At 32.6% G+C, this 121,896-nt stretch overlaps 2 protein-coding genes and 5 long non-coding RNA genes across 8 annotated transcripts in view; 3 read left to right on the top strand and 4 right to left on the bottom strand.

The window, feature by feature from the left end:
• Window positions 1-15,197: 15,197 nt before the first annotated feature.
• On the bottom strand, window positions 15,198-20,018 carry LOC143076114 (uncharacterized). Its single transcript, XR_012978534.1, has 2 exons — window positions 19,973-20,018; window positions 15,198-16,275 (listed from the first exon to the last, which is right to left on the bottom strand). It is a non-coding gene; the product is annotated as an uncharacterized LOC143076114 (long non-coding RNA).
• Window positions 20,019-23,899: 3,881 nt separating this feature from the next.
• LOC143076093 (inter-alpha-trypsin inhibitor heavy chain H3-like) lies at window positions 23,900-45,120 on the top strand. Of its 2 annotated transcripts, none has more exons than XM_076251741.1 (12): window positions 23,900-24,078; window positions 28,445-28,602; window positions 31,054-31,164; window positions 31,685-31,926; window positions 32,312-32,475; window positions 33,201-33,486; window positions 34,251-34,945; window positions 35,392-35,482; window positions 41,628-41,720; window positions 42,331-42,444; window positions 43,331-43,693; window positions 44,415-45,120. In XM_076251741.1, the coding sequence occupies exons 1-12, from the start codon at window positions 24,001-24,003 to the stop codon at window positions 44,654-44,656; spliced, it is 2,637 nt and encodes an 878-aa protein (XP_076107856.1). In that variant the 5' UTR covers window positions 23,900-24,000; the 3' UTR covers window positions 44,657-45,120. The 2 variants fall into 2 exon arrangements, with proteins under 2 accessions (XP_076107856.1, XP_076107849.1); XM_076251734.1 differs by having other exon boundaries at window positions 23,901-24,078; window positions 32,309-32,475.
• Window positions 45,121-46,048: 928 nt separating this feature from the next.
• LOC143076047 (inter-alpha-trypsin inhibitor heavy chain H5-like) lies at window positions 46,049-72,906 on the bottom strand. Its single transcript, XM_076251677.1, has 12 exons — window positions 72,565-72,906; window positions 69,085-69,242; window positions 67,869-67,982; window positions 59,896-60,128; window positions 56,090-56,235; window positions 55,177-55,462; window positions 52,983-53,656; window positions 51,478-51,565; window positions 49,971-50,048; window positions 48,370-48,480; window positions 47,093-47,440; window positions 46,049-46,411 (listed from the first exon to the last, which is right to left on the bottom strand). The coding sequence occupies exons 1-12, from the start codon at window positions 72,649-72,651 to the stop codon at window positions 46,161-46,163; spliced, it is 2,574 nt and encodes an 857-aa protein (XP_076107792.1). The 5' UTR covers window positions 72,652-72,906; the 3' UTR covers window positions 46,049-46,160.
• A 6,310-nt stretch (window positions 72,907-79,216) lies between these two features.
• LOC143079696 (uncharacterized) lies at window positions 79,217-83,396 on the bottom strand. Its single transcript, XR_012979465.1, has 5 exons — window positions 83,238-83,396; window positions 81,988-82,536; window positions 80,958-81,065; window positions 80,331-80,621; window positions 79,217-79,577 (listed from the first exon to the last, which is right to left on the bottom strand). It is a non-coding gene; the product is annotated as an uncharacterized LOC143079696 (long non-coding RNA).
• A 1,351-nt stretch (window positions 83,397-84,747) lies between these two features.
• On the bottom strand, window positions 84,748-86,779 carry LOC143079650 (uncharacterized). Its single transcript, XR_012979458.1, has 3 exons — window positions 86,705-86,779; window positions 85,683-85,850; window positions 84,748-84,957 (listed from the first exon to the last, which is right to left on the bottom strand). It is a non-coding gene; the product is annotated as an uncharacterized LOC143079650 (long non-coding RNA).
• A 7,868-nt stretch (window positions 86,780-94,647) lies between these two features.
• LOC143079604 (uncharacterized) lies at window positions 94,648-105,438 on the top strand. Its single transcript, XR_012979450.1, has 4 exons — window positions 94,648-94,818; window positions 99,450-99,716; window positions 102,405-102,599; window positions 105,131-105,438. It is a non-coding gene; the product is annotated as an uncharacterized LOC143079604 (long non-coding RNA).
• Window positions 105,439-120,307: 14,869 nt separating this feature from the next.
• Window positions 120,308-121,896, top strand: part of LOC143079547 (uncharacterized) — a 7,121-nt gene continuing 5,532 nt past the window's right edge. Inside the window, exons 1-2 of the long non-coding RNA XR_012979439.1 lie at window positions 120,308-120,415; window positions 121,468-121,734. This is a non-coding gene — a long non-coding RNA (uncharacterized LOC143079547). The remainder of the gene's footprint in view (window positions 120,416-121,467; window positions 121,735-121,896) is intronic.

The raw sequence follows: 121,896 nt of genomic DNA, 5'->3' as shown, positions 1-121,896 counted from the left end.
ATCCTCTTCACTGAAACCTGAGATGGTTATGCCCTCTTCTTGTGCGATTGCTGCCACAACACAATCAAAAGAGTCGTCCATTACAATTCTTGCCGTTGATGGAGTAAAAATCAATTCCATACCTGTACTGAATGGTGGTAAATCACATTCCTCAGACGACTGGCTTGCTATTGGCTCAATTGAGTTTAAGCTGCTAGTGTGACCGCAGTCTTCCATAAATGCAGACTCAACTGGTACTGCAGGTTGTTCCAAGGTTGAAACCTTTTCCGGTGTTTCAAATAACATCATCATTGCTGTTGCTACTCGTTTAACTAATCTTGGCTTTTGCTTCCCTTTTCTAGTCAGTGGGACTGCTTCATCTACATCACATAAAAACTGTGCCCAACTTTGATGTGCCCGCTGGTAGTAATCAGCCTTTGCAAGGTAAACTTGCCAGTATGGTGTCTGCATTATAATGAGGACATTCATTTAACCTATCCGGGAGACGGGACAAGACATCTGCATCAATGTGTTGTTTACCTGGCCTATGCTTTATAACCAGGTGATAATGGCTGAGCTCTTCCAACCATCTAACTAGTTGCCCCTGGGGCTCTTTGAAATTGACAGGCCATGTCAAACTACTATGGTCTGTCCTCACCGTGAATTGTCGTCCCAGAAGGTAGTGTCTGAACTGTCTAGTAAATCTTATTACTGCCAACAACTCCTTTCTAGTTGTGCAATAACGTTTTTGTTCGGCTGTAAGTACAAAACTACCATATGCTATTATCCGTTCCTCTCCATCTTTCACCTGAATTAGTTCTGAGCCTATTGCATTTTGGGATGCGTCCGTATCCAGGATGAAATAATCCTTGTTATTAGGCAAAGTTAGTACTGGTGCAGATAACAAATTGTCTTTTAACGTCTAGAATGCAAGTTGACGTTGCTGGTTCCATGAAAACAATTTTTTTCCTGTCACTTCATTTAGTGGAGCAGATATTTTGGCATAGTCCTTGATATATTGTTCTGAACAAAGCACACTTTTTAGGCTTTAATCTAAGTCCATACTCTCGAAATCTGGCATATACATTTTGTAGGTTATTGAGATGTTCATCAAAAGATGGTCCTAAAATCAATATGTCATCAAGGAAAGCCAATTCAGTTTTCCAAGTTAAACCTCTGAGGACAAGGTTCATTACCCTGGCATAGGTACCTGGTACGTTGCAAAGTCCAAAAGCCATCTTGACGCACTCAAAAAAATCCATATTTGGTAATAAATGCTATCTTCTTACTGTCCTCTGGCTTGATCTTTATTTGCCAATACGCGCTATTAGCGTCCAGTTTGTAGTACCATATGTTAACAGCCAAAGTATCCAGACATTCGTCTATTAGGGGCAACGGAAATAAATCACGTGATGTGACTGAGTTGAGCCTTCTAAAATCTATGCACCAGCGTACCCCGCCATCTTTTTTCCTGATAAGCACTGGTGCTGAAGCCCATTCTGATGTTGAAGGTTGTATAACTCCAGCATCTAACATTTTCTTGAGGTGTGCCTTCTCCTCTTGAACAAAACAAGCTGGTGTTCTCCACATACGGAGCTGAATAGGCCTGGCATCGCCAGTATCAATTTCATGTTCTACATGACTAAAATTACCCAGGTCAAACTCTCTCTTTGCAAAGACATCACTGTACGTGTAAAGCAAAGTTCTCAGTTTGGATTTCTGATCTACTGTCAAATCCTGACTGGATGTAGTAAAGAGTTCTTGAAGGTGATCTGGTAGATCCTCCTGTTGGGGCGGTGTACTTTTTGGACTGTTATCCTGTTTCCTGGTTGAACAATTACCAACACTGAGCTCTTGCGGATCATCCATAGATTCAATAACTGTCACAGCATGTGCCTTCTATTCCACCCTGGAGTCGGACAGGGTTGTCCGTCACATTCATAAAACAAACCACTGGACTTGCACAAACTGATCTGGGAATCAAGAGTGTAATCTTCGAGTTTGGTTCTATCACAAAATCATTGTCCTGTACTGGTACTGTACAATTCATTCGCATTACTGAATTAGGTGGGACTACTACCGATTTTGGTATTGTAATTCTACTGACTGAGGGTTGAGCAGATGGTGTTTCTCCTTCTAAGACTAGCTTAACTGTTTTGTCGTTGATAGACATGTATCCTTGACCAATGTTTAGTATAACATTATTGCTAGCTAAGAAGTCATGGCCCAGGAGCATCTCACAGTCAATTGGAGCGATGTATAAATGGTGACTAAAAAGTAAGTCCTCTATCCTAAAAAGAGTAGAATTAGTACTTCTGCAGGTCATCTGCATGTCTCGGCCAGCACAATGCATAAGTGTCTCTTTAACGACATAAGGTTTTTCTTTCAGGGAGGCAAAAACTTTGTCCTGCATTATGGTAATCTCTGAGACGGTATCAATCAATGCAGTCACTAGATTACTTGTACCTTCACTCGCAAGAGCTGAGCAGTCCCAATTGTTCCTACCACAGTAAACATATTAGATGGTCCCTCAGTAACTTTGTCTTCTGGCACATTCATCGTAACTGATTTGCGTGCTGTTTGATTGTTCTGTGTGGACGGTTGTCTGCCAGATGTATTACTTAACTTTGGGCAATCTCTTTTATAATGTCCTTGTTCATGACAATAAAAACATGCCCCACCTGGAGTCTGTGTCCTGCGGTTACCAGCACGATTATTATAACCACCTCTTCTACCTTGACCACGTACACGAGAGGTACTATCTGATCTATAGTCCCGACTGGGCGAAGTACCACCAGATCTGATAGATTGTCGCATTTCCTTCGTAAGTGTAGCCATTGAGGATAGTAGGCTTTGTATCTGTTGCATGCTCTGTTGTTGCTCTTCTCGTTGTTGACGAAGCTGTTGCTCCATTTGAGACACTCGTGTGTCTATGGCTGATTTGGACGAGCCTACCCGTGCATTGATGGTGTGTCACTAACTTGCGCTGTTGGTGTTGGAGCTGACGCCTGTTTTACTTCAGGTGTTTTTCCTTGAGCAATGTGGGCTTGCACAGCCTTTCTTGAGTGTTGAAACCACTTTATTATATCAATTGCATTTTCACCCGATACTGGTTTAAATCCACATGTGTGTTGTCCAGCCTCTGGGTCGTTGCAACATTGACAAAATTTCATTACTGCTTGTTTTGTCATGTACTCTTCAGAGAGGTCTTTGAAAGATTGTGTTGCCAGATCCGCCCAATCCTCCAGGGATTCCTCTTTCTTTTGGGTAATACTCTGGAACTGTATCTGTGAAGTTTCTTGTGGTTCTTGAAATCCAAAGCGTTTTACCATTTTAGTCACTACTGCACTAAAAGCAATGTCGTTGTTAGCTTCCAGCAGGACTGTATAAAAATCACTAGCTTTGTCCTCCAAGCACCAACAAAGCTGTACTCGTTTTTGTTTGTCCGTCCAACCTGCAGCCTCAGCGTACCCGCTGAACTTTGTGTAAAATGCCTTCCAGTTGCCTTTTCCTGTGCACTAAAGGTTCTTGGGCACTGAAAAGAAAAATTTCTTATCCTGTTTCATTGGAGCTGGCTTCGCTCTATGACGATTGCTTGAGGAATGGTGACCATCCGTGTCTGATTGACCATGTCTGTCCGACTTCCTATTTATTTGCTTCTTGCCTGAACTCTTGTGGTGTGATGATGAGTGATCACTAAATAAAGGCAACAGTAGTATACCGCTGTTCAAAAATCGTCAATCTATGGACAAAAAACAAAATCGGGGAATCAAACTAAAACTGAGGGAAACGCATTAAATATAAGAGGAGAACTACACAACATTCAAATGTAACACACATAGCAACGGACTAAGCATTAGACAAAATCCGATGAGAATAACCAATATTAACATCAAAACCAATCTCCTCTTCAACAGGTGAAACATGTCTGCCTGATATACTATGTCTAGAATGTGTTTGGTTGTTTCTACTCTTGCGACGACTCCTACGGTACACTACCCCTGATGTAGTACTAGATGAATCAGAATCACTATTAGAGCAGCTTGTAACGCTAGATATACTTCTTTGATCCTGAAACTGCGCCTGTGGTTGGTTGTTGTACAACTGTTGTTGTTGTTGAACTTGTGGTTGGTTGTTGTACAACTGTTGTTGTTGTTGTGGGTACACTGGCAAGTGTGGAGCTGCGTCATAATACCCTGATATAACTGTTCCCTGTGCAAGATTTTGTGTTGTTGAAGGCTGATGAGGATTCCCTGCTGGTATGGTATGTTTTCAAATGGCTGTTGAGTCTGATGTACAGGTGCAGTAACATTGTGGATATGTTGCACCGGTTGTTGTCTGTAAACTTCCTGTTGGTAATGTATGGCCTGAGGCGGCTGCCCCTGCTGACCGATTGTGTTGATGAGAGGTTGTTGGTGTTGACCTGCTCTGTCAACAAATTGTTGTTTCGGTGGAACTTGGCTGCTGATATGTGGTATATGTACAGGATGGTTGATCGGTGGTTGATGTTGTTGATTATCAATCACCCTGATGTAGTTCTGTCGTCCGGCTGTATAACTTGTAACTGTATAGTTTTGTTGACTAGTTGACTGTAGTTGACCCGTTGACCTGGGACAGGGTGGTTGGTTGGCCCTGTTGACGGTCGATGGAGGTTGTTGACAAGGTTCCCTTTCCCTGACGGGTGGAGTAGACCTATGTGCAGGTAAAGGCTTTGACCTGTTGATGGTGGGTTGAGGTGGTTGTTGACCTGTGTCCCTGTGGTTGACTGGTTGATTGACAATAGTTGGAGGTGACCTGTTGAAACCTGGTTGAGTAGGCAATTGTCTGTTAAGCACAGATATGTCCTGTGGATGATGTGGTATGTTGTTTATGGTATGCCGGGTTGATTGTTGAATTGTCTGTTGAGTTGGTTGCGAGTCGGTGACTGTGTGACCACCAAGTAGTTGAATGGCTCTAGTATTTGATCGAGAGTAGCTGTTAGTTTGTTCAACAGGGAGTTGAACAGCTTATTGTCTTTGTTGGTTGTGGTTGATGATACGTTCAACAGGAAGTTGAACAGCTTGTTGATTTTGTTGGTTGAAGTTGACGGTATGTTTAACAGGCAGTTGAACAACTGGTTGACGTTGTTGGTTGAAGTTGATGGTATGTTTAACAGGCAGTTGACCTGTTGGTGGTGGTGGTTGAATATAGTTGATTGAATTATCTAACGACCTACTGTTTTGATTGCTTGTTCGCCTATTCTGGCTGTAAAAGTCCTGTTCAATTGGCGGTTGACTTTGTTGAAACCTATCGTTGAGGTGGGGGTTCTCGAAATCTTGCTCTTTCATAGCAGTTGACGACTCGTACGCCGTACAATTTTCATCCACTAACCTTGAATGCTGATTCAGGTGAACTTCTATCATAGTGTCGCTATTATCATGCTGAGTACCCATAGACTTATTTTTTGTTGACACCGAACAACCTGATCTAGACTTGGCGGATATGGCTTATCTGATGGTTCATATTCGACATAATGTGATCCGTATCCGGGGTCAATTATTTCTGGTTGTAATGTTCGGCTGGGAAGTAGTGATTCCTCACTACAGGACAGATTATCGTCTAAAATTCTGCAACGGTCCATCTCCTGGGTTGTATATTCATTTTATTCAATGCATGAGAGCATGGATCTTATCGACGTGCGATCAACCTACGAGTTCCACACTGTATCCATGGCAATTTCAGAGTCAGAAAATACCGGTTGATTTAAAGTAGGTTTTTTGTAGATTTCACCCCCTGAACAGGTGCATGTGTGGAACCGTGTTGGTCTATCCACCTCTGTGTATCCATATCTAACTAAGTAAGACATCACGTGACTTTTGTGACGTATTTTTGTATTATATTTCCCCATATAAAATGCATAGATGCTTCAATCAAGTTTACTTTTCTCATAAACCTGTCCCGTTTTCTAAGTTTTGCAAATCAATCCTTGATATTCAAACATATTTCTATCAAACAATGTTGGTCCTAACAGTTTAATTTTTTATTAAAGTCGGTCATTTTAGACTTGTAAAAACATGCACTTTTCTCGTCATTTCTCCGTTGCCTCCATGCTAAATTACCGATATACATGTCTACTTGTACAACAAATAAAGAAATTCCGTACATTAAAAACAAACTTTTCAAATCGATTAAGTATATTAAAACATATATCTGGCGGAGAATACTACTTAAAACAGTTTAATTTCAAGTCAAAGTCGGTCAAATATCGATTTAAAATATGGATTTTTTTCGGGATTTTTCAAAATGGCGGATGATGTATATCCCATAATATGGAAATTTTGCATCAAATCAAGGATTTGTATAGTAAGACTTTCCTAGATTATATTAATATTTTTATGCAGAATCTCTGAAGTTTCTGTTCTTTTGTTTGGTGATATTTCGATATGATTGATTTCAAAATTATTTTAAGTGTGACACGGGAACATTTATTTGACAGATATCCAGGATATACTGTTACCAGAAAATAGTTTACAATAAAATTATAATAAAATTTTCTCTTCTTTTTTTAAAGGTGTTTTTCTGTTTATTTTATCTTTCTTTAGAAATATATTAATTTTATACATCCCTTTTAGAACAAAAAATGTTTTCATCCCATGAGAAAAAAAAAACCAATGCCCGAAAATTAATATAGATAAATATTCTATACCTTTAAAATTTCATCCCTTTACAGAACAGGTGAACTCTGACTTGGGTTGTAATGTTACATAACAATATAGTGTCAGGTAGACGTGCAAACCAAAAGCAACCAGGTCACTTTAAACATCCTGTATACATGTTTTACCAAAGTTTAAATTTTGCGATATACAAAAGTTTTGATAAATGTACAAAAAAAACTTTCTCTAAATCCCAGTTTCAAATCAGAAGAAGTATCTATCATAATAAACTTTAAGAAAATATGAATTTTATGAAAATGTCTTTAAAAAAATAATTTTGCATAAAAGATATTCAAATATTTTTATTTTTTCATAATTATTTTAAAGAAATATTATGATTCAAATTTTAATTCAAATGGATTTTTTTTTATAGGAAATTCAACGAGATTTCATTGCATATGATTAAATACTTTTTTTTTAATTCAATGTTTTCAGCTTAATCCAGGCATTCAATGAATCGATATAAAGTTTAACATTTGTAAAAAATATGTTATTGTTTACATTTCAACAGAGACCTATAATACGATTGCTCTGATTTCAACAATCTTGTATACCCTATAATATCTATCGACAGAGTTATCGGTCCTGAATAGGACTGATGTAGTTGGGTATGGGTCTTAAATTCCTGGAAATGAGCAATTTCCCGTCTAATAGTACCAGGGGTTTAAGGTGTAGACTCAAAATTTGGTGCCCCTCCCACGTGTGATTTTAAATGTGTATCTGTCTCATAGTCTTGTGACTCGTGTGGCTGACCTTGATACCTGACATCAAGATTGTCCATGTCATTCAATTCACAAGCGGAAAAATCAATCATATCTGACACCAGTCCAGGGACATTTTGCAAGAAAATTGTTACCGTTAATTTTATTATTTCTCAAATATGGTATTTGAGCCAATATTTCTGGATTAATTGTTATGACATTATTTCTCATTACTATAATTCTATGAGCGGTAGCCGTATCAATGCAAGGTACATGTAGGAGAACAGACTCCGAACTGGAGTTTATTTTAATTTTAAACCCACTCATTGTGCTCAATATTGACCTATATTCAGTGATATTTTCACTATAAATAAATGACAAGACAATAATAAAATAGTAAACAAGTCTTTATTGATTTAAATCCGTTTACAAGTAGCAAAGATGTGTATTGCATATTAAAAAATTATGTACACAAATCACGGAAATCACTTCCGGTATTGATCTCAAGTATCGTTGTTACCTGGTAACACGAAATCACGCGAGACTCAATCTGAAAAAATCAATAACTTGAACAAAGTTTGAAAACTTTCACAGGCAGTGAAAAACTTATCATACAACGCTTTTCTCAATGAGGTATCGCTTCTAAAGCTTTTCTTTTGAGCCTAATCCAACTTGGAAAGTCACAGAATTATAGCCAAATTAATTCTGCCACTCACGCTTGATTGCACCTGGTCAAAATCCCGACCAAAATGGCTAACTAGGTCGCACTATGTGCGTTTGAACCACCCGCACTACCAATAATGTGGTGTTCGTCTTGGGAAAGACTCTTTCTCCTAAAAGGACCTGACCTGGACTTTATGTATTAAAAGGACTTAGGCTTAAATACCGTAGTTACCTCTTACACGAGCGTTGTAAATCTGTGTCTTCGTAAGTCACGTCTGGTGTCGTTGACCATTAGCTGAAGAGGGCGCTGCAGGCGTGCGCTGGCTCCGACATCCGCTTTATCCACCCAGAGACCCATTGGTGTCTGTTGCGTACTCCTAGCAGGGAGAATGGTGTCAGTTGTCTACTCCTAGCAGGGAGAACCCGGGGCTTAGGGTAAAGATACAACAAATCCATCGAGTCTCGCTCAACCCCAGTACATTGTATTTCTATTCTGTACTTCTTCAATTCATTGGCAATGATTGCTGCTTTGCCACTTTGGTACATAGTTCTTACATTCAAGGTCCCAAATATGGAGGTTGACTTAGGTGTCAGACGGCTAATCAGCTTTGCAGCTCCGTTTCCGCTTTCCCTGCAATGCGTGATGTCTCTTGTTGTTAGTGAGACCCTCCCTACCGAGTCGGTAAACGTATTTCTGTTCGTCAAGGTTTCTGTAACTGTGATTTTTTTTACAAGGCGAGATAGTTGGTCTTGCGCTCAAACCCCAAACCTGGAGGGCCAGGAATTTTGTTCTCGAGGTATCCTTCCTCTAGATAAGCTGTCTGTCATGACCTACGAGCCTTATCTAACCGGTTTGATTTTGGAGTTGTTCTTTCTCCTAGATTGGTTTCCTTTCTTGGCTTACGACTCTCGTCTATCCGGCTATTTTCCATAGCTGGGGCAAGGTTGATGAGTGCAAGGGCATATCCACACGCCGATGGCCCTACACACTCCATCTCTGGGACACTTGCTGCTCCAAGATCCTCTACAATTACGCCTAGGATGCATGATCCTAGTTACCGTGTGCTGGCGAGAGGATCATTGCAGTAGTCTTGAATAGTGTAGAGGCTATGTATTGGCAAAAAAGTCTTACTCACTAGGCTTCCTTTTCACCTACAAAGCAAGCTAGCCAGCGGTGGTATAAGAGCATATATGGCTCCAACTAACACTAGACGCATACACAATCCAAACACCAACACACCAATTCCTGGTGAAGGTTAATCTAAAAAATTCCTTGAACGCACGCAATTTATCAAATGTTATTTCAACACGAGTTGTACACAAGATGCAGTCGCAGAAACAATTATTGGATAAGTAGGTCTGAACGAATGATAACGCTACGAGCATCCATCCATTGTACATGTATATACAAATGTATATACTACCGGTAACCTTAGTGCATGTACTCTATCTTTTTCTGCCAGGTGACAGAATACAGTTAAAAAATATTTTTATTGAGTACAATGTATTAAGTGGTGACATTTTGATTTAAGGAACCACTATTTTATTCCGAGAGAAGGTTATGGTTTTTAATGTTAAATTATTTTGAGTTTAAACTTTGAAATAAAAAAGATTATTAATTGTATTAAGTAGACTAGTACTGTATATCCAGTATACCAATATCAAATATTGTATGCGAACATTATTTCCATGAAGTGTTGTTTTGCGACATATGAACAATATTTTCTTGTGTATAATAAATATATGAAACAAAAAATAAGTTTGAAGAAAAAACTTCAGAACAGGGTTCTGTTTAATTGTATGACCAAATTAACAAGGCCAGCCTTGATTTTAACTTGTTTTTAGTATTATAAATTACGTCAAAGTGGGTGAAATATTTAAAATTTCATATTGTATAGGCTAGGCCTATGTGACTTACTTTAGAAATTCATGTGTTTAGTACAATCATTCTCTGATGAAGAACATCTACTAATCAGGAAGTACAGGTATCTGTCAATATAAATAACCAATGCGACATCGCCGATAGCTATAATACGGCTATTTTTATTGTAAATTATATCAAAGTGGGTGAAATATATTGTTGTATAAACATTCAAACTCTATGGACTAAGCATGTGTGACTTTAAAAGTAATTCATGTGATAAGTCATTCTCCGAAGATGAACAACTTTTATCCAGGAACTTAAGTACAGAGATCTGTATTTATGAATATCCAAAATCAAAACGAACGACAGCTATAAAAAAAAATGAAATGCAAAACATCAAAGTAAAATGTAGAAGAAGCTTTAAAAAAAATCAACTTCTATGTAGAGTGATCCTGTATGACCTACATCGTAATGTATGTGAGCCAGCTTTCCCTTTTAAAACATTGAATTCGAATGTTAATTGTCACACTATTTTCCACCCTAAGACATGCTATAATTTGAACAAGAGAAAGTAAATAATATAAGAATTCAAAATATAAATTTACATAGGCTGTTTTGAAAGAAATGATGTAGAATAACAATATTAAGTCAGTTGCACTATTCTCTTTTAGAAGTTACAAAATGGCGATAACCACGCTACCGTGACTTCTCGTTAAAGTCACACGGGCCACGATCGTTCGCTGACGTTGCCTATTCTGTGATTTATATGTTTCTGATTATAAAACTAACTCTTTGTATTTACACACAAAGAAAACTGTGTAGTTGAAATTTACAAAAACATATAAAGTAGAACACTTCAAAAATGTATTAAACTTTTAACAGTAAACTACTGGGTCGATTAACATTTAAAGATAGTGGTTAAATTTAAAGGTATATCATTAAGACTCTAAAATATTCAAATTCTATTAGTTTGTGTTATTAACTTCATTGCTTCCTGTGAGAACTAAATATCCGGTAAATTGGTTTAAACCTTTTTAAAGCTGAAAAATGGAAACGTTACAACTAGTTAATATAATATATGAACCCGGAATTTTATCAATATATTATTAGCTCACCTGGCCTAAAAGGCCATGTGAGCTTTTCTCATCACTTGGCGTCCGTCGTCGTCGACGTCGTCGTCGTCGTTAACAATTTTTCAAACATCTTCTCCTCTGAAACTGCTGAATGGATTTGGATGAAACTTAGCATGATTGTTCCTTAGATTATCCTGCACAAAGTGTGTGCTTCGATTTTTGATCCGTCAAAAAACATGGCCGCTGTTACTTAAAATAGAACATAGGGGTCAAATGCAGTTTTTGGCTTATATCTCAAAAACGAAAGCATTTAGAGCAAATCTTACACGGGGTAAAAATGTTCATTAGGTCAAGATCTATCAGCCCTGAAATTTTCAGATGAATCAAACAAACCATTGTTGGGTTGCTGCCACTTAATTGGTAATTTTAAGGAAATTTTGCAGTTTTTGGTCATTATCTTGAATATTATTATAGATAAGATAAACTGTAAACAGCAAAAATGATCAGCAAAGTAAGATCTACAAATAAGTTAATATGACCAAAATTGTCAATTGACCCATTAAGGGGTTATTGTCCTTTAATGACAATTTTTCACAATTTGTTCATCATATTTGCTAACTTTAAAAAATCTTCTCCTCTAAAATTCTTAACCAAATTCAACCAAACTTCAACTGAATGATCAGTAGGGTGTATAAAATAAAGTTTGTGCTTTATTTTTTATTTCGTCAAAAAACATGGCCGTCATGGCTAAAAATAGAACACAGGGTAAAATGCAGTTTTTGGCTTATATCTCAAAAACTCCAGCATTTAGAGCAAATAAGACAAGAAGTTAAAGTATTTATTAGGTCAAGGTCTACCTGTCCTGAAATTTTCAGCCGAATTGGGTACCTGGTTTTTCAGGTATAATGCCCCTGAATTGATGATTTTAAAGAAATTTTGCAGTTTTTGGTTATTATCTTGAATATTATTATAGATACAGATAAACTGTTAATAGCAAAAATGTTAAGCAAAGTAAGATCTACAAATAAGTCAATTTGACCAAAAATGTCAATTGACCCCTTAAGGAGTTATTGCCCTTTAAAGACTTTTTTCACGATTTGTTCATCATGTTGACTTACTTTAAAAAATCTTCTCCTTTGAAACTGCTGTATCAATTTCAGCCAAACTTAGGCTAAATGAGTTTCAGAGTATCTAGTATAAATTTTATATTTCATTTCCTTGTATGTCAGAAACATAGCTCAGACTATGGCTAAAATAGAACATAGGAGAAAATGATTTTTTTTTTTGCTTTTGAAGAAAATAGGACGATTCAAAGAACATTTAAATAAATTGAAAAGCCAAAATAATCATTGATGAAAGATTTAACCAAAAAAATTAAGGTGAGCGATTCAGGCTCTTGAGAGCCTCTTGTTTTAACCGACAAACTAAAAAAAGATATCAGGGTGCAATCGAAATTTAAAAAAGAGGAGCGTTATGACCATTCGAAAAGAACATTAAAAAATTTTTATAGACAGAAAACATATAATTAAAATATAACATGCGAAAATTCCGGTGAACAACTTACTGTCAAATATGATAAGTTAATTGCACTCTTGTATAACCATAGGCTCTTGTGGATAGGACAATTTATTTTAGCCCTCGCCTTTTTATCGTTATTTGTTTGATTCTGTATCATATGAACATAATTGTACCAGAATGACTCGTATAAATTTGCTATTTACTATCAATTACAAGTTTACTATTCACAGCGGTCACTGATATATAATAATTACTTTATCTATATGATATACCAGTGACCAATATCTGACAGGATGAACTGTTATCGGCTTATTTCCTTTACATATTAACATACACGTTTTTTTGTTTTTTGTTCTTTTTTTTAGAAAATTTGTAAGTCGGTTGGTAACAATTTGTCTCAGTTAAAGTTTTAAGTGTAGTAAGGTCATACACCTTATAACGGTGTCAACACATTACATATGAAACAGTCTACTCCAAATTTAATAGTGAATGCAGATCTTGGCTTATATGTTATTACTGTGTCTATAAAGTTGCGAATTAAAATTTTCTGGAAAAGACTTCTTCATTGAAAAGAAGGTACAATTTGTATTGTCTTTTATATAAACACACTTTTTATTTTAATATTAAAACGAAAACGGAACATAAATAAAGCGGATATCGTACATGAAAAAAATAGTTTTGATTTAAGATTTATGTCAAATAATTATAGTACATGGAATGCACAATATGCTAATAAACGGGTGTCATAAAGTATTGAACTCAAGTAAAAACTCAAAGACAGGTTTCATCAAGAATGCTTTGTTTTTAATTCAGACTCGCCTAAAAGTAGAAAAGGAAAAAAGAAAAAAGTATGTTATCGTATGTTTTTTAAAAGAATTTACTGAAACAATTTGATAAATTTTTAATTTTTTTAACCTTATAATTTAATTTATGCATTGTGCTTAATATATATGTGATAGTCACTATCAGCTGATTGAGTCCAGAAGGTGGCAGGGTTTACAGAAAGAAGACATTGTCTGTTGTCTATGTGATTCAAATTACATTGATGACGAGACCCTTAAAATTATGTAGAAAATTTGATTGAGAAAGAAAGACGTCAAATTTTTACCACGTTACTGTTGATCAGTCCCTGAAATCAATCTTTTAACTCCCCAAATATTGCAATATTGGAAAAAAAAATATGTGAAAGTCGGTCCTCCAAGTTAATTTCATTGTAATGTTCACTCAGACTTCTTTTATACTGAGTTCTAAAGTGTTTATTGCTGTGCGTTTGTTTTTTTTCTACATTGGCTAAAGGTATAGAGGGAATGTTTAGATCTACCTAATTTAAAACATATCTAACCCTGTCGCATTTTTGTGCCTGTCACAAGTAAGAAGCCTTCGGCCATTCTTATTCTTGTGTGAATTTTAATTTGAGCTTATTTACATGTTATGGAGTTTAGTATGACGTCCATTTTCACTGAACTAGTACACATTTTTGTTTAGGGGACAGCTGAAGCCGGCATCCGGGTGCAGGATTTTCTCACTCTGAAGACCCGTTGGTGGCCTTCGGTTGTATTCTGCTCTTTGGTCGGGTTGTTGACTCTTTGACACATTCCCCATTATTTACACATGCATGTAAGAATTGTACCTCATACATCTGTAGTTAATTAAAGAATCAAGTTTAAGGCAAAGCATAACAAACAAGCAATTTATGTGGAATTAACGGCCACAGTTCACTTTGAATGACGAGGTCTGACATGATAACAGAATGCCGACATGATTGATTTAACTGACAAATCTGTGCACCATTGGTAGCAATGGATGCTCAAGTTCCTCCAGGTTAAATCCTAAAGAGAACGAGGGCCATGATCCCCAAATACGTCGGGTCTTATTCGCATCACCCCCTGGTTTCAGGGGAGTAAAGATTAACAATTTCTAGATTAAACAAACAGTTAAGCTCGAACTGGTACCAATTCAGAACCGGCCACTCAGGGTAGACATGAGATGGTCTCAACAGAACTTCCTGCGGTAACGCAGGAAAGTAAAAAACTAATATGATCCGACGTACAATACAGGAACGGATCATGACCCCTTAATCTTGCCAGACCCCGCCAAACAACCTTTTACTGTGACAAAATATTTTATTACCATATAATGAACAATTATACTAGTATTGGAGATATAAACTCTGAAAGTTCATAACAAAAATTTAAAGTTCTATATGTGTTCCAGGTGGATAAACTAAAGTCATACTGATTGTTCCAATCGCATTGCTGGTGGCTGATTGTCCTGGTAAAACTGTATAACACTCACTCGAATATTTAGAATACGATAGTTCTCAAAAGTTTGTTCAGCAAGCAATTCCATCGGCTTAGTCTAGTCATCTTTAATTTGTCCAACGACGTATTTAGTATCAGGCTTCTCTCTAAACAGCCTGAAAAATGAATAAAAACAGCAGCAGACACAAGTAATTGTTGATAGTGTGAGGGGAGGTGGGTGGGTTTTGAAACTTTCACTTATCCAGAGCGGCTAGTTCAACTGTGAGGCTGAAGTCACGTGATGTTTATAAGCCGGAAGCGAGATGCGGATCCGAATGATAAAATATGTCAATTAAGGAAAATAAATATATTAATCAAATCTCTTTCATTAAATTGGTTTATCTTATAAGTGATAAACCTTATTAATAAAAGAATCAAGTTTAAGGCAAAGCATAACAAACAAGCAATTTATGTGGAATTAACGGCCACAGTTCACTTTGAATGACGAGGTCTGACATGATAACAGAATGCCGACATGATTGATTTAACTGACAAATCTGTGCACCATTGGTAGCAATGGATGCTCAAGTTCCTCCAGGTTAAATCCTAAAGAGAACGAGGGCCATGATCCCCAAATACGTCGGGTCTTATTCGCATCACCCCCTGGTTTCAGGGGAGTAAAGATTAACAATTTCTAGATTAAACAAACAGTTAAGCTCGAACTGGTACCAATTCAGAACCGGCCACTCAGGGTATACATGAGATGGTCTCAACAGAACTTCCTGCGGTAACGCAGGAAAGTAAAAAACTAATATGATCCGACGTACAATACAGGAACGGATCATGACCCCTTAATCTTGCCACGTGAGTGAGTCTATACACACTCATTAATACCCCCCCTTTTTTTTCTTAACCCCTTGAAAACCATAAGAAATTCTATTTTAAATTATACTTCCGGGAAACGCCGAATTTTTTGAGATGATAGGAAAGTTTCAATACCCCCTTGTATGTTATTCAAGTATATATCATAACCAATATCGGATAAGTGAGTTCCGTCATATCTATACAAGTTCATCTCTCGAGCTCGGATATTAGGATGCTGAATAACACAGTGCCCATCATTCAAGGCATAATTGTTAATAGCCGAGTTTACTCGTTTTCGAGATCTTTCGATAGCTTTTCCATCTGTAGCACCGTGCCAATACCTTCGCATTAACATTTCACTCCATACGATGCGAGTGTTAGGTAGAAGTAAATGCAGACGCAGAATATCCCTTTCAATATTTTGGATGAGTTCCAAAGATTTAACTTTGATCAGATCATTGGAACCAAGCTGAATGATTATCATGGCGGGAGGAGAAAATTTGTCAACTGCATGGGATACCTTGGCATTAAAATCATTCCACAACATACCCCTTTTTCCAAACCAGCGTATGTACACCCCTCTGCTTTGAAGACCAATGTTTGGGCCCCCGTATCTCGTTTTTGCATTTGTCTGTGCCCAATATACAATTGAAGATCCGACGAACCAAATAGCTTTTGAACCTAAAAGGAGGTAATATGTATTATAATATTAAAAACACTTCGTTTGAGCTGTAATGAAAGTTAAATTTAAGACTCAGATACGAATATAGCGTAAATATGCAACGGACGACCATCGACCGCACTGCTTGATAATATCGTCTTTAACACCATTTTTTGCCATATCAGTAGCTCGTCCTATCCGAAAAGAATGAGAACGAATGTGGAACGGTAGTTCACAGAAACCCAAACATTTTTGAAGCAGGGAACAAAATTGATATTTTGTTAAGGCCAAACCATTAAAATGTGTATATAATTTATTTGATCCATTTACGCCGGAGTAGCGAACCTGCAAGTAAGATTGTAATAGCGTGATTGGACAGATATTCGAATCTGCATGGCTTTGAATGATCAGGGTTATGGAAGTATGCTTTTGATCGGTTTTTGAGCTGCATATTTTTACATGTAATTCGGTTTGACCCTTACTCTTATCAAAAGTGATATCTTCACATTTCAATGCATGTCCGCTTTCGTCAGTACGACTGTTTATAGCCAACTCACTTACCCGTAGCATGGCGAAATACGCAAGAGAAAAAGCAGAAGAAAACAATATAGTTTCATATTGAGAATTGCAGACGCTCCGTAGACTGTGAATTAAACGTTTTAACAAGTCGAACGATATCGGCGTTCGAACATCTGGTTTTTGCGGATTTTTTCTACGCAATCCTTCAATCATTTTGCAGATGATGAATGATTTCGTGTTATCTGTTACATTGTTAATCTTGTGTGTGTGGGCCAATCCGGATATGTAGGTAGAAACAGTAGACGCAGAGAAACCTTTGTACGACAGGTATGCTATGAATTGAGCTATTTCGTCGATAGGTACCGGCCAAATATCGCGATTGTTATAAATAATGCGAAACTTTTTTAAACATTCTACTGCTGTTTTATAAGTTTTCCAGGAGTTCGGAGCCATTGAACATTTAAGTAATAGGTCTGCCTCGTCTTTTAAACATTCCAGAGATGGACCGGAATCGAGTATGGGTTTGCATCTGCTGTGGGGCATAGTTTCCGGAACTTCTGAAAATCACAACGAGAGAGGGAGTCAGCAAGAGATTTCAAATGACCTGGGATATGTTCGGCTTTAATCAATATGTTGCATTCCAAGCAGGCCAATACAAGTTTTCTGATTAGGGACATAACACTTGTCGACTTTGAAGACTTTTTATTGATTATAGAAACTACGCTCTGGTTATCTATGTGAAATAAAATTTTCTTGTTTTTTAACATGCCTCCCCAAATGTCCAAAGCAGCAACTACAGGGAACAGTTCTAGAAAGGTAATATCGGTTAAAATTCCAGAATTTATCCAATTGTGGGGCCAACTCGCCTGGGCCCATTTCCCTTCAAAATAAATACCAAAGCCTTTTCCGACCCCACCTGCACTGTCAGAGAACAATTCGAGATCTGAGTTTGATGACCAGAATTTATCCAGAATTACGGTAGTACCGTTGTAGTTTGATAGAAATAGTAACCAAATATTAAGGTCTTCTTTCATAGCCTTAGTTATTCTGGTTCTGTGATGGGGCCTACGCAAATTGCAAGTTGCGTCAATCAAACGACAACAAAAGGCTCGACCCGGGACAATCACTTGACATGCAAAATTTAGTATACCAATCAAAGATTGTAAATCCCGAAGGGTGATTTTGGATCTACCTAAACAATAAGAAATTCTGGCTTTTAACTCAATAAGTTTGTCTTCGGGGAGACGCATTATCATGTTGATAGTGTCGAATTCTATACCAAGGAATATCAACACTTCCGTTGGCTCGACCGTTTTTTCCTCTGCTAACGGAACCCCCCAAAGTTTACAAGAATCCTGAAAACACTTTAGAGTGTCGTGGCATTGAGAAGTTTGTGCCTCGCCTCCAAGCAGAAAATCGTCCAAATAATGTAAAATATTGTCGTTTTTTGACTGTTGCTGTACAACCCAATGCAAGGCGGTGGAAAAGGATTCAAATAGCGCCGAGCTAATACTGGCCCCCATTGGGAGGCATTTATCAAAGAAATATTGATTCTCAAATTTGAACCCCATCAGATCAAAATCACCCGGAGAGAGTCTTAGCAACGAAAAGCCGATTTTACGTCGCACTTGGCCAAGAGCGTGTTCTTTTTCAATCTGTGAATCATATTGACAGCGTCGTCTATACTTGAGTATTTTACAGAACAGTACTGCTTGTCAATAAAGTCATTAACGGAGTGATTTATAGGAAAGGACAAATTATGAATTAACCTGAATTCTGAACTAGATTTTTTAGGGATAACCGAGATCGGAGAAACACGAAAGGTGGGGAACGGAGGTTCTGAAAAAGGACCAGCTACCCTACCCAGGTTAATTTCTTTAAGGATTTTTTCCTGGCTATGGTGGCTTTCTCCCCATTCATTTCTTTAGAATCTATATCCATAGGAAGTCTCGGACCGGAGTATTTTAGTTTAAACCCCGCTTCGAGACCTTGTATCAGGTCTCGCGCAACCTCTTGATGTGGGTAATTTTTGAGAGCTTTCTTTACTTCATCGACGTTTATTGGCGAATTACCCAGAGAATACAAATGCTTGTAACCTGCAAATTAAAAACAAAAACAAACACAAATTAATTAACATGATAAAATATAGTAAATACATTTTTTCTAGTACAAAGAGAGATAACTCGACCATTTCTAGCAAACAAGTTCAAATGTACTGAAAGATATCTCTCACGTGTGCTAAATCTGTATTCTATTTATACTCGGTTACAGCCTCTGATTCATATATGTATACGTCATTATGTAGTTATAATTAAACTGGATCGGGAACTGAACATGTCTGTTCAATAAGCCACACATAACAATATCTAAATATAATTTCTAGGAAAAATGTCTGATTTAAAATGATGTTTACAAAAACAAGGTAAACAAAAACAAAGCGGAATTAATTTCTGCATTCTAAATAGGGATGACTACCATTACATTTCGAGCATTTGTGAGCAAATTTGCAATTCTTGCCAAATGCACAAGTACCCTTGTTATTGAATAATCTGCATGTAAACACGCGTCGTTGTCCTACATTTTGACTCGACGCCCCACTTGTCGATGAATTCCCACTATGCGATTGATGGTTATTGCCATTTGAAATTCCTGTGTTAAAAGAAGGACTAACGTTCGGAGTAGATACACATAGTAACCACAGCTCCATATCGACAACTCCCCATGAAGAAAAGGGGGAAAAAACTTTACGTAACCTAAATTGCTCATCATAATGAACCCAGCCTCCAGAGTAACCCCTTGAGGCTGCCATTCTGACTGTTTGCATGTATTTGAAAAATTCCAGACCTTTGTTGGGCCATTTTTCAAGCATGACACTTCCATAAATCATGAATCTGGAAGTCCAGACATAAATACTTTTTATGGGGCTTTTCTTTTGGTTAACTAGGGATAAAACATCCCCTTTAACTACCAGTTCACCCTCTAAATTTTGCTCGTTTACAAGGTCCCGGGTGGATTTTAGAAGAACGTTCAGGTCAATAAATTCACCGTTCCATATTTTTTCTTTAATTTTGACCGGAATATGGGATGAAATGGGATCGAACACACTTGAAATGTATGAAGGGGATTGGTCCACTTGTAAACGAGTATCTAAAGACCCAGCAGCCGACCCGTGAGAAACATTTGAGACAGTTAACATACCAAGGTTGTTGTTTGCTGGACTCATCACTCCGCTGGGGCCAGGTTGTATAGTCAGTGGTAACAAATCTCCCCTTGGTCTGTCCAGTGCGTCTCCCTCGTTGCCATTTGGACTTTCTGTATCCATCTCATCTTGAATCCTGAAAGGCACGAATGGGAGTTCCTGATGTGCGTCTGATACAATGTTAATAGCTGCACACCTAGCAATTGCCAAATTAGGATCTGTCGCTGCTCTAGACACTTGAACGGTTCTTGTCGTGTTCTGTGATTTTGAAAGTGCTCCTCGTGTTGACGGCCCTTTGCCTTTTCTAGATTTCTTTGCTGGACCTGCAGGCTGCTGTGAAACCTTTTTGGGAACATTACGAGGCCTTTTCGGTGGTTTCATATCTGATTAGAAATCTATAAGTTGCGGATGTCGAAGATTTTTTGACGATTGTCTTTTGAAACTTTTGAAACTTTCACTTATCCAGAGCGGCTAGTTCAACTGTGAGGCTGAAGTCACGTGATGTTTATAAGCCGGAAGCGAGATGCGGATCCGAATGATAAAATATGTCAATTAAGGAAAATAAATATATTAATCAAATCTCTTTCATTAAATTGGTTTATCTTATAAGTGATAAACCTTATTATAGTGTTTATTTAAGAACAAGAATTTTTATCAAATCCAACCAAAGGGCCCGTTTCCTAGCATAATTTTATACACATATATATATATAGATAACTAGGTATTTGTAGAAATAAAGCATAACATTTGTCAATACAATGTTATGTCAAATTCTAATCAGATTGTTTTGATGAAGGAGTGTGTATACATACAGAACTCTAATCAATGATCATTAATTGTGGCATCGGGAGTAAAATGCTATTAAAATGGAAAACAAACTTATGAATTTTGATTCCAAAACATAGGACTTATCCAAAATGAAATTTGTAGATTTTTCAGATAAAGGTGTATTTCTGACTTTTAAGTAAGCTTAATAGTATAATTTCTATTTTAAAGTGGTACAATGTACTTAACATTACAGGGCGATAACTGTGTAATTAAAACATCAGCTGATTTGTTAAAGAATATTCTTCTTCTGAATGATAAAAAAAAATGTTTGTCAACTATATATCAAACGAAAAATTTCCGATAGATTGTTACATTTGTTATATTTTTGTCAAAGGGTCAAAGTAGATATTTTGTCAATATTTTATGTTAAAACTAGACAAATTAATTTTTGTCAAGGTGTTTGATCCACCTTCATTTAAATTTTAATATGATTATGTAATGAAAATATGAATAAATCGTTTCCACGTTATATGTATCATACGCAAACAAACTTAATGTAGTATACAAAATGACATCTCATATATTTAATGAACACATGCAAAAACTATTAAAGTGAAGAACAAGGTTACATCATTTACTTATATGTAGGTATAAACCTACATATGAATTCATTCAGGTGAACATTTTAATTACAAATTTAACCAAAACAAAACCAGAACAATATTATTTAGCTAATATGCATATGTGGCTATACTTAAAAATTTGTTCACAAATAGTTCGATACGATGAAGTCTAGAGGAAATTGGAATTGGAAAGAACAAACTGACAACAGCTATTAAAAATGAAATAATACAAAATGTAAGTATTTGATCAATATTTTCATCGGTCTTTAGCTACACAAATGAAGTAAAATACATTTCAAATTTGCCATGCAAACATTTAAACGATTTTTTTTAATACTTAAAAGATAAATGTTCAGAATGGATACTTATACATGCAATTGATATTTTAGGGATTTGGTCAGTTTATTAAATATGATCGCATGACTCCACGTCTTACGTTTAGGAGATAACTGTATTGTATTTTAAGCTCCGACGGCATCAATTGGGGATTTGATGGTCGCAAATTTAGTTTACTGGCGACGCGTTAGCGGAGACAGTAAACGGGTATTTGCGACCATCAAATCCCAATTGATGCCGTCGGAGCTTAAAATACAATATTGTTATCTCCATTCTAATGAAACTGACAGAAAACAACGTTAAAACATGTATTTAAAATCTGTCATATGCCGTCTGCGCTTGCGCGTACGTCCCATAGCATCTATTGTCAATTGATGCCATGTAAGAAAGTGACGTTATCCAATCAAAATGAACGTTACAAACGTTGTTGCATTAGAATTTATATTTACTGAATGGTATCTCTAGATAAATCCTAACAAAAACAACGGCACCTTTGTTGTTATCAAAAGATTATTCCTTTTTGGTAACTGACATTAATTCTTATTGAAAGTAAATAAAATAGAAAACAATGCATTTCAATAGTCCATTTTTGCCAATTACCGATTTGATTCTGTTATTACACACTTTTTAAACATATTACTTCCCTTTGTCAATCGTAGACTGGTTCCATACCGGACAAAACTGGCTTTTGCCAACGCAAGGCATGATGAATTGAAATTGATGTATCGGCAGTTTAACTAATTTTTCGTGAAAAATAATTTCTGATGTCAAACGTATTTAGCTAAACAACATATTAATGTAATTAAAAGATTGAAAACCTCATAGATTACTCACATTACGCTCAGGTTAATTTGCTCTTTCTGCTAGCTCTCCATTGTAAATAATAATTAATGTCCCTCATAAAGGGAGACAACAAAAAGGGAACTCTAATTACAGGGTCAATTACGGGAATTGGCAAATAGCCTATTGAATAAAAATTAGATTTGGTGAGGGATTACTAGTGGGGATTATAAACTATATTTTGATTTTCGATATTTAACGATTCAACAATTCAGCATTTTCAAAGCATAATGATTGTCCATTTCTTTCAATTTTTAATCTTTGTCTACACCCTATAAACTATATGTTTAAATTGATCTGGTATTCAATTTAGTTTTTGATAAGCAACATTTAATTGTCCCTACATGTAAAATCATTAATACGAGTACGGACGAAAAAGTTCGGTCCTGAACTTTGTCGGTTTCAAAAACCACAGCATCGGTGTCAATGTATTTTCTTCCTAAAATAAAGAATCTTATATTTAAAATAAAATGTAATGTTGAAATAAAATTAAGAATGGAAATGGGGAATGTGTCAAAGAGACAACAACCCGACCATAGAGCAGACAACAGCAGAAGGTCACCAACAGGTCTTCAATGCAACGAGAAATTCTCGCACCCGGAGGCGTCCTTCAGAAAAGCTACCAGATTTAAAATTTACAATGGAAATATCAATCTTTTATATGACACCATATGTTGTTTAACCTATTGTTCACATTGACAGTCTTTCCAACAACGACTTTATACCTTCATGAACCTCGAACTACTACGGGGTCTTACAGTTATGAAAACGTTTTCTTTTTGTTATATAAAAAAAGAAGGAATAATGAAAACGAAATAGGTCAAACTCAACTAAAATTATTATGGAATATCTACACACTGCCATCGCCTGTCATTGCAGCAAAAAAAAAAAGACTCATGATTTTCTTTTGGTTATAAATAAACTTAGTACAAGACGTTTAAACTTTTCCCTTTTTATAATAATGATGGAAATATATCAACCATTACGTGTATCGCTCCATATATCAATGGTAAAACTACGCAGGCGATACATTTCTGCGTATCAAAAGGGTTTTTAATTTAGAAAATAAAAGGAAAACTTAGTTTCAATATATAAATTCTACAACAGTCAGGATTCTACTTCGTCAAAATGTATCCCCATTTAAGCCATGCCATTGTATATAGGGATGACGCGGTCTTGAAAACCGATACATTTATCCGCATAGCACTATGATCATGGTTTATACGATACAGGTATTATATCTCTAGATTTGACATTAAGCGTCCAGTATGACTCTAAACTGATATACATGTACACCCTATTATCTTTTAAATATAATAGGACAGAACGATCTGATACACTTTAAAAACTACGTACATTTAACAAAGTTTCATATATTTAGTTCAACTGATCTCAGTAGTGTTTAACGTAAATTGCAGATAAACAAGTTATTTTGGATTTGAACTTCAAGCGGACAGGACATGGCGTATCAAGAACTACACTACAGTATTTTGATGCTTGTCTTCTTGTTTATGCAGATTGTTTATGTACAAACTCAGGTAAATACTTAATTCATTAAAAGTCATGTTTGAAAATCCATATGAGGCTATTTAAGTTAAAAAAAAAAAATGAAATGCAAAAATTTTGACAAAATAACAAATACTTCATGTTTTGCTATTCTCATTCTTTTGAAACTCTCTCATGTCAATTAAAATCAAATTATTGTACATTTATACAGTGGGAACAAATTATCGTATATAGGCATCATCCCGCATTTCTTGTTAACGAGTAGGACTATATGAGGCAGGTTGAATGTGTTCATTTTCCCTAATCCTTACAAAACAATATTTCACACGACGACTATTAATAATAATTTTATGACTATTTCTCATAGCCTTACCTATATTGATGACTTTATTGTTGTTCTTTTTTTTAAATTGGCGACACCAATATATATACATGTATATACAATATGTCGGATTTAAATAATTACACCACGGTTTTTACAATTTAGTTACTACACAGTAAATCAGACTACCTAATCCATGAAAATAAATATTTCTTCATATTTTTGTACTTTGGAGAGCAATTTGGTTTTATTTTTATTGGGGAACGGTTTATATTCGAATGCGTCTATTTAGTTATGTAAAACCTCAATTTTTTTCTCTTAAGCATTCTATACATTTAGTATGAAAATATGTTTACAATGCACCGATAATTTAGATAAAAAGGAGAATGGTCAATTAACTCATTATACGTGAAAATTAGTTTACGTTTACAAGATGATATGCAATAGCTTTAACAAATTAAACCTTTCACCATAAGACAAATCTGTTGTACAATTTACAATTATAGTTTGATTAGATGTCTATTTCGGGGATGAGGTCTATTTCGGGGATATTAAAAAGAGAGGAAAATAGGATGGTTTTATCTATTTATCTTTTGCCCTTACTTTTACTTGGGAAATTATAATCTTAAAAGTCTGATCGGTATAAATATAGTCCTATAGATTATCAAAAATAGAAAATGGAATTTAATGCCAGCAAAGAGATTCAAAACTTCGACAGGAGTGTAATTCGTTCACGGCATTAAAAAGAATATGTACATGCACCAATAATAGAAAAGGATCTACACACCATTTACAACCATGCCCTTCTCTAACACCCTATAAACAGCATAATAAGAAACGTGATCCACTAAATTAAGAAAGGAAATGCACATTTGATTTTCTTTACAATATGAATGTTATGATATATTATAGAGGGTCAATGTTATTCAGACAAAATAGCAAGATTCCCAAAAGCACTTATAATTAGGTTTGCTGCATACATTTGTAGGACAAGAACAAATAAACAATTTAATACAAAAACAGCCCAACAAGGCCAACGGTTATTTGATATGCCACTACTATATTAGAAAATTACAAGTTCAATCAAAATGAATGATTAGATAACGTTTTCTTTTAATTTTGCAATATAATGACTGGACAAAATTTGCAATTTAAGTTTGTAAAAGGAACCACTAAAATCTATTATTCATACTCATACTATACCAAAAAATGCAATATGAAAAATAAAATTTGTGTTCTGTTGCCTATGTCACTGTTATTGATTTGTAACCCCCCTTTTGTAATTCCTGCTTTTTTGTACCATTAAAAAGTAAAATAACAAAAATACTTAACTCCGAGGAAGATTCAAAGTTCCTAATGAAATGGCAAAATCAAATGATAAAACATATCAAACGAAATCACTATTTTTGAAACCAAAAGAAAGGTATTTTTTCAGAGTGTTGTTTTATAAAATAGATATACTAGGTAGTTTTAAAACCATAATATGTGCCTTTTCCAATAAAATATTTGAACAGTATATATATTTGATAAACAAAAATTTTATCTACCATATTAAGAGTTTTTGTGGATAATCATACATCCGGTACAAAAATAACCGATTATCAGTATTATGTTTCTAATAATAAAATGGAATTTACAAGAGGTTGCTACTTTAGAACAAGCAATGTTTAATCTGTCTAGCTAAGTACTTGTGGTCTCCGATTATTTTTGGGCTGTATGGTCATTATTGGATAAGTTCATTGACCGACGTACTTAGATATATGAGCGCATATTACTTGTTTCAAAATGTAGTCTTGGATGTATTTTTTAGCAAGACAACATGAATAATAAGAATTTCAAATTTTACTCTATTTAGCAATTTTTGTATTTTTGAATCCTGAAGTCCCTTATATCCTTTTTTGACATAAAATTAAAAAAAAAGAAGAGAAATTAAATGCAGTTTGTCTTAGTCTAATGTTCAACTATATAAGACTTAAGTGATTTGAGAATAAAAAAAAACAAATTTAGGAGAGAAGTTAACCTGTTGTATTCTATGAAAGTTAGATTCAACAACATTGTACTTACTGTTACATGTCACGTGACTAAATGATTTGGTTTTCAGTATATTAAATGAGTGGGTTCAAAAGAATAAAAGCAAAAGTTGTAAAACACATTACTGCGCTTTAACTTTGTGTTTAAGATTACGCCTACCATATTTCTAAAATCACTAGATATGGTATTGTTACTCTTTACATAACATGAAAGTCTTGTTAGTATTTGTAGGACATTTAGACTTGACATAACCATGTACGAATGTTTAACTTTGAACTGTCACACCGATGCACATTTCATCCCGTTGTGTTTATTTAATCATTCGGAACCACAGCTTATTAAGGTGGTTTTTTTTCTTTCATTTTTTGTTGCCGTCTTAACTACTGGGGATTGCGAATGTCTATTGAATCAATTGATCGATTCAGTAATTCAATTCATGTCATGAATTAGACTGCGCAGTTTTAGCTCCATTGCAAAGAGCGCAGGCCATTTTATACTGCATGGGGACATTTTAGCACAAGCTTAATCCGTTTAACTGTATTTTCGTTATTCTATATTAGCACAAACTTAAATGGTCCACGAACAGTAAATTATGCTGACTTAATGGTCAAGTTGCCTGCATTTACAGTTTGGTTAATCATGGAAATTACGTTATACGTTTTTTACTATCATCAAATTGAAAACAACACCATTTTTCAAAATGAGAAGTGTATTGAATATGCACCCCAATCTTGACAGAATAAAGAAAAGGTACAGTTCCTACTCCAATTTCGTGAACAGTACTGCACAGGGGGTATATCAAGCCCTTTACGTACTACGTTCTCTAACATATTTTCAGACTAGAACGGACATGTAATATTTGAGTTAAAACCTTTCAGACTTTTAGTGTTGTATAATTGAAATGATATATTTTTTAAAGTGTTTTTTTTTTAATCTATAGAAATCTATTAATTATGATATCTGTCGCTAAATGGGACATTGAAAATTTCACCTTTCGCTAAAATAGGCATTGCTTATCTATAACTTTACGCTAAATGGGGTAAAAAAAATTGCGTTAACATAGGTTATACATTGGCACAAAAAAATCTGAATTTATTTTTTACCATGTAGACCATGTATTCATCAATCTCAAATTGTAACAGTTTCAGTGAACTTTATAATTAATGTTACCAGATTTGTTACAACAAAGAAAAGAAAAACTACACAAGAAGATGTATTGATTTCTGTATATACGTAAATAGATACTATATTTAGGAAGGTATATTCTCCTAGTCCAATGTATCATGACATTCAATACTAATTTGAACTGCGCAATAAGGACATCTTTCGTTAGGAAAATCCCATTTTGGTCTAAAGTAATCGCCTCTTGGTATTGTATCTGCTTTTTGGTAGGATTCAATGATCTTACATAGAAAACAAACACCGTTGAAATGATGATTTGTTGATTTGTTAAGGGTCCATCTGAACGGAAGTTGTCTTAAATCATTAATTTGTCAAATCATTAGAACAAAACGATCGATTTAAAATTAGTTTGCTAGACAAATTGAAAGTATGATCAAGAATGCTTGTTCTGCCTGCTGATAGGTTTAAAAATATAAGTTGACGCAATACAAAGAAAAAACCCAGACAGGATCAAGTCGTATTTCTTTTGATGTTTTCAATCAAAGAAATAATAATGAATAACATATAGCTTTTCGATAAAGCAAAAATAAATAAAAGTTAGTACTTAATCAATCTTACAATACATAATGTGTCTTTACTATCGTCAATATATAACTTATATAAGCATGGAAATGGGACGTTACGAGATGAAACATAAAAATCAACACATTCTTACAACGTAAGACTATTTTGTTCAACGTGAGCTGCATGTCTTTGTTAAATTAATAATTTAGATAATTTAAATTATGAATGCAACCGATGTGAACCTTTAAAGGATCATAATATGCAAATAATATATGGACTGTATATATAACATCACCGAGTTTATATCAACTATTTATTAAACTTTATTGGTTCAACTATTTTTATTTATTTTGTTTCAGAATCCTTCAATACAGTCTATGCATATTAAATCAGACATAACACATCGATTTGCTACAACTTTAGTTTCCAGCAAAGTTGTTAGTAATGTAGAGACACCAGTAGAGTCAAGTTTCCATGTCGTGATACCAGATTCTGCTTTCATCACGGAATTCCTAATGTATGTATTGTCGTAGACATATGTATATGAGGGCCTGGATCGGGTTTTCGTTTCTGTATTCTTTATTTATGATTTTTTACCAAATCTATTCTTACTTAGTAAACTTACTTAATCCTCTTTGTGCGTACTTTCACATGATATAAAAAAAGAAGATTTGGTATGATTGCCAATGAGACAACTCCCCAAAAGAGACCAAATGACACAGACATTAACAACTATATGTTATCGTACGGCCTTCAACAATGAGCAAAGCCCATACCGCACACCACATATTAAACTATAACTTACTGGACTTTTCATTTCATTTTGTTTTATTTGTATTATTTTTAGACTTGGTTGGTCTTAAGGTTGTTTTTTGACAAGTTTGGACCAAAACACAAAGATAATTGTATGCGTGTCTTGGACATATCTACCCCACAAATTTCAACCCTTACATTAATCCAGTGCATATGAATTTTAAAGTGTGCCTATTAATTTCCTATCCCCTATATTTTTTACTTAACAATTTACCTTAAATAAAAAATAAAGCTAAATAAAGTTGTGGTCATTTTCATAAATTTCCTGTTTACAAAACTTTTAATTTTTCGAAAAACTAAGGATTTTCTTATCCAAGGCATAGATTACCTTAGCCGTATTTGGCACAACTTTTTGGAATTTTGGATCCTCGATGCTCTTCAACTTTGTACTAGTTTGGCATTATAAATATTTTGATATAAGCGTCACTGATGAGTCTTATGAAGACGAAACGAGCGTCTGGCGTACTAAATTATAATCCTGGTACCTTTGATAACTATTAACACTGACACCATTTAAAAATTTACATTAGATTAAAAATAAAGCTAAATAAACACTGACACCAATAAATACGTTCTAAATTGTATATCAAGAATATCATTTTACTACTGAAAGTCTAAAAGGGTAGTCAACAGTTACCTTATTTGCACTAATAAATCTCGGATGTTCAAATAAGAGCTGTATCACTTTCCTAAATATTTATGTCAGTAGAGTAAATTTCGTTTAATACGACATCACACTTAAATTCTATTCTTACTTTTTCTGTGACATAAATATATATCTTGTCCTATATTTTCTTGATCCTGCTTTGTGTGCTTGGAAGATACTAGTCTTCTTTTAATATTAACGACCAGAATCTTTAAAGGAAAGGTGACAATTTGTTATCAATATCCTTTCTGTTCTAATAAGCGTTAAAGTAAAGGTTGCTCATTGCATTTGTTTGTACATGAGCACTTATTATTATAGATATGGCCATGCACACCTTCATAAACAAAAAAAGATGTGGTATGACTGTCAATGAGACAACTCTTCACAAGAGACCAAATGACACATAAATTAACAACTATAAGTCACAGATCGACCTGCAACAATGAGCAATGTCCATACCACATTGCCATCTATAAAAGACCATGAAATGACAAATGTAAAACATTCAAACGTGAAAACTTACGGCCCAATTTATGTACAAAAAATGAACGAAAAACAAATTTGTAACCAAAGAAGCCAACGACAACCACTGAATGATAGGCTCCAGATTTGGGAGAGGTATGAGCTTTGTTCATTGTTGAAGGCCGTATATGGTGACCTCTAGTTGTTAATTTCTGTGTCATTTTGGTCTCATGTGGAGAGTTGTCTCATTGGCAATCATACCACATCTTCGTTTTTTGTACATATATACAGAATGTGCCTGGGTTAAAAATGTAAATGGGATCCTAATTCTCTCTTCATCTGGGAGAGCGGTTAAACAGTACATATATGTTGTTGTTTGTGTTTATTCATTTTATATATATGTTAGCATAACAAGAAATTATCACTTTTATATATACATGCATACATATTTTACTATACTCTTCTTTGCAAAATAACTCCTAACGTTTCTGGGGAATAGTTATATGATCTTTGTCTTCTTCGACCGGCATCCAATTCTTTGCCTAAATAGGGCGTTTGTTTGGTTGTGCTGGATGTATAAATACACAGCCACGTCAGATCAGAATTGGGATGTTACACCGATGCCTTATGTAGAAACAGTCACGGTCACTACACGTTTAGAACCATTTCAACAAATCTTTGAAGGGTTCGTAGGTGGTATGTTGGAAGGCTTAGTTTTGGTCCCATCCCAATAAATCCTTATTTTCCGATGATATTCCCGCAGGACTTTCTTAATGTATTCATTGTAAAACTTGTTCTCATCTTGAACAATGATGAAATATTTGCCACGGGACGGTCAGCAATCAACAATCAACCAATCCACGCAAAAGAAAACTGCATATATTGTTGGTTGATAAATCAAATCATTTTCTGTTTGAATGAGTGTCCAACTCCAAATATAAATTTTCAGTGAACCAGCTAATCCTTAGAGAATTTCACCATCATTTTATGAAATAAATTGTACATTATACTTAAATCAATCTGTTATACTCTTTATTGTCCATTCAGCGAAATAAATGATCAAGTGTATCCCGGAGAATTCAAGAAAAAGGGGAGAGTGAAAGAAAAATATGAAAGTGGAAAAAAGAGTTGGCAAAATGCACAACAATTGACAGAAAAGTAAGTAAAATTATTTAATTGGAATTTAATATGGATATTTTTTTATAAACTTCATCAACAAATAACATGTATCTCTTGTATTTCTAAAATCAAACTATGTTATTACACATAATAACAGCAATGCATGGTGAAAGAGATAATTTAGATATTAAATATCAAATGTCACTCTTTTTAAATTTCGTTCAGTGCACATGTACTTGAAAGATAAAACATAGTTTACTTCCGATTTAAATTATTTGTTGGGCCAATTGGTCTTTATATTCACACATCATTGTCAATTTACTGTAATATTCTGCGACCGTCATCAAAGTGGGAGGTTTGGCTAGCTATAAAACCAGGTTTAATCCAATACCAAGTCCGGAATATGACAGTTGTTATCAATTCGTTTGATGTGTTTGAGCTTTGGTTTTTTTTTATCTTACTTTTAGTTTTGAATTTTCCTCGGAGTTCTTTTCTTGATTTTACTCTTGTTTATAAGCAGTCATTTTATTAATTTCAATCATAACTACGTCATTCACAGATTCAGATATACTAGCAGATTTAGTTTTGATATAAACGTACCAGCTAAGAGTCGAGTGACTTTCAATCTGACTTATCAAGAACTATTACAGCGAGTCAATGGTAGATATCAACACAAAATATATGTCGATCCAGGACAGATTGTGGAGGATTTAACGGTTGATATTGTAATTTCTGAATCAAGAAATATTACCAAACTTTTAGTGCCACGACTACGAAACAACACCCTATCTAATAAAGATGGTTTGTACGCTTACAAAATTTTAATTATTCTGCTTTCTGTAATTAGAAAAAACGTGGAAATACTAAGATCGTGAATAACCCGAAGCAACTCTTTAATACTTCACTTAAGAATTTGACTTATCGGACATGTAAATGATTTCGCATTTTGGTATGATGAAAAGTTCGGATTTCTTATATTTTCGTGATAATTGAGAGATAAATAAATGAGAAACATGTTTAATCACTTACTGTTTTCTGGATATAGAAATGAAATGCCTCTTTAAAATTATACAAATGCGAGTAAAACGTAATTTTACATTATGGAAAACTAGTTCTATGTGTTGGTGATAAGAACCCCATGAAAAGGCATTATCATATGTTAATCTTTCATTACTTTATGCAGAAGAGTTAAACACATTAGCTGTTATTGACCGACCAACATCGAAGTCTGCCACAATTCATTTTGCCCCGACCGCCGATGACCAGAAACAGATGTCTGACCAGGGAATATCAGGATTGTTTGTTGTCGAATATGATGTCCAGAGAAAATTTGACGCCGGTGAAGTCATGGTAATAGCAAATTTACTGTTAGTTGGTTGAGCTAGTTATTGTATTTGTTAAATTCAGATGGTAAACATGGTAACTAATAATTTCAATCAACTCAAAATCGCTTACGGTGAAAAAAAAAATAATCTGTAATTTTTTTTTATTATTATTTGTTTTTATACAAACGATAGGTGGTACACAAATGTTTGGAAGTTCTGATATTTTTTTCTCTTGTTTTTCTTTCTTTTTGAATTATTTGAAAGTAAAAATCCTGTGTTTGGATGCTTATACAAAAGTCACCAAATCGGACCCCAATCATAGTTCTGTGGTATAAATGGTAACAACAGCCATTTTGTAAATTCTAACGTTAAATATTATTCTGTATATAATATAAAAATACATTTGAATATCTGTAACACGATCGTAAACAATAGTTCACATATTTGAAGAATTTCCAAGGAATATTCTCTTTCGTTATCAAAGGTCTTAAGAAATGCAACTTTGACTAATACATTCGGCAACTATTGGATCAAGTCGATCATTAAACTTTTCGCTTTTTCTTTTTTTAAGGAAATCTTACGAGAAGAAATATTCGTATACCACGACCAATCTATGTTGTAATTTTTTTTTATGGAATGAGCCCCAGATGCTTAATTGGAACATCAACACATCAAGGATAAGATTCGAAGCAATATATAAAAAAACCACATTTTGTTTTGTGTTACAACTTATTTATTTTATAATTCTAGATATCTGATGGATATTTTATGCATCAATTTTCCCCTGAAAGCCTGAAGCCAATTCCAAAGGACGTTCTGTTCATCCTAGATGTTAGTTCATCTATGTATGGAACTGAAATACGACAACAAAGTAACGCCATTGATACAATTATACAAGACTTTGACAATTTTGACAGATTCAATATAATGGAATTCAGCACAAACGCTACATTATGGCAGCCAAAGATTTTGAATGCAAGAAATAAAAATAAACTAAAAGCACGTCAGTATCTCAAAGAGATGCAAGCAAATGGATGTGAGTTAATATTAGTTGTTTCAAATTGAGGAATGTATGTCCATCAAGCAATGCTCTGAATCCGTGACCGTCATAGGCTTTACATCGTGTCCCTTTTTGTCCATTTTTGGTTTTATAAGCTCTGCATTTCTTAAATATCTTTTGATTTTCCATTTTTTTGTCCGGTACATGCATTAAAGATACGTTTATTGTCGAAATGCGTATCTTGTGTAGAGAAATTCGACGATTCATATTTTAAGTAACACAATACATTTTGTCATAGCAGCGAAGGACGTTGACAGCATGAGACAAAATCTGAACCACATTCGAATATTTGTATGAATGTCTGAACCATAAATTAATAAGACAATCAAAACACATTTTATCGTTTAAAAACAAGTTCAATTTGTGTTGATGATATCTATGTCCTTGTAAATGTTTTTTCCCCATCTTGCTTTTAATAGCACTATAACACTTTTCGCGATTGTTTACCGTAAAAAATGAGTAAATATCAATCTACCATCTTATTATTAAAATCAAAATTCAATTCAATATATTCAATATATAAACTGTTTAGCAATTTTGTTTTTGTTAATATTGTGGTTTTTGAAGACAGGTCAAAATTACAAGATTAATTATCCAGATTTTCAGAAAATCTACATACACATATATGTATCAGATATCATGAAGCGAGTTTGTATTAATGCAATACTCACTTAATTGCATTATTATCCCTATTGACATCTTACTTCTACCTTTAAACTGCAGATTTGAATTTTTTACAGATTCTGATATAAATATTGCAATTCTGAAAGGATTAGAGTTTCTAAACAATATTTCGAAACATGATAACCGTATGAAAATGTTAGTGTTTCTTACTGATGGTCAAGCCTCTAAAGGAGAACAAGATAGAAGTAAAATTATCAGTAACATTGATGAGAAAAATACTGAACGCATACCTATTTTCAGTCTTGCATTTGGAGATGAAGCGGATTATGAATTAGTTCAGAAAGTTGCTGTAAAAAGTAATGGGTTAGCTAGAAAGATTTTTAAAGGCCATGATGCTTCTTTGCAAATCAAACAATTCTTTGATGAAGTTTCGTCACCTTCGCTACGAAATGTCACGTTCAAATATCTGCAAAAGAACACGGATAAAGTAGAAAAAGCAACAAAATTGAACTTTGGCACGTTTTATAACGACCAGGAAATAATAACCGCTGGAAAGTTATTTAGTGTCGATGGAGATATAATAGATGTTTTAATTTCTGGCCTCGGAGTAGACAGACCTTTAGAATTAGCTCTAGAGATTGACCTTCAAAATCAAATTCATTATACGGCCAAACCATCTGACAACGACAAAATAACTGAGAGAATATGGGCGTATCTTACAATCAAGCAACTTTTTGAAAAAGCCATTGGTGAAAATAATTCAGCAGAAAAGATGAAGTTAAATCATATGGTTAAACAGTTGTCTTTGAAGGTTATCTATTTCAATTTTTTATTAATGCTATCTTGTCGACATATGACATCTCACTTTATTTATTGATAACTGTTACTGTACCTCAATACGTCCATACACTTCTTAGACGTGTAAATACTTATGATAAAACGATAAAAAAAACACCGTTTTGTCAACATGCTACAACATTTCGTAAACAGAAACGAGGCACAACACCGTGCAGAATTCGGCGAACAAGTTATCGAGTTATCGTAGCTAAAACTTAATATAATCAATTCGCCATCTCCGCATTAAGATTAATCTACACAAGGCTTATCAGTAGCGGTCGAATCAAAACAGAGGATATATGTATCGAGGTATCTATTTGTGAAAGAAATATTTTATCAGATATATGTTGAAAGAGTATAAGTGCTTTGAAGTTTTACTAATTCGTATTTAATATACTAGCTCATCTATGTTTTTTTCAGTATAAGTTTGTGACACCATTGACGACTGTCGTTGTAACATTACCAGAGAAACGGCACCACGGCTTATTGGAAGAAAATGAAGATGCTTTACGTATGTCAAAACCTATTTTATTAGAATACAAATATTTTGATATTTAATTACTTCTGTATTATTATTGATATAAGGACAATGATTTTCGCTAGAAACCATCGAAAACAGATCGAGTCTTAATTAACATGTATTCTATTTGATTTACAACTAAGCCGTCAGAATTTAGTTTTTTTTATTCTTAAGCTAGTAATTCAGTATTTTAATTGTGTTTGTAAAGAACTCATTGCCTCAAGATAAAGAAGACTTTGAAAACAAAACCTACTAAATATATATTATACCATAATGATTCCCACTGATAAGAATTATCATTTTGTGATTATGTGACAGTCATTTTAATGTTGTGTCGTTGTTCTCCTCTTATATTTAATGCGTTTCGCTCAGTTTTGGTTTGTTACCCCGATTTTGTTTTTTGTCCATAGATTTACGAGTTTTGAACAGCGGTATACTACTGTTGCCTTTATTTATATGCGTTTGTGAAGGAATGTAATACTTTTGATTAATTATATATTGTCTGAAATTCGGATAGATAGATAGATCTTTATTCTCATTAACTAAATAACATAGTTACAGAGATGATAATATATACAATACAACATATTTTGCATGTGTGAAATATACATAAATAAATGTAGTTTAACCAGGAGGACAGACTTCCACTGATATATAGTTAATAAATCTACACAATTTTTCTAGCAAGACAATATTGACTGTAGTGAATACATTTTTAAATTTAAGAATATTAACATTTGTACAACAATAGTGTGGTAAATATTTATATCGTTTTTTTTTGAAAAAAGGACAAGACATTACATAATGGAATTCATCGCCGATGTCAGCAGATTCACAAAGGTGACATAGCCTCTCTTGTCTTTGAACATTTTGCCACCTCCCCGTCTCCACTGGCAAACGGTGATTGCCACATCTAAATTTACATAGTTTCAGTGCATTTTTTAACGATAAAACTGTAATATAATTTTCAAATTTAAGTTCTGTTTTGAATAACTTATAACATAAACCTTTTGATGATTGATTTACATTTGCAAACCATTCTTGTCTAAACTGATCTTTTAACTTTTGTTCAATACTTAATACAATCCAATTTTTTGAGATACAATCTTGATTTTGCCAAATGTTTGACATACCACAATTATCAAAGATACTTTTGATAAATAACAACCATTTGTTTTCAATTCCATACTTATTATAATTAATATATATCAACTTATATAACATTGACGAAATCTTGTTATCAAGTGTGTTATTAAGAAGGTTGCACCAAAATTTTATCATCCGTAATTTAACGTATAAAGAAATCGGATATCTTCCCAATTCCCCGTAAACCATAAAATTTGGAGTCGATCTTTTTAACCGTAAAACATGCTTACAAAAACTCAAATGTACTCTTTCCAAAATGTCAAGATTTTCGTATCCCCAGATTTCGGCCCCATATAAAAGTATAGGTAAAACAGCTTTGTCAAACATGTCAAGCTGGCATTCTATAGATAGATGGTTTGATCTACACTTCTTAATAACACAATACATAGCTTTAGTAGCTTGATCTCTAAGATATTTTCTAGTTGCAAAAAAAGATGCATTTCTAGAGAATATAACACCAAGGTATTTATAGTTCTTAACAATTTCTATCTCTTCTTTATTAATATAAAATTTTAAATTATTCTGTGGTCTACCTTTTGAAAATATCATAACCTTTGTCTTGTTAATATTAATTTTAAGTTTCAAGTTTTCACAATATTCTGAAAAACTATTTAGAAGTAATTGTAAATCTGTGCTTGTCTCAGCGAGTAAAATCGAGTCGTCAGCATACAATAAGACAAATATCTTAAAATAAATATCCAGTTCATCTTCTATATCAGATGTAATTGAATGTATACCTTTTAAATCACTATTTTCCAAAAATTCATGAAGATCATTTAAGTATAAAGAAAATAATAAAGGAGAAAGATTTTCCCCTTGGCGGACCCCAATATCACTAACAAACATGTCAGATGCTTCATTGTTATGTACAACTCTTGATTTCACATCTTTATACAAATTTTCTACAACTCTAAGAAATTTACCAGTTATCTTATTTAAAACAAACTTATACAAAAGAGAGTTTCTTTGAACAAAGTCGAAGGCTTTTTCAAAGTCAACGAATGCACAATGCAATTTTTTTCGTTTAACACATAGCAACTCAAAGAGTGCATACAATGAAAAAATATGATCGTTAGTAGAGTATCCATGTCGGAAGCCTGCTTGATTTTCGTTCAAGATATTAAGTTCATCAACAAATTCCCCCAATCTATCATTCAGAATAGATGTAAAAATCTTACCAAGGCATGACAATAAAGTAATAGGCCTATAATTTTTGGCGTCTAATTTACATCCTTTGTTCTTGAATACTGGTATTATGTTTCCAATAAGCCAGGCCTCCGGCAGGATACCCGTATCAAAAATAAGATTAAACAAATTAACATATACATCAATCATACTGTCAAGAGAATTTGCAACATATTCATTGATTATTTTATCTTCACCTGGCAATTTGTTATTTTTCGCCTTTTTGATAGCTTTAATAATTTCGTCATGGGTAATTACACCATTCAGTGTCTCATTTACAAGATTTGAGTTCAAATCATTATTAATGACAAACTTGTCTTCAAATTTGTTTTCATTTAATTCTTTGAAAAAATCAAATAAAGTTTCAATAGATATATTGCTTTTTTCTCTTTGTCTACCTTTGTTAAATAATTTCCAAAATTCCTTGGGATTTTTGGATTTTAATTTTTTCATATTATCACTTATTTCTCTATTATGCTTCCTGATGTTTTCGTCCATTAGACTTTTATAATAATATTCACAGTGTCGTAATCTTTCTTTAAATAAATTTGACCCATAATGTTTATACATTCTTTGTGCCTTTCTCAGTTCCTTCTTTGCCTTTTTACAATCAAAATTATACCATTGTTTATTATGCTTTTTATTACAATTCAGCATATTTCTATTAAAAGTTTGTGTACCAAATGTTGCTTTGGCAGAATCTATTAAAATATCAGTAATATTTGTAACTGCAGTATTTATTTCATATTTTGTTACATTTTCTTTATTACTATAAACAGATAATTCATCTATAACATTTCTTATTTTGTCTTCATCTATGTTATTTTTGAAATCATTTACTTGCTCAAATTTCCATTTTCCAATTTTATTTTCTTCTTGATAAGATAACTCTGTAGTGAGTAGTTCAAATGTGGGGTTCACTCTATTAAAAGATAGTTTCAAAGGTGAGTGAACATCAGAAAAAAGTTTAGAAAATTCAAGAATTTCAAAATTCGATACGCATCTTAAAAAGTGTGAAGTACAAATAATATAATCTATAACACTATTACTTCTACTGGTAGGCCAACCAATAACATCTTGGCCAACTCTACCGTTTAAAATAAATACTTTGTTATTTTTACAAAATTCAAGAAATTTTCTACCATAACAATTTACAACTTTGTCTGGATTATTTCTTGTTCTTGGTATATTTAAATCATCTAACATATATACATCAGTATAGTCTGATTGATCAGTAAGGTTGTCAATTACAAAATCATCTATATCATCTTCGTCATAAAAATCAGGCAAATTTGCTGTGCGACTGTTAAAGTCTCCAACCAAAATAATATAATCAGATTTTTCAGAACATCTATGAAGTTCAATTTCTATCTCATTAAAAGCTTCTTCAGATGTATAATTTGTATTTACTGGTGGTATGTAAACTATACCAATAAAAACGTTTTCAGATAAATTTAAGACTTTCTTATCAATAGTAAACCAATAAACAAATTTGCATTCAGTTTCAATAGGTTTAATATAGTTTTCTAAATACTTTCGGTAACCCAATGCAATACCACCAGATCTATAGTTAGAAAGCTTGTGTCTATTTTTAAAACTAAAAACAAATTCATCACAATTAATTACGTCGCAATCATCTAGTTTGGTTTCAGTAAGACAGATAATATCATGATTACACAATAGGGATTTAAATTCAGGGTAAAGTAATCTATTTTTAATACCACATACGTTTAAACATAACAGGTTAATACTATTGTCAGTTTTATTTACAGTTAAATTCAATTCACAAGGGTGAAAGTCACATGTATCGGTTGACTGGTCACTTCGTACTGTATCTTCTTTGCCTCCAGGGTTGTCCTAATGTCCTTTCTTGGAACGTCTCCCGTTGTTTTTTCTTTGGGTTGATTTGGGGCGAGCGCCTTCATCATCGTAGTTTCGTCTCGGTTGTTGTCTTGTCGCTCCAGGGTTTTGATGATCTGTTTTCTCTGGTGGAAAAAATTCGACTCCATCTACGAAGAGGCGATCCCTCCTAAAGAATGCCTTTTTTCCCTGTCTCCGTGCTTCTTGAAAGAATGGCCATAGCGTTTTTCGTCTGTCATTAATTTCTTTTGGGAACTGCTCACTAATGCCGAATCCAGTATCCCTCAACTCTCTTGCGGCTTTTCGAACAGTCTCGCGTTCTTTAAAGTTTCTGAATCTACAGACAATCGGCTTTGTTGTAAATTTAACTGAGCCATCTCTATTTCTCTCAATATATTCCTTCCCAAAACGATGAGCACGTTCGTATTCCGCGGGTCTGTTTAGTTTGAGTTGTTCGACCATAAAGTTTTCAATGATTTTTTCCGTTTGTTCCGTTTGTTCTTCTTTTTCCTGAAGCGGTATTCCGGTGAAAATCAGGTTCTCCCGCATTGATCTTGTTTGGAGATCTATGTGCCGATCATATAAGTCATCTAGATCTTGTTGTAGTCGGAAGATTGTGTTATTAGTGGCATCTTTTTCGGATCGAATTTCATTAAAAGCACTTTTAACCTCTTTACATCGTTGTTATTATGTTCGATTTTTTCGTTCACAAAGTTCATGCTCTTTTCGACCTCATCGACTCTTTTCGTTACATTTTCGACGGTTTTCACTAAGGTTTGGACAGTTTTATAAAACGAAGTTAATTTTTTTTTTTTTTTTTTTTTTTTTTTTTGACAGTTCATCCATCATCGACATTTTGTTGAAAATTTCGTTAACTTTATGGGTAAGCATATCAAGTTTATTATTTGCATCTATATTAGGATTCATCATAGGTTGTAAGTTGTGTGGGGTACTTGTGTAAAACCCGGCAGCTGGTAGTGTTGGCGAGAGTTGAGTAAAATTTGGATTTTGAATCGGATGCTGCGATACCGCATACTGTTGGAATTGTGATCTGTTTTGTTGGATCATTGGGGAATCATAAGCTGGAACGTTAAACGTGTCCATATTCGCCTTTTCAATTACATTACTATCGGTTTTATTTTGACTTGCATTGTTTTTGTTTTCATTCGGCGTGTGAGTTGATTTCAGTGTCTTTTTATTTCGTTTCTGACCACTTACATTTTGACCACTCGTGTTTTTCCTTTTCTTTGGATTTTTGGCTTTCTTTTTTGGACTCATATAGAAATTTAACAGTTCCTTTCACATAAATCACTTAAATTGTTCATGTTGAATTCCGTTTTAGTCCATCTTATTCCATTTTAAAATAAAATTTTTTCGTGTTGCTTAAACTTTTCTCCGTTGTGTCTGGTGTACTATTAATTGTCTTTTGTCTTTTTGTAAGCTATGGCGTTGTCAGTTTATTTTCCATCTATGAGTTTTTCTGTCCCTCTGGTATTTTTCGCCCCTCTTGTATTATTTGTTTTAGATGAAACAGAATATGCAAGACTTTTTTTAATTTTCAATTTCTATTCATGTGCGTTATTTTCCCCATTCTCCAATCTTTTCTCTAACTTATTTGTATCCATCATATTATAAGATTACTTGAATGATAAAAAGACTAGTATGCCAGAGAAAGTGAAATTTAACTTTTCTTTGTTTAAAAGTCTTTCCCATTTCGGCACCGATCGGTTTTGATTGTTTAAGGCAGCGAAGTGTCTTGCCAGAATTGAATCAATCGATGGTAAACAATATGGCCTCGTCTTTTTGTTTTAATAATATTGTAAGTATATTATGTCATAGATCAAACTGATTCGTTCAGTGTATATGAAAAAGAAAATGTGATATGATTTAATAAGAAGTATTTTATAGTGCATACTAATCAATTTTTATTAATTTTCCCACACAGTTGCCCTAGCTTTGCATCAGTCAGAGAAAAGAAAAGAAAGTGTTCCGAAAGGAATTAAACGCAAAGCTGACGGTAGTAGTACCGAAGGAGGAGGTTTGTTCTCATGGGATTTTCATGTATATATTAACTGTTCACTTTTCGGTCTAGCAGACTAAAAATGTACAATTTTGATAGATATAAATCTATTTGAGATCTTCGTTGTATTAATTTGAGGTTATGAATAGGTCTACATTAAAGGTTTTGTGTTGTTATTCTATCACAAACAATATAACTGTTACAATAAAATATGCATCCCTTTATGATCGCGACTGAGCGATTGAGTCTAGCAAAGTTTTCAGAAATGGTCCAAAAAAAAAAATTAATAAAATGAACGAAGACAAATACGGTGTAGATATTTGATTAACTCTGAAAGATAATGCCGTGTAAATGCTACTCAATAGCAAAGTTTTCAGAAATGGTCCAAAAAAAAATTAAATAAAATAAACGAAGACAAATACAGTGTAGATATTTGATTAACCCTGAAACATAATTCAGTGTAAATGCTGCTCAATACCGTATATGAAGTAGATTTGCATGCGATTAAAACATACTCCATTATAAGCGAAAAAGCAACATACATGTAAACTGTAACAGGTGTTCGTCATTGTTGTATTTGATTGGAACAACGATAAAATCAATATATATTTAAATACACATATTACAGGAGGAGGTGACCCCCATTTCATGCTGAGAATTAAAGGCATCGAGTATCCAATATGTTTTGACGTGGATGCAGTCGAGGGAGATGTGATTAAGATTTTGAAAGATCCTTTATCAGGTTAAAATGGTGAAATATTTATATAGAAATGAGAAGAAATGGTATTTGTCCAAATGAGACAACCCTCGATTCAAGTCACAATGTTTAATAAGTAACAAGTATAGGTCAAAGTATGGCCTTCAACACGGAACATTGACACACACCGAACAGCAGAAATAAAGGGACACAACATGACTAGTGTAAAACAAGTATAACAGAAAAAAACAAACGGTCTAATCTATGCAACACACTCGAAATACTCCACAACGGTCTCTTGACTGAGAACAGGTGCATACAAATGTAGCGGGTTCCAATGATTTATTTCGCCTCTTTTTTTCGTCACATAAAAACAACACATCATTTTTCCAACTCATTGGGTAAAAAGAAACTAAAGTGACAGAAACCTCGGGAAAAAATAGGTTCCACCACTGAACCTAGTGCAATGATGTATTTCTCCGTTCAAATTTGAATATTGAATTGTTTCGATAAGAGTTGTAGCTGACTAAACGTTATTTAAGCATGACAGATAGATACCTTAAATAAGCTAATGTATATACAAGCCACAGCCTAAGGTTGTTTTCTTATATGATACGAAAACTAAAATGACAAATAATAAACTGCAAAAAGAAAAAACAAACATAAAACAATTGACATAAAAGTGCAAAGCAATTGACATAAAAAAAGCATAATAAATATGAAAGTATGAAACATAATTAATTCGAAAGTACATGAAATAAAGTCATATCAATCAAATAAATCACAAAGATTAGCAAAGGTGGGAAGAAAAACCTGGTCGTACCTGCTGTCTTAAATGATTTATTGAGCTTAATTTTCAATAAGCAAGTACAACTGGTTGTACACTCTCAAATTCTTCAAATCTTGTATTTAAACATCAACCTTATTTCAGGTATGACAATCAATGCTGGTATTATTGGTTCTAGGAGGAGAAATAGATTCGGAAAATATAAAACTTTTATTGGAGAAATTTTTGTAATGACGCCTTATGTTCAAATCCATATAAAGCCAAACCAAGTTATAGTTAATGGCTCCCCGATATCTTGGAATAATATTGCTTATGCATCCGAACTTGTTAGAATACATATAAACAAAACTGTCCAGCATAAAGAAAAACTGTTTTTAGATTTTGGAAATGATATAAGTGTCGTTATTCGTAGATTAATGAATGACACGGATAGTCAGGGTGTTGACTATCTTAATTTCAACATTGACAAAGAAACAGGGATATCCTACATTGCCGATGGCATATTAGGTTCGTATTGTTCAGCTTATATCTTGTTTTATTTCCCTAAATTATAATAACGTACCAACTTTAGACTAAAGTACGGAGGTTTACTTGCTGATACCAAAAGGATATTTAAATTCATGATTAGAAGGCATACAATAATGGCTATCTGAAAAACTTAGACACAAAAACAAACGACAACAGCGCCGTAACAAACTACTCCAAGTTTTTAACTTCCTGCTTTGAAATCATGCAACATTCTTATATAGATAAATGTACCTACCAGTATGTTTCATTCAGCAGCAAAGTTGGCATATTATACATATTAAATTTGTTTGCCAATACACTGCCTTAGGAGTATTTTGTTTTATATGAAAAGGCAAAAGGTTTAATCAAACGCTTTGACTTACACATAGTAGTTAATTACGGCCGGATATCAATTTACCGAAGTTTGACTTGCAACGAAAAATAATGATTTCAAACCAGTTCCTGAACAAATAATTACAACAAAATAAGTGATGTACAGAATGCTAGTATAAATATTCTGTATGATATGTTTAAAATATCTGAACAAGCTTCATTTACATCAAGTAATATTAAACTTGTCTTATTCTTATTTTCCATCACTGTATGCAATCTCTTTGGAGTATTTAAATTGCTCGTACAGGCAGGCAGCCATGTGTTGCATGTATAAGCTGATTCATGTTTTAAGTTTTATCTGTAACATATATGCCTTATTCATTTTCAGGTCAGTTTGTACATAAAACGATATCCCTGCTAAGGATTAGTGTTGACAATCATGGAAGAAAACATGGACATTTTAGTGAATTTAATAATTTAAACAGATCTCATTTCAAAGCAATTTTGCATCAGAAGCCAGACATTATTAGTGGTGAAAAGTTGTGGTGTTGGAATGTACATAAGAAAACCAAAGGACTTCTCAACGACAATTTACAAGAGTACTTTGTTCCTGATTTAGCTTCTGTATAAATATGCGAACTCATTTTACATTAATGTACATGTTTTAAACTCTTCATTATATTCATCCATACCTTTAAAATTACATGCGCATGATCACTTTTCATAAGTAAAGATAACATTTTTTTTTAATTTCATGTTAAGCACAAAAGGCGGCGGAGTGGTTTGTTTTGCTCAATTTTAGTTTTCTGTTTGATGTTAGTTTTTTAATACTAGTAATCTATACTATCTGAAATCATCAATAATGTTTTTTTTTAAACTTTCATGTTCATTTACGAATTTAGTTCAACACTTTCTTGGTAAACTGCAGTATACATGGATGACACTATGTGTTCATTCATAATCACTATTTAATACCATATTTGTTCATGGTGAGTAGTGATCAATCATACATCATCTATGTAAATATCATTGATTATCTTTTGTAATATGAAATAAATAAAGAATGTGTCTATTAGACACATATGTGGCCTCTGTTTAATTTTTTTCCATTTATAAAGGGGCATACCTCGAGAACAGTGAAAGTGACGCCACCGAAATTCAAATTTGATCTGATCTTTGTGGTAATAAGCATTGTATATAAGTTTCATAACATTTATATGCGGCAAACTAAAGTTGGGAAACGAAAAATTCAACATTTGTTTATACATATATTAAGGAGCATAACGGTAGAAGTGACGATTCACCAAATCGAACTTGACCTGTGATTTGTTGAAATAATATTTGGTTGAGGCAAAAGAGGGACGAAAGATACCAGAGGGACAGTCAAACTCATAAATCGAAAATAAACAACGCCTGGCTAAAAAGGAAAGAAGACAAACAGATAAACAACAGAACACATGACACAACTTAGAAAACTAAACAATAAGCATTACGAACCCCACTAAAAACTAGGGGTGATCTCAGGTGCTCCGGAAGGGTAAGCATAACCTGCTCCACATGTGACACCCGTCGTGTTGGTTATATTATTACAAATCCGGTAAATAGTCTAATTCGGTAGGTCACGTTCACGAAAGAGGAGGGGATTGTAGTTACGACGTAAGGAACATATCCGATATCATTTGTAAAACAGTTATTCCATAACGGTCAACCAACTCGTGATGGCGTCCGTATTTACGAAGGGATGATTTCAACTTCACCATTTGGAACTCTTGGTTAAATAGCTTCCTTGTGATTAGCAACCCTCTATCAAGAAAAGCAAACTAACTGTTGGACGATGTTTGTTCGTACGATCAGCTCTTCCACGTTTGTATTGAGTTCGGATGAACAACTGTTTCGGTCAGATTATAACTGAAGATACATTAATCTACAGAATGCTTCTCTAGTGCTGTAAAATTGATACCGTAGATTTCACATGTCATTAATATTCTGTCCTTTATCTTTTTGATTTTATTGAAGCAACACTTACGATTTATTGTTATGAAACAGTGCAATAAATTTTATTTACAAAAATTGCCATATATACATTTATTTATATCTCTCATTTAAATGTTTTATATCAACAGCTCACACTCTGCTAAGTTGGTAAAACATCCGAATGAAACAAACTTGGCAGTTGAAACTTGCTTGACGAGTCTGTTATACCAGATATCTTTTTGTGTAAATGCCAACAAAGATGTCTTGTTTCTGAATTTTCCATTAACTTCAGTTTACCCGAAAAGTATTTGATTGGTCTAGTTCTATTAGACCTGCTGGTAAAGCTGCCAATTATTCTACCTTTTCTCATTATTACTTTTCGAACTGAAACTGTTTCATGGAGAATTCCCCCTGCAAAATAAACAGTTAACAAAGTATCAAAGATGGAATGACGACTAAAACAGAATCACTCATATATGATAATTTTAAGCTGTTTCTGCAAATTTTAACTAAAACTGTTTTTTTTACTATTGATTCTAGTGTTTTCAAATCCCGAACTTTATATGGTATATTCATATCAGTTAGTTCAAGCACTTTGATTTGATTTGACCTTAGAAAAGTTTCTCTTTATTTATGTATCACATTCTGAAGAAGATTTTCTATCCAAAATTTTGTTCTCGCAAACTCGGGTTTAAACGGTTGTATAGATAATTTATGTAGGGGGCATACTGATTTTTTGTATATACTGTTATACAACAACTTGCATCGTGTGGACGACCATTGCTTTTATTCTCATTTAAAAAAAACGTAGTGGGAATGATCAGAAAACAACAATAGAATCAGAATAGTGATAGCGCGCGTACCTGAAAGATTTCTATGTTTTTTAGTATTTTGTATGTAATTAGTGTACACGGGTTTCCCAAACAATTCAGGCTGGTTTGTGCTTGGTTTCATACTTACCGATAATTTAACACAAAGTGTCGTATTTGGTGAATATATATTTTGTGAATATAGGAGACGCGAACTATTTGAGACCATCAAATCGAGAAGGGGACGTAAAAAACGACTCTTGTAGTGTGATAAATAAATTACCTAATAGACCCGAGCTTCTTTTGGAAAGTTTGGTAAAATTATCAATATAGAAATTAAAGTATTTCTTTCCAATATGTAGTACTCTTTTCACTCGTAATGTAACTTCAGGATTGAGCTGAAATCCAGTCATGCTACTTTTATTGTTCCAACACTTTATAAGTTTCTCTGAAGATGTTTCTGTGCAATTAAGCAGTGGCCAATCAAACTTGCGTCCATTATATATTATTCCACTATCGATATTCATTAGAAGGGTATGGGCATGTATTGACACAAATATATCAGACATGTACATCTTATCTTCTCTGAAATCTTCAGTTTCCGGTATAATTCCTATGTTTACTACCATTTCTGTTTGAAAATAAAGATATTATAAAATATTGTTTACTTTTATCACGATCAGGGCAAGTTTTATTAATTAAAGTTTATATACAAAATACCAACAAAAAACGTAACTCTTCTAATCACTCACCATTTTATATTCATCCAATGCAAATACAAAACAATAATACTATGCCATAGTACACGGATGCCCCACTCGCACTGTCATTTTCCCTGGTCATTGGACCGTGAAATTGGGGTCAAAACTTTAATTTGGAATTGAAATTAGAAAGGTGATATCATAGGAAACATGTGTACTAAGTTTCAAGTTGATGTGATTTTAACTTTATCAAAAAACTACCTTGACCAAAAACTTTAACCTGAAGCGGGACAGACGGACAAACGAACAGACGGACGGACGGACGCACAGACCAGAAAACATAATGCCCCTCTACTATCGTAGGTGGGGCATAAAAAACCCACCGCCATAACTCGTTAAATACATTTTCAATTTAACTTAAAATATACTCACTTTAGTCTTTATTTATAATTTGAAATAACAAAATACACATAGATGTAAACGACGGACGATGTTGAAGTGAAGAAAAAAAGAGGAAAATAACAAGGAAACACATCAAAAACAAAAAGAAGCCCTAAATGTTTTCTAATATAAATAAAAGGGAATATCTCTCTTACAAAAACCGAATACGACAACAGCAACACCAATGTGCGTGCAAAAGTAGTATTTATAGATATTCGTATTAATTCCAAATCCACAATATTATAATTGTCATTAGCAAATACATGTCCATTCAAGTGAATGAAAAGTTGACAAAACAATCATGTACAGTGGAATAGTCAAGTGTTAATTTTATTTTTCTCAGCAATTTCCAATAAAGGCGTTTTGAGATAGAAATTAAAACATACATAAAAAATCAAACCTTTTGGATACATATTACCTTTTGGAATTTGAAGTATCCTTACGATCGAACCGGGATCGGACTTTATATCAAAGCAAAAAGGAAATTCAATACTCTCTATTCCAAACTCGAAATGTGGATCTCCTTTTGCTGAAAGCATGAACACAAACATTGCAAATTGTTCTGTTAAGTCATTATTAGTTTTTAAAATGTCATACATGTATTTAATAAGGAAATTTAAATTTAGCTATTGGAAACACCTTCGAAGCGGCATACTCCACTGTGCCCTTTAAAGTTCATTACTTAGAAAAACTAGTTTACAATATAGAATTAACCTGGATATATATATGCTCATATTAAAGAAGAATTATTTTGTTAAAATGTACAGTTACGTGGCACGGTCAATGTTTTTACCAATAGACCCTCCAATCGATTTCAGGGTAAACATTCCAAGACCAAATAGATAAATATTCAGTGTCTTTTTCACAAAAAAATACTGGTCATGACCTATTAATTCTATGTGCTGAAGTTGTGTATTGTTTTAATATATTTTACAGTTTTAGATTATATGTCTATGGGCTATCATCTTTGTTTATTGATGTCTTTTGACGAGACTAATCTGGCAATCATACCACATTTTCTTTTTTATAAGTATTTATTTATCCCGCTATATGCCATTTAATATTTGGAGTTCCGTACTCAAGAAGATTTTACATTGTTATTTTTCAGTTTGTTTATCTTTGTATCTATATATTATCTACTGTGTACCTCATCGAGAAAGTACGTAATAAACTTATCATAGATACCAGAATGGACATTTTTCATTAACGCTAGACGCACGTTTTGTCTACAAAAAAGTCATCAGTGACGCTCGAATAAAAAATCTTAAAAAGGCCAAATAAAGTACGAAAGAAGTAGCTAAGGTAAATTATACTGTATATATTATCTACTACAAATATACAAACAAGATTTGTATCGGCTTCTTAGTCAATTTACTATCAAGTACAACATTTTGTTTGTTTGCGTCATAATGCTCAACATGGAGCACCTGTCATAATGATCATGTGAGTACAAAACCAGTAAAAAAACTTATGTAGTTGGTTATATTGTGAAAATTGGCGGTATTACAGTTACGACAGTAGTAAAATGTCCGCTATCATCTGTGAAACAGATATTCCAAAACGTTCAACCTACTCGAAAAAGCGTCCATACAATTAACGAAGAAAATGCATTTTGTAATTTAGCTTCATAATTTGGAAATCTTGGTTAAATAGCTTTCTTGTGATCAGCAACCCCATATACAGCTTGTTTAGTTTGCGCTTACAATAAATAACTGTCATAAAAGTGAGAAGTTTAGCTAGCTATCAAAGCAGTTTAACTTACTTGTTCTTCTGAAAATGCCTGTACCCAGTCAGGAATATAACAGTTGTAACTCGATCCGTTGGTTGATATTGTTTGTAAAACATTTTTTGCACTGTTACAACAGTTATGTTTTCCTCGTGCATTTTCTAATATCGTTTTTTGTAATGACTATGATGTATTTCGTGTTACTCGACTTCCAAAAAAAAACGACAAGAAAAAGTATCTTTGTATACTTATGTTGCCATCTTTTATCACCAAAGTAAAGCCTATAGAATCACCTGAAAATTCGGTACCTCTTCGTTTCGGCTGCTTTTCCTTTAATTGGTCTCTTTGTTTATGAGCTGCTGCATATACAACTGTAAAATATTTTTAAAAAATCAATGCTTATAAAAATTTCAAGAGTAACATCTGAGGTCATATGATAATGTATGTATTCCAAAATTATGTTTTACAATTCAGCATGCATTGACCTGAGACATTAAAACATTAAAACGACATCAAACATACACGGTAAGTTGCTTCAACATGGTGTAAATGATCAAAATAGATCATTACAACACATATGTTTTTAAAAGGCTTGGTTTCGTACGTGACCATGCGAGTCTTTTTCTACCTATACTGTGTAGGCTATCAAACAAAAAGTCTATCTTTACAAATAGGCGAATGTTTGGTTTTAAATTTTTAAGACATATTCCATGAATTTCACATCAGAAAAGCATCAATTAAGATTAATGTTGTATCTAAGTCTCATATTCCGACAAGTATTGTAGATATATAATGACGCTAGTTGAATCTAACATGGTTTGATTTCCAATTTTTTTTGTGTCAGTTTTTATAGTTTAAAATGATATAAGTTGAAAACAGCAGTTAAGTTCAGATCTATCTTGATAAAGCTGTACGTGGGTTTTCTCAAAAATGGAAGCTGTAGTGATATTCTAAATTTGCGTATACATAAAGGAGAGGAGAGATACAATTTGGTATTAGTTGGTACATTGTATGTATTGGTAATGCAGATCTAGAACGCTTTTGGTGAAGACTTTTGTATTTAAAATGTAACTTTAAAACTTTAGCTGAAATGCCTATCCTATGCTTTGCATATGAAATTTATACCAAGAGTTGCATCTCGTATATCACTATGTGTTCCTTTAGTACATAATATTAACAAAGAAAAACAAATTTGAGACGACTTCATTTAAAGGCAGTTAAGGTTGTGAATTATTTGTTTGCTATTTTTTTATCGGACAATAGACAGACAAAGAATATAGAATAATTTCCATTCATACGGCGGACATATAAATTCTTTACTGCACTTTTTTGAATGAAATAATAATTATATAAAACAAAAATGTTAAAACTACTGTCTGGGGGCTTTCATCCGGGTTTGAAAACAAGATCACCTACGATTAAGAATTCTATTTTATGTAATCTCTTGATAAACATCAGTCAGTGATTGTTTTAAATCTACAAATACTTGATCTTTGATCTTTGATCAAGAAACCAACACAGTTAAGCTAAACAATACCACAAACAACAATAAACAAGAGTAACGCCGCTTTTCAATTTGAATAGTGTGTGTGTGTGTGTATTGATGACTGTCTTTATCTAGAAATTGTGTACCAAAACGGACCTTGAATTGTTCAAATGATGAAAATGGATTCCCTCTGCCTAAAATAAGTAAATATTAAATCATTGTACTACCCTTATTTCATATTTCAAAGATATTATTTTGTACTACAGATAAACACAATAAGAATGTTTCAATTTGTTTTAAAATTTGTATAGTACCTCTTTCGTCATTGTCTAGGACACCACTACTGTCTGATTTGCCGTGTCTTCCAATCAAGACTGCAGTAAGTGGTGTAACATACTTATACTACAAATAGAAAAGTAGCAAATGCAATCAAATGAATATAACACTTATCACTTTCATGCGTCCGAAGTCCGTTTTCAGATTTACCATCATCAGCAACATTCAAATCTATCTTCTTGACTGTCAACAAACATTCTAATAGGGTCTTTGCATCGGAACTAAACACATTTATTCTTAATAAACCAGTTGTTGGCATGACACGGGTTATGTTCTTCTCATATATGTTATGATGGTATGATACGAAACCCCTCACAGGGAGGATTGTGCCTGATATTCATATTATGAAGACATAATTTTTCAATCAGTTTAATTGAGGTCCGGAGCTGGCATGTCAGTTAACTGCTAGTAGTCTGATGTTATTTATGTATTATTGTCATTTTGTTTATTTTCTTTGGTTACATCTTCTGACATCAGACTCGGACTTCTCTTGAACTGTATTTTAATGTGCGTATTGTTATGCGTTTACTTTTCTGCATTGGCTAGAGGTATAGGGGGAGGGTTGAGATCTCACAAACATGTTTAACCCCGCCGCATTTTTGCCCCTGTCCCAAGTCAGGTGCCTCTGGCCTTTGTTAGTCTTGTATCATTTTAACTTTTAGTTTCTTGTGTACAATTTGGAGTTTAGTATGGTGTTCATTATCACTGAACCAGTATATATTTGTTTAGGGGCCAACTGAAGGACGCCTCCGGGTGCGAGAATTTCTCGTTGCATTGAAGACCTGTTGGTGACCTTCTGCTGTTGTCTGCTCTATGGTCGGGTTGTTGTCTCTTTGGCACATTCCCCATTTCCATTCTCAATTTTAATAACATGCAAGATATATATTCTTCCTTCCACACATGACTATTTGTCCAGATAACTAGTTTAGAACCATTTAATTTCGTATATCTTTCATAAAATACATTCATTTTAATTTTGATATTGTAACGTTAAACAACATAAATTTGAAGAATAGTTCAGTACAAAATATGTCGATTCTTTCCATTCCAGTCTGATACAACACACTCTTAAACAACATGTTTGCTTCATTAAAAATTATCATAATGGTATACCTGTGTTCATCGTTTTAAATGTGACAATATTTGATAGACACACTATCAGCATTCAGGGAATGAAACAGTTAAAAGTACCACACAAATAATATAAAATGAAATGATCCTCATAGGTTTGTTGAAGTCATATAAGCATTGATTTTGTTTGTAAGTGTGATTTGTGCTAAAAGTCAGCACTGTTATTTATCATCATTATAGTATTTTAATTCTTATTTCTTAAGAGTCACGTTAAAGTGATGTTTGGCTTTACTTATATCCTTTACGATTTCCTAATCCTAATGAGTAGTTTAACTGAAAACGTTTAATTATAATGATTTTCTTAAATTTTGCGACTATTGTCAGATCATTTCAAAATTAAAACGAACAGTACCTGAATAGACATTGTTAACAGTGTTTCTTTTAAAGCTTTAACCATTCTAGAGTCATCCATAGCTTTTTGTAAAGACATCACTTCTTTTAATCGTCTATGCTTCCATATTGCCTCAATTGTATTTTTACGTCCATCATCATCAATTATAGAGACGCTTGCGTTTGATAAAATGGTCAGTCCCGAAGCTCCAAGCCCAACAACTGTAGAATTAAGAAATTTTGTTGTCTCGTTTTGAAATTTTCCTGACGTCACAATTTCGGAATTTTGGAATAAAGTTTTGAAATTCGTTTGTGTTACTGTTTGATCATTGACAACGTTATCCATGTATACAATATTGATATGCTTCATTAATGTAGTAGCAACATCGTCGTACACACTATTTATGACCGAACTTGATGTACTTGCATTATAAATATGTCTTGAAAAGCCAAAATTTTGAGACGCTATCTTAGACGTCAGATTTTGATCTGCGCCTTTACCTAAACTAATGGAAAATATAGGAATTCCTAAAACATTCCTGGTTTTAACTCTTTTTGTTATTAGATTTCTGTTTGTAATACCAGTCGATGCCTTTCCATCGGTTAGAAATATAACAATTGGTGAACGGATTTCGTCTACTTTGATAGAATGTAAAATCTTTATGCCTGCTAGTAAACCATCATGAATATTTGTACCTGAAATAAAGAATTCCAATTTCAAAATACATCGACACACATTTAAGTATTTTGGGATTTACTAAGTTAAGGGAAAAAAAATTAAAAAAATGTATATATAAACATATGATAGATGATTAACAATTGGACTTTTCCTTGTAGTTCAGTTCTTTAGTGCTTCTACTTTTCTTTATTCCATTTTTCGAGTCGATGTAAACAGTTTAAACGGTTTTGCAAAATAATATTTTAAGGCTACTTGTCAGAACGGCTAAAACCTTCCAACTCACTGCATTGGTTAATAATTCGTGCGTTTAAATTATCGAAATACGAAAATAAATTGACAATTAATTTCATTACACAATCCAAAGAAACAAAAACCTTGTGTTACCAATTACCGCGAACAAATTCTGTTTTTTTGTGATTATGGAGTTGATTTTTATTTCATTTTAATTATTTGAAATGAAAGCAAATAACAATATCAATCACACTTGGCGTGCAAAAAGCAATTTCAACTAAATATATGATAAATCATTTCTTTACATTTCTTATATTTACAAACAACAAAAGACAATATTTATGATAATTATATTTTCATTTGAACGTCAAATGTAAAACTAAACTGCGACAGAAGTTATAGGGAATCAATATTAATCAACGTAAAATATATCAAACACCATATACGTTAAATTTTGCGGATTTCAAATCAGATAGGTCATGTAATATTAGTATATTCGATATTTATTACTTATTATAGCATAGTTCTTAAATAGTTTCTGTTATTACCAAATATTCATTAACAATATGTTTAATAATATAAAATATTAAACTAATATAATATAAAAAATATAAACTATTTTTTTCTAATTAATAGAATTAGTAATTGTTTAACTTCAAATATTTGCTGCAAATGCACAGACTGCAAGAACAAAGTGCAAAAATACTGTTGATTTATAAGGTGCACGGAGCAAATAGTTATATTCTTTGGTTCCTTGTCAAAGATTGGTTAACAAATCATTTTTTTCCCTCAATAAACGGCACTGGTATTAATTAAACACTTAATGTAGATATTATGAGATGAAATAAAGATCCAGTAAATATACACCAATTAATGATAATAGATGTACTTTTGGACACATGAATTTGATAGGAATATGTATGAGCAATGTTCCTTTTTGCTTGAAACGTCATTTCAGAGAAATTATACATCTTAGAGTTTATAATGTACATATCATAAAAAATAATGTTGTTTAATGTCCAAATTGTGAATGAGTAAATACATCACTTTGATTGTGTGATAGACAATAAATCATCTTTCTCGTGCAAACAATTGCTGTGCGTTCGAAATTCTTACAAAGTTATAACGAACAGTTTACGTATCGATTACCTTAACCGTATTTAACATTACTTTATCGGAAATGTGGGTCCCCAATGCTCTCCAACTTTGTACTTTATAACTATTTTGATATGAGCGTCACTGATGAGTCTTATGTAAAAGAAACGCTCGTCTGGAATATTAAATTATTAGATAACTATGTACGTACCTCCACCAGGTGTCATGAAATAAATCATATTTTTGGCATCAGTAATACTTCGATTGGTTACTTTTTGCAGTTCGCTCTCAAACATACCAAATGACGACTCGAAGACAACGATGTTGAACATATCCTTCCAAGCAAGTTTGCCCAATATAGTAACCATAGCGTTCTGGAGTTCCGCAATAGGTTCACCCGTCATAGATTTGCTTGTGTCTAGAACAAACACAATATCCTTTGGAATAGCTTGAAGACCAGTCGGTGCAAGAAAATGTACAAAGAATCCATCTTCAATCTAAAACATATTGAAATACTATTTTAGTTACTCATCGAAGTTAATAAGCTTATAATTTTGCACGCCAGACGCGCATTTCGTCTACTTAAAAGTAAGCAGTGGCGCTTGAATCAAAACAGAAGAAAGGAAATTATTCTGTTCCTGGCATATATGCATCTCTATCAGTAAGACGTAATTCATATAAATAATACAACTCATTGTTCTTTTTGTTTGTGTTAAAAGAAGAATTGTTATATGTGCAATACATTTGAAGTAAAATTAGCATACAAATTATACACCATCCTAGTGAAGACAAATCTTCAAAAATCTTGTGAAACTACCATTTATCTTACAATTTTTGATATATTGCTTTGCCATGCCGCAATAATACGGTATGTTATTCTGTTTCTTCCTCCTAATAATTGACGGTACTGTAGCAACGACATTATTTTAGTACTTTTCCCGTAATGTAATGTAAATACAATAGGAATGTAATTTGTATGCTTGGAAATCGAGTGTTTCGCGATACCTATATTTGCAAAACAGATTTGAATTTGTCTAGAAATTGATATTTCAGTTCAGTCAAGATTTATTCTCATTGTTACATATGTAATGTTCGAAGAAAAAAAAGCAACACATAAAGGTTACAAGAATCTCTCCAGCATTCTGACTTCTTTCTACGTCATATTGCACTTGTAACTTATTTAGACACTTCATCTTATTCGAAACCGCATTGTATCTTATGACTGCTGATTCGTTACTTGGTCTTGTCAGATGAAGGTCTTTGCCGTTGTCTACAAGAGAAAATGCATTAACAAACAAATAGCTGATCTCCATATGAATATAGGACTTTTATAGATAGTGTACAATTATTTATAATTCGATTTAGGTATGTATACTTTAAGAAACTCATCATTCAAAGTTGGCCTTATATTGATGTGGCTAATAGTATAGGTTCTTTTTGTCATATAGCTCTTCAATGGTTTCGGTTCTTATACTTGTTTGGCTTTCAAATATTTGACTTTGAGCGTTCATAATGAAGGTCTATTTAGAAAAGCATTTCGGACACATGAGATTAATAAAATAACACATGAATTTCCAATATATGATGATTCACCTGATGAAAACAGACTGCATGGCTTAAGTAACTGGCATTGTAAGATGGAATAGGCTAAAACTGATTAAGCGAATTTTGCTCCAAAAAAGTTTTTCTATCGAGAGAAAAAAAAAACAGTTTGCAAGTGGTATTTATAAGGTCTTTAAAATAATTCGATATGTGAAGTGTAAAAAAGACAAAGGTGTATCTCTTGAACCTAAATTTAGTCTTGATAAATTACCAGCAGAATACATGTCTTTCGTGCTGTTTTTCATCCTAAAACTTGCTTGATAAATCTCGTAAATGAATTAAATGATATTTCATTTTAATTACAGCAAAATACGTACTTGTATGTTTATGATCTGACAATGAAATCATTATTTTTGGAAATAAAATTGATTATCTTTAAACTGTTTATCGCGATTTCCTTTGATGCACTTTATTAAAAAATAAGATGCCTAGATGTGTTAGTTTAGTTATCTATGAGATCTTAGCCAATTGTACAATTATAACTCTAAAACGTAATGCCATATCAAATGTACTTGATTCGCCATCTGATGATTTTGAGATGAAAAGTTACAAAGCAATGCCATGACAAATTTATAAAAGTGCAAAATAAGGGATTTCAAAACAAAGAGAAATATTGTTGTCTGTCTTTGATTTTTCTTCACTTTAGAAAAAAATAAATAAAGTGTGCCATTAAGACAAGCAAGTCAGTATTTAATAATCGTTTACATTCATTATATTTTTATATGCAGTAAAGGAGTTTAAAACATCAAAAGACTCTTCAAACTTAATATCATTGATAGCATCACTATTGCACAAGGTTATCGTTTTATTAAATACCGCCTTTCATTTTATTGAAGTAAATAGAAACTCTCCTTATTTTTATTGCATATTTAATTTCAACATACTTATCCCTGCTGTTAATGATCTGAATAACACTAGTTGATACTACAGATATATTTAGTATTTTTTGGATTGACTAAATCATGACAAAACCAAACCAACTACTTACAGTCTTGTTGTACCTTTTCTTTAATAACAAGAAATAAAGATGTGTAAATGAAAAAGTATCCTTTTGAATTTGAAAATAACAAAGAAGACTATTTGAAAAGACATGGCCTTCAACAACAGCCGAAGCGAAAAAAGCTACAAATCGTTCGTGTTAAGTTATGAAAAAAAAAACAATTTGCCAGGTCCTATTAAAGTAAAAACGTCTGAACTAAATGTTTGAAAAGTACGATACAAAAATATATAATTACTTAGTGATTCGATAAAAAACATAAAACTGTAGCTTTAAGATTATAAACCAATTAAATTGAAGACCAATTTTAATGTAGGTATATGTATTCGATTCTGATGCTCTTTGCGAGTTTTTGTTAAATATTTTTTGTTTTTTAGGTTGTGACACAGTGATAACTGCTGTACCCATATTTTGAGTAGTTTGCCTGTTGTGTCTGTTTTGTTCATTTCATCGTTGTAAATGTAATGGAATCTGATGCGACTGTCATACAAGTGAGAGGTACCAGGTTCAAACCCACCATTTTCTACATTTTAAAATGCCTGTACCAAGTCAGGAATATGACATTTGTTGTCCATGCGTTTGATGTGTTTTATCATTTAATTTTGCCATTTCATTAGGGACTTTCCGTTTTGAATTTTCCTCGGAGTTAAGTATTTTTTTGTGATTTCACTTTTTATATGTTCTTGATCCTTTACAGATTAAACCAACAATAAGAAACATTGGTGTCCGTGACCACACAAACAGAAACCTTACAGAATTTAATATACAATTTGTAAAAACAAATTAAAAAATGGGGTAGTATCAATTTTTCTTCACCTTTTTATGTTTTTTTTTTTCGTTTAAGTTATATTCGTAACACGTGCCTCATAAATCTAAAGTATCAAATATTGATTCTGTTTAACTTGTAACTGTCAATCAAATGAACAGATAAAATAAAACAGAATTTATATTGCATATGAAGTTAACAAATCAAAGCGGTAATAACTAAATCAAGGACATTCTTTACTATAAAAGTTTTTTATCTACAAAATGCTTGCGGAAGTCAGAAGTATGTTGGTTAAAAAATAGAAAATAAAACATTTTAAAAAACTGACGCTGCTTCAAGACGTTTCCACAGTATTAAGATAAGATGTTTTAGACTAGAAAAAATAGGCTGGTGAACACAGTCTTATATAATGTATACCGTCTACATTTGCCATTTATCGTTAAGGTAACTTCATTATTTAAATTATTAAAATACGTTTTCATCACGATGTTGTCTACTTTGACATATCTGACTTCAATTCTACAAAATTGGCTAGATTTTAAAGTATGATTGCAGGAAAATGAATATTGAATAAGTGAAAGTATAATAAATGACCTGATCACATAGTCAATATTACATTAACAATTACGTGAGGAAACATTTTTCGATGAAGATCGTCTAAAGCAAAAGAATCTAGATCGAACAAGCTGTATAAAAAATGAAAGAACACATTTAAAATAGGTAGCGATTCGACAACAATCCAACTGTGTAAATATTGAATGTTCTTATTTATTGCCGATTTTCATTATGTCCGACCAATTAATTATTTTTCTTATTATTATCATTGTGTTTTTTGTTTCATCTGAGTTCTGTGTTGGTCGTAATCCAATTTGGGGTAAACTTTTCTTATATCCTCACAATTGGCTATTTTGTGTTCAAAAGAAAGGCTATTATTCGAGTTCAGAAATATAATATCACATTCGATTCAGTAGAAGAATCAATTAGAATAAGATTGTACACAACTTGAATCCCACTTTACAAAACTGCTAGGAATGATTGCAATGTACTTCAGAAAGTCTTCCATGAGTTTTTGTCATATATGTGTTCAAATATAGCAGTTACTTTAGTCGTCAGAATTACGATTTGTTCAGAATCATATACATGTATTTATCAACGTCAAAGTTAATCCGATCAATTAAAACCGTAACATTCCTGTATCAAATTATCTGTGTTTACCTTGTTTTTTGTTGGGAGGGACGGTTGTCGGGTTTTTTTTTAGTGTTAATTGTGAGAATAAGGATTTGTGCATTTAAGTCATTATTATACATATACAAATGCACATGACATATGTTAACGATAACAATATATAGCTGTATTTCCTTGTCCTTTTTTGGAAAATAGATAGCAAGATTTTTGGTTGAAAACATGTTTAATCCTTGTCTTGGTTTTTAGAATTAATAATGTAGGATTTGTGTTAAAAATACAAAATAAACAAGGTTTCTTGTTTTAAAATCAGTCATATAAACAGTTTATTCAATGTTCTAAAATTAACATTTATTGCATACATCGTTCGAGAAAATACGTACCTCGATGTACATTTTTCCACATTGGAGACAACTCGAGTTTTGCTAAAGGTTTCGTTTCTTTAATTGACACTTCGATATTTGTATTGTATCCGTTTTCACAATGACCGACAAAAATGTGGATATTATAAACGCCTTTAAGTCGTCGGAGTACCTCTTGGTATGTTAATGTTATAGTGACGTCTTCTTCAGGAGGGATATCAACGGGAAAAACAAACGAATTTGTGTCCAAAAAGCTGAAAAAAAATAATATTGGTTCATTTGTTTAAGAACATTAAAATGTTGAAAATTTCACAATCAGCTTTATATAAACATAATGTATACATATACTTACAATATCGAATAGACAAAACCAGATACCAAGAAGATATTTGAAAAATGTTGAGTCCAATAGAACAAGAAAACACCATAGTTAAAATAAAAACAAAGAACAATACATAAAACAATAGCAAAACATTACACAGACACAGAAATGGAATTCAAGATCTTCATCTAATAATGCATGTCCAATCCAGTGTTCCGAAATGGTACGAAGTTCCTGTTCCGCAGTCTGCATCTGCGTTTTGTTCATTGAAGTTAAAATATGGCGCTAAATAAAAGCAACAGTTGTTTACCGATGTTTAACCCACATAAAGAAGACGAACCAAGGCAACATACAAAACTATTGGAATGACATGCACTTGAAAAGCAGCAACCCGGGTGTCTTGACAAAGGCAGAGGCTACTGCTATGTATGCAGCATCCCCCATACAAATACACACTCAGTCAAAATTTCAAAATCGGAAAAAGAAAACATTCGGGAAAATTAGTTACCTTTATTTTGTTATCATAAGATTTAAGATTGTCACTGTTGACAAAGAGATATATCATATCGGTAATTCATATTTGGTAATAGAAAAATCGAGTATAACTACACATGTTGAGGGTTTCTCCTGGGTCAATTATTTTTTTCGCAACCTCTTTGCCAAAACAATTCATTTTTCGACACTTTATAATTTTTTTCGCCAAATAACAAATATATAGTTTTCGTTTGAATTTTCCTTTTTTTACCACCACCCGAACCCCCCCCCCCCCCCGTAAATAAGATGAGTTTGCCCCATTGTTGTCTATGAATATTCTCTTAAACTTATCTTAGAGTCTACATTGTAATGAATAAACACTAAAAAATCTACATTCAAAAAGAAGAACTTTATTTTTAACTTAAAACTGAGAAATTTATTATATTTTGAACAACTTTAAAAGAATGGTGCCACCTACTTTTAAAAAAAAACATGTTTCAACCATATACTACCAGAAAGGTGTACAGTTCTTTGGGAAGGTTTCTTCAAAATAAAAATATGTACCCTTTTGTACTAAGAAGAGGGTTTTACAACAAAACAAAAGTTTTGTCAACAGAAATTGATCCGTCATTTAAGGTGTAGTCATTACATTGAAGGGTTACCCATATTCGAGGGGTTGTTCCCAGATCTTCCAAACCTTTTGAATAGATTTCTTCATAACGAAAGTTTCTTTACTAGACCATTGTAAATGATTAAGTTGAGAAGTAAAACTATGCTTAAAATACGTGTGTCACTGAAACGACTTTAAGGTACCAACTGAAATTAATTATCTATATTAAAGTTAAAAGATAAAGTTTTAAATCAGAGATTTTTCTTGCTTTTGAACATTTTCCGTTATGATAACAGTTTTCGTTTCCAGACTATCATTAAAAAAAGGAGAGGACCGAGACGTCTAAATTTTGCTTCAAGCACGTGACGTTGCAAAGTGGTTAATAAATCCTGTATGTAATTTGTGACGGACGCCGTTTAGCCATATCATTTTGTCAAACAATACAATCAACACCTTTATTAGTTAGTCCTTTGTTGTCGATGAAATGCAATCAGCTGATTATTGATTTTCTATCAAACTCTTAACGAGTTCAAGGTGAATTCCGACTATTGTCCGATCAGCTAAAGTCCGAGAAACCCAAAAAAAAGTAAACAAACAAGATGGTTGAAAATATATCGTTATGTATATATATATTTCTTTCGCCAAATTCTTTCGCCAATGACGAATTTTAATCGCCACAATTAATATTTTAGCGCCACCGGAAACCCTGCATGTTTATTGAATGGGATTACAATAAGAAGACACAACATACAGTGGAGATCACTTCTAACCTCTCATTAGAACTGTCAGAATATTCTGTCATAGAACTGTTCTAATCTGTCCTAGAACAGTTCTACCTAGAACAGTTCTACCCTAGAACTGTTCTAAGTAGAACTGTCAGAATCAGTTCTAGGTAGAACTGACTAAATCAGTTCTAGGTAGAACTGCCAGGATCAGTTCTAGGGTAGAACTGTCAGGATCAGTTCTAGGTAGAACTGTCCAAATCACTTCTAACCGTAGAACTGTCAGCAGAACTGACTTAATCAGTCAGGACTGTAGAACAGTTCTAAATGACGTCACTGCAGTAAGGGAACTTTAGAATTTAGAAGAAATAAATCACTTCCAACTACTTTGCTATATATTAAATAGCAGATTTTCTATATTTTTTACTGATCAAACGACTTTTATTACGTTACATGTACAAATATCGAAGTGAATAGAAGGTTATCCAACTCATCGGAGATATTTTTATAAGATTGCATACGGAAACATCATTGTTTACGTTTCTTCGTTCCCCGTTTTTAACAGTCCCCTAAATAAAACTCTACATTTAATTCATGGAATTTTAATCGTAATTTACCTTGTTTGCCTTGGATTTACATTCATTTATAATTCTGTTTTGACAAATGTTCAAACGAAAATTGTACAGTGGATGAATTATGGGATATTAATGAAAAAAGTGTTGTGTAACGTAAAAAAAAACTATATATACATTTGCACCATCTCGTCTTAGCCAAACTTATCCATAACGATTATATAAATAAATGATATCTGGGAGTCTGGAACTCAGAAAAATATACTGGATCTGAACATGAATGAAACATTTGCCCCTGGACGTTCGGCTACAAACAAAATCATGCATTTTTCTTTGCCTTCTTCAAACTATATTAACAGTATACTATTCCAAGAAGAGAACTTCCCATACATGTACTTTTTATTTTATTTTTAAAATAAAGTATATGAATCAGTCATGTGAGTGTTGGATGATGCCATTAAATAGTTTTGTTTAAAAAAAAACCATCACAAACTACTGACTTAAACATGTTAAAAAGTCACTTTAGCATGTTGAATGACGATTCATTATTATGGATACAGAGAGGAAATAACGGCGCGCTAAATTCTTAGATATGGTATAAATACACCTTGTCGCAATTTGGCTGCCATTACTGGATATCACAAAGGTTCCCGTAAAATTTTGACGTCATAAAACAAAATATCTGACTCCACAATAGAAAAGTCATTGTTGTATGCTTCAAAAGTTCAAGAGGCCGGGTCAGCCAGGATTAGCAATAAGGTGTATTGTGTTTCAAAATTGGTGTCATTTTTATCATACGATCCGTCCTCACATAGAAATAAAATTGGTTTACCATGTTTACAATGAGGCCATATACATGTATATTTACATGATAAAGTGTAAATAAGTTCAGTTTTGGTTGATGCGGTCAAATAATTTTGTTAAAACAACTCTCACTCAGTCTGATATATCGAAACCACTGAAATTTGTTTACAATTCAATATTTTGAATAAAAAGAGGACTTGCTGATATTCTAAATTGATGTGGAAATTTTTTGTAGCCAATGTGTTCCAATATTCATTGATATTGCTGTCATTTGAATTATACAATCCATCATTACCGGTATATGTATTACTATAAGTGATTTAATATGCGGCTATATATATATTAAGATTTTCATAACAAAGTGTAATTATGGTCAGTTTTGGTTGATGCTGTCACATATGGTCAGTTATTTGTATGGTTGATGCTGTCAAATATGGTCAGTTTTGGTTGATGCGACAAATAATTTTGTTATATTCATGAGTCAGTCTGAGATATTAAAACTACTGAAATTAGTTTACGATTCAAAATTTTGATGAAAAAGAGGACATGCTGGCACTATAAACTGATATGAGCATAATTTTATTTTCCAATATTGCTTTCATTTTTATTAAACAATGATCCATCCTGATATAAAAATATACATGATTTACTTTGCGGCTATTAAGATTCGCATCATGTTCATAATAAAGTACAAAATTAATATGGTCAGTTTTGGTTGATGCGGACAAATTATTTTGTTATACCAGTCAGTCTGAGGTATGAAAACTACTGATATTTGTTTATGATGCAATATTTTGAATAAAAAGAGGACATTCTGGCATTCTAAATTGATGCAAATGAAATTAGGTAGCATTGTGTTCCCATATTTCTATCATTTGTATTTTCATGATTTTACAATCCATCCTTACATAAAAATATTACAGATTTACTATGCGACTATAAGAGTTACATAAAAAATAGCAAATATGGTCAGTTTTGGTTGATGCGGTCAAATATGGTCAGTTTTGGTTGATGCTGTCAAATATGGTCAGTTTTGGTTGATGCGACAAATAATTTTGTTATATTCATGAGTCAGTCTGAGATATTAAAACTACTGAAATTAGTTTACGATTCAAAATTTTGATGAAAAAGAGGACATGCTGGCACTATAAACTGATGTGAGCATAATTTTATTTTCCAATAGTTGCTTTCATTTTTATTAAACAATCCATCCTGATATAAAAATATACATGATTTACTTTGCGGCTATTAAGATTCACATCATGTTCATAATAAAGTGCAAATATGGTCAGTTTTGGTTGATGCAGACAAATTATTTTGTTATACCAGTCAGTCTGAGGTATGAAAACTACTGATATTTGTTTATGATCAATGCAATATTTTGAATAAAAAGAGGACATTCTGGCATTCTAAATTGATGCAAATGAAATTAGGTAGCATTGTGTTCCTATATTTCTATCATTTGTATTTTCATGATTTTACAATCCATCCTTACATAAAAATATTACAGATTTACTATGCGACTATAAGAGTTACATAAAAAATAGCAAATATGGTCAGTTTTGGTTGATGCGGTCAAATATGGTCAGTTTTGATTTATGCAGACAAATAATTTTGTTACATGATTACATGTTACTGTCAGTCTGAGGTATGAAAACTACTGACATGACTGATATTTGTTTCTGATGCGATATTTTGAATAAAAATAGGAAATGCTGTCACTCTCAAATCCAATATTGTAGTTATTTATATACTACAGTCCCTCTTGACCTAAAATTATAACTGAATTACTGCGCAGCTATTTAGATTTACATAAAAAAAAAGCAAATATGGTAAGATTCGGTTGATGCGGTCAAAAGATTTTATCATACGACTCAGTCTGAAGTATGAAAACTACTGATATTTGTTTATGATTCAATATTTTGAATAAAAAGAGGACATGCTCATTGGCTGATCAAAGGGGGGGTTCAGGAGTTGGAACCCCCTTTTTTTGGACGATCAATGCTTTTGAATTTGAACATATAGTTGGAACCCCCCTTTTTTAAATGGCTGGATCTACCCCTGCATGCTGGCACTATAAATTGATGCGAACAAAATTGTTTTCCAATAGGCACTGGCTACGGTTACATGGAAATGTAACAATAATAAAAATATTATTATTGTTACATTGGAGACTAATTGCCGGAATGCAAAGTTGGGTGAGGAACCGATTAATTACAAATGTAACAATAATTACTGAGGCTACGGTTACATTACGGTATTGTTACACGAAAAACAGCAATGTACGCTAGATTGATTAAACTTCAATCTTCTATAGTTGTATTGCTTCATTCTTTCATATGTACTAAACAATACTTGTAATTTAATACTGATGAATAATAAAATATTATTATTCAACAAATGGTGTACAACTTGAATAGTTTTATTACGTATTAATGGTTTTGATTGATGGTCAAGATTAGGAGTGTGACTATCAAAGGCGAAAAATATAGTTCAATGGTTTCACTTTTTGTAAAGTATTTAACTGCACACCTACTCTTATTATTGTCATTATACTTTGGACCAATTTTGTTTATGGTGAAAAAAATAAAACTTGGGATGCGTTTTAAACGAAACTGAAACAATATCAAGACATACATTTCATACAGCTTTATAACTTGACGCAAATTGATAATCAAAAGCAAAGTTTGCTAACTGTAACTTAAATACTAAGAAATTATGTATGTACACGTATCCGTGGAGGACGTAATTTCGTTCATCAAAAATGTGTCGGACTTTAAAAACAACTTACTGGATTTGTAGAAATTGTCATGGTATTAAAATAAAAAAAAATTACAGTAAATAAATTGTATGTTATAAATGTATGTAATATAAAATGTCCTCAACTTTTATTATTTAGTACATATATTACTAGTCCCATCGTACATTGCTTTTTTCATGTAACAATAACGCAATGTAACCGTAGCCTCAATAATTATTGTTACATTCGTAATTAAACAGGTCCTTACCCAACCATGCATTCCGGCATTTAGTCTCCAATGTAACAATAATATTTTTATTATTGTTACATTTCCATGTAACCGTAGCCAGTGCCTTTCCAATATTGCTGTAACTTGTATAGTACAGTCCCTCTTGACCTCAAATTAAAACTTAAGTACTGTGCAGCTACTAGTATATAGATTTGCAGAAAGACTGAAGAGCAAATAAAGTCAGCAATGATCAGTTTAGATTGATGTGGTCAAAAGATTTTTGTTAAACAGGTCCGTCCGAGGTATGAAAACTACTCGCAAACAGATATTACATTTGGTTAATGAGGATAATTTTGTTGTGTGATAACGAGCCATCCTGACTCCCAGAATAAAAAATGTAAAACAATTCAAATAATAACCCTCCCCCCCCCCATAATACTAGTTAACGGCCTAATTTATGTACAAAAAATGAAAGAAAAACAAATATTTTATACTACACATCAACAAAAGAAAATCACTGAATTACGGGCTCCTGACTTGGAACAGGCACTGACATACATACAGAATATGGCGGGGTTAAATATGTTCTCTTGCCGATTCTAAATCTTAAATAAAACCGGCAAAATAGCAAAACTCTATATAATATTAATCGCTATTTTGCCGAAGCCTTTATATTTAGACAAATATTTCTTAAAACTTATAAATCAATTCTAGCCGTAGAATTTATAAATCAATTTTAGCCGTAGAATTTATAAATCAATTCTAGCCGTAGAATTTGAAATCAATTCTAACCGTAGAACTGTTCTAGAAGTAGAACTGACCAAATATTTGGTCAGTTCTAGCTAGAACTGTCTAAAACCGTTCTAGGGTAGAACTGTCAGGATCAGTTCTAGCTAGAACTGTCCAAATCAGTTCTAGGTAGAACTGACCAAATCAGTTCTAGCTAGAACAGTTCTAACCTAGAACTGACTAAAAGGTGTCAGGCTGACAGTTCTACATACTGTTCTAGAACAGTTCTCCTGACAGATTCTGACAGAATTTATGAGAGGTTAGAACTGATCTCCACTGTATGTCAGTGGTCATTTGCGACAAAGATAATTCATAACGGTCAGCCAAACCTTTTACGGCGTTCATAAAAAAGCTGATAAAACAAATCTTCAGTAGTTTGTTTAATCAGGAGATAAAACAATTTTTTTTTCTTGGAGGTCAGTTTTTGTTATTAGACTTAAAATTTTTTTGTGCAATGTTCAGAAGAAACAGCTTATACAACGGAAGACCAATAAGATCTCCCTAATTTTCAGTTACCGGTTATATAGTTTCGAATCGGGGTTTTTCTTGTTCATTTCATTTTTTAAATGAAGTCTAAAATGAAGTCGTAATTCATACAATAATTTGTGAAAGTGGTAATAGAATGTTTAGAGGACAAATGTGTACACAATTGTATTATGTGTGTCTTAAACTGTAGCTCATAGTTCGACATTACATTGTATAAAACTGCTGTTGATGTCTTCAATCACTTACTCTGACATGCTCTCCGTGAGTTCCTCGCTTTCTGATGTGTTCCAGGAAATTGTACCAATATCCTTACTGTCTTTTCCTATAATACTACTTAGTAATATCTCGTCACCAACTTCTCTACAAGAAACAAACTATAAGATTATTAGATAGGGATACTTGTTAACCTTAAGGAAGATATTTCTTTTGTGTTTTAAAACAACTCTTCAACGGTCAATATAAAACAATAATCTTGATATCATTCTTTAAAATTAAAGATTAAATTGAACGAACATTATGGAACAGAAAGAACGTGTTGCGTTGATTCATGAAACAATTTCAAACACGCTCATGACAAATCAAAAGTAATATAACCAAACAACGCTTGAACTACTGTTAAAGTGACCAACAGTTCTTCATTCCTCAAAGGGGTCTAAAATTAAGAGTTAGTATTAACAGCTAGTAGGTTGTTTTTTTAAAAGATATTAACTATATCAATATCTCTTCACTGACGAAAACAAAACTGATTTCTTATAAAAAAATTTGTTATAAGTGTATAAAGACTTAATAAACTATATTATCAGACAAGGACATCTATCAACTATTGTCATGAATTACCGCAAAAAAACATTTGCAGTTATTTAGACAACTACGGGACACATCAAGATATTCCAATGTTAGTTTACTTGGCGGGCCATAATGTAGGGATGGGGTAATAAGTCCACTACCTTATGGCAAAGACTACTTAAACAACAATAATCGATTAATCTTAACCCAAATGTATACATATCCCACCGTGTTCGTGGTGCTGTTGGAAAGAATCTTGATATGTTACTGAGTTTTTGTTTGCCAGTTCAATCAAAACGTAATAGTTTTATTTTGTAAAAACGACGTCTTTAAAATGTCTCACATGATTGTTTTAACTTTAAATTATATTAAATTTGTTTAGATTGAGAATTATTCAGATAACTTACGTTTATAATAAGGTACAACTGGGTTTGTGTGCCACCACCATGTGTTTTATATAGAAGATAAACAAAAGTTTGATTTCCTGATATATTATCTTTTAGCGAATAATTGCATAATGTTTCATTTTGTTGAATCGAAAATGAGCTTAAGAAAATAAATTGCGTTATGTTTTGTATATGCAGTTTCTTACATTGTATAGCTTGTAGTGCGTAATAGGTATACACTTACTTACATTGTATAGCTTGTAGTGCGTAATAGGTATACACGTACTTACAGTGTAAAGTTTGAAATAAAAGCCTCTTTTGGAAACGGTATATCAACAATGTAGGTCTCGTTGTCATGGCTAGGATTAAACACTGTCAGAGTATATATTGTTTCCGAAAACCTATATCGTACATCTGTAATAATATCCAATCTGGTGATGATGAAGATCTGAAGAAATAAATTGCAATTTGTTTTTATTGTTTAGCCCATTCTTTTCATGGAATCTTTAACAATACAACAGTGAATTGTCTATGTATGTCGGGATAACGTGAATTAAGGAATAAAACGTTGATTATCTTTCAATATGTTGTTAATCTACGGGGTACACGAGAAAAGTTATCCAGAATTCTATAATAATGGTATGCCATTTTTGAAAAGTCTATATATAAAGTGTGCTGTATTGTGCATGAGGGATTCATTAAAGTGATTAGTGATTTTCAAATAAAGTTGTATATTCTCTATATTTGAAATCTAATTTAGATATTGTAAGTGTGGGTTAAGAGATATTTCAAAATCAAAAGGATGAAGTCAAAAGAAAAACAAATGTTTAATCTTTTCATTTATAAATTCTCTTTCCGTAAAATTGTATGAAACCAGTTGTGAAACGTTAGATTAACTTTCCTTATCCTTCCGAGTTTCGAAATCTTGTTTTTCATGTAGTATTCTGTAATTCTCATAACAGCAACAGTAGTATATGAGGTACTACGTAACACATGTACACATGATGTATGTCTACATGAACATCTTCTATTATTTTGTATTAACAAATTGAATTGAATGTAATTGTTCTTCATGTTCAGAAGTGCTTATGAATAAGCAAATTATAAAAAATGAAAATATAAAAAATCGAGTTTAACCGAAATCTTTTTTGAATTACAGATGTAGGTGTTATAAACGGTATCGAATTAGGTTTATAGATAACTGGAATATAACGGAATCAGTGCAATAATTAGTTTTTGATAATTCTTATTAGAAATAATTTGAAATCCGCGAAATCTTCAAAGATCTAACAGATATGATAAGTTCTGATAATAACGCATTATAACACTAAAGTAAAACATTTAAAAATAAGTACATTTTATCGTAACTTATCCTTGAACGAGATGATATCTATCATTAATTTCATCAGTTTTAGGTTAGGCATAAAACCTTCATTCATGAATAATAAAAAAATATATATCAAACGTTCACAAGTTATGAAATTAGGTGTATTTGCTAAAAGTCTTAACATTGTAAGTTGATGTGAATTGTACAATTTAATGACCACATTGCGGGAATTTTTTCGTTAGCGTAAAATTTAAATCACGAGGCAATTGTTTTTTGTTTTTTGTTTTTTGTTATTTGGGGAGGCGGTCAATGTTGATTGTTGCAAGTAATGATGATCTATCAATCTTATATGCAGATTAATAATTTTTTTGCCAGTTTTTCTATTTTAGTATCATTTAATCATCAATTGGTTAGTTGATTTTGAGTATAAATACGTTGTATATTATTTAAGGTAAATATAAAGTAAAGTCAATTAAAATTACTGTAAAAATATGGACAAGCGCTTAAAAAAACGTCTGACATAACAATATATGAAACAATTCACACGATATAACCAATGCAACTGCCTTGTTTATGGGAAAACAAAAAATGAAAAACCAAGAAGACTTTTCTAAAGAACATGGTAGTACCTACAATGACACATTATTTTAAAGTATTCATGTTGCTATTGTTCATATTGAACGATTCAATATTGTTAAAAGAATAAATTAATTGCATTGATATAAATAATGAAAATGTTTTCTTTGAATATATCAAAGAGACAACAACTCGACCAAAGAACAGACAACAGTTGAAGGCCACCAATGAGTCTTCAACGCAGCAAGAAAATTTCGCACCTAGAGGTAGTCTTTATATAGAGCTGGCCCTAAATGAAATTGTGTACTAGTTCAGTGACAATGGACTTCACACTTAACTCCAAAACATATTAATGAACTATATAAAAAAAAAAACCTCACACACACACACACACACACACACACTTACAAAGGCCAAAGGCTCCTGACTTGGCACAGGCGCAAAAATGTAGAATAAAGAAACACATATCAATAAGACCAGTAACACTCAGTTCAAAGGAAGTCCGAGTCCAATGTCTGAAAAGGTAACAAACAAAAGCAAACAAAATGACAATAATACACAAATGAACAAAGGACTACTAGCAGAGAAGAACATTACCCGTATCATGCCAACAACTGGTTTGAGAGTAAACGTGTTTATTTATGATGCAAATACCCCAGGAGTAAATCAAAAGCAATACCAATATATGAAATTATTAATGACTTGACAACAGTATCGTAACTATATCCTTTCCGAATAAGTCTGTTTATAGGTTATATTAGCTTTTGAGGTGAATGCCGACATTTTTGTGTTTTGTAAAGAATATTACCATATAATATTGGATGTGAAATACCTGAACGTATAGGGTGTCTGCATTTTGGTATATGTTTAAGAATGATGTCCTTGTACCCATGATAAAATTTAGTAAATGTTTTGACTAGCTAGTGATATTGAAAACCCTGGTATGATAATTTTTCAATTATGCAAAGATTTCTTTCGTTGAAATACGTTGTTACATACACGAGCGAATCGAACAAGTTGAGATAAATAAACACCATAAGATGGTGACAAGGGATCGCAACCATCTAAACAATGTTTTATCTTTTATCATAAATTTTGGTATTATGCTTCTCGTTAAAGATATAGATATCAGATCCAGGAAAGGGCAGTGTCCATTGTTAGTTTTAGCTTTATTTAAAGTCAGTTCAGCAGGATATATCTCTTTAATGTACTTAATGAAGTCGACGTTATTGAGAGCCAATATATAATCAAAATATCTAAACGTGTTATTAAATTTTTGAATCAGATGTTGTTTCGAGGGGTCTTTACTGATTTTAGTCATAACTTTTAATTCATAACAATACAGAAGAGGTCCGCAATAAGTGGTGCACAGTTAGACCCCATTGGAAGTCCGATAATCTGACGATATACGGAATCTCCATAGCGAACAACAACGCTCACAATAGGTAGAACATGTAAAAGAGGTAGTACGGGACGTAAATGAGGGAAACATTTGATACGAACAGAAATTTTGCATGGCAACAGGTCACTACCGGACACTGAAAATGACACTGTATACAGATGTTAGACCATGGACGTCCGTGTACGCGGCATCTAATGTAACGTCCAATTTTTTATCCCAAAGTTGGAATGCACAAGTACGGTCACGGTAAGAATTTGACAAGGGGTATGCTTCGGGTCGGAAAAAGTCTAAAGTGACTTTATTTCAACTCCGCTGTCACCCTTAGGGAACTATGAACATGAAAAAACAATTCTGCGCTTAAAACAATTTTCCTTTTAAAAATGCATTTGTTAGGGAACATTCACTCCTATACTACGGGAATGAAAATGAAACAAACAAATTATAAAGATAAATAGTATGATTTACCTGGTCAGTTTCCTTAGTTGCACAACAGAACGACAATGTCCATACAAATATCAAGGGAATAAAAATGTAATTTATATCTAACTTCATCTCGTCCAAATTTGTATCTCTTATTCAAATGTTTTTTCTACTTGTGAAAACATAATGACATATGATAAATTGTCAGCACAATACAGCGAGAATTATCATTTAACAACGATAAGCTAATTGAAGTTAGCAACAGTGATGTCAGATTCCTTGTAAACAGGTTGCACCATTTCACTATCGAGATTGCAAAAAGAGTACATGCGTAAGACAATATGGAATACAGTAGTTCCATATGTTTTGTGAAAAATTAATATGTAATATTCAAATACAACGAATAGGACGACCTTCGAAATAGATTAACGTTTTCCTTGTTTATTATTGTCGAAAAAGTTTCTTTCACTATTAGCTATTTAAATGCTTCTTATCTCTGAATGTAATAGTGGTTTCTTGCAGCGTTATGTTTGTTTATATTTCAGTTTTTTATATGATGAAAGAGAACTCTTAAGATATCTGTATTATGACACTATATCATTCAATGTTTTTTTTTCAAACAGCTTTATAGTTGTTGAGTGTCAAGATTTTGATGTGTCACGGGATTTTCTGGTAGAATCATATTGTTTTAAAACGGTAAGGTACCAAGACCTTGTTGATAAATATTCCGTATCAACTTCACAAATAATACATGTCTTGGTCTTGATGTATAAATTCTGCGTACTAACGTTGTTTATCATCTTAACAGCGTGTTATATTGTATTTCATTTGTCTTTGTTCTATTATTGATATTACTTTAACTGTTGGAATGTTTTCTGTGATATCTATTTAACGTGGCTCGGTACTTGTACATCCCGTCAATGTGTTTGTATTATCTTTCATTTTTGCTGGTGTGTTTTGTATATGCAACTTCTTGTGTTTTGTTGGTTCTTATAACGTGACTCGGTACTATAAAAGATCTTGTCAGTATGTTATTGTTCTATATTATGTCATTATGTTATATTTCCATTATAAATTAGAAAATATGTTAAACCACAAAAGTCAAAATCAGTTAATCACATAGTGGAATGAACCATTTGTGGATTCTTATTAATTCTATAGAACTTTTGGACTATTTTAAATCTCGGTCTATTTCTGAAATTAATTCTTACATACTTTTGATTTTTTAACCCTGTATGCTAAAATTGCCAATGTGAAATTTCAAAATTGTTTGTACAATTTATCAAAGGTACCAGGATTATAATTTAGTACGCCAGACGTGCGTTTCGTCTACATAAGACTCATCAGTGACGCTCAAATCAAACTTGAACGACAAAAATATATGACGTATAAATTTTCAGAAGTCAGACACGCGAAATTGTTTCTTTTAAAATCGTAACACGATGATGGCTGCTGTACCCATATTTTGACTATTTTATTTATTATGTCTGTTTAGTTTACGCATCAATGTAAATGTAACGGAATTTAATGAGACTGTCGAACAAAGTGAGAGGTTTAGCGCTATAATACCAGGTTCAATCCACCGTTTTCTACATTTGAAAATGCCTGTTTCAAGTCGGGAATATGACAGTTGTTGTCCATTCGTTTTTGATGTGTTTTGTCATTTGATTTTGCCATGTGATTAGGGACTTTCCTAATTTGATTCTCCTCTGAGTTCAGTATTTTTGTGATTTTACTTATGACTGGTTGAATACACTCTTTTTCTTTGTGATTAAAAAAAAAGCAAAGATATCGGTCCCCGGGTTAATTTAAAAATAAAAGACAGAATAGTTTAATGATAGGTTTTTCTCACGTCCCATATACAGGTAGCTATTTTTGTGAGTTTGTATATTGTATATATAAAAAGGTGATATTCCTGTATTAACTTACTTTAGTGTGCATTTGGCAATTAGTTACACAATTGAAATTGCAATGCAATGACAAGAAAATGATCTAGAATTGATCATTGCTTGCAAGTTCCAGCAGCAAATATTACATGTATATAAGACCACACACAAGTTGAATTTAAAACTAATATGTTGATTGTGCAAAGTCGCTCAACCATTAAATCTAGACTGCTATACTTCTATCATATAATGAGGCTCTGTTCCTCAATCCACCATTTTCTACATTTGAAAATGTCTGTAACAAGTCAGGAATATGACAGTTGTTGTCCACTCGTTTGATGTATTTTTTCATTTCATTTTGCAATTTGAATAGGGACCTTCCGTTTTCAATTTTCCTCGGAGTTTAGTTTTTTTGTGGTATTATTTTTTTTTTTTGGTCAGGGGCAGAAGTTCTTTCCGCATACAAGAGTGTCTTTCGTGTTCTCTCAGATCATACAATAAGTTTTGATTCCACTGTGATTTGTTAATGCCCGCGTCACACTGTCCCGATTTTTACGCCGATGGCAACACGATTATGGAAATTTCAAAATCGGGACTGATCGTATCCAGATCGGGCTTTTCGTAGTACCATCTTTAACCATCGTAGAATCATCGGTCACTTTTTCTAGCCTTCGGGGACAACTTCGGGAAGGGTTCTAAATTTTTTAACATGTTAAAAATTCCCCGAAGGTGCGTCCGATGTTGAGGTTTCGTATTGAGTTCGTATCAGCATCCTCACCATCGTAATGTCACCGGGAATGCATCTTTGAACATCGTATTGCTTTCGTGTTTCCATTGTTTCCATCGGGCAGTTTTGACATTACGATGTATACACGAATGAATCACAAAGCTACCCGAAGGTCTTACGATGGCAACACGACTTCGTAAAGACTTCGTAATCCCGTCGAATAAAAGTAAGAAGGCGACAAGATGGAACTACGACGGCAATAAATCCAGCTAAATGAAAGTTAATTTTCGCGTTAAAATACATTTAAAGTGCCATGCGCGATATGCACTGTTCAGTCTAATACGACAGTTAAGAAAGACGTTCACAAAACATGGAGCTCATATCATACATTGTATGATTCTATGAGAACAAGAAAGTCGACAGCGTTGTTTCTATTAATTCAAATGGAACAAGAAGAGCAGCTATTACAGGCTCAGGATTTACTTTTACAAGTAAAATAATATTTTTTGTCAATTTTTCATATCAAGAAACATAATGAAAATTATAAACGCGCCTCGTACATCTACACTGCAGGTACACGTATATAGGGAAACCAACTTTTTCTTCATTATTCTGATTTTTTATGTATCGTCTGAGTTGTTGTCACACGACTGTTTACTCCATAACCATTTTGTTTTCTATATGTCATATTTTGCCGCACTTGTTGCTTTCCCCACATCCTTCCTTTTGTCTATATTATTATGATATTCTCTTGGAAAGAGCTGTTTATGAATAAAAGGGATCAACGAACCCATTACCTTACCTTTAAGATAGATCATTAAACATGGGCATAATTATGGGTGATTATTCAGACTAGTGCACACATTTTACAGTTCAAACAAGGCAATGCCGAGCGTGGCATCCCTTCCTATGTAACATATTGGGGACAAATATGGACACTATATTTGTATATGACACATGCAAAAAATGGTAAATTGAATATGCATATTTGATAAATAAACTGTTTTATTAGAAATCAACCAAAACATTCAGTAACTGGAAATACCTTTAATATTGTCTTTAGAACCAGCAGGTAAAAAAATGAGTAACCAATTTCCTGTGTATTATGCTATTTCAAGGAGAAAAAAACAAGTTCATCTGCATGACCTTGACCTTTGGCCTTGAATGTAAAAAATGTCAGATCATTACAAGGAGGAACAATATACCAAATGTGGTTAAAATCTTTTGAAGCATATTGGTTTTAGAGTGTCCACAAGGGTGATATTGCCTTGTATTACAACTGCCACGTGCTGTAACCTTGACCTTTGAATAGCGCTTAAGATATTCTTAACGAGTAACACCATACCTAGTTTTGAGCATTTTGGTTCTGGAGTGTCCATAACAATTCTATCTACACGCAACTTACATGTAGTAGGCGAGGGGATAATAAACTAAGTTTTATAAGAATTAGACAAAAAGATCGATTTACCGCCATGCATGGCAGACTTGTACAGAAACGGTATAAATTAAATGCATCGCAAACTGTACACGACGTCTTTTACACATCGTATGGCCATCGCGCCATCATCGTAATCCATCGTGTAGCCTTCGTAATCCATCGAGTAGCCTTCGTGGTCCATCGTGTAGGCTTCGGCTGAAATATGAAGCTTAAACACCCGTCCATCTTTTGCTATCGTATATAATTTCGGCACCATCGTATAGACTTCGTTATTCATCGTACTTGCTTCGGTCACTTTTTGGTATTTTAACGAGATCGGGACCAACTTCGTTCGAACTTTCAATTTTCGCATTCGGGTGTCCATCGTATATAAAAATCGGGACAGTGTGACGCGGGCATTAAGAATTTTCGCACTCAAGCTGTTTTTCACCTGGTTAATTCAAATGTGTAATATAAATATATCTAAATGTGCTACTTTATGACATAATTAACTAAATAAAACAAATCAGGTTTTAGATGCTCAAATATGTCGCTGTTACGTTAACGATAAAAGGATGCAAAATAAAGATTGATTGTATATAATGTTTTACTGGCAACGATGTGGGGAATATTGACGGGATAAGTTTGCAATAAAAGGGGATTATTTTTTATCATGTTGCATCTATAGAGATTGGAATGACATTTTTATTACTGTAACATTATTAACCTTTAGTTTGTTTTTCATGCTTGCGATTTTGTTGTTATCTTTATATTGGTTTTGTCATTCGTTTTGGCAATAATATTGCAACACATATGAAAGTTTCTTATTTGCATGCATGATGTTGACAATTTCAGTATTAAAATGAAACGATAAAAATTATGTTTCTTTTACGTATAAAATATGTGGTTTTTTTCTTCATTTTCATTTATGATGTAACAACATCGGTCATGAACATTTTTGCCAGGACTCTGTGTCACTCAATATGTAGATGTAAGTCTACCTATCTTCCCAATATATTTTATTTTGATGACGATTCCTTTTGTCATATATAGTAAATTAATCAATTTGTCAGTGAAATTGATAGTAATTTTACTCGAATTTCGCAACTATACTGATTTGCAGCACAACCAAGAACCCCATGATTTAGTAAACTGATTTAATTCATGACTATGCAATTACATCAGGTCTGATTTGATGGTGCCACTGGTGAAGCAAGAACTTTGTACGTAACCGGATCATACCAATTCATCCTAAAGTTATTATGTAAAAGATTACCAGTATCCTTCCAAAATATTTCAATATAAATAAGAGAAGATATGAGATGTCTTTAATGAAACAATAATCCAACGCCAAAACAAAACAATTAGAATGAAACATACAGCTTTGAACAATAAACTTTGTCAATATTTTTTCGCTTTTTCTGAAAATCACAGCCGTCGGTACAAGAGAAATTGCTCACATTACGGAACATGATGATATAGTCGTGCTGTTCTAGACATAATGTCTTAGGGAAAGACACGAGACATTTCTCAGCCTGCTGCTTTATTACTAATTACCGGTGCTGTAGCCAAATTTTTTACTTTTTTACCTATAATTGTGCCATTTTTTTTTTACACATCGTTGTCGATACAATGGAATTTTATGCGACTGTCATATAAGTGAGAGGTTAGGCTAGATATAATACCAGGTCCAACCTGCATTTCCTTCATAAGAAAATGCCTGCACCAATTTAGGAATATGACAATTGTTAAATATTCGTTTTATGTATTTAGCTTTTGATTTTGCCATTTGATTAAGGACATTCCGTTTTGAATTTTCCTCGGATGTTTGTATATTTGTGATTTTACTTTTTTCTGTCATTATTTAGTGGTATAATAACTGTTGACCGTAGCAACTTAGGTCCACCTTTCCCGTTTTCCACTAGGTTTAGTGTTGCTGATAATTTTATGTTCGTATTATAGCTCAATCGAATTGAAATAAAGAGTTGCATGTTTGCTGTTTGCCTGCAAATGCCGGGCGCGGACACATGATTGGTATTTTATAAAAGAGGGACAAAACTGATAAATCGAAAATAAACTGTCAACGCCATGGCTAAAAATGAAAAGGACTAACAGACAAACAATAGTACACATGACAAAACATAGAAAACTAAAGAATAAACAACAGGATCCCCACCAAAAACTAGGGGTGATCCCAGGTGCTCCGGAGAGGTAAGCAGATCCTGCTCCACATGTGGCACCCGTTATGTTGCTAATGTTATAACAAATCCAGTAAATAGTCTGATTCGGTAGTCACATTCATGAAAGGGAACTTATGTGTAGTCTACCGTGTTGTTGATTGCTGGTCTTTAAGTGTGTTTTTTCTCTCTTTTCTGTCATGTTTTAAAGCAGTTTTTGTAAACTTAACTTTATGTTTTATTAATTTGTTATGTATATAGTCACCATTGACTGAAATATTTGTCACTAGACGTAATCAGTCGGCTGCCTTTACGTGATACCTATCTTTAAACTGCGTAAATGAGCAAATACGAGAACAATCAGTGGTCAATATCATAATTACATTGTACATAAAAATATGTTGATATCGATAATAATATGTATAAAATCAGATTTGTATGGATACGGCATTCATATCCGTATTCATTTATGTTTTTCCCACATTTAAAATATAAGGTAAACAAATTTTTATTTAAAAAAAAACATGATATCCAATACAAATATTTACAAAATCCATTTTTATGTCACCGAGTCCCAAGTATTTGCTATCTCAAGAAAATGTTTTTTTTTCTCCAGAAAATGTTTTCTTTTTTAAAGTTTTGATGGTATTGTTTTTTTATCTAATCAAGATTTAGAAAGCTAGTATCCGTAGTCTCCCAACACTGCTGGGACAATCTGCTTACTCCATATCTTAACACTGACTTGAATTCATATTTCTTATTGGCATTTTTTACCACTATATTAGCTACTGTTTTGCCTTCTCCTTCCCTGCTAGTGTCGAATTTGTGAAGTTTCATGTTTGCTAAAGGCCCTGTAATGTATTTATGAAAATAAGTTTTAAAATATCTTCAATCGTATTTCATGCGGACGCTTTTGCAGTTTTCCTGAATATATAAGCTTGGCTAAAAAACTGAAGATATATGTAATAGTGATGAAATAATTAATTTCATCGTCAGTGACGCTTTATCAAATGAGTTTAAAAGGCCACAATATCAGAATGTTAGGGTATTGTTATATTTTGAAAATCTATATATGTATGTTACCAGATTAATTGATTCATTTCAATTTATGGGAAATATCAGATTTTAAACGAAAAATTGTGATAAAGGCAGATGTTGTTATACTCTCTGTGACATATTCTCTGTAATGATGACCACTGTATGTTAGGCCCAAATTTCATTCGGTTATCTTGTGGTGTTGTCTCATTGGTGTATATCCACTATCTTTTTTTCGCATTTCACTGGGTAGATGTCGCTGCTGGTGAACTCCTAATCCCCGAAGGTATAACCAGCCAATAAGTAATTGCTTAAGTTGAAACCCATTATGTGTGGTTTTAAAAAAATATTTTGACTTATTTCCTCTGATTGTTTCCCATCTTTTGACCTCAAACAAGTAACCAGTTTTGTATGATAAATATGTATGAATTCAATTATCGAAAGGAGGTACTGTACTTTGCACTGTGTCCGTTATTTTTATGAGCTTAATATAAGCACTGACAAGTATGCTTTCAATGTATACACACTGCAAATAAATACACATATGAACTTGCACAATATACGCATACCTAAAATCCCGCTGTAATCAGTGTTAGGAGTTGAAGCATCAATGTAGAATTGTAAACCACGAAGTGATCCATCAGATCGACATGCTTTAATCTTCATTTGCTTAGAAGGGAAAGGTAAGTCAGCAATTTCTCCGTCGTTCCACTGTCGGAAAGTAAGATCCTCTAGAATCATGTCCGGATACATCGTAATTTGGTGGTCAGGAATAAAGGCTGCATTGATATAGTCGGCACTATAGACCTCTTTCTGGACAGTACTTTCGCATAAGCTTGTCTTTATTCCTAAAGTTTCATCTGCGTAAAAACAAAAAGTTGAAGTCAATAAGGATTTTACCCTATAATTAAGAAGCGCAAACATCACAAAATGCATGAAAATACTGAATTGGAGCGAAATAAGAAATACAAACAGAATGGCAATAACGACGGTATTGATTGAACACCAGAATATTGACGACAAATACTTTAGATGAAAAATTGTGCACAATAAAAGACAACCGAATATGTGTCAAATAAAGTGACATTATATGAGCTTTTAACACAACGTGTAATATGAAGGACACGTGCGCAATCTCGTTTTTAAAATATACACGTAGATATTAGGAATACAAACTCCTGTGATAATATACCTACCGCCATGTTTGATTAGAGTCTTTTGTTTGTGATTGGGAACTTTCAAATGCATACATAATGGATCGTCAAGTCCTTCGATTTTAATGTAAACTGAGGGAACTGAATTTCCTGTCAAAAAAAAATAGAAAAATCATGTAGGTAACAATTCCTTGACAGTATTTTTTTTTCATTTGATGTTTTATATACATGTATAACACAAGTGTGTTATTTTTGTCAATAACACGACTCACCACATATTAAAAAAAAAATTAGCATAACAACATAAAATTATTCCTCATAAAAATCCGTATCGGGAGAAGAAAAATATAAATTGATAAAACAACAGAGAAAAAAGATACATGATTTGTTTAATTAGTTGTTATTGGCTTTGAACTAGCTGTCAGTAACTGCGAGAACTAACAGGTCTGCATTAGTGGTAGTGATATTTTTGTTGTTATGGATGAGGGATGGATATATACCCTGTCACGTTCTGTCTGTGTTTTTGTTTTAAGGATTGTCTTTGTATCGATCTGATAAGTTCGGCCTTTTTCAATTTTTTTTTTATAGTTTGTTCTTATTTTGTGTTTTTACACCACTGTCCCAGGTTAAGGGTAGAATTGAGCTCTCACTCACATGTTTAACCCCTTCAAATTCTTTATATGCCCGTCCCAAGTCAGAAGCCAATAGTTCAGTGATTGTCGTTAGTTCACGTTTTTTTACTTGTGTTTTGTGCATTGTTTTGGTATTATGTATAATACTTGGCCTGTTAGTTTTATCAATTTAATTGTTTCATATTTTTTTTTATGTCGGCGCCTTTTTTTAGCAGACTTTCGTGACAGTACGGACGGGTTTTTTCTCATAGTTGAAGGCCGTATGATTGCCTATAATTGCTTAAATCCACTTTGATGGACAGTTTTCTCATTGGCAATCATACTACATCTCCTTATTTTTATGTTGTTAGTTATAGGCGAATAGCTACATGTTTGCAGTAGCAGGTAAACATTTATTTTTGAACACATAATAATTATATAAAAATACAGTAGTAACTTACTTTTGTCCATACAAACAACGTTTGGTTCTGTCGACTTTTGTGATTTCAATGGCCACTCAACAAACACTAAGCCTTTCTTATTAAAGACGTCAGACCATGAGGAAGAACCTATTGATGGATAAGAGTTGCCAGCATTGTAATTGTAGTTTGTTGGGTTGTTGCCCTTCTTGGCATAGAACGGGTCAACAAATTGATCAGAGTTATGATTTACATATTGAGCGAAGTCAGATCGGTAAGGGGTACCAGATGGTGCCGAGCCGCCATTTCCCACATATTGTCTTGGCATATGAGAGTTTCTATTTTTAGCATAAAACGGATCAACAAAATCATTCCCTGCATTATCTACGTATTCGTTGCTTGGATTTCCCACGGGTACATTGTTCCAGTTATCGTTGTAGCTGTCGTCTGTGACATATGATACACCATGAAGTAGTTTATGCTGGCTGTTGCCTGACGTTGCAGCAACATTGGTTGGCTGATATGGGTCCACGTGTGTGGGTACTTTATTATCAGAATTGCTGTAAAATGGGTCGACAAAGTCATCACCGCCTGGAATAGATAAAAGGAAGAAATGTAATGTAATTTGATTAAAAAAGATGGATAAAAAGTATCAATTTACACGATACATGTAACTTAATAACATTTGTAATATAAATGACAAGCCAAATTATTTTACAAAATGAAGTAATTCAGATAAAAGATTAATCACTAGAACAAAATACGCCATAATCAAGTTTACATTAAATGTTCAAACGAATGGTGACCGTGACATGTTTTATTAAGTTGAACAACATATTGAATTTACCAAATATAGATTACATACTTTAATAAGCACTGATCATAATATCTCTTTGGTGATCATTCATGACTTAAAAACTAATAAAAGAACTTTGTCATTTTTTTAATATACTAGTATAGAAAGAATGTGTGACAAAGGCAATAAAATATTTAGATTTGATTTGATTTTGATTTGATTTTTCGTATATAAACGCCACTTTTAAACACCGCTTTTGGGCTATTTCGTGGCAGCCAGTTGTTATTGATGGAGAAAGCCGGAGTGGCCTGAGAAAATCACCGACCTTCGATAGGAAAACAGACAATCCTAGTCAAATAAGATTGGAGTCGATTGCACCCACATGAGCGGGGTTCGAACTCACAACATCAGTGTTGACTGGGTATATTGATTACAGTAGTAACTAATAAGACCACTCGGCCGACGAGGCCCCTTAAATATTTCTATAAGGCCCCACCTGTTCTGGCATATGACCCGTGCACATTGGTTTTCTTCCTGTCACCAGACGATCCTACATCTGTAACATAAGATACCCCTGGAAGAAGGTTGTTCACGGTACCATGTCCACTTGAAGAGACCGAAAGATCAGCATGTGAGGAACCAGACGATTCAACTTTTACTGGCGCATCATGACCAGACTTTCCGTAAAATGGATCGACAAAACCTGTCGTGTCTGAAAAAAAAGTATTCATAAAAAACTCGTAAGTTTCTTTTAAATTTACTCCCGTTAAACAAATATTAATACCAAAGGCATGATACAGGGCCAATACGAGAAAGTCCACATATAGATGCTTTTATCCTGCAATTGGGTGTCCTACTATACAGATATAGCCCTACAGATATCGCTATGCTGTATCTGTATACTATACAGATATCGCTTTAAAGCTCCGCCCACTGCCGGACTGAGTATTGTTTGAACCTGTGTGACCTCAGAATGTGTATTCCAGTTGCATTCCAATGACGATGACATTTGTCGATTTCAAAATTTGAATGTGTATGATTGTGTTACAAAATCAACCATGTCAATTTCAGCATGCATGTTTAGTGAATGTCAAGTCTGAAGCGTAGGACAATTCGTACACTTCTGTTTTAAATTTGACAATGTTTTGTTATTTGTTTTTACTGTTGAAATAAGTTGTTATGCTAAAATAGATAATTATTCACCTTGAGCGATGTATTATTGTTGACCATTCTGCATTCTTTTTTGCGAACCCGCCTTCAGCGTAATGTGTGATTTTGATATTACTACGCGGGCCTCAAGGGATTACAAATCGAAAATAAATGCTAAATATGTTAGTTTTTGTGTCTTTCAAAACACAAACAATATACAGAATTAATTGCAGGATAAAGACAATAACTGTTTAGTGTCTTTAAATATCAGCTGTATTTGTACTCGGCTCGAAACAGGTGTAGTAGCTCGCTAAAAGCTCGCATACACCTTGTTTCCTAGCCTCGTACAAATACAGCTGATATTTAAAGACACTAAACAGTTATTGTCTATTTATTAACCAGCTTCCTGTAAATACAGAGGTCGAGTCTCAGGTCCAAATACAGCCAACCATGAATCTTAAACAGAGCCTATGTATATACATAAAACAGGCGGTTCATAACACTTTTATTAAATGGTTTTAATTCTTCGGATAAACTAAGAGTAGGAAACTTACCGTGAAAAAAATATAGGAATTCATATATACATGTAGGCACTTGTTTCTGTCAATGTGTGGTGTACTTTCCACACCTGTACGAATTTTTCGTACGGATGTGGATAATAAACCGCACATTGACAGAAACAAGTGCCTGTGAATTCATAGCTGAATTTGTCTTTTTGCCTTCACGATGGATTTTTGTTCAACATTGTCAGATGCAATTTCTGATTTCTCATTTAGACATTGTTTAATATTTACTAGTATCAAAAGAGTTTGATCTACTGACATTAAATAAAATATTGATATGAGGCCCACCTGTTCTGTCATGTGAGCCGTGGACATTGGGTTTCTTCCTGTTACCAGACGATCCCACATCTGTAACATAAGATACCCCTGGGAGAAGGTTGTTCCCGGTACCATGCCCACTTGAAGAGACCGAAAGATCAGCATGTGTGGAACCAGATGTATCAACATTTACTGGCGCATCATGACCAGATTTTCCGTAAAATGGATCGACAAAATCCGTCGAGTCTGAAAAAGAGTATACATAAAAAACATCGTAAGTTCGTTTGAATTTACTCACGTTATACAAATAACAAGAATAAACATCCTAATAGTATATAGATAGGAATAAAAGTGTCATATAGTCAAAGTTTTACATACAAAAAAATATAAAGTTTTGTTTAAAATCTCAAATTTCATTTCATTTGTCCGACGAAACGTAAATTTATTTAACAAACATGATCATAATGATCTAAATGTATACAAGTGTATTTCACGTTATAGTTAATATTACACAATCTCAATGTAGTGCAATTAAAAAGTACAGTAAGTGCTTGAATAATTTATGTATGATATAGAGGTCAACATACGACAATAAAAATTTCAAACCATGACTATGTTAAGTTCAAGCTTATACTCATAAATCGCTCCACGAATCCGCACGTTAATGTACCATTCAATTTTTTTAAATAAAAATCTTTGTATTCAAATATTTCACTATTTTCAGTACGTTATTGTTAAAATATGTCATTTATATACTCGGAAATGAATGTACAACTTTATACTGTCCTCCGATTACATATTCAAAATCACGAACCTCAATCCATATAATTATGTTCTCCTTTTTTTAAAAGCGTGGTAATGTTTATTCCTTGTAAAATAATATTTCATTAAGTGTTCGGTTGTTTTCAAAATAATTTTAACTAAAAATTACAGTCTTGAAGGCAAGTAAGATTGTATTTTAATTTGCATACCATGACTCGGAACGTTTCCGATATGTTTAACTCCTAGATTCGATACATCATGATGTGCTGTTCCAGAAATTTGGTTCTTGTGTAGATCTTCTTTCTTCAAGATGCCAACAAATTTTTTGACGAAAGGGTTTGATGCAACTTTTACTGGTGCAGGAACGTACTCATTAGCTGTAAATATATTCTATAAACTATATATTTTTGTATAATCAAATACAATCATTATAATGGAGAAGTACAGAATTAGTTAAAAGTCAGAAAATAAAATGTTCCAAGTGCATTCCATGTGCATTCTTCAAATTGCTTATCACGTGACCATATAATTGAAACAAAAAATTGAAACAATTTTGGACAATACATTTTGAGTAAATTGGTCTTAACAGAAAATACATCTCACTTATTAAGTACGTAATATTATTTTTGTCACTTGCAAATTGTAAGTAATACGATGTGAGCCGGATGTGTCGGATGCCGTACTTTGACATAAAATGGTTAAGTAAACTCTAATTTTACAAATTGTGACTTGGATAGATAGTTTTCTCATTGGCACTTATATCCAATTTTCGTATATCTACTAACAATTGGAAGTCATGGATGGTACTCAGGAAAACATGACTAAAATAAAATTTTGAACCCTGAAACATAAAATTTCGACATAACATTTTGAAACATGCCATAGACTTTTGAGTTTGTTTTCGACTTGTGAGTTTGACTGTCCCGTTTGTATCTTTCGCTTCACTTTATATTCTCAAAGTAATCTAGTTTTACATTAGCGCATGACATATATTTAAAGAAAAGCATTTGGAAACAGAAGTACAAAGCAATTGGCGATCATCTTGTCGTTGGTAAAAGATCGGGAAAAGCAATGCGAGAAAATAAAATAAAAATACATCTTAAAATACATCTTAATAATAATTGATATTGCTTTGACAATTGCATTTTGTTCCTCGTAAATATTTGAAAATTCCAGTTACAAATATCTTATAAAAATAGTATATGCTACATTTGTATATATTTTATCTTACCAGAACACTGGCAGAAAGCTACTAGTGTTACCGAAACTATTACTCCTATATTCAACTTTAACATTTCAATTTCGACTTTCTACTTCCAGTCTGACCACAATTTTTATATCTAACAATCACTGAGATACATTGGGATATATAGGATTACAAACTGTGCTAACTTTGACGTAATGACTTATCTTAGCAACTTGTCTTTTCTTTACTCTATGGACTATAAAATGCATCTTCGACGATATAATCTTCAACATAAACACTAAAGAGGATTAAGGAAATTAAAACTTCAAGGTAAGATTGACAGGTACGGAGAACAAGGTGGCAATCTTCCGCATCATAAATTATAAGATTTAAGTATCACCACCACGCATCTGAAATCTTCGAATACCGCCTTTCCCAAACGTTAAATCACATATTTGCCCCCTCGCAATGATTACGTTGTTTACCAAGAATGCATTTAGGTTTTTATTGAATGAAAGCATGAACAATTGAATTCGTCAAACAAATACCAGATAACCTATTTCGCAGTTTGAAACTCCTAAACCCACTTCAACCATTCAAAGGCACTTTACAGAATTCAAGTGCAAATTTGATTTTGATAAATTGTTCGTTTATCCAATGAAATATTTACTATAAAAAATATTATGCTTCATTATCAATTTGTATTTGAATTAAACAATATGAAAATAAGAAAATACTACAGTGTCACAAAGAATTTCGATGAACATGTCGCCCTTTTCAAGTGTATGAACTAATGTCATTTTAGTTGCACTCCAATTTCAGCGCGGGTGTATTGTTTTCTTTATTCGTTCGTTTGTCTCATTTTTCTGTGAATATTTTGAATCCGGTTCTAACAACATCATACTAATCATCTATTGATTTGGTCTGTTTTGACGTATTCATTGCTTTGGTCTTTTTTTGTATTCCTATCAAAAGTGATCATTAAGCGTCCTCGTTTAATCAATCTGATATTAGATTTAGACAAAATTATTTTAATTGCACTCTGGGAGACTTGAATTTTGTAACTTGTCCAAATGGTGGGTTGTTTACTCCTATAAAATAGTACGTCCGATCAATGACATCAGTTTGAATTTTATTATACTTCATAACAATACTCTTCAGTGTTGCTTTATACAATTTATGGGAGGTGTAATGGAATAAAAATAAAATTGTTTGTATAAGGATACGGAATTAATGTTTATTTACAAAGGTATATTCAATGTCAGTCTGCTTTTAAAGTTTTCACACAAGCTAAAAGTTTACCTATCTTGTGTCACGCAAACACATCTTTGGCGAGTGTTCACCTATCAACGGCAAGCGCTCTTCGAGAATTTTAGGAAGCGGCGCAATGTCACTTCATATAGGTATATTATATTTATCTTGAATCCTACATGCATATTACAATTGCAATGCATGTAGGACTCTTCACTATAGAACTGAATGCAACTTTTAGAAAATGTATTCAAAATTCAAATATACAGCAAGTGACAAACATTTTTGAATGAAACGTGAAAAGGATTTTATGAATATTTAATATTAGTAAAATTGGTACGGTATTACAAATGTTTTTTTTTTTCAATTGTACAATATGTACGTTATACTTGAGCTTCTTCTGCAAACTATAATAGTTTGTAAGGTAACCTTCAAAATTGCCGTCATTTAATCGTAACAAAATCACCAATTATCTAGTAGTAGACACGAGAATTCTCTTGTATAGGATAAAAAAAAATTATTATATTTAAAAATGCTTGAATAATTTTTCAATCAATTTTACTACATACATGCATGAAGTGACTTGTATTATAATACTAGTAAATAGATGCAAAATCGTTCTTGTGTATCTTCGTCTTCATCCTCAACAATTCTCAACTCTATAGTTCTTGATCGGAAGCGAACTGTGTCCCTTAATTGATAGTAATTAATTCAAAGCTAGGTCAACACAATGCTATGAATTCGTATTATGAAACTTATCATAATTAAATATAAGCACAATATACCTTAGAATAATCATGAGCTACAAATTATTTCATGAAAGTCCAATACATATAAAAAAGAAGATGTGGTATGATTGCCAATGAGACCAGGGATGGGGTAATTAAAAATGTAATGTTAATTAAGTGTAATGCATTACAATTTTCCATGTTATTGAATGTAATGTGTAATTGGGCATTTTTTTAATTACATGTAATGGTAATTTAATTAATTACAATGAAAAAAGCATGTAATGCTAAATTACTTTTGAATTACATTTCAATTACATGTACTTTTATGGTGTTAATGATAAGAAATTATGTTTTTATAAAATTTTACAAATATTAATATAGCAGGTAAATACTGATTTAATATACAAGTCTGTAATTTATTTTTAAGATTGATATTATTTATTTGACATACAGAAAATTAATGTTTGCTTAATGTCATATGAAACGAGTGACCGGTGAAAAACAATGTTAATCCAATTCTTGAACCAATGCATACATATATCATAAACTTAGTCTTCTGTGCACGATTTTATCATTTGTTTCGCATAAAATTTCGTATAATCGTCAAAAAATATTTCAATCAGTCAGTGTTGTGAAAATATGGCAGCTAATTAATGGTCGTGTTTTGAAGCCGAAGTTAAACGATTGTCACCCGTTTGTAAACAATCAACAAAGAAGCATGGATATTCAGGTAAGCACGTGTATTTACATAACAGGTACAATAAGATATAGCTTATCTTGATGACGGAGCGATGTTTGCGTTTGGTTTTCCATTCGCACTTGCGTATTGCGATCACCGGATTTTTACGAAAAAGGTCATGCTGCATACGGAAAACATGTCGGCAAATTGTTTGCTGGAAGCAAGCAATTAAAACAAAGTAAACTTCTTCTAAATTTTGACAAATTATAGAATTTTCATGAGAAAAAAGTATACGTACATAAGTTTTATATTAATAAAAACTAGCCATTTAGTTGCATATTTTTTTTAATGGAAGTTTCATATGACTTTAATAGTCATAGGATTTTTTTAAAAAAGGTGAGAATCATACATGTATATTAAAAAAATGTGTAAACATTTTTTAATAATCTTTCTCAGACAGTTCATTTAGAATTTTAAATCACTGCACACAATCATTTTGTCAAATTAGTATAGACACAAAGGGATTATAGAAATAAAAATTATCAGCTGTAAAAACGAACAGGAATTAATCTTTCTATAATAAAACTTAAGCCCCAGTCACACTGTCACGTTTCGGCTATCCCGTTTTGTTACGTTTCCAAAACGTAGCGAAACGGCAGTATTCTGTACGTTGCGAATCGTATCGATCCGTACTTAAAACGGCTATATTATACGTAGCTATATGCGTGTATTGATATGTGAGCGGTCCCGTTTGTATTGGTCTGCACAATACAAACGCGACTAAAAATAAAAACGTAGTAGGAACGTAGAAAAGCGCAGTAAAACGCAGAAGGAACGTAGAAGTACTAAAACTTGTTGATTCTAATCAGTAGGTGTTATAACGGTTTAGTACGTATCTGACACGCTTCATAAGGTTTTTGTACGGTACATTACGCTTCATGGTACGCATTACTAGATTTCATTACGTTTTTCTAGTCCTTATCACGTGTCGATGCGTATTACTACGTATGTTATCTTCTTCTACGTATAATCAAACCACGTGTATCCATATTTCCCGCCAATTGATAAAATATTTTGTCAGTCTAAGAGCATGATGAATAGACAACGGATGACAAATTATGGATTATTGTTACACAGTTATATCAATGAATCGTTGTCAAATCCTATCCCAGCACCCCAACTCCATAGATCACAAGGTTTTTCGAACATCTATTTAGATCAATTAGAATCAACTAATTGACCATGGTCATGTCCATCGCCAGGAGTCCAAGCCAGTGCATGGTTTCACTTATTTTAAAAATACTGTAATTTTTATAAGGGACTCGACACGTCGTGATTTGTTTGACTCATACTTTTCTATACTTTTCTCTCTGGTTTTCAGATTTGTTAATTTAACAAACACAGTATAGAATATTTTTTCATAGTTTGCAGCATGTTAATTGCCCAGAGTTGCAAATGGTACTGTGTCATTCAAGTTTTGATTTCTAGGGAAAGCGATAATGGGTCTTTATAATCAAATAAAAGTTTTGCCTCCTTGTCATCTTTTAATTTATCCCAGTGTTTTGAAATATTGTTTTTATGTGTGTTTCCTGTCTCGAACACACTGTGGAAAATACAAGGGAATCGACTGTAATGCAGATTTGGGTTTTACCATTAATGTGTCATTTCTTTGTTATGCAGTCACTTCCTGCAGTTTTAATTTATTTTTTTTTTTAATATGATCTCCTTTAATTAGGCGTTCAAAAAATAACGCATATTGTGTTTGCAAATCTACTGGATCGTTCGTACATCTCTTAAAGCGAAGCATTTCTCCTTTAATTATGCCTCTAAGTAGTGGATAGCTGGCACAAGGACCTCTCTAAGTAGTGGATGGCTGGCACAAGGACCTCTCTAAGTTCTGATAATGACCAGTTTTTTCCAGAATGTCGTAAGGTCTAAGATTTCTCTAATCTTGGGCCTTTGAATACCAACACATCTAAAAAATGCATTTTAGTTTGTGCTTTCTCGTATGTAAATTTTAGTAGTGCTTGATGTCTGTTAGCATGTTCAAAACATTGTGCTATTTCATCCACACTAAAAAAAAAAAATTACTTAGTAATTTTTCTTTACTCATTTTGAGTAATTATATTACTTACATATTTACTTACTATTACTTACTATTACTTACTTTTACTTAGTTTTACTAAATATTCTAAAGGAATAACTTGAAATTACTTAATTTATTTTTTTTACTTGATTTAAGTAATCCAAATAGTTTTAGAAAACAATGTTTACTTGAATTTAGTAAAACTATTTCAAAAAATACTTATTTATTCATTTTTACTTAAATGCAGTTACTGTAAATGATTTACTAAAATTACTTCTGATTACTTGAAAAAAATTATTACTTCTCGTTACTAGGTAGGATTAGATAAATTACTTAAAATGATTACTATATAATTTTACTCTATATATTTACAACTTCTGAAATAAATATTGCGTCTAGATAAGATTTCAATTTGATTGATATCAATTTGGTGTTTGGTATCTAGCAATATGCTGTAATAATGTCTTGATTGTGAGTTTAGATCTTGTAAATTGATTTCTTAATACAAATTTCTTATTATTATTTATTTTGTACAAATTCAAGAATTACAATGTATTTGACGTAAGAATTACTTACTATCATTAAAAGAAATACTTAATGCGTATTAAAAGAATTACTTACTTTAATTTTTACTTTGAATTACTAAGATTTTTAATTAGAATTACTTAAAATTATTACTAAGGATTACTTAGGATTACTAAAAGTTATTACTTAGGATTACTAGAAATTATTACTTAGGATTACTTGAAATTATTACTTAGGATTACTTGTAATTACTTATTATTTTACTGAGAATTACTTAAGATTATTACTAAGGATTACTTGAAATAGCTTGGATTATTACTGTGAATTACTTACAATTACTTGTTATATTACTAGTATTTACTTGTAATAAATACTTGAAATTACTTAAAATATTACTTATAACTACTTATGTTGATTATTTTGTTTACTGAATTGGATTACTTAGAATTACTGAAAAAGTAAATTACTTGAATTTACTTGAAATTACTTAACATCACCAATAATTACTATCAATGATCAATAATTTTGACAAATTCAATTACTTGAATCAAGTAATTGAATTACTTTTTTTTTGGTAATTCCAAGTAATTTTTTTTAAGAGTGTCATCTGTACCTTCATTGGTAATAAAAAAAAGCAATCGTCCATAAACATACAGAGGCTTGACATTTCTGTTTATGTTGGAAAGTCCTTAAAATACTATTTAAGACTTCATAAACTCTCAGAACGGTTATTTCACGTGCTGAACTATTTGCCATTGGAACTCTAGTTGAAGTTATCAGGCGACGGATCAACGTTGTGGCCTTTACCACGCCCTCCACGACCCATTCCTCTGCCTCTGGTCCTCATCAGAACGGTCTAATTTGAAACACACTAAAAATATAAATCAAATATCGATAGAGGGAAAATTGGAATTAAAACGACAATGTGCAACGTAAAACATTTCAAAAGAGCAATTAACATAAAAGGGGAAAAATGACATGGTTCCTATCAAAGCTTTGAAAGTTTTTCATGATTCGTGTATCCACAAAAACGTTATCTGAAAAAAACCAAAAACAAATGAAAGTTATATACACGTATGTCTCTGCTTTTAGTTTTGGAGTACCAAAAAAAATCAAATTTTTTAGACCATCAAATAGGAACCAAATAATCTAATTGAAATGACAGATGTATTAATATATAATTACATTAGATGTATGTTTCATTATAATACGTTATTCTGATTGGCTATAACTGGCAGTCTGCTGCAATCTCGCGTTATTCCTTAATCAACTTCACTACACAATGAAATTTATCATTCATGATGACACAAGGTCCCACAATAAAGTGCACAGGTAAATTGGATACAAACTTGATAAAAATCGTGTTTTCATGATCCTAGATAAGAAATGTAATTATAAGTATTGAATGTTTCTTTTTATAACTTCATAGGGTTGTAAAAGCGTTGACCGTGCGCACATTTTTAGAATGAAGCGCTTCGGCGCTTCATACAAAATGTACTTCGGTCAACGCTTTTACACCCTAATAAAGTTACAAAAAGAAGCATTCAATTCGTAATAATAGAGTGAACCTCTGTTGATTTCTCTTGATTTTCTGGAGTTATTTTGGTCCCTCTCTGCTATCTGTCTTTTTTGTCTTTAAATTTATTAATTTCTGACGACGTTTCATAGGTCAATGATCACAGCGTAGTGACACGTGATACTGCGTAGAATAAACGTACAGAACCGTAGGAAAACGTGCGAAAACTTGCTTCAACCGTAGTGAACCGAATTAGAAACGTTCTGACCCTTTTTTATACATACTGAAACATAGTGCTAAAACGTAGTTTATACGCAATGAAACGTCTTAAAACTTTTAAAAAATTTATCGAAAAACCTAGTGAAACGTAACATAACGTAGAAAAACGTGTCAAAACGTGGCATAAACCTAGTAAAACGTACGGACCGTTACAAAATGACAAAAAAAAAATTACACGAAACGTATCATTTTAAAACGGACTAAAACCTAACTGTCGAAACATGACAGTGTGACTGGGGCTTAATAGTCATTCAAGTATATAAAACATATTCAACTATTTTTTTTGTATTTGATGTTGCATCTGACTTTAAACTCCAGTTAGTTCAAAATTTTTGTCAAAATATTCAATGTGGGATAGTTCTCAAAACAAAAATCTGATTCATGTTAATGTTATCCTTTTTATATTTATAAATTAACTGTTTACAAATTTTTTGAATTTTTTGAAATACTAAGGCTTTTCTACCTCAGGCATATATTACCTTAGCTGTATTTGGCAAAACTTTTAGGAATTTTGGTCTTCAATGCTCTTCAACTTCGTACTTTATTTGGCCTTTTTAACTTTTTTGGATTCGAGCGTCACTGATGAGTCTTTTGTAGACGAAACGCGCGTCTGGCGTATATATAACAATTGGTCCTGGTATCTATAATGAGTTTATTTCATGAAATGTCTCATTGTATAAAATTTGTATAACGTAGTCGTGTAATAACAGACAAACAAATATTGTTAAGTATTCATCTGAAAGAGAAAGAAAAAAGGTACAAAAAAATATACTTAAATTGATCAATAATGCATTTAAATCATTTAAAACTGTAATTACCGTTGGCGAAAGTGCTCTTGACATTAGAAAGGTCAATATTTGAACAGGTATCAGTGTCATCTTACTAACTGTTTCCCATTTATCTTTTCAATTTTCAGGTCGTCATGACATTAAAATTACGTATGTAAAATACTTAATTTTGAAATTATCCTTTTAATTCCTTTAAATCAAATTCATGGAAACTGAGAACACCAGTGCGCTTATAAGCTAATTTCAGCGATGGGTTTTGAAGCAGGTTCCCTGCAGAGAATTTTTCTAGCATCGATTATTTTAGGTAAGCATATTTAATTTCAAGAGCTGAAAAAAGACATAATGTAAGATTAATAATATAAAACGGTTTTTACAGTGTATATAAAGTGCGAATCCAGTCAATTCATTTTCACTGTTGTATGCGAGTATGTTCATTGTAGAATAAAGGATCATAGGAAAACTTTATTTGTTTACGTTTTGAAAATACCAAAATAATTGATTTGAAACTAAACTTTAACATATTTTCATTATGATGTGTCTTTTCAATGTAAAATAACAGTATTAAAGTTCAAATATGTGTAATAAAAGCAACATAACATAGGATATCAGTTATTAAAAGCGATCCATTTTCACTATAGATGCGATGAATTATCACTGTATGGCATTCATTTCTGATGTAGAATTTTCGAAAATGCGATGAATTTTTATTGTAGATTAATGTAATAATTAAACTTGCAACAAATGAAAAACTTATTTGATTACTTTAATATTTATATCTATTTATAACTTGTATATATCTATAGAAACTGGCTGGCCATTTATACGTTTTCCCACAGTATTGACATGTGTAAACTGTAAACTGAAATGTTTCCCCGCAATGTTTTTTTTTCCGGTTCGTATATTGCTATGATGTTGTTATCGTCTGCGTCGTCCGAAGACCCATTTGGTTTCCGATCAACTTTAATTTAAGTAAATGGATCTATATAAATTTTAAAAAAGGTTCAATACCACAAAAGGAAGGTTGGGATAATTTTGGGGATGGTGGTTCCAACCGTTTACGAAAAAGGGGCCTAAAAGAAGCATGTTTTTAGTTCTAGGATAATTACTTGTGTATAAGAATTTTGATTGTTCTGAAATTGTACCACAGTGTTCAATACCACAAGTAGAATGTTAGGTTTCATTTTGGGGTTATGGTACTAACAGTTTAGGAATGAAGGAACAAAAAGGGACAAAAAAAAAACAATCATGTTTGTAGTTTCCGGATAATTACTTGTTTGACGTTTTTGGATCTTTTTCGCATTATCACAAATGGAAGAAGGTGAATTTGTTCGGGGATAATTGCCCCAAACATGCAGAAATTAGGGGCAAAAGAAATGGCAAAACAAACATTTTTCTAGTTTCCAGACAATATCTTGTGTTCAAGTGTATGGACCTCTCTAAAATTGTACTACAAGGTTCAATACCAGAAAGGAAAGACTGGGATTTGGTTTGGTTATTTTGTCCTAGAAGGAAAACAAAATTTTATGGACGGGAAGAAACCTTCAGTTGCACTGTCAAGGAATAGAAGTTCCTTCATAATATAAGTTCCAAAGGGAAAAGATATTCTGGACTATTATTTCCACAGGAAGAAATATTACAGTATATGTTCCTAACGGAATAAATGTTATAGAATATTTGTTCCAATAGGAATAGATATTATGACAATGTTTATAACAAAGTTTCCATTGGAACTTCTGTTAGGTGGAACAAATATACGTTGACAGCACAGTATTGCGCATACGATTTAAGATCTTCGACCACATTTACCTTGTGTCAGAAACCTGTATAACGTCATAAATTTGATCACAATCCAAATTCAGATAGTATCAAGCTTTAATATTATGTCCAAATCTGCCCCAACTGTTCAGGGTTCGATCTCTGCGGTCAGCGAAGCATTTTTAATGTTTTACTACAAAACGAGCAGATGTGATTAAAAGTTCCTGTTGCTTTCTTCATATGGTAAGCTATGCCAGCATAGGCGTATCCAGGGGGCCTTTGAAAAATTTGGTTGATTATATAGGGAATCACTGAAGCATTGTTATGCTTATTGAGAAGTCTTAAAATTTTAATTCACACTGGTCACATTTGTTTAACCTATTAGTGTGGATCTTCTTATGCCTGGGAAAACTAGCTACCCATTTTGTCTTGAAAGGACAATACGTGCATTGGTATGAAGACCCCTCCTTAACTTTCTTTCTTTTTTCTGTGATTCATCTTCACTTGCCTCCCCTATTGTTGAGCCCCCAAATGCCTCAACATCCATATTATGAAGGAAAGATATTTTTTACCTCGATTGTTGCTTGCATGTTCTTTACTGTATAAAATGAAACGACAATGTGACATATAATTATCCAAAGTCATTAAAGCTATAAATGCAAGTCAAGTTGTGTAGGGCAAACTTTATCTGTCAAAAACGTATACTGATAAAGTTGCATTGGAACATGATGTACGTGTTGTACAGCACCCTTGATACTACCGCAGAGGTCGAACCCTGAACAGTTTGGGGTAAGTATGTACACAACATTCAAGCTAGACTTCATTTTTGATGAAATCAAAAAAATGTTGAATTTCGGACCCTTTGGGCCTCAATGTGGACCATTTCGATAACTTGGCCCAAAATACCAGAATCCCAAATTTAAAAAACACGGTAAGATTCAGCATTCCAAAGTACCCCAAATATTCAACTGTTGTTGAAATCCAAAAGAATTTATTTCTTGACAGTTTGGACGCCACAAACTTGTTAAATGGGCCAAAAATTTAAAAAAATAATAATAAACACAATCATGTATGGATTCAGCCCACCTAATAACCTCAAATTTTATTTTGGACCCTGTGGGCCAATTTAAAACCGGACCCAAAATCAAAAATCTTACTTCAAAACCTCATTGAAATTGGTCAAGAAGTTATTTATAAATAAATATTAGAAAGTATTGTTGTTTTCATCCCATTCTATTTCGATAGACATGCGAGATGTACGTATTCAGTGATGAAGTTTCAATACATTGGATAAATATAACTACACTTTAAATAAAGATTCTGATGAATTATAAAAAATTCTATGACATGCCTCTTCGGATTGGTAAATAGACCCATACTCGAAATCCAATGATAAAATTTGTTTGCACATGCGCACAATGACTACTGCAGAAACATGAATTTTATCAAATTGGCATGCATTTGAAAATATTTTGCATTAATCTAAGAAACACTTTCAACTCTGAAATGATCCACATATTGTTCAGTATATTATGACAACGATGTGTTTTATTTGAAATAGATATTAATTCTATTGAATTTATTGGAGTGTTCAATCAAACTTGTAATCTCAAAGTCAGCACTATCAAATCCTTTTCTTACTTTAATTATTGTTTGTGCAAGTCGGCTGAATTTGGAATTTAATGCATAAAAATTGATACAATTCATACAGTGAAAATGCACCACATATACAATACTAATGAATCGCTCTACAGTGAAAATGAAAGTAAAGTATCATTATTCAACAGTAAACATGACTCGCATAAAGACAGCATCATAGTGGAATTCAATACAATATGGGCAAACTGAATAACAAAAGCTATTCTACGCTATACAACATTAATAATTGTGTTGTAATGAATATTTTTTTGCAACTACATCTTTCCTGCTAGTTTTTAATCACCTGCACAATTTGTTCGTAAAACGTCCTAAATATTCACCTATTTCGGTATATATTTCACGTATGGATGGCTCTCGGCGCGTTAAAAACCCGTTCCCATCTCTTATTTTGTATAACTTGTATTATTTATTACTAAATATAGTACATGTGAACAATTTTCTTCATTTTCTTCAAAAATCATAATTTTTTCGTCTGTATATTTACCATTCTACATCAGAAATGCATGGCATATACAGTGAAAATGGTATTTTAGGATCCGCACTTTACATACACTGTTTTACTGCACGAACTACGCATTTTGGATATGTAGTAAATGTCACTTTACTCTAGATTTATGGATGTGTTTACGTTGTCTTCTGTACTAATGCAATATGAAATTCTCTGATGGTTTGATATGACGTCATTACAGGATATAACCGTGAAATACAAGAATCTTACAGTGAATTTCAGAATTCATCGAACGTCTTGTTCGGAAATTTATAACGTATTGTAATTGGTAAAGTCTAGACTTGACAAATGCAGGCAGGCATCAATGTGACATTGAGATGAAGATCAGCGTCGTTGCTATGCTTATTGCGTGTTTTATGCTGTGCATGTACTTATTTTGAGTCTTGGTTGGATATCCCATATCCTTTGTTTTTCTATTATGCATTGTAAGTGTACCCTTGCTGGAATTAACTATAAAAAATATTAGTTTCAGAAAATTGTGACAGGACTTGGTTAATTTTTTAATCAAAAGCGCTTATATATATTGTACGTATATACATATAGTAAAACTATAAAATACACGAAGGGAAATAATTTCCACAAATAATTATTCATTTCAGTGAAAATAATAAAAATGAACACATTCGCATTTCAAATAAAATGTAAATACATGTATAAGAAGATGTGATATACTTGAATTGCCAATGAGACAACTCTACACTAGAGACCAAATAAAACAAATAAAAAGGGTTTATCATTTAAAAACCATTGTGGTCTTAATATCATACCATGTTACATGTATCTAAATAACAAAACTGTATATTGGACGAGAAAGAACATCAAAAAAGAAAATGATAATTCCGAACAGTGTTTTTTACTTTTTAATTCATTCATATCATCAATGTATCGTTCTTTTTGTTTTGAGTTTGTGTTTTTTTTCTTCTTCAATATACATGTATAATCATAATAATATGAGGTTTTGACCTGTAATAAGGCTTTTGATGTTGATATGGTTTGTTAACTTTCATATATAGGAGAAGCAATATCGAGTCAAATAGAATACATAAGAATGCCAGGATTTGAGGGTTACAGACCGACAGACCCAAATCCGATAGTTGTAGTACATTACACACCAGAAGATGGAATTTTGTCATGTTGTTTGGCATGTTTACAGAACGAAAATTGCTATTCGTACTTTTGGAACACTCGGGATTTTACTTGTGAAATGTATGCAACCAGATTTGACAACAATCATACGATGTCTTTGGAACAAAAGTACGGAGAACAATATTACGTAAAAGGTAAGACTGTAAAACATGATTAACAAACAGAAGCAGGATCTGAAGATATTTTATTAGTGCAGTGTTATTCAAGTAAGATTATTTTAAGATGGTCTGGTTCGAAAGGTCATTTTCAGCTATAACTTCTGTCCGTCGTTTTTCCGTCGTCTATATTTATAAAAATTAAAGATATATTCGATAAGACCATGAAACAGTTGCAACAAAATTTGGCCACTATAAGTCCTAGTTTTTATTTAGTTTTAAACGTTTGAGCGTTGCATCCGCAAGCCAATTAAGCAACATGGCCACCATAGTTAAAAGTATGGAAGTAAATTGCATCTTGTGTTTTTAATATCTCAATACTGTGAACGTCTGATTGGAATAAGAAGAGCAAGAACTACCTTGTCCGTCTCGTCAACATTTGTTTGTACAATATTAAATATTTGTAGACGATAACTCGTAAAATTGATCAGCATGGCAAGTTTTTATCTTACGTGTGACAATTTCCATTCAAATCTAATACTATTTATACATGTTTTGTGTATTCATCAAAAGAGAACTGAAGCTAAAAAAAATCTTATTACAACATTCCATATTGTCCATTTTTAGACATAACTGTATTAGTATGAAATAGAAAATTGAAACTTAAAAATAATTTCTGAAATATATAAATAGTAGACGGTATTTATACAAATGAAGTCATCATTCGATTAGTATGTCGTTTTAGTAGAACTTATAAACACGGAAATGTTTACATTCAAACTGGAAAAATATATATGTCATAAGTCAATAGGAAACACTGCAAGCGTAATATACTCACTATAAACATAATAAATTGTGGTATAACTGCCAACGAAACAACTACAACAGATGTTAGCAGCAGCAGGTGACCAAACGACCTTCAACAAGGAGCAAAACCCGTACCTTTTAGTCAGCTATAAAAGGCCATTATATGAACCGAAGTAATCAGTTCAACCAAAAAAAAAAACCAACGTCCTGATTTATGTATTACACAATAAACGAAAAATATATGTACAACAAAATAAACATAAACAAAACAAAACAAAGTGATATACAGCAGCGACGAACGACAACCACTGAATCGTAGGCTCTCGACTAGGGACAGACAGCCACAGAATGTACCAGAGTTAAGCATGTATTCGAGCGCTCTGCTCTCCAACTTACCTGAGCCATGTCCAGCGGTGTATCAGCAAAACATGGGAAAAATCAGTTGAATGACACAAAGCAAAAACAAATCTATAATAATAAAGACTACGAACTCAGAGTCACAATGAAACAGTACTCACAGTTACTAAGTGTAATGCTAATTCAAAGCTAATTACAATTGATAAATAATTCATGTTTACAAGAATAAATTTTATCGGTATACATTTGATGAAACTAAGGTAAGGCAGATATAATTCATAAGAATAAAACATGAATTTGTACAGGCCATAATACAGGTATCGACAAGACGTAGGACCGTAAGTGTCCATAATTTGATAGAACTTAGTATTCTATTCTCTCCATTTAATACGCAATCAATGTGAGTACCGATTAAACCTTATTAAATTGCTCAATTAAAAACCTTTCAGAAAAAGAGTGTTTTCAATGGATCGATAAGTTCACATGGATCGTATATAAGTTAACGGGCTTTATATACACCATCTCTTGAAGTAGGATGTACTATTGTTTGTGTAGACAAAACTTCTCAACCAAATCTTTGTACCTTTAAAATAATGTGTTTATAATGTTTCAAATTGGAAACCAGTAAACAAAGTTTTCTTTTTCCAAAGATGAAAGGATTTGAAAAAGTAACTTGTCTTGAACATTTACGCAGATTAATAAAATTTATCATGGAACCTGTTTGGAGTGCTGTTTATTATATGTCTTGTCTTGAGCGGCCTTCCTGTAATAGCGGGCACATTTTGACTCTGGTATGCAAAATTTGTGCAGTTTTTATTTCCTTGTTCAAGTTAGCGATCATTATATAGACTTATATGTCCGCCTCCGGGTGCGGGTTTTCTCGCTGTGTTGAAGACCCATTAGTGGCCTTAGGCTGTTTTCTTACTCTTTGGTCGGATTGTTGTCTGTTTGACACATTCTCCATTTTCATTTTCTATTTAATAATATATATTACATCGTTTAAACTTAGTTAATTCTTTTTATAGCAACAAGTGATTTATTTTTTTTTGTGTATTTTGTAGTATTTTCATTGTGTGTTTAAGGTGTACGACATTTGGTCTAGATAATGAAGGGAGTATTTGCGTGCTAACAACTGGTTTATCTCCATTTCATTGTTTGTCTGTACCGATTCAGACTATCTTGACTGTTTATTTATAGCTTGTTTGTATATCTGCTATTGCTCGGGTGAGTAAAACATTAGTGGTTGGTGTGTCTGATGTATAATAGTAACTGCCAAGTGTAATTTGGTGATATCTATTATCTGTTGTATGCACATGTACATGTATGATATGTTTAACTTTGATTTCAAGGTTAATTCAGGCCAATGACAATTGTCCTTCAATTTATAAATTTTCTTTTCAGATGTTTGAAATACTCTTTTATATCTTCATTTACAGACAAGAACATCTTTCTGACTTCGTTATAAATATGAAGAACAATACTATTTTATTTTTTAATTAAAAAAAATAAATCGGGTCAAATAAAAAAAAAAGATAGCTTCAAGGTTGTTTTCTCTTTTTTTAGCTAACAGATGTGAAATGGCAGGCTTTATCTGGGTCAATGATCTGCTGTTTTGCTTTCAAATATACACAAATTCATATAGAAGCCATAATGAATCAAATCTAGCGTGTAGCAAAACAGAGGGAGGTAGACTAGCACGGATCGATACTAGTGACAAACAGAATCATGTGAAAATAACGATTTTATCATTAAACGGCGGTAAGTGCATTTTAAGCTCAACAAATGATATGGCTTTAATAAAAATGAAAAGGGTTTTAATTTCTATCACCAATTCGTAAGAGAGAGATTGGGTGTATGTGACCATCACAAAAAGTCAAAACATCTAAAAGTCAACATACGGTCTCAAACTCTATACACGTCAATGCTACATGCTTCATCTATGTATCTTCCTCAAATAGTGGGAAAACACATTTTCACTAGATATGTTGTTTAAGAATCATAGACAGAACAAGCATCACTTTTTAATCGAAAAACTGGAACACTTTCTTTTTAATGAGGACCAAAGAACTTGAAAAGTGACAATATCGGCATACTGAAAACATACTCTAGCCTTCATGTAGACGTTACGCACAGTGTTCGGTTTAGTAATGGTAACGTTAGTCGACGTAATTTTCATTTATTTCAACCGACTTTTGTACAAAACGTTCAAGCACTATTTTTTATACATATGGCTTTTTGATGTTTGCCTTATTTAAAAAAAAATATAGACTGTGAACATGTCAGACTGATTATATATTTTTGATGAATAATCTTTCCATTCTCGATTTATTTATTTCCTCATAATCTTAACTTATTGAAATAATTTTAGGGTCTTTCTATCCGTACTACTAACAGTTACATTCCAAATATGAGTCTTTCGAGAAGATTAGAATGAAAAATAATTCTCGTTCGGGTCAATGGCAGTAACAGCTACTATATGTATCCTATGTTTGCTTGATCTATAATTTCAATTTCATTCTCAGCTTTTGGAAAGAAAACGGCAGTTTGAAATTGCTCATTTTAAAAAGTAATCTAGTCCTTGAATTAGGATCAGTATTTTTCACATGCGTCAGTTTGTCGGATGCGTGGAAATAACTATTAGTGTATGCAACAAACATTCATACTAGCAGAAACATATCTTTTACTAAAGGTCCCAAAGTCGAAAGGTTCGGTATTATAGAAAACTTATCATTTATCAAAAACTTCGACGCCTTTAAGATCAGCACATGGTTAACAAAACACTGATGGAAGTCAAATTTCTTGTTGATTTATTACATTTTAGAATAAATATTTAAAAACTCTCTCCAAAAAATATATCATTCAACAGAACTTGTCAAATGCTTAAGACCCAAAAATGCTTAACTTTTAATCTATGGAAAATTAAATTTATATACGTTACATTGACGTTCCTTGCAAAAAACGTTCAATTTAAACGTGGTAACATTTTGGGGAGACATGGACAACTTGATGGAAATTGATGAAAAATTTAGCGTTTGCTTAACATTGAAGGCTTAAACCAATCTTTAAAAAAGTTACATTTCAGTAGTAACATTTGTTTTCATAGTTAAAATACCCTAAATTAGCATGGTACTGAAAAACCTTAAACAATGGCTCTATGGTAACATTTAAGGGAGACACGGAAAAACCTGGAAAAAAATAAAATAAGAGAAGCTATGTTAGAAATAAAAATGTGTTCGTAAAATTCAATAAAATTACATTTGCATGTAGAGGTGGCGAACCTTTTCTATGACTTATGTGAAAATATTGTAATATCGAAGTTCTTGCTTTCCTTTTTGTATACTCGAATTTTCAAATCTTACAGCTGTATTGAATTTCGAAAATGGCCACTAGAATGCGAACTGACATGATATTTATCGTAACCATTCCAGACCATGCATATGATTATATTATATTCCACCTGTTTAAATTTTATCGTAATCCATTCAGTAGTTTTTAATTTTTTTTTCGTTTATATTTGTATGGTAAGTTATTGTTGTTACGTCTTACACGGCAAAAATGGCGTTATCACGGGACTTATTGCTTAATTATGTAATAATACATAAAATTAAATATTTTAAAATTAGGTTTTATTTAATATCGATTAAACCATGGAAGTATTATATTGACAATACTTCCATGATTAAACTGATGAACCAAGACAAGTAATTATTTGATAATACGCATAATTGATTTGTTTCTGTCCTACTTATGCATCAAGAAATGGTCAAATGAAACATAGACCGAATACCGTGCGTAACGTCTGTAACCGTGTCAAAGGAAGTTTAACGTTTAGACCGGAATCGATGATATGTTGCTATAGTATTTAAAAGGGAAAGTTTTAAAAGATAACTGAAGTCAGGATATTAGGTAACTCTCCATAAATGTGGTGCATCCTAAACGCGTTTGCTCGATCTGTCTGCACGTGTTCCACGTACATGTAAAAAAAAAGTCGGTCATCAGTATTCATTTGAAAAAAATAGCAATAACCGAATGGACAGACAAACGGATATGCCAATACATCATGATTCATTATAAAAGGACGCTCTTCGACACATGTTTACAATGAACTAATACTTCTGAAAAAAAGTATATAAAAATACCAACCTCCAAGAAAATTCAAAAAGTCTATAAAAACTCACAAAATCAAATGTTATACTTTGTCATACAACAGAATGCATTGAAAGCAACTTTCATATTCATGACCTGTACATGCATTTACGAAGAAAATGGTAAATTATTTTTTATTACAGTATTTGGCAGTTTTTGGATTGACGGGAATGATCTGGCACAAGAAGGTGTTTGGAAATATTCGGATGGATCTCCCATGACAACAACATTTTGGAATACAGCGCAACCAAGTAATAAGTTTGGCATTGAAAACTGCGCCTCTATGAGGAGCAGTTACGGGTACTTATGGAACGACAGATATTGCGAAGACGATATTAATTATATATGTGAAATCGTATAACATCATTTTATTTATAATAAACTAAAAATGTTAACCACTCAGAAATGTGTTATCAAAGAATTAAAAAGATTTAATAAAATCTTACCAAATATTTTATTAGTGTTATAAAATGATCATGAGAATGTATTATGGTACAACTTTTTACATTTGAGTCTTCCGTGATCATACACATTTATGTCCATGTACATGTATACGAAAAACTCTACCGTTTGGTATATATATATATATATACATGTATATGTATATTTTAGCTCCAAGTTCAAGAACCTCTATAGCACCCGAGATCACCCCAGGTTTTTAGTCAAGTTTGCGTCTTGCTTGACGTTAAGCACGATATTGCGTCTCAAATGGTAACGTCAATTTCTTACGTTTTACGGCGATTAATGATGTATTTGGGATAAGTTTTTTATTTCGCTTGTAATTTTTGTTTTGCATATCAATATGGATACTTCTTAATGATTAGTTGTACTGAATATGCATGAAATATTTCCCACTGAAAGTAACGTAAGCAACAAACAACAAACTATGATATATCGTATTTGGGTAATGCATAAATCTATATGAAATGAGAAGATATATGCGGTATGATGAGTGCCATTGAGAAAACTCTCTACTTTCGTGTCTTTGGTCTTTGTTGTGTTTGTGCATTGTTGTTTGTATTGTGGTCTTTTTTTACCATGACGTTGTCAGTTTTGTGCTGACTTATAAGTTTGAATGTTCCGTTAGTATATCCCGCAACCGTTTACATCTCTAGGCTGAAAGGCCCCCACAAAAAAAAAATTACGAAGCGAGTGAAGTATTTTGGGTATAGCGAAATAAATGTGTTGTGGGTCATAACTACAGAGTAATCTTTGAAATTATAACAAGCCTCCTGCTGAAGTAAATATCAAAACATTAAGTTATCATCTTATATGTAAATCAATTTCCTTTTCATTGAGAAGTTATCACAAACGATTGTACGGTGTATATATGTGGCTACTCGTATTGTCTTCAATATCTGAAAATTTCAGTCTGTCACACATTATAAAGTAATATATTTTTTCTTTATTTTTTCGAAAAGCTGCCTTGATACTGTATTAGAAGATTGTGACAGTATCATGATGAACAATATTGAATATCATTTAATAAGATAGAGGAATTTGTCTTTCTAAATACAACTTTCAATGAGAAAAAGGAATCTTACATTGAGACAACATTGAACTAGAGAGACAGTGCATTGTTTTTGAGAGAGGAAATCAAAAGTCTTAATATGGTGGATTGTACTGCCCGTAACAGAGTGGTGATCGAATTCGCGTTTCTTTAACGTCAGAATAAGTAACGTTATCGACAAACTTATTTCAGAAGTGACATAATTTAATTTTCTTCATCGACAAAATATTTCATATCCAACGTTTCATTGTTTAAGTCGAAGTTTTTTTAACACAGTATTTTTATAATCAACCTCTGTCATTGGCATTTTCATTTTAACGGTAAAGAATCAAATACGGGATCTTCGAAATTTCTATCATTTTTTACGAGGAAATCATTATTCAATCGAACATACATTTTGTATGTCTTTGTTCATAACACATATTATGAAATGCAAAGGAGTTGAAATGATCAAATACTTTCGAACTGACGGAAACAAAAATACATAATCTAGAATGTGTGTTCTGTCATAAACAATGGCTTCGTCATGCGAATCGATGACATTGATCATGGCTTTATCGGGGTTGCATCCATCGTTTCTACAATAAACATGACCTCATCGATTTGCTCAATGTAGATATTATATACTGCTTGCACTGTGAATATTTATGGGATTCAACACTGTTATAGTTTTTCTTTCGTCTGATACAGAATACCCAATATCTTTTCTTTTTCATACCTATCTGTTTATTATGTCCCCGGGATTATGTCAATCGTACATTGTTGCAATACCGACATGCTTGTACTTTGTCACAGAAAAAAACTGAAATAAATTTCCTTCAAATCGAAGTAAAAAATACAAATGTACCCTTTAACATTTGAAATGATGAAGACAAAATTGCTTTATATCTTAAGTTATTGACGAATATTTGAAATTGAAACCTCTATAAGATGTGATGTAAGGTATTTCATTTTATCATTGGTAATGATCCATATCTGACAGAGAAGAAATATTCATAATTCTCAGAAAGTTTTCATAAATATTGTTAGATACCACTAATCGTTCCAACAATCAAGACAACAGAGACAAACAGGGAAAAAATATGAAAATGAAAAGATATGACTTTAAGTGTTAGTATGTTCTGGGAGACGGCACCCAATTAACAAAAAAATAATTGATGTTTTAAGGAACTGTAGAGGTCTCCACAGGTTTTCAACAGATGTAGAATTCAAAACCTTGAATATGAAAGCCTCGAAATCCATGATACTTTTTCTGTGCGGTAGTTATATCTACAAAATCCAACCATGTACACGACATATAATACATGTATATTTATATATTTGGAATTTATTTTTTGTTTCCAAACAGAATTATAAGGTTATGTATAAGTGCCTCCGTTCACTGCACAATTGTAAATTGTCTTCCTAAAGAACAGCAAAAATAAATGGCACAAGTTCACGTAATCATAAAAAAAGTCGTATAATTTACGTTATAGAAAAAAAAATCAGAAATACGGAATATTATATGTGAATGGTTAGGAAATCCGTTTCCCCTACATGTTTTAAAAGTCAAAGAAAAATGTTTTCCCTGATATAAACGTTTTAAGAACCATCTTTGTGTAACCTATAGACAAATTTGACTGGATACAAGGAAGTTAATATGTTTACTCTGATTTGAAATTATCTTTTAGAACTTTTTTTAGTAATTGAGAACCTATGTTGTTTATGGGTAATAGGTGAAATGTTGCATGATCCCTCAAAATGACAGCAAGCGCAGTTTTCCGGACGATTTTCATTTGTACACTGCTAAAAACTGTCAGGTCCTGGCCATGGTATATTTTGGAGAAATGTTTTTTTACTGATTTTCACTAAAAAAATATTCTCTGTGTGTGCCATTGCAAGAAATAGTTTTGCTCGTTATTTTGTCATATTAAAAAAAGATGTCAACAAAATTTTCCCGTTTAAACTGTACTAGAAAAAAGTTTGGCATGTGAAACGGACGAACATATTCTAACAGAAGTACAAATACCAGCCCTCCCTTTTGTGTATATATATGAGAAAACATTTCAAAGTTATTGATTGAATTCAAATCCATCACACATACGGTACACATTAATTGTAGTCCGAAAAAATAAAGGTCTTCATTCCTATCAAACACCTTTTTAATTGTTTACCAGTATATTTCTTTTAGTTTTGGGTAAAATTGTAAAGGAAATAATACTATCAAGACGTCCTTCCATAAATCTTTTTTTTCTGTTCTGACTTTGAAGAAATGACTACTATTCGCCCAATCGAAATGGTGCATGGACATTTTTGTTTCATATTATTAGAATTATTTTCAATATTATCGGTATTAAACTTGATTATCGACACATGAAAGTTTGTCAGCATTGTCAATCTTTTTAACGTTAAAGTACCAATAGTGCGGTCACTACTCAATTAAGTTTGTCGATAACGTAGCTAATTTTGATGGTAATGAAACATCAATTCGATCACTTCTCTGTTACAGGCTGTAACTGGGTCAGATATCAATGCATTATCAACTCGAATTCAACATGGATTGTACAATGTTTTACATTGTATTACTAACATCATAATATTCCAAAATGACTTATTTTTTCGTAGTCTTGAGTTGCCTTTTACTTGTGAAATACTGATCTGCCACACAAAGTTTGTCTTTAATTGTGTATCTTTATTGTAGTTATTGCCGCTTCCAAGAGTTTGGAACTATATATGTGAAAATATATAATTTATACTTGCATCAGTTTACTATTTTGATGCACCTTGTTTATTTTTGTTTGGAGTACACGTGATGCCAATTCATTCGAATCCAACGTTTAATTTGTTTGTAAACTTTTTAACGTAACCACCTGACTTTGATATGCTGTATTCATTTTTCATTGTTATCTTTTTTAAACATATGATTGGATAATTTGTAACAATTATTCAAGCTTTTTTTACGCGAACAATATGTCTTAATCCCTGACGAAAACAAGTGCAATGAAATGACTAATATCAACAAACGTTACATTTATAAGAGTACTATTTATATGATATATCAGATATACATTGTAATTGATATATTTTAAAGTTTCATATGGATTTCGTTTTAATTATAACCATGTATCGACATCTTTTTGCTGAAATAAGCTTTCCCATTGTGGAATTTCCTTTTCTGGGTTGATTATGTACCAGCACGAGTCTGTTAGATATGAAGATACAGACGTAGACTTCAATAACTTAAATTTTTTGACGGTAAACTGTTTTCCTTCATTCGGCTTCACAATCAACTCTAACCCAAAGCTTTTAATTTCCATTCCAACAAACCAACCTATAAAAATATATAAAAGAAGCATAATAAACTGAACAAAAATTTTGGGGCATAGTGAACACACTAGTAAAACTATTAACACTGACGCGTCTTCTACATTGCACAGCACATATAAAATTTCACACAAACATATTGATACAAATGTATGTACTTCACAAAGAAAGACTGAGATACATCTTTTAGACAGCCCGTAAATTGTGAGGTGCAACAATAAGTACTCCTTAATTAAATGACGAAATGCTTTATAAAAAAATAGTGCTCAATTACCTTGCTATAGCTACATGTAGTGGTAGTAAAAGGTCATGTAACTAAAACTGACTGGAAAAACGCACATTAAGGTGTAACTGACAATTTATATGGTTTGTAATACAGAGGAAATCCTTTTGTTGAACGTGTATTTTGAAGATTTTTTACAGAGACAAAGTGATATTTTTTAACAATATACAATATCAAAAATTGGAGAGCGATTTGAAAATCAAGTATGATAATTGTTGTTTTTAAACAGTTCTTACGTAATGGTCCCGTAGCATTAGCGTTGTTTTTTTGTCTTATGTAAAGATGCAGCTGTACACCTAATAACGGGTCTTTATGAGGGGATACTGCAACTGTTAAATTGTATGACGGAAAATCGGTCGTTGATTTGTTGTTAATGTCATTCCATAGTTTTGTAACATTCGAAGTGGCATTCGATACTTTTAAAACCGTAGAGTCCAAATATTGTTGTTCTGTTCCTTCCCGAATTTCGACAGCTTTTATATTCTCTATTTTCTTCTGTTGATTTATTGTCTTTTCAAAGATTATATGAAGTGCTTTGTGTGGCTCTGAAATTGACATATATTTATATATATATGAATATTAACATTTGAAATGAGACTGACATTTTCGAGTAGCATTTATATGTTTGCATTTCAAAATGTTGAATAGATGTTTAAGATTTGTACGTTAATGGAAATATTTCATAATGTATCAACTTTTCCAATATTTTATGTAAAACCCTATACATATATATGTCCTAGAAATAAATCATTGTCATAAGATATACAGTTTTAGTTATAATGTAAATTTGACAAACTACAAGTCTTTGTCATTTTATTATTTGAAAGCTGTAATCTTAAATTCTTAGTTACAGTTTTTTACAATATATTTTCTTGGCAAATTTTTTACCGTTTAAAAATTCTTCTTATTTATGCAGATAAAAACTTTCGAGCACAGAATGAAAAACTTTTTTTGTGAAAATAACGTCACTTTATGAGAAAGCATTTGAAGATGATGTGTTGCCACCTTTTTCTAATGGATATAACTGTCAAAATTAGACGTTTCTTGGGTTCGGAATTAACCTCATTGCTTTGACTACGGGGCTATCCGGTGTATCCGCGCACCTAAGACTTTTAACTTCACTTTACTTAACTGATAAAACAAATAATCGGATAATGCTATGTGAACAAATTCTTAACATTCTTTTATTTCATAAAATCTTCTGTATATATATATATAAAAATAGAAGATGTGGTATGATTACCTATTACACAAACTCTCCACAAGAGACCAAAATGACACAGCAATTAACAACTATAGGTCACCGTATGGACTTTGTATGGTTTCATCCTAAAGATTTTGTGTAATTGGTGTTCAAAATTAGGGAGATGTTGAGAGTTCTTCAAATATTTTGAATTAAAGAAAGAATTTATGCTTCGAAATATTATTGAATTTGAACCAAATACACTACCAAGTATGCAGATCAAAATTTATTTCAATCTGATAAAATTTGACAGCAATGATTCTATATCTGAAACATTGCTGATATGACGAAATCAGGTGATGCGCGGACACCGGGGACTACACATAAACAGCAAACTTTAGGCAGACTGTTAGAATTATTATCCGATTTTGTACTCAACTCAGAATAAACAAAAATTCAATTGATGACACTTACGAATCTGTAGGAATTTATTACGTAGCTAGGTCTGTAGATTATTCAGCTATCTATTTACGTGAAATAAGTTTTGACTAATTTCAAATATTTCAAATATCTTATACAGAGAGGTTCTGTTGATCCTTTCAGGTGTAAAAAGAAATTATGAGATCTTTGATCTAAATACAGAGGACAAATAATAAATTTATAACATAATTGGCATAACAAAAAGCAATTTCAATCATGGTATTTTGCTAATGTAAGACATATTACAGTTTTGAGGTATTATTTTAAGAATAAGTCTTGCTTTGCGTACCGAAGCATAAATTAAAGGTTATATACCGTTGACCGGTTGTAAAGCGGTGGCATTGTAAAATAAACATTTTTTCTTCAATAAAGGATGATGCATTTAAAATAGAGATGTCAACGAATACTCGAGTACTCGAGTATCACTCGGTAGTACCGAGTATCGATTACCAAAACAATACTCGACTAATCGGCTTCCTGTTTATATAATGGTGTTGCTTTCTTAAGCTTAAACAAAAAATATTTTTATTAAGAACGCCTCTCGTGAAATTAATTATTAATCAAATATAATAAAGATCCAAACAGAGAAATGATATATATGATCAGGAACATTATATACTGTTCCTAGATTAGACCAAGATAACTTTTTCAATGCTTACACACAGCTTATCTTAGTCAGAGCATATATTTTCATCAGCAGCACTGTTAGTTAACCTAACAAAGTTGAGAAATCGCCTTGTCCCAGACAAAGTTGATAAGATAATATTTTTTAAATAAGAACAAAGTCGTTGCATGAGAAAACGATTGACGACATCAGTAAGTTCTTATCATCACCCCTTTGGAAATTATTAAATGTGTGTTTTTTATGGTTGCCATTTTTTTTACTGTTGTTTGACTTATTTTTCTATACATATTAATTAATGACTTGCTTGGATTACTGTCAGCTAACATAATTAGTACATTGAGTAAATGGGCTATTAATTATGCTATAAAATTCCTTGGACTATTATCTAGTACTAGGTAATAATGTTGAGGGTTTTACGTTCATAAGGCAACTACCAACAATGCTTAAAATGGGTATAACTCTGTGTTTCCATTGTAAATGTTTTACCGAGTATCGCTCGGTAAATCCAACGAATACTCGATTGTAAGTCTTTACCGAGTTGACATCCCTAATTTAAGATATTCACTTCAAAATCGAATGACACATGATATATATTCGTCTATACTAAATGTAGTATTAAGCAGAACGAAATTGATATAATTATATGAATGTTTGTATATTACTTTACTCTACTGAATATGGTAATTTTTTTTTTCGTTAGAAATAATAATTGAAAAATTTCAGAGATCAATCTCAGTTATTAACAAAATTGTTCATTGATTTTTCCCAATACATCACATTGAAATTGCACGTTGATCGTATCATTTTGTTATAGCTGGTTTTTTTTTACAACTTGTACAGCAGAAGTAAGACTTTTTATACACAGTTGCATACAATTGTTGTATATCTTATATATACATACATGCATATGTTTTGTTTGCTTGCATTTCATTAGCATATAATTTGATGTTATTTCTAAACGGTCATTTTAAACGTTAAATTAACTGAAAAGTATATTGGTTTTGTTTTGATTTGAGCGTCACTGATGAGTCTTATGTAGACGAAACGCGCGTCTGGCGTACTAAATTATATTCCTGGTACCTTTGATAACTATTTACACCACTGGGTGGACGTTTTGTCCCCGAGGGTATCACCAGCCCAATAGTCATCACTTCTGTGTTGACATGAATATCAATAATGTGGTCATTTTTATAAATTTCCTGTTAACAAAACTTTGAATTTTCGAAAAACTAAGGATTACATTAATTACAGTGAAAAAAGCACGTAATGCTAAATTACTTTTGAATTACATTTCAATTACATGTTCTTTTATGGTGTTAATGATAAGAAATTATGTTTTTATAAATTGTAAAATAATATTTATTCTACAAATATCAATATAGCAGGTAAATACTTATTTAATATATAAGTCTGTAATTTATTCTTAAGATTTATATTATTTATTTGACATACAGAAATGTTTGCTTAATGTCATATGAAACGAGTCACCGGTGAAAAACAATGTTAATCCAATTCTTGAACCAATGCATACATATATCATAAACTTAGTCTTCTGTGCACGATTTTATCATTTTTTAGCATCAAATTTCGTATAATCGTCAACAAATATTTCAATCAGTCAGTGTTGTTGTGAAAATATGGCAGCTAATTAATGGTCGTGTTTTGAAGCCGAAGTTTAACGATTGTCACCCATTTGTAAACAATCAACAAAGAAGCATGGATATTCAGATAAGCACGTGTATTTACATAACAAGTACAATAAAATATAGCTTATCTTGATGACGGAGCGATGTTTACGTTTGGTTTTCCATTCGCACTTGCGTATTGCGATCACCGGATTTTTACAAGAAAGGTCACGCTGCATACGGAAAACATGTTGGCGAATTGTTTGCTGGAAGCAAGCAATTAAAATAAAGTAAACTTCTTCTAAATTTTGACAAATTATAGAAATTTCATGAGAAAAAAAATATACGTACATAATAAAACTAGCCATTAAGTTATAAAAAACATATGCATATTTTTTTTAATGGAAGTTTCATATGACTTTAATAGTCATAGGATTTTAAAAAAGGTGAGAATCATACATGTATATTAAAAAAATGTGTTACACCCAATTAAACAGTGACCATGACAAATCTCACTACTAGTCTTGTATGTAGTCTGCTCGACTGTCTTCTCTACTACCTGATTGTCTGTTATTGGTCTTTGTATTCCAATGAATTCCTCAGAAATTTATTTAGTAACGCTATGAATACCAGATAATTAGTTATCTTAACCGTAGAAACTCGTCAATGGGTTGATAAATAATTATTGTATTATAAATAGCCTCGGAATAAATTTTATTTTATATTATTGGTTTGGGCATAGTAGTATTCACCTTATGTCAGATTATACATGTACATAGTTCCCTATTATAATTTAGATAGATCTCTGGCCATAGACCAATTAAATTCCTCTATTAGTTATTTGTAAAGTTTTGTCTCATTAAAAAAATACAAGTCTTCTTGTCAAATATGTTGTGTGTGTTAGGTAAAGTATTAGTACAAAAATATATCAAAAATTCAGAAAAATTGAACTAATCCATCTTACGAATTTAGCCAATTCACATCCACACCCTTATCGAGAGATATTCAGAATACTGTAAATATGACACTTTTGCACATGGCCTAATTATCTTTCCGTATCAAAATCAATTAAAATACAACATTCACAAAAAAATAATTTTTCCTTTCTTCACATTTCCAGCCTAAAAAAAAACTAAGAAATGAACAAGGAAGGGAAAGAAAAAATAATTGAGAAAAAATACACTTTAAGTAAAAGGATCTATATTCGTAAAAGAATCACATGCACAAATGGTTTTCCGTGTGAGTATATAGGTCATCGTACGGCCTTCAACAATGAGCAAAGCCAAATCTGCTATAACAGGCGCAAAATTACGAAAGTAAAACAATTCAAACGAGAAAAATAACGGCCTAATTTATACATAAAAAAATGAATAAAAACAAATAAATAACACACCAACAAACGACAACCACTGAATAACAGGCTCCTGACTTTGGGCAGGCAAATTCATATAGAATGTGGCGGGGTTAAACATGTAACCGGCATCCCAATCCTCCCACTAAACAGGGACAGTGGTGTAACAGTACAACATTAGAATATACAAAACAAATCAAGTAAAAAGGTTCAACTCATCAGATAGATACAAACAGAAATAATACCATGTGAACGTGGCCGGGTACTTGTATATCCTATCGACAAAATGACACTATGTACAGATCTGTGAGTACTAGCAGTTACTTACTTAGTTAGCTAGTTCAAAGCCACTAACAACTAATTTTTAAAAAAAACATGCATCTTAGTCTATTTCTAGATGAAAACGCCATATCGATGGAAATTAGAATATACTAGGCCATTTTGAAAGTCTACTCTTGAATTTTGAAATTAGCATACATGTATATAGTTTATAATCTACCATATCCCGTCCATCATTCGTCATTGTCGTTTTTTTTTACCTAACGGTACTGCAGTATGTATGGTATCTTTTCACGGATAAGAAAACAACTGTTGTCCTATAGATTATGGTTTACTTATATATTTCAGTTAACAACCAGTTGCTACTTTAAGTTAGGTAAAATATATATAATTTCATTCTGTTTGGTAAGGTTATTTATTTTCAACTCTTCACCAGGCCAGACCATACCCGTAGCCAACGTTGTGGGGTTGGCTCGGTGGACCCCTCCTTGAAAACAAATAAGCACTGTTAAAGTCAACGTTCTGTTCGGATTGTGACTGTTAAAGTCGAGTTTGTGGTTACAGCAACTATAAGTAATCATACGGTCTACACCACTATTAGCAAACCAGATACCTGGTTGTCAATCTGAATGGATCCGACATGACAAAATGTGAAACAATTCAAACGAAAAATACAACTCATTCTCGAGACAAACTTGCCTTCAGAGTTACATGTGATCCATTAGCAAATAAGATTAGGCAACAAATATTAATCAAGTAATTGATGAGCTATATACACCAAACAAACTAATTTCCCGGTATTCGAAGCGTTACTAAATAAATTTCTAAAGAACTTATTGGGATTCAAAGAACAATAATAGACAATCAGGTAGTAGAGAAGACAGTCGAGCAGACTTCAAACAAGACTTGTAGTGCGATTTGTCAAGGTTATTGTAAATTGGGTGTAACATTGTTGAATAATCTTTCTCAGACAGTTCATTTAGAATTTTAAATCACTGCACACAATCATTTTGTCAAATTTTTATACACAAAGAGATTATAGAAATAAAAGTTATCAGCTGTAAAAACGAACAGGAATTAATCTTTCTATAATAAAACTTAAGCCCCAGTCACACTGTCACGTTTCAGCTATCCAGTTTTGCTACGTTTCCAAAACGTAGCGAAACGGCAATATACGTTGCAAATCGTATCGATTCGTACTTAAAACGGCTATATTATACGTAGCTATGTGTGTATTGGTACGTGATCGGTCCCGTTTGTATTGATCCGCACAATACAAACGTGACTAAAAATAAAAACGTAGTAGGGACGTAGAAAAGCGCAGTAAAACGTAGAAGGAACTAGGTGTTATTACGGTTTAGTACGTATCTTTCACGCTTCATAAGGTTTTTGTATGGTATATTACGCTTCATGGTACGCATTACTAGATTTCATTACGTTTTTCTAGTCCTTACATGTATCACGTGTCGATGCGTATTACTACGCATGTTATCTTCTTCTACGTATAACCAAACCACGTGTATCCATATTTCCCGCCAATTGATAAAATATTTTGTCAGTCTAAAAGCAAGATGAACAGACAACAGATGACAAATTATGGATTATTGTTACACAGTTATATCAATGAATCGTTGTCAAATCCTATCCCAGCACCCTACCTCCATAAATCACAAGATGTTTCGAACATCTATTTAGACCAATTAGAATCAACTAATTGACCATGTCCATCGCCCGGAGTCCAAGCCAGTGCATGGTTTCACTTATTTTAAAAGTACTAAAACTTTTATAAGGGACTCGACACCTCGTGATTTGTTTAACTCATACTTTTCTATACTTTTCTTTCTGTTTTTCATGTTTGTTAATTTAACAAACACAGTACAGAATATTTTTTCATAGTTTGCAGCATGTTAATTTCCCAGAGTTGCAGATGATACTGTGTCTTTCAAGTTTTGATTCCTAGGGAAAGCGATAAGGGGTCTTTATTTTGCATTGTATTACATTGTATTGCATTGTATTGTATTGTATAAAATTATTGTTTGATTGTATTGCTTGACCCTTATGGGTGTAATTTTGCAATAAAGATTATTTATAATCAAATAAAAGTTTTGGCTCCTTGTCATCTTTTAATTTATCCCAGTGTTTTGAAATATTGTTTTTATGTGTGTTTCCTGTCTCGAGCACACTGCGGGAATCGACTGTAATGCAGATTTGGGTTTTACCATTAATGTGTCATTTCTTTGATATGCAGTCACTTCCTGCAGTTTTAATTTTTTTTTTTTTTTTTTTTTAATATCTCCTTGAATTAGGTGTTCAAAAAATAACGCATATTGTGTTTTCAAATCTACTGGATTGTTCGTACATCTCTTAAAGCGAAGCATTTCTCCGTTAATTATGCCTCTAAGTAGTGGCTGGCTGGCACAAGGACCTAAGTTCTAATAATGACCAGTTTTTTTCCAGAATGTCGTAAGGTCTCAGATTCCTGTTTCTCTAATCTTGGGCCTTTGAATACCAACACATCTAAAAAATGCATTTTAGTTTGTGCTTTCTCGCATGTAAATTTTAGTAGTGCTTGGTGTCTGTTAGCATGTTCAAAACATTGTGCTATTTCATCATCTGTACCTTCATTGGTAATAAAAAAGCAATCGTCCCTAAACATGTAGAGGCTAGACATTTCTGTTTATGTTAGAAAGTCCTTAAAATACTATTTAAGACTTCATAAACTCTCAGAACGGTTATTTCACGTGCTAAACTATTTGCCATTGGAACTCTAGTTGAAGTTATCAGACGTCGGACCAACGTTGTGGCCTTTACCACGCCCTCCACGACCCATTTTTCTGCCTCTGGTCCTCATCAGAACGGTATAATTTGAAACACACTAAAAATATAAATCAAATATCGATAGAAGGAAAATTGGAATTAAAACGACAATGTGCAACGTAAAACATTTCAAAAGAGCAATTAACATAAAAGGGGAAAAAATGACATGGTTCCTATCAAAGTTTTGAAAGTTTTTCATGATTCGTGTATCCACAAAAACGTTATCTGAAGAAAAAACCAAAACAATAGAAAGTTATATACATGTATGTCTCTGCTTTTAGTTTTGTAGTACCAAAAAATTTTTTAGACCATCAAATAGGAACCAAACAATCTAATTGAAATGACAGATGTATAATATATAATTACATTAGATGTATGATTCATTTTCCCTCGGTTTTAGTTTGTTACCCCGATTTTGTTATTTGTCCATGGATTTATGAGTTTTGAACAGTGGTATACTACTGTTCCCTTTATATATAATACGTTATTCTGAAAACTGCAATATTTGCGTTATTCCTTAATCAACTTCATTACACAATGAAATTTATCAGTCATGATTACACGAGGTCCTACAATAAAGTGCACAGGTGAATTGGATACAAACTTGATAAAATCGTGTTTTCATGATCCTAGCTAAGAAATGTAATTATAAGTATTGAATGCTTCTTTTTATAACTTCATAGGGTTGTAAAAGCGTTGACCATGCGCACATTTTTAGAATGAAGCGCTTCCGGGCTTCATACAAAATGTACTTCGCTCAACGCTTTTATACCCCAATGAAGTTACAAAAAGAAGCATTCAATTCGTAATAATAGAGTGAACCTCTGTTGATTTCTCTTGATTTTCTGGAGTTACTTTGGTCTTTCTCTGCATTTCTGTCTTTTTTGTCTTTAAATTTGTTAATTTATGACGCCGTTTCATAGGTCAAAGGTCACAGCGTAATGACACGTGATACTGCGTAGAATAAACGTACAAAACCGTACGAAAACGTGCGAAAACTTATTTCAACCGTAGTGAACCGAATTAGAAATGTTCTGACCCTTTGTAATACGTACTGAAACATAGTAAAACGTAGTTGATACGCAATGAAACGTATTAAAACTTATTAGAACGTGCCCCGTGTATTTATCGAAAAACCCAGCAAAACGTAACATAACGTAGAAAAACGTATCAGAACGTGGCATAACCTAGTAAAACGTACGGACCGTTACAAATTAACAAAAAATTACACGAAACGTATCATTTTAAAACTGACTAAAACCTAACTGTCGAAATGTGACATTTTGACTGGGGCTTTAATAGTCATTCAAGTATATAAAACATATTCAACTATTTTGTTTGTATTTGATGTTGCATCTGACTTTAAACTCCAGTTAGTTCAAAATTTTTGTCAAATATTCAATGAGGGATAGTTCTCAAAACAAAAATCTGATTCATGTTAATGTTATCCTTTTCATGAAATATCTCATTGTTCTAAAATTTGTATAACGTAGTCGTGTAATAAGAGACAAACACATATTGTTAAGTATTCATCTGAAAGAGAAAAAAAAAGGTACACAAAATATACTTAAATTGATCAATAATGCATTTATATAAATTGGCTGCTGGAAAAAAAGTGGCTGCTATCTTGATTGGCTGCTAAAAGTGGCTGCCAGCTTGAGTCTAGTCATTTAAATCATTTTAAAAACTGTAAATACCGTTGACGAAAGTGCTCTTGACATTAGAAAGGTCAATATTTGTACAGTTATCAGTGTCATCTTACTAACTGTTTCCCATTTATCTTTTCGATTTTCAGGTCGTCATGACATTAAAATTACGTAATTTAAAATACTTAATATTGAAATTATCCTTTTAATTCCTTTATATCAAATTCATGGAAACTTAGAACACCAGTGCGCTTATAAGCTAATTTCAGCGATGGGTTTTGAAGCAGATTCCCTGCAGAGAATTTTTCTAGCATCGATTATTTTAGGTAAGCATGTTTAATTTCAAGAGCTGAAAAAAAGACATAATGTAAGATTAATAATATAAAACGGTTTTTACTGCACGAACTACGCATTTTGAATATGTAGTAAGTGTCACTTTACTCTAAATTTGTGGATGTTTACGTTGTTTTCTGTACTAATGCAATGAGAAATTCTCTGATGGTTTGATATGACGTCATTACAGGATCTAACCGTGAAATTCAGAATCTAACAGTGAATTTCAGAATTCATCGAACGTCTTGTTCAGAAATTTATAACGTATTATAATTGGTCAAGTCTAGACTTGTCTCACAAATGCAGACATGCATCAATGTGACATTGAGATGAAGATCAGCGTCGTTGCTATGGTTATTGCGTGTTTTATGCTGTGCATGTACTTACCTTGTGTCTCGGTTGGATATCCCATATCCTTTGTTTTTTTATTATGCATTTTAAGTGTACCCTTGCTGGAATTAACTATGAAAGATATTAGTTTCAGAAAATTGTGACAGGACTTGGTTAATATTTTAATCAAAAGCGCTTATATATATTGTACGTATATAAATATAGTAAAACTATAAAATACACGAAGGGAAATAATTTCCACAAATAATTATTCATTTCAGTGAAAATAATAAAAATGAACACATTCGCATTTCAAATAAAATGTAAATACATGTATAAGAAGATGTGGTATACTTGAATTGCTAATGAGACAACTCTACACCAGAGACCAAATAAAAGTAATAAAAAGGGTTTATCATTTAAAAACCACTGTGGTCTTAATATCATACCAGGTTATCTAAATAACAAAACTGTATAATGAACGAGAAAGAACATCAAAAAAGAAAATGATAATTCCGAACAGTGTTTTTTACTTTTTAATTCATTCATATCATACATGTATCGTTCTTTTTGTTTTGAGTTTGTGTTTTTTTCTTCTTCAATATACATGTATAATCATAGTAATATGAGGTTTTGACCTGTAATGTAATATTTGTTGACAGTTTTTAGAATAAGGCTTTTGATGTTGATATGGTTTGTTAACTTTCATATATAGGAGAAGCAATATCGAGTCAAATAGAATACATAAGAATGCCGGGATTTGAGGGTTACAGACCGACAGACCCAAATCCGATAGTTATAGTACATTACACACCAGAAGATGGAATTTTGTCATGTTGTTTGGCATGTTTACAGAACGAAAATTGCCATTCGTACTTTTGGAACACTCGGGATTTTACTTGTGAAATGTATGCAACCAGATTTGATAACAATCATAAGATGTCTTTGGAACAAAAGTACGGAGAACAATATTACGTAAAAGGTAAGACTGTAAAACATGATTCACAAACAGAAGCAGGATATAAAGATATTTTATTAGTGCAGTGTTATTCAAGTAAGATTATTTTAAGATGGTCTGGTCCGAAAGGTCATTTTCAGCTATAACTTCTGTCCGTCGTTTTTCCGTCGTCTATATTTATAAAAA

The sequence above is a fragment of the Mytilus galloprovincialis genome, chromosome 1 (genome assembly GCF_965363235.1).
Source record: "Mytilus galloprovincialis chromosome 1, xbMytGall1.hap1.1, whole genome shotgun sequence".
Taxonomy (NCBI): domain Eukaryota; kingdom Metazoa; phylum Mollusca; class Bivalvia; order Mytilida; family Mytilidae; genus Mytilus; species Mytilus galloprovincialis.
This window is presented reverse-complemented; position numbering and strand designations above follow the sequence as displayed.

Coding starts and splice junctions, on each gene's coding strand:
- LOC143076093 (XM_076251734.1), top strand. CDS start 24,001: ATGGCGTATCAAGAACTACACTACAGTATTTTGATGCTTGTCTTCTTG. Junction 31,165..31,684: donor GCACAACAATTGACAGAAAA/GTAAGTAAAATT, acceptor CGTCATTCACAG/ATTCAGATATACTAGCAGAT. Junction 35,483..41,627: donor AGAAAATGAAGATGCTTTAC/GTATGTCAAAAC, acceptor TTTCCCACACAG/TTGCCCTAGCTTTGCATCAG.
- LOC143076047 (XM_076251677.1), bottom strand. CDS start 72,651: ATGAAGTTAGATATAAATTACATTTTTATTCCCTTGATATTTGTATGG. Junction 60,129..67,868: donor CTCACGGAGAGCATGTCAGA/GTAAGTGATTGA, acceptor ATTTTTTTTCAG/CTTTTTGGACACAAATTCGT. Junction 56,236..59,895: donor GTGGAAAAATGTACATCGAG/GTACGTATTTTC, acceptor TTTCTCTTGTAG/ACAACGGCAAAGACCTTCAT.